The sequence below is a fragment of the Lycorma delicatula genome, chromosome 7, assembly GCF_047948215.1.
Source record: "Lycorma delicatula isolate Av1 chromosome 7, ASM4794821v1, whole genome shotgun sequence".
NCBI classification, from domain to species: Eukaryota; Metazoa; Arthropoda; class Insecta; order Hemiptera; family Fulgoridae; genus Lycorma; species Lycorma delicatula.
The window spans coordinates 18,263,247-18,407,425 of record NC_134461.1 but is presented as its reverse complement, the minus strand read 5'-3'; the positions used below and the strand labels follow the sequence as shown (position 1 = coordinate 18,407,425).

Sequence of the window (144,179 nt, the reverse complement as noted above, 5' to 3'; positions counted from 1 at the left end):
ACCCCCTCGCTCGTCGGGAAGAGTGTGTGGCTGAGCCCTTACCTGCTAAATATTTTCTGATCGCGACAGAAAACAAAAATAAGCATATAGCGCGGGCGAAGCCGCGGCGCGTCTGCTAGTATAAAATAAAAATCATTAAAATAAATTTGATTATTTTTACAAATGTATTTAGGAAAATCCTCAGTGTTTCACTTATCATTAATTCTCCACTTTTCAAAATAGCTAGAAAAAATAAATTTAGCATATTTACTCTTTAAGAAGCTTCAGTAAAAATTAAAAAAAATATTTTGATTAATAACCGCTAAGGAAGGAATGCTCAGACCGGAACAGCTGGAAACTTTAAATTCTGCAGGGAATTCTCCTTCAGTAGTTTTTTTTTTAATTTTTTACATCTAATAAAGAAAAAGGGCGTCCAGAAGACGTCGCCAGGACGCCATCATGATGCTATAGATAGAATCAGGGCGACTAACCTAACTTGCGTGCCATTTGCCTAAAGAAAAATGTGGAAAGGGAAGAAAAGCGAAGGGGGCAATTAACAACAGCGACTGCCTCTAAAAGGGGTTAATCGGTAAACTTACCTTTACCCTTTCCCCTTCTCAAAAAAATACTGACTAATAAAATTTATTTATTAAGAAATTTTCCTTAAAATTGCTAAAAAGATGTTAAATCGGAATTTACATGTATTAGGATATACTTCGTTTATTCTTTGTACCCGTTTTCAAAGAATCATAAAATTTAACACCGTATATATTTATTAAAACCCAAGGATGTTTTAAAGTTGTATATTTTTTCATTCTAGCTGTGATTTAAGAATTTTTTCGGCTATGAAAGTTAATTCAACCATAATTGAAAACTATCCGTTTTAGTCATTAATAAAGTGGTGAATAATTACCGTTTATTATTAATTCTCCAAAAATATTTCTAACGCGTTAATTCGAAATTAAACATTTTGATAAAATGTTACACAAAAAATTTATTTCAGAATTTCCCTTAAAATCACAAGACGGATAATACCGAATAAAAACGTTATTTCCAATGAATGTTACGAAAATTTTAAGAAATAAAAATATTTTCTTGAGATAAAAAGAGTAGTCATACATAATAGATTCCTTAAAAACCAGTAATAGTCTTTGCAAAGAAACCTTGGCTTTTAAGAAATTAAAATCTATACTATTGTTCGGGATAAACAAAAAACTACTAGATCAATCGCAACCAAATTTCTATTCAGGTTTCTTGTCATAACTTAGAAGGTTTTTATATATATTTAATCTAAAATAAAAAAAGAAATGTATATATATATATATATATATATATATATATTTATTTATTTTTATACATTTATTTATATATATCTTTATATATTATTTATATAAGCTGCAGGGCGTGCCTACGTGCCTAAGACACGCCTTCGTAGCTAGGCCCTCCAGGCGGGTTGCCCTGGCGTGCGGCGTCTCGGAAAGGTATTATTAGGTGTCCAAAAATGATTACCTCTTGTGTAAAAATGTTTTTTTTTGTATGATCAAAATTGATCAACGGAAAGCGAAAAAGGGTTCGTCATCGTTAGTTAGGCACCCAAGTTTTAGGGTGGGTTACCATCATCGCGCTTTCTTAAACCAAAATAACTTTGAAACAAAATACGTGCTTGCACTTTTAAACTCTTAAATATAAAAAAAATCACTGTTCCACTTATCAATCTAGATCATCCAAAATTTCTCAAAAAACAACACTTTTCACTCGTTTATCTCTATGCTCTGGAGACAATTTTACTTTCATTCCACTCCATGCTTTTACTCTCGATAACGCAACATACAACTATCCGTGCCCATAAACTTCTCTTCTCAAATCAATACCAACCGATTCAAAAGTTTTCCCTTGAGACTTATTAATCAATAGAAAAAGCTAATCGCACAGGAAACTGAAGTCTCTTCTATGAAAACCCTCGTGTAATATCATCAATCAAAGTTATTCTTTGAATACAAACTGTTTCTCCTTGCTTATCTTCAGTCAAAATTTTGTACTTTAAAAGTCTCGTTCCATTGCATATACCATCTTTTACGTTCAAATATCTTAAATATATGACAATCGAATTGTTCTTTAACTTCAAAACAGAGGAGGGAAACCAGCTGGATTATACTTATTTAAAAATTCTACATTCAGATTTTCTTTCTCCCCACCACATTGTATACTCAAATAAGTTTTTCTTCTTCATCCATCATTGTCAAAACTTTCTCATTATGCTCATTTACTTACAGGTTATAAGTTGACAAAATTGCTCTATCTCCCATCTCTTTATATTCTTTATTTCTCATTACTTCTCCAAATATTTCTTCATACAAACTTCCTTCAATAATGCACTCATTTCTTAAAATAAAACGATCAAGTTCATCATTAATTGTTGCGTTTCCAAATTCCAACAAATTGATGCATCTTCAAATCGCTAAGCGAATTATCTTCAGTCATCTGGGAAGAAATCACAAGCACGTTTTTTTCCACTTAATGCGCTCGCAAAACTTAGAAAACTGTAAAGCAACATGTCATTCATATATCCACTGAAACTTATTAACTGATTGATAATCTTTCATTTGCAAAAGATTCCCTTCCAGCAGATCTCTAACAAACTTGAAGCTTACATATAAATTAAATTAATTTGCTATTTATGTATTATATTCAGTTTACGAAAAAACATTATTTAATACGACTAACCTTCCGATTAGATATCAACGGACTCTGATGACCAAAAATGCTGAATAATATTCTGCCTTAGTTCAATACCTCGATTAGGATTAATTATTCTAAACATGTTATTATTCGGTGGCTCATTAAAATAAATAAAATTCATTATTTCTTTTATAATATAAACTATTTTTATTATAATCTTTGAACTTGTAATTCATATTATGTCTTCAGTCATTTGATTGGTTTGATGTAGCTCTCCAAGATTCCCTATCCAGTGCTAGTCATTTCATTTCAGTATACCCCTCTACATCCTACATACCTAACAATTTGTTTTACATATTCCAAACGTGACCTGCCTACACAATTTTTTCCTTCTACCTGTCCCTCCAATATTAAAGCGACTATTCCAGGATGCCTTAATATGTGGCCTATAAGTCTGTCTCTTCTTTTAGCTTTTTTTCCAAATGATTCTTTCCTCATCTATTTGCCGTAACACCTCTTCATTTGCCACTTTATCCACCCATTTGATTTTTAACATTCTCCTATAACACCATATTTCAAAAGCTTCTAATCTTTTCTTCTCAGATACTCCGATCGTCCAAGTTTCACTTCCATATAAAGCTACGCTCCAAACATATACTTTCAAAAATCTTTTCCTGACATTTAATATAATGTTTGATGTAAACAAATTATATTTCTGACTGAAGGCTCGTGCTATAGCTTGTGCTATTCGGCATTTTATATCGCTCCTGCTTCGTCCATCTTTAGTAATTATAACATTATGTATTAATTAATTAATTACACATTAATAATAAACTCATGGTGAGTCTTTGAAGGATGAAACATGACTGACTAACAATACAGCATTACCCAAATTCATTTAATAAGTAACAAAAAAATTGGGATTTTATAAAGAGTAAAAGAAAGAGTGAAAATTTATAGAGTAAGAAAAATAGTGAAAAATTTTTATTTTTACAGATAAAAAAGAGGAAATGTAACTCGATTCGTAACATAAATAATCGATTTTATGAAGAAAAACAATCACATAAATAAAAAAAATATATAATATTAATATATATTTCGCATATATATGCGATATATCTGTATATAATAATATAACAAGTACCACTACAACCTGACCACTACGAGACATATACAAACGATTCGGGATTTTCCGCTACTGAACGGTACATTCCGACGCTAAGCCCCTGAGGGGGGGACGCACACCAGACAGGCAAACATACATCCTTTAATAGGATAGGATATTTCTTTTTATATATATTTTGCCGGTTGAAGCACAAAAATTAATGGACTGGATTAATAAACTGTCTACTGTGAGTCTCGGTCACTGTCCGAGCTAATCACTGTATGAGCTGGGTTCGAACTGAATGATTGGAATCAATCAAATGTATATTACAAAAATAATAGATTTAAAATTATATTAAATAAATTTAAAAGATTTCTGTTTACAATAATCTCTGCAGTCGTTCGATTTTCAAAATTCAACGTATGTACTTTATTACCATAGTTACAATTTTTTTGTAATTCAGTTTCTTTTTCAGGTTTCTGTCAACCCTGAATACTTTGTTATTTAACAGTATTATTCTCACAACGATGACCATAACGTAAAGTACGGGAGTCCAGATAGTCAAGCCCTCTGGGTAGATGGGCGACCGAAGCAAGCTTGTTCCCAGGGCGCCAGTCCCCCTAGCAAATTGAGAATGGCGAACGAAGCGAGCTCTCCGGCCATGAGGTAGGCGCCTTCGTCCTGAAAGGCCCCTAAGAGCCTCTGAATTGGCTCCGCCGATCTGAGCCCCGAGATTCTAGGTTGTGGCTAGACGGGCCAGCTAGGAAAATTATTATATCGATTCGTGGGATTATCCAGAAGTGGTTTACAAGTGGAAAAAATCATGATCTTGATACTTCGTACAGTTTCAGATATTAGGTAGATTTCATAAGAAAGCTACCTATTGTAATGGGTACCATGATTCGACTTCTGCAAAATTTCGACATATCTTCGCGCTTCACATTTCCCAGACGTCGCGCTTCATATTCCCCAGACCCCAAAACCACCGTCAGTTCAAAAGTTTATATATATGTATATTTCACTTTCTTGTGGACACGACAACTGCTGTAATTCTGCGTCAGTCAAAAATATTGCTACAACTTTCTTATTAAGTAAAATATCGAATCCGTTTAAAATTTCTACTATTCTTCTTAAAGTTAAGAAAAACTTCAAATTTACTCAATACGACAATGGTTGCTTGGGAAAAACGTTTCACATGTTTAGCATACGACAAGCCCAACTTCCTACAATTCCAGCAATATTTTGGTCATCCCTTGCCTTAAGGGTTGGTCATACCAAAAATTGTTTCAGAAAACGTTTTAGATAATGTTTAGAGAACAAACGACCACTTTAAACCGATTCGATACTGTGAATATTGCTGGAATTGTATGAAGTTGGGCTTGTCGTATGCTAAACCTGTGAAACGTTTTAAAGGAGGTAGATGTTTTTCTGTTTGAAACCCATTTTTTCCAGCCCCTGGGCGAACGGTTGGTGATATCAAAAAACTTTACTTAGATAAGTTTTTGGTCCTTATCCAAAGAATAGCATGATCTTTAAACGAATTTAAATATTTTACTTAATAAGAAAGTTATGCGATATTCTGTTTTTTTTTTCGAAAAGGCCCCCAGTTCCATTCCCATGATCCGATATTGCACATTAACGAACTTGACGAGATTTTGGGTCATTATATTTTATGTATCAATTTGAAAGTGACTGGCGTAAAATAACGGCAGTTATCGTGTCCACAGGAAAGTGAAATATAAATATATATAAACTTTTAACTGGTGTCTGGGAGATGTAAACGCGAAGATAAGTCGAAATTTTCCGCAAGTCGAATCATGGTATCCATCACAATAAGTAGCTTTCCTATCAAATCTACCTAAAAAAAGTTACACAACTTTTTGGGGTACTTTAAAATTACTAATTACAATATACGACGCCACGATCATATTGTTGAATATCTGAAATTAGGTGAGAAAAAGATTAAATCTCTTTCAAAACGATAATACTTAAAGACAACAATTGATAAAAAGCTTAAATTCAGAGTCTACAATAATTATACTTCCAAAAAAAAATTACATTATATAATAAGGCCGATCTCCATGGCGGATTGAAACCGTTTCATCTGGCAGTTCTCGGTTCGAGTTATAATCAAGTATGGTATTTTTTCACTGACTACCAAAAAAACGTAAATCATTATCAAACATTGGGAGTCATTAAACAGTGCTAGTTAGAATAAACCGGAATATATAGGAAGTGAGCTTTCTCTCCTTCAAATTAATATAGAAATTCAAAATTTCCGAGAATACAGATTGGTAAATATTTAATTGTCAAATTATATATATATAAAAGAAGAGAATTTAATGATCACATAATGATCACATGTTTCCACGTGTCAGAAGAATATTAATAAATAAATGTTTTAGTTTTGCTTTATTTTTCATATTATAGCAACATTTATACAGATGTAATAACAATGATTTACACACATTACAAACTTTATAAAATAGGGGTATACATTTTTATTTTGAAATCTAATATTAAAACAGACAGGTAATAATTTTATATTACAAAAATGAAAATATTAAAGATTATATTACTTTACAAGAAATATTTTATTTACAAACACGGTTGTAACACGGATTGTTTCCATCATATCTTACATGAAAAATTATTATAGAGCTAAATGAACATAACCACAAAATAAGAAACAAGGAAAACATTTTTACATCAAATAAATTAACAAGAAAACAACTCAAATTTATTTTATAATGGTACAATGTAATTCGATAAACTACCTGTGGGAATAAACAACTCGTGTAAAGCTCTAGCAAAACTAAAAACAAATTATTAAAACATATGATGGAAAGTCATTATTATTAGTTACAGACGGATTAATGTTGAAAATGAATCTCCTTAATTGAAATTTTTATTTGAACAAAGACTAGAAATTAAATTTGTATTATAAAACAATAATATTTCGGTTATTAAAAGTGTAAATTTATTGTAAGATATGAAATAAATAAATAAAAAAAAGAAAGGTTTCCAAACATATTTTTTATTCCAGTATATAATTTGTACGTTCTTATTATAGTACAGAAAGAGAAGAAATACAACAGATTGAAAATTAAATTTTTTTTTGAAAAATAAAACTTAATGGAAAATTCTGTATCTTCATTTTTAAGAAATTAGAGGTAATGAAATATTATTTTTGTTAATCATAAGGTTGATGAATAAATACACAATTAGTAATGTTATATGTTAATCCGATACTGAATATACTTGACAACGTTACTTTGATATGGAAAATTAACAGAAAGTAATAAATTTGAAAAACGTTTTCTTAATATCATTAAGTAATAAACTGAAAAATCGGAGACTACCAGGGAGGATTTAGAAAAGATCCCAACGACCGAGAACAAACCTTAGTCCAAAATTAATCCTCAAAAATTACGCGTCAAGAAGCAAGTCAACTGTATTACCTTTATAGATTTCCAAAAATCCTAAGGATTCGATGATAGAGAAAAATTATTTAAGATAATGAGAAAATACATACAGAGTTGACCAGAAAACACAGAAATTTAATTAAGTTAACGCTAATTGACACAATTTTAAAGATAAAATTCTGGGTAGGAATCAGGAAACCGTGTGAAAATACCATCCCGATAAGCATGGCATTTTTACATGCTACAAAACATTCATCTCATCCTCTGAAGCAATACCTAACGGTAGTCTCAAGGAGGTTAAAAAAAAGTCTAGTAAGATCAGGTGGTTGGGTTTCAAGTAACTGAACATCTCAGGAACGGTCAACCTGATACTGTACAAGAGTACATGTCATTTACATTCACATACATATCATCCTCATTCATCTTCTGAAGTAATATCTTATGGTGATTCCGGAAGCTAGACAGAAAAAGAAAATCTAGTAATTCTCTTAAAACCACAAGAAAAAAAAAAGTCTAGTAAGATCAGGTGGTTGGGTTTCAAGTAACTGAACATCTCAGGAACGGTCAACCTGATACTGTACAAGAGTACATGTCATTTACATTCACATACATATCATCCTCATTCATCCTCTGAAGTAATATCTTATGGCGATTCCGGAAGCTAGACAGAAAAAGAAAATCTAGTAATTCTCTTAAAACCACAAGAAAAAAAAAGTCTAGTAAGATCAGGTGGTTGGGTTTCAAGTAACTGAACATCTCAGGAACGGTCAACCTGAGGCTGTACAAGACTACATGTCATTTACATTCATATACATATCATCCTCATTCATCCTCTGAAGTAATATCTTATGGTGGTTCCGGAAGCTAAACAGAAAAAGAAAATCTAGTAATTTTCTTAAAATCAGAAGAAGAAGCAGTTTCCCAAATTAATAACCTAAAAGAAACACAGAAAATAAGCAGGCTTTTAATATCCTTCTAAATAACAGAAGTAATAATAAAAAATCAGACAAACAGATTTAGAAATTCGGAAATCCAAATTAGAAAAAATATTTCTACAATTAATTAAGCATTAATATACTGTTCAGACCAGCGATCTTATATGAAATTTAATAACGAATCTGATGGCATAGAAAGTGTTGGCATAGAATCGAAAATCACAAGGAGAATCTGCAGTTCCAGATAAACAGAAGGCTATAGACAAAAATCAAATATGAACATTTTTAAAACCTAACAATATTTGGAAATCAGAATTAGAAAAAAAAAATTAAAATTCCTGGAATATATGATCGGAATGAATCCAAAAAATCTGACAATAAAATTGTTATACTTTCTTGGCATTGGTTATTTATTCTTATGTAATGGAAAAATAATATTTCGGTTATAATAATATTATAAATTATTTGATGTATAATATTTAAAATTTGATGTGGACACCACATGAATTACTTGTACCCCTACAAGTAATTACCATATACACATTTATTTTTTTAAATAATTTTTTTTTAAATGGATACGTAAAAAATCCATATTTTTTTCTGTGACCACATCGTCGAAATCACCTCCCAAGAAAAGCTAAAGGTTACTCTATTAAACGAAAGAAACTCCTACGGAAAAATTTACCTAAATTTCTTTTTTTTGGGGGGTGGGTTAATTATTACGAAGTTTTATTGTAATATTAGGAATTTAAATAACAAAAAAAATCTGATCTGGATACCACATGTCTTCCTTGTACGCCTATAAAATTACACATACACATTTTTTTTTTTTTTTTACAATAAGACGTTAATAATTACTAATAAATCAATATATTTAAAATTAAAAAAAAAGGAAATGTAGTTGGATTACAACCGATGTGCCTTCCCCTTGTACTATCCAAATATTCCGTTAATTATAATTTTACTTGACTTTAACTCTGGAACCAGTGAAAATAAGTACCACTTACGATATATCGTTGAAAAGCTTACAATGAAGACTTATTTTACTGGAGTTAAGAAAAAGTTCAAAATCCAAATTTTACGATTTTGGGCTTTTTTGGATACTTTTGGTTTAGTCGATTGCAATTAACGGAGGACGAACACAACTAGATGCTACAACAGTCCTAAATTCAAAACTTCAACATTCTACGGCTAATCGTTTTTGAATTTAGGACTGTTGTAGCATCTAGTTGTGTTCGTCCTCCGTTAATTGCAATCGACTAAACCAAAAGTATCCAAAAAAGCCCAAAATCGTAACATTTGGATTTTGAACTTTTTCTTAACTCCAGTAATAAGTCTTCATTGCAAGCTTTTCAACGATATATTGTAAGTAACAGTCCTAAATTCAAAATTTCAACATTCTACGGCTAATCGTTTTTGAGTTATGGTACATACGTACAGACCTCACGCCGAAACTAGTCAATATGGATTCAGGGATAGAGAAAATTGATATTTCCATTGAAATCTGCAAGCCGAAATTTTTCTCGATCACATACTTCCTTTACTTCGTACAAGAAAGTAAAAAGTTTTAAAATTTTCAAAACAATCAAAATGTTAAAACTTTATTCTGCTCCCCTATCCGCAATACTGCCCACAAATTGTTTTCTTTGGGTGTTTGCACTATTACTACGTCTAAGAGAACATAAAAAAAACTTGGTTAAAAAATTGTAATGAATAACAAAATTTGATGTGGACACCACATGAATTACTTGTACGCCTACAAGTAATAACATATACACATTTTTTAAAATGAAAAGTACGTAAAAGTTTGTTCCATTAATAACTTTTGATATTTTTCTTTCTTTTTTTATTGTTATTATTAAATTATTATTTATCGTAATTTCTTTAAAAATTGACGAGGTTAATTACAATTATAGGTTATAAATGAGGTTACATATATATATATATATATATATATATATATATTCTCTATACAAAATTTCATCAATACCGGTTTATGCAGTAAAAATTTATTAAGCTTTATACACGCCAACAGACGTACGTACGTAAGAAACTTAACTTTCCTTTTTTTGTTTTTTTTGGGGTCACTGGTCATTAAACGCTGAAAGGTAAAAAAAAACCATACCCCATTGTTTGGATACTTACCATACTTTTCTTCCCGCAGCATAATTCTAGAGCTATAATTCCAGGAAAGTAAAATTTAAATCTAAAGATAAAAGAAGAGGGCTGGTATAGAACGAAGTTTAGAAAAATAATTTGTTATACAAAGTTTCTTGTGGATAAAGGGAAGAAAGAACACCAGAAGAAAATTTACAGACAAAAATAAATGGGTTCACTCGGAGAAAATTAAGGAAATACGGAAAATAAGAAAAAAATGATATTGGCGTGGTTTCTAATAAGCCGCTTCAAAATAAAAGAATTAAAAAAACAATGAATGCACAATTTACGAAATGACCACAAAATTATATGAGATATTTTTATCTTAAATCGAAAACTGCAATATTTATACATTACATTTTAGAATAGTCTATGATAAAATTTTATTCATACTTTAATATAGTATTAGATTATGCAATCCATCCAATTATTTGCTATGACCAAAGAGAGAAGGATATCAGAAACTTTAAATTTCCCAAAGTAATTTTTATTCTGTTATAAAACTTGCATTCTAATATAATTTTCATTATATTGGTACAAAAAGTGATAGAATGCGATAAATTAGAAAACTTTTCTCAATTTTGTTTTCAGTAATTTAAATGAAAATTGAAAAGATAAAAAATGCAAGAATAAGAAGTTTCAACCGCCCGTCTTTTTGTTGCCTGTAATTGAGTAAAGAACAGACAGAACGTAAAAAAAAAGTATAAAAATGAAAAACTCTTGGCATTTGAAATTACAGTTCATTTTTCGTTTTAATTTTATTATTTCTTTTATCTTTCTTTCATTTTAATATATAAAATAGATTGAAGAAATTAATATTACAATGAAGGGAAGCCACACTTTTACGAAAACATAAAAGCTCAAGATAATGTTATCAACAAAAATCGATCAGGCAATCAGACAGTATCAGAAGATTAAAAAGTAAAATTTCCATAATTCTAAAAGTAAATTATGTGACAGAAAATCTGCAACTACAATCAAATTCGTGAATCAATGTTTCCGCTAAACCTTTTTGATTGGTCAAGGAAGCTACACAAAGTCGGACCGTAAATTGTTAAAGTTAAGTGAGAATATCTCAGCTAATCTTACCGAAAAAATGAAGGAAACAACTTTAGCAGATATTGCAATCCACCTGTGTAAACGTAACGCTTTTTCTGAAATTAAAAGATTAGTATAGACTATAATGAAGTACAACTGACCAACTCTCAAAACTTTGATTGAAGAAATTATCAGCGATAATGTAAAGTGAGTGAGAAATCGGCCTTTGAAGTTTAGATTACGGGTGGATGTTCAACATGCATTTATCGTCTTTGTATATTCCAATACATAAAGTGTACATAAAAAGGATATATTTTTTTTTAAGGAAATTAATCACGTTTTTATAATTTTTACTTTACTGTATGGGTTTATCTCGAATTTTTGTTTTCTATAATTTTCCATGACCCAGGGACCCCCAAAAAACAAAAAAGACCCCCAAAAAATTTTTTGGACACAGTAACAGGGAATTTTTGTATGTAAGTGCATTGGGAGTGTTTGAAACTTAATAACTTTTGATCGGATAAACAGATCTTCATGAAATTTGTCACAGAAACTCAGGTATATAGAGCAATCTGTTGGTAAAAGTTTCAATAAAGGGTCATATCTCCAGGAGTGATGTGGTTAGTTTCTTTAGGGTCAATTTCTTAAAATTATGTAAACATAACCCTTCACTTTGTAATAAACTCAATACATGCGTACATGCTTATCTTAGCATTTCAAGAAAATCTGCCTCCCAAAATTCCTCCCTCCTTCCCACAAAAACCAAAAAAAAAATATTTTTTTATTTGTTAACGTATTTAACCAAATTTTGTTTTGTCTTCCTAAACATCAGTTGAGCAACTGGCCCAAAAAGAAAAATACTTTGGAGGCGCGGAGGCCAATCGAAATTTAAAAATACAGATTTTTGAATTATTTAAACTTTTTTCATGTCTCATTACTTTTCCACTATAAAAAAATAAGTAACCAATCTCAGAAAAGTATATCACCTTTTTTGTGAGCTTTTTTTTATTATTATTTAAATGAAATTCAAAATATTCGGTTCATGAATACGGTACTGAAATTAACTCTTAGGGAAGAAAACGTATTTTATTTAAAGAATATCTCGAAAATGATAGGCTATAAAAAAATTAACAAATCATTAAGTTTTTACATTAAAATTTTGATTATTTTTATATGATATAAAACTGAACCAAACATAATGAAGCAACTTCAAATAAAGATTAATTGAATAATATACTTGGTTATTCCAGGATTGGTTCCGGACAAAAACAGCTTTTTATGCTTTCATAAAAATATAGAGATTACCAAGACCGATTCAAAGTTTTTACTATTTGAGTATTCTTTTAATTCGAAATACAATATTATTGTTTAATTAATTATAATAATTAATAGCTATTTTAAAATTCATGAGGTAAGTTTTTCAGAAGCGTAAGAATTATGTCACTGCAATGGGAAGACGAAAATAATATTATATCCATAGCTGTATAAACTCGTAAAAGCGGGAAGCCATATATATATACCGCGAATTCTACCAATTGTTTATTAATAGCTAGCTATTGCTTTTGAGGATTCTATTTGTGTTTTCTAAAGTTTTAAATAAGAATTCTTAATTACTTCATAATTATCTTTTTCGTGGTTCTAATGATAATTCTATTAATAACTTTTTAAAGAATTATACGATTATGGTATAGCCTGCTTAATAATATGTTATCCTGAATATTATTAAGATTATGATTAGCAGTACTTCTAAGTTAGAAAAAAAGTCATTTAGCGCGCGCGCGCACACACAAATAAAACACTTAATTAAAAATATTTATTATTTTGTTGAAATATATCTTTTCGCTTATTTAATTCAATGATTTTAACTAAAGCGCTCTTGTATACCGTATTTAATTCGCGCGGTTGTGGCGGTATTAGCGGCAACGGTCGGCACTTACTAATGTAATTTCACAACTTACATAAAACAAATTTCGCTTGTATGGTCGGCAGACTGGTGTAACCGCGAGGCTTAACGCACCAAGTATCAAATCACCCGGCGATCGAGTTCGTGACCCAGCAAGACCGAGCTACTTTTTTACACTTTAAATATTATTCATTTATTTAATTATACCGCTCACCTGTGACGTCACAACACAGCAGGCGACTAGAACAGCTATAAGTCAGTGCTACTAAAGTTTAAAATATTAACCAAATAAAATAAATATAATTTGATTGGCAATCCTGTGGAACTTAAAACCAAGATGGTGGACTGTATCACTCGCGCCTCTTGTGGTGACAGGATGTATATTTTGCAAATATTGTTATTTTTAAATTGTTGTTTTTATTGTTAATAAATGTACCAAAGAAAAATATGGCCTTAATTTGGCGAAATTTTGAGATACTGAGGGTGACATTGCTGTATAGGCTCACTCCCTTGACCTTTAAGTTGAAAATTTAATGGCATCAATGCCCCTTATACTTGTCTGGTAATTCTGGAGATATAAGATGATTTAGAGGCCAACACTGAACACAAACACACGTACATACGAGCTTTAACATCCTGAAAATTTCCGTCCAATTTTTTGGGCTCCTTAGACATCAAAACGTTAAGATCCGATAAAAAACCGCATATTTTAAAATTGGAAATATTAAAATATTTTCCCTTCTGGAACTATAGCTCTGCACAGCGCTATCTAGTCGGGAAAGTAAAGCTTGCTTAATTTATATTAAATATCATGTATTGTATTTTCTTCCCAGTAATAATTTGGTCAGTCCACGTCTCGAAACTTTGAATATCTATTATGCGGGTTTCAGAATAGTCGGCCCCTTCGTAACTGAAGCCAGTCGATTCGCACAAACAGTAACAGTTGCTGTGTTGGTTGGCCGCCGTCGCACTGTACACCATCGAACCTTTAAAGCTAATTTTATCGAAAAAGAAAAAAAATACATTTTTGTAAAAAAAAATTATTCCAAATAGAGCAAGTGATATCCGAATTCGATTTGATCAACAGTTTGGCTATAGTAAACTTTAATATCGGCAAGGGACAGCTCCCGACTTGAGCAGCTCTCAGAGGGGCTCTTGGATATGTCCGCAAACTGGCATAATTTTGCATTGCAAGAGCAGTCCTCAGAATAAAAGAAGATGATGCAAGACGACTGTGATACTGAGGGTTTTAGTTTATAGTAGAGCTGGGCGGACAGCCCCGTTCCTAAGGGCTCACATGCCCTGGTGTGTGGATTCCCGTGATGGAGCGGGGACTCCTGGAGTCCGTTAGGTGTGAATGAATGAAAAGACAGAGACCCGGCCGGCGGTGTGGGTTCCCGGATACGCTTTGGCGGCTTCGGCTCCTGCGCCGTCGGTTTGAGGCTGACAAAAGGAAAGACCGAGACCCGGTCTCCGGCGGGAGGGCTGGGAACGGCATAGCCGGGACTCGTTTCTTCCTTTGGAGATAAGAGGCAGGCAATTAAAGATCCAGAAAGGACACTTCCCCGAGCCGAGTATACTTAATTGGATGTCTGGCTCGAAGATGTAAGGAAAAAAAAGGAACATAACCCGGTCGTTACAACAAGATGGCCACAATCTTTAAACGACGAAACGTTTCGTAACGGGAATTCTCACGTAAAAAATTATGTTTTTATACACACACACACGCGCGCACTCACACACACACACACACACACAGGTTGAAGATATGAGTAACAGTCTTGTCTTACTCACCGCTTTTGTTCGAACCATTCAATTTGGAGCATCCTTTACTTTAATAGCACTTTTCTAATTAAGGTATAATTCTTTAATTAATCTTATATCTCCAAACTACTGATAAGTTTTTAATGTTTTCAACAGTTTATTCCATTTGAGAAAGTCGAATATTTTTTCCATATCACTAAAACAGCCACTTTCTTATTTCTAATACTACAGGGTTTAATATTTAGAATATTATGTTTATCTAAAACTTATTTTTAGCTATTTATTCAAATAATTCTTGATTTGTTTATTTATTTGAACAAAGAAAATAAATTAATCCATTGGAAATAAAAAATTTATTACAATAAAAAATAAAATAAAATTATTATATATATATATATATATATATATATATTTAATTGTAATAAAATTGTTGATAGAAATCTAAATATTTGAATTAAGTCTCTCAGGAGCGAAGAAAAATTTATTTGCCAAGTAATTTCCATACAAGAATAAATCTTAATCATTTCCTGAGAAGAAAAACCTTGCGATTGATAATGAAATGTTAGCTTATTTAACTAACACTCATTACGCAACAAGGAATGAAAAGGAACTGAAAACTTCTTTTCTTTTTTAGAAAAAACGTGCTGAAGAATGGAGAAGTGAAGTATACATGGTTATTCAGCGAAAATAAGACTTCTCATTTTTTTGCTTTTTTACAATAAAATCATTTTTAAACTCAAAGAAATTTTATTACCCGATATATGTTATATATATCCAGGAAAATGTTAATGACATTTATATAAATAAAGCAAAATAAAATAATTATCTTGAAAATTCAATAAAAGATTTTTACTGGTTTCTAGTTGGCTGGATCATTTTATCATTAGATTATTTGCGTCAAAATACGATATTTTCAATTTAGTTAGTACTTCAAAGTAAACTCCAAATAACATAAGAGCATTCCTATTTATTTTGTTACTGTGAAGAATAGCAGTAGCAGAAGGCATCTATTTCAATGTTTCCACAATAATAATAATAAAAGCGGGCAATGAATTGAATAACTTAACCGATAGCTGGTCAAGTTATGCAATTCAACTTCGAAAGTTATTTCAATTCAGTAATTTTACGCTCTGTTTGTATCTTTATGATAAAATCTCTATTGAAAAAAATATTCTTTTTTTACATTTTGATCTAAAAAAAAAAATCAGCTGTGGACACCACATGACTTCCTTGTACGCCTGTTAAAAATCATATACACGTTTTTCTTCTTTTTTTTTTATGAAAAGTCCATGAAATTTTATTTTATTATAACTTCTCATATTTTTTCTTTTTTTTTTTTTAATTGTTATTGAATTATTATTTATTGTAAAATTAGTAATATTTTAATAAATGAATATATTTAAATTAAACAAAAAAAAGGAGATGAAGTCTGATTCGAACCGATGTGCCTTTCCCTTCTCCAAAAATTTCATTAATTAAACTTTCATTTGGCTATAACTCTAGAACTAATGAAAGTAAGTACCACTTATGATATATTGTTGAAAAGCTGCCAATTAGAACTTACTGCAGTTAAGAAAAAAGTCTAAAATCTAATTTTTTGGAGGTTATGGAATTCTTTGCACATTTTGGTTCAGTCGATTGTAATCAAAAAAGGGAGGTGCACAACTAGATTAAAAAAATTAAAAAAATATTTTTTGTTACCAAAGACCATTTGAGGGGATAAGCAAAAAAATTATATAGTTTAAAGACCAACTGATGTAGAAAATATACTGCAAAAAAATTCCCATTGACTCTTTTTCTGAAACAATGTACGGTACTTATGTATTAACGCCACCGCAGCTACAACTGCTGTTTAGGTTATGTTGACTTCGTGTACTGACAAATCGTACGTATATCAAAATAACCTAACTAAATATAACCTACGCTCGCTTCGCTCGCTAACCTCTTTTAATTAACATTAAATATTTTTTTTGTCTTCAGTCATTTGACTGGTTTGATGCAGTTCTCCAAGATTCCCTATCTAGTGCTAGTCGTTTCATTTCAGTATACCCTCTACATCCTACATCCCTAACAATTTGTTTTACATATTCCAAACGTGGCCTGCCTACACAATATTTTCCTTCTACCTGTCCTTCCAATATTAAAGCGACTATTCTAGGATGCCTTAGTATGTGGCCTATAAGTCTGTCTCTTCTTTTAACTATAGTTTTTCAAATGCTTGAAATGCTTGATCTGATTTTTAACATTCTCCTATAGCACCAAGTATGTTGGTTTGTTTTTCTTTAATCTTCCTTCTACTATTAATCTGAGGCCTAAAATTGCTTCCTTTGTCCCTATACTTTTCCTAAAACCAAATTGGTCTTCTCCTAACACTTCTTCCACTCTTTTCTCAATTCTTCTGTATAGAATTCTAGTTAAGATTTTTGATGCATGACTAGTTAAACTAATTGTTCTGTATTCTTCACATTTATCTGCCCCTGCTTTCTTTGGTATCATGACTATAACACGTTTTTTGAAGTCTGATGGAAATTCCCCTTTTTCATAAATGTTACACACCAGCCTGTACTGCGCAGTAATTCTACAGGTATTCCGTCTATCATTATTAAGTTGCATAATATATAATATCACATTAAATATGCATAATATAAACAACTTATTAATAATATAACCTTAATGTTATAGCACCGAAATCCAATTAATGTTAATCCACCGAAATCCGATTGACTGCTTTGTATTTAAAGCCGCGGTGGCGTTAGTACGTAAGAGGTTAGCGAGCGTAGGTTATATTTAGTTAGGTTATTTTGATATACGTACGATTTGTCAGTACACGAAGTCAACATAACCTAAACAGCAGCTGTAGCTGCGGTGCGTTAATACATAAGTACCCAATGTACAAGTAAAAAAAAAATGTATATATATAAATATATATTAATAAATTTAAATAAATTAATGTATATTAATAGTGAATATACGTATTAATCTTTCTATATATATTTTTGGGGGAGGATAAAAATATTAAATAAACTTTTTGGTAATTTGTAATCTCGATAAAAAAGACTTCAATTTTTGTAAGAAAAATTCTAAATTTTATTTCGGCCAAAACATCCTCCTTTTTTCAATTTTTTCAAATATTTAAAACATTCTTAACCCTCTGAAGGTAACTTGTTTACTTCAGAGGATGATCATTTATATTCATACATATCATATAAATGATATGTATTTACAGTCTCAATTCGTTCATTCCTGATATTTGTGGTTAATTGAAATCCAACCACCAAAGAACACCGGTTCTTTGGATAGTATACAAATCCCTATAAAAGTAACTGCCTTTACTAGGATTTGAACCTTAGAACTCTCCACTTTGAAATCAGCTGATTTGCGATGACGAGTTCACCACTAGACCAACCCGGTAGGAATATATTTGCTTACATCCCCACAAACGTCCGTCTGAGAAATGTAGATTTTTTGTACTTAGGACCGTTGGAATAAAAAAAAAATTTCGTAGATTATTTACAATTTATTTAAATCTATTTCTTTTTATTAAAACCTTTTTTAAAAATATTCTCAAGGCACAAAAATAAAAAAGACCAGTTATTTTAGATTTCTTTTTTTACCGATCTCTATATTTTCCGGTTTTAACTATAGCTGTAACAGCAGGGCCGGGAAATAAAATTAATAATTTAAATAGTTAAAGACAAACAACAATTTTCTCCATAAGTAGTTAATTTTTAACAAACGTTAGTTTTTAACGGTCTTTGAAATTGTGTAAATAAATTTAACAATTTACTTAATTTAAATCTGATATCTCGCCGATCTCCGTGGCGCAAGTGGTAGCGTCCCGGCCTTTCATCCGGAGGTCCCGGGTTCGAATCCTGGTCAAGCATGGCATCCTGGTAGTTAATTAATTTTTCACACGCTACTTGTCATTCATCTCAATCTCTGATGCAATATCTAGCGGTGGTCCCGGAAGTTAAAAGAAAAACAAAAAAAAATTTGACATCCTATTTTTTTTTTTTCAAATAACATATGTTGTAAACAACCTCCAGTCATTAGTTGTGATTAAATTAATCCGTTATTTGTAGTGTGAGGCTCAATAATCTACATTTAAATCAATAAACAGTTATATAATCATGTATTTTAAATTATGTTACTATGTTTTAGCTACATAATAAAAATTAACTGTTTAATACAAGGTAAACACGTTTTTAAGTACACAGGTCAACGAAAAATATAATTAATTTTATCATATTCCAAAAATTCTTAACTAACCTTACTTCCGTAAATATTCAGTAGTTCAACAATACAGACAAAGTTACCTTTTGCATCTATTTCAAAAGTGGAGCTATGTTAAAAGGTAATTAATAGGTATTAAATTAGAGAGCATAGATATTGCAGTAAATGCAAATGAATTAACATTTGCATCCAATTAACATTTACATCCAAAATAACTCAATTTAAATACTTAAAACTTTAAAAAACATACCAATATTCTTGAACAATTTCGGTTTTCGTTTCGAAGGTTACACGTATTGTAAATGTTGGTTTAATAAATTTAAAATGATAAAGTACATTACATATAATAATCTGACAATAGATAAATTATTATATTCTTATAGATTTATTTTAATTAGAAACTATTTCAAAGCGGGGCAAATATAATGAGTATTTTCGTTTAAGTCAAATTAACAGGGTAAGTAATTACCTACTCTTATTTACTTTTATGTATTATACATATAATACGTATTATTAATCGGTATGAAATTAATCTTATTTCTCATTTTAAAGATTGGAAAGATAGCATAAACCATTTTTTCTCTATCTTAAATATGTACCTGAGTTATTAGCAAGCCCTCATCAGTTTCCACTCCGGTAACACTCCAATTATCATTCAATGTAAAAGTCTTGGCTGTTTTTACTTTGTAGACTTACATTACGTGATTATAAATCTATAACGTAAAACTAAACCGAAGTTAAACCAATTTATACTTCCACTTCGAGTTACATCGTTCGTGTGAAACTGCGCTCGATATTCGTCAACCGAAAAGTGTTAATAAACGAAAACTTTTTCTATAAGAAATTCGTGACGATAATAAATTGCAAACAAGAAAAATTTCTAAACATTGTAATTTCAAAAGTTCACAATTTAAAAGAAATACTTGGTTCGAATACCAAATTTACCAAGAGAACTTTATTTCGGTTTATAGGTCTTAGATCCAGATGCAAACACCTTTATAGGATTTTCTGTATAACTATCGAAGAAGATGTATACAGACTGGATTTTTTCCAACACGAACTTTACATCCAATATCATAAAAATAATGGAAGATTGAGCAATCCAAGTGAGGTAATTTAGCTCTATGAGGAACAAGAAATTTTTTTATGCTGGTATCCAAAAATTACTTATCAAAAAACATATACATAAATTAGTGGCTGTTGACGTGAGTTCTAACATGACACATCTCTAACCCCAATGTTTTCCTTTTGTAACCCCAAAACACAAATATAATTTTAGATAAATCGTTCCTACGATTTCGAAGTCTAGATTTCTAAGGTTCAAATCCTAATAAAGGCAGTTACTTTTGTAAGAATTTGAATATAATTTGAATATAGATCGTGGATACCGGTGCTCTTCGGTGGTTGGGTTTTAAATTAACCACACACATCTCAGGAACGGTTGACCTGAGACTGTACAAAACTACACTTTATTTACATTTATATACATATCATCGACATTCATCCTCTGAAGTAGTACCTTACAGTGGTTCCGAAGGCTAAACGGGAAAAGAAAAAAAGAAAAATCTTTCGTATAAAAAAATATAAAACGTTTAAAAGATTGAATCGTTTAAGAAGTATAATCGTTCGACCGATGGATACGTTCGTGCGCTGCGCGCAGCTGCCTGGCGCACAACGTGGAGGTCCGCTATTCACCAATAGCAGCTAAAATAAAAATGTGAGCACATACATCAAACAAACAAACCCATGCACCAACCTTTTTTACGGGAAAAAATAACTTTGGACCCGTGCTTATACGCAAACCATTGAGAGGTTATAGCATGAAGTCTAGTTCAAGTGCCTGAACTCGATAAATTTATTCAAAATTAAATATACAGACCACGATGTTCGTATACATAAGATTTTTACTGCAATTTCTCAACAGTTTTGAGACCGCTGCACATCAAGTGACAGAGATTTATCGCATGACATTGACGTCTTATCAGACAGACTAACAGCAAGTAACATTTTATTGTTAGAATAAAATTTAACCGTTTAGAAACTGAAGAATTTTAGTACATGTTCTACATGGGAATATGAAGAAAAAACTTCATATAAACATGGAGCGTAGATGCTTCACTTTCGAGTTATAGCTTGAGAAAAAATCTAACTCTAATTTCCGCTTTAAGGGTAAAATGAAGTCATAGTGAAGTTCTGAGAACTTAAATAAAAAGGATCCCGGGTTCGAATCCCGGTCAGGGATGGTATTTTTACACACGCTACAAATTATTCATCTTATCCTCTGAAGCAATTCTGAAGCGTTCGAAAAGTTACTGTGCATTGGAATTATGGAAATGTAATGACGAAACTTTCTTAATTATTACTTTGTATTTTTATTTTATTATTCTGTAGAAACAGATATTAAAAAACTGTAACAATTTATAAAAGGTGTTGAAAATGACCTCCTCCAACATCAATACAATAATGCACACGTTTCAATTTTGTTTTTTAACACTTTAACCAGCTGATGTACTGGAATGTCTCGTACGTATTTGCTGTTTTTATTTCGTCAATCTCGCCATTATTGCGGTTTTTAGTTCGTCAATCTTCCGTGGTCTGTTGCGATACACTGCTTGTTTTGCTGTATCCAAGTAGTCTGGGTCAGTCAGATCGGGTGATTGTGCAGGCCACAAACACTTAGAAATAATTTATTCGCCGAAGACATTTTGTAAAAAAATCAATGATTTGATAGCTGTGTGCGCTATGGCCCGATCTTGTAGGAACCAACCGTAATTGATTTCCACTTCCGTTAACTGACTAACGAAGTTTGTTAAAAAAAACAACAATCACTATTAACTGTTTTTTTTTTTAAAGATTGGACCCACAATACGCGTTCCATTCACTTTTAGCTTTTGTAAAGATTGTTCGTGTAATTCATGAGGGTAGTTGTCGACGACAATGGTGTATTTTTTAAATTAAAATACCCTCTCAAATAAAATCACCCTTCATCTGTAAAAATGTAATATCGAGAATGCCTACAGAATTTTTGTCAAAACGTTTAAACCATTAACAATATTTCAGTGTTTTGTCATGATCTCTGGCTTTCAGTTCTTGAATACACATTACCTTGTAGGGGAAAAGCTTCCGTTCAATTTTTACAATTTTATGTGCGGTAGCTAGTCCGATATCTCGCACTTATAACGATCCACCAACCTAACGCCGAAAGACAGAATGCACCACATAATTCTAAAGCATACTGCACAGCGACTTTCCCAACGTACTGTATATAATGTAAAAAATAAATTTTTGTAATGTTATAATATTAATGATGTAAGCCCTTTATTTCATTAAGGTTGTAAACACCTTCTTTTAAAATCCTTTTCACTTGCATCACACCGGTTTTAACTACAATATTATTATTTAATACATATATCTCTATATTAAATTTCTAGATCGGTTAATTAACTAAAAGTTTAATCGAAATTATACATGGACTAACAAAAACTACACGAAATTTTCCATAAAGTTTTCCATTAAATTCTAAAACGAATGTTTGGCTTTAACTGGCAAGGAGCGCTAGTGCAGCACTGACGTTCAGTAGCAGCTACTGTAGTCGCCTATGTTACGACGTCACAAGAGAGCGATAGAATTAAATGATTAATATTTGAAGGGTAAAGAAGTATTTAATGTGGCCGCTAATACCACCAAACCCGCAATATTACATTTAAATAAAATTATTAATATTTTAAATTAAGTTGTGTCTGTAAGCCGTGCATCAGAAAAAAAGCAGCGTGACGGGAAAGTCCTACAACTGAGTTGTCAGATTTTTTTAATTATTCTTTAAATTTGTTTTGAATTCGGGACCAAATTACGGGTTAGTTGTAAATCACTTAAGGGTTGTTGTCTTTAACTGGTGAACTCTTGAAGAAGACTTGGAAAATTATTTGTTACTTTTACTTTTTAGTGATAGTTGGTATAAAGTGAAATTTATTAATACTTTTTTAAAAGGTATTTTATTTAGAGTTATTAACCAGAAAATCCAACATTATTAACCAGATTTAACAACTGTTTATTTACTATTTTTACAAATAATCTATTCAGATTTATGTATTTCATGTTATGAAAAATCTTAATTAAAAAAAAAAAAAGAACGTAAATGTGACAAAAAATTTTAAAATAATACAAAGCAAGCCAAATAATATTCGTAAAAATATAAAAAAATCACTATGAAGTTGTTTATTTTAAAATAAAGTAGAAGCTTAATGTAATAAATAAATATTATAGTCTGCACCTTGATATAAATTACTTTTCACAGTTTTATCAAGGGAAATATCCGTTACTTGTATAAATTTTAAAACGAATATAACATTAAAGAACACTTCTTTACTTAGAATCTTGAACGAAAGCAATTTATTTTCAACTCATACTTGTACTGCATAACTGCATAGTGAATATTGCTTAAACTCTTTTGGTTATTGCATATTAAATACAACATACTACACGTATACAACACAATCTAAATTCCGACCAGCAGTTATAAAACTCACAATACATATCCCATTATAAATGTATATTCTTTAAATTAAGTGTTTTTAATAATGTAATATTTATTACATACCATACACGAGTAATGAAAAAAAAATAAATACTGTGAAAATTTGTAATTTTTAAATCATCGAAGATAATGGGTTTTTATTTTTAACTGTACATTACGTAAAATTATTTAAATATTTTTATTTTACTATCATAACTTAATTAAAATAAAATACACTTTTAAAAAGTCCGCAATTTTGATAGAAAATTGTTTTATTATATTTTTAAAATCGTCATGTAAACCTACTAATCTTTATAAAATAATTAACTTTAAAAGTAAAGTATTTTTACATCTTTTTCTTTAACTCACTCTCGAACCACAGTTAACGTTTTTGTTCCACGGTGTAGTACACTTGGGTAGGTATTTTTATACACCCACCGGGTAGGTTCTAGTGGTGAACGCGTCTTCCCAAATCAGCTGATTTGGTAGTAGACAGTTCCAGCGTTCAAGTCCTAGTAAAGTCAGTTATTTTTACACGGATTTAAATACTAGATCGCGGATATCGGTGTTCTTTGGCGGTTGGGTTTCAATTAACCACACATCTCAGGAATGGTCAACCTGAGAGTGTACAAGACTAAACTTCATTTACGTTCACATATATTATCCTCATTCCTCCTCTCAAGAAATATTTTACAGTGGTTCCGGAGGCTAAACGAAAAAGTGTGATTTAGATTACATACCAAAAAAACGACTTCAAATTTCAGGGTTCCTATCAAATAAAAAAAATAATAAATAGAGAACCTAAATATATCTACTTACCTACATTACAAAATATACGGGTTTAAGAAAAGTAGCTATAAAATTTTTTCTCATATACAAGTATTTAGAACTGCTTAAAAATATAGGCCCCAGATGCTCATTTTTATTTTTTTTTCTTAGGAAGACCCACTCATCTTATTTTATGCCCCATTGAAGACCATCCATAAAAGTTAAGAGTAACATGAGTTTTCCGCTACATTTATAAGAAAATGAATATATACCGTATCCTGCAGACTTTCCTATTGCGAGTCTGTGCGCGCGCGTGTGTGTGTGAGCGAGAGAGAGAGAAAGAGAGTTAGAAAGTGAGAGGGGAGAGAGAATGTGGTGCCGGATTTTTACAAGGAGTATTCATGCATACTTGCATGTCCATTGGGAATAAATTTTCACTAGATATGCCGTCAGAAAAACTTATAAAAAAGTGATAATCTTACAGAGAATATAAATAATAATATGAAAAAAATCAATTTCTCTGTAGGCTGAATAACACATAAACAGAAAATTTATTAGTCAATCATTTTTATCGGCAGAAATATATAATACATCAACCGTATAAAAAAGAAAGAAAAGTTGGAAAAGGGAAAACACACACACAACACGGACAGATTAAATGATAACAAAGAAAAATAATTTCAGGATATAATTTAATTTTATTATTTAAAAAAACGTATTTTTAAACATGGATTTAGAAATGCTTATTTTCGAGAACGACTTGAAAATGAATTTCTTCCAATTTACCCTTCAACAGCAAGATATATAGAGTGATTCCCGGAAAAGGGAAATAATCTGGCAACTAATTTTATAGTTTGAAATAAAGAAAAAATGTTCATACAAACGTATCCAAAAACGCTTTGTTATTGAGTTACGACTAGCGAAAAGTTTCACCCGCAGTTAAATAAGGTTATACTGAAATTTTTATGGTGTTATATATAAGGGATATATTTAATAATAGTATTTCAATGTTTGATCTGAAAAATCTAATAAAACAGGTACCATAACTAAATTTCCCGTAGTTTTCATAACATCCAACGTAAAAGAGAAAAATTCACTGACAAAAAACACTTTATTTAGGTGCACAAAAACTTGTTTAAATTACTAATAAATGCCTAAATTTTATTATCAAAACTTGTAGAGACTTTAATTCTGAGAAAATTGACATAAAAAACGACACAGAAAATCTTATGAATTTAAAAAAATAAAAACAGCTGAATTTAATACAAAAAATTTTAATCTTTGAAAAATTAAAGGACTCTTATGAACTTAAAAAATAGTACTGTGGTTTATGCTGCATTAATTTATAATAAATGTTCGAAAATCCTACCGCTGACATCGATATACTTTTCAATTCTTTTCCTTATATTTTTCTGTCGCCAACCAAAATATATTTTTGCGTTCCTTGATGAGAATAGCAGCATTGAGAATCCGAACGATCAGTTCATCACGTGAGTCTTTCTTTTCTTTTCTGTTTAGCCTCCGGAACCACTGTAAGGTATTACTTAAGAGGATGAACGAGGATGATATGTAGGAATGTAAATAAAGTGTAGACTTGTACAATCAGGTCCACCGTTCCTGAGATGTGTAGTTAATTAAAACCCAACCACCAAAGAACACCAGTATCCACGAGCTAAATCCGTATAGAAGTAAATGCCTTTACTAGGATTTTAACCTTAGAACTCTCGACTTCAAAATCAGCTGATTTACGATGACGAGTTCACCACTAGACCAACCCGGTGGATTCATCAGGTGAGTCTATGTTTTACTTGTATACCTCGCATTTCATTTATCTCCATAAATAGTTAACTAAGGAAGTAATCCAGGTGGCCAATTTACCGGTCCTGTACGCCCAATCCAATTACCAGTAAATTATTCATCCAATTGTCTTACTTCATTTCTTGGAATGTGCTGATGCTCTATCAAGTTAACGGTACATTTCAGTTCGTTCAACAATGAGAAATTTTTAAGTACTGTAAGAAATTCATTGTTTAAAAATTCTATATAATTTTTAAACAACCTTCGAGAGTGAAACAACCTATTAATTACAGCTACTTTTAATTTTTACAATTTCATAACATTCTTCTGTTACGTTTTATCAGTGTTATTTTTAATAATAAAAGTTTACTATTTTTTTTTTTCGTAGATTTTATTACATATTTATTTTCAGAATTAAATTCTCTACTAGCTGTGATAATAAAAAATACACATTTATTTGTCATTTAACAAAATTATTGTACTTAAAACTAAAAATCGTGTTTTTCGTCAACGAATTTTTCTGTTCTGGAACCTGTTCTATTATTTTTACTTCCTTGTACGAAATATTGTGATCGCGAAAAATTTCTGTTTTCAGATTTCAACGGAAATATCCATTTTTATCATTCCTGAATCCATTTTGACTAGTTTTGGCGTAATATCTGTACGTATGTATGTATCTCACATAACTCAAAAACGATTACCATAGGATGTTAAAATTTTGGATTTAGGACTGTTGTAATATCTAGTTGTTCACCTCTCCTTATGATTGCAATCGACTGAACCAAAAGTGCCCAAAAAAGCACAAAATCCAAAAAAAGTTGATTTTGGACTTTTTCTTAACTGCAGTAATAAGCCCTCATTGAGTGCTTTTCAACGATATTAAGTGGTATTTACGTTCATCAGTTCTAGAGTTATAGCCAAATAAAATTTTAATTAATGAAATATTTGGGTCTTACAAGAAGAAGGCACATTCGTTCGAATCCGACTTCATCTCCTTTATTTTTAATTTAAATATATTCATTTATTAATAATTATTAACCTCTGATTGTAAAAAAAAAAAACATAAGTAATAATTGAATAATAACGATAAAAAACACATATGAAAAAATATCAGAAGTTATTAATAAAATAAAATTTTATGTACTTTTGATTTAAAAAAAATGTATAAGTAATTTTAATACGTGTGCAAGGAAGTCATATGGTGCCCACATAAATTTTTTTTCAGGTCAAAAAACATTCGAAACTATCAAGTTTATACTTTTTACAACTCATTAAAAAATTCATTATGAATTTATTTCACCAGGGAAACTGAAATCTGGGCGAAATTTTTCGCTAGCCGTAACTCGATAACAAAGGTATTTCGAACATGTATTTATATGAGTTTTTTCCTTATTTCAATCACTAGAACCAGTTCACAAATTATTTTCCTTTTCTCATGAAAGACTCTATTTATTTATCTATATTAAAATTCTTGGGGCACAAATTACGACACGAAATTAGTGATTTTTATGAGGTTTGACTAAGAATAGGACAAAGAAAGAAAAGATTCTCTAGCTTAAAAAAATTTTTGATTCAAAGTAATTTTACTTTAATTGGTAAAATTGGCAACTAAAATAAAAATTTGAATAGAAATTTAATCCTAATAAAATTATTATAAGTAAAATTAACTGAACTCAAAACTTTAAACTAATTATGGAAAAAAATGAATGAGAGAAAATGTTATAACTTTAAATCAGATCTTTTGATAAGTATTTCAGAAAGAGATATCTGTCAACCTTCCAGTCATTTTGTAAAATTGTTTGCCTGTTTCTATTACTGAAACTGTTAAGGAGATAAGAATTACTATTTCTGGTGGTTTATTAAGTAGTTAATTAAACTGGTAGCAATCTTGTAATTAATCTAGTGATAGCAATCTTTCCTTTTCATCCGGAGGCTCCGGGTTCGATTCCCGGTCAGACATATTAAACCGTTAAAGACTGTAGAGTTAGTGTTTCAGCAGTCTGAGTAAGATCATCGAGTTAATAGATAAAACTGCACTATTTTTCCTTGTATGAAAGTTAGAATACCATTAAAATTTGGTAAGATCTACACATTTCTAAAAGACTGGAGAGAGGATTTCCCTAAAGAACACTTGCCTTTAATTTTTTAAGATCAGACAGTCTTGATATTGATGTATTTTAAAGTAGTGTTCTTTAGAAAGGAACATAGAATTAAGTAATAGGAATCTGAGAGCATTTCTTTTAATCTTGACCGTAGTCCTTGTGGAATAGGAAGTTTACATCGAGGAAAGCATCTTTTACATATTTTAACGATCTAATATGATTCTATCTATTATGATTAATCCAGACTAATGATTCTGAATAGATCCTGTTTCTTTAAGAAATTTACTCATTTGAGGTAATATAAAAGGTTCAGATAGTTTTCATACAATTGGAAAGAGTTCATATAATTGAACGGCAGGAAGTAGTAGGTTGATGGACTGGTTTTCTTGTTTTGAAAAAAGAATGGTGATAGTTAAACTGAATTAAACAGTAGCAATAACAATCACCAGCCTTTGGAAACAAGTTATTTCAGAATTTCTATTCATAATTGACTATGGAATAAATATTGAGAGAATATTACATGAGGTTTATAACAATAATTAGTAACATAATGAACTTGTACTTGCGACGTAACATATAAATTTGTTGGTGTACTCAATTTATAGATATATTTTGAATCGAATATGATTATAATGAATTTTAAAAATAGTATTTAAAAGACTCTATATTACGTCGTAAACTATAGAAAATTTAAATGTATAATATAAATAATAAAATAATAATAATGAAATAAAAGAAAAAGGATATTCGAGAATAGTTTTTTTTTTCAGTATAATAAAACCACCAAGATAGATAACAACGAAACAAGCTAGTACAGTCCATAATGTAAGATAAAGTATATACATCTTCTTTTATTTTTTGAAGAGGATTTAGGGGCACTTGGTAAAGGATAAGTATATACTGAAGAGTAATATTTTGTTTACTGGAAATTCTTTTAAAAAACACACATATAAACGCGCACGCGCGCGTTTGTGTAGTAAAACATCTTTAGTTATAACATTAGTCACGAAAAATCTATTTTATAGAATATTGACTAAGATACTCTTCGTAATAGGTCGTGGATATAACGTTTTGTTTCTTTTTATTTATTTATTTTTTAAGCAAGGGGAAAATATTAATTTTATAATAATACAAAAAATGATTAGAAAAGAAATTTTATAATGTAAAGTATTTGCCAAAATTATTGAGTAGCCTAAACAAATTCATTTTTTTCTCAGTTTTTTAAAGAAATATATACAATTAAAATAAATATATAAATTTGTATAATATAAATTCATACGTTTGTAAGGCAAATGAAAAATCTCTGATGTGGACACCACATGTCTTCCTTTATTAAATTAGATATACACAATTTTTTTAAAATGAAAAGTTTATAAAATTTTAATTCATTGAAAGTTCTGATATTTTCATATTTCTTTTATTGATCTTATTGATTTATCGTGATTTTTTTTACAATCGGAGGTTAATAATTATTAATAAATCAATATATTTAAATTAAAAAAAAGGAGATGAAGTCTGATTCAAACCGATGTGCCTTCCCCTTGTAAGAATCAAATATTTCATTAATTGAAATTTCATTTGGCTATAACTCCGGAACCAATGAAAATAAATACCACTTGTGATACATCGTTGAAAATCTCTCAATGAGGGCTTATTACTGTAGTTAAGAAAATCTCTAAATTATTTGAGATATTACGTAAATAAGTACGTAAAATTACAAAAAAAAATTGTACGTACAGACCTTATGTGCCGAAACTAGTCAATCTGGATTCAGGGATGGTCAAAATTGATATCTCCGTTGAAATCTGAAAACGTAATTTTTTTTGCGATCCCAATACTTCCTTTATTTCGTACAAGAAAGTAAAAAAGCAAAATAAATACAAAAAAAAATGTGGAAAATACCCTTTTAAGTTCTGAAAATAATAATCCATTTTAAAGTCACTTAGCATGGTCTGTACAAGTGAATATAAGTAAATTATGAAACAGGGCACAATCTATGTTCAAACCATTGTATTCAGGAATAATCTAAAGAAAATTAACTTTTATACGAAAATATTTTCAGTAGTTATTCAAATATTAATGAAAATATCAAAAGAAGAAGAATTTCAAACAATTCAAAGAATTTCATCAGTTATACTTTATCCTACTACATTATTTCACGGCAGTCAAGGATACATAATTTTATCACAATTTAATGCAAAAAACAACATTTAGAAGGAATAAAGCATTGTTAGCCTTGTAAAGACAATTAGTTACTTTTATACAAATTTGAATACTAGATTGTGAATACCGGTGTTCAAATTGGTTGGTTGGGTTTCAATTAACAACACATCTCAGAAATGGTCGACCTGAGACTTTAAAAGACTACACTTCATGTACATTCATTCATACATATGATCTTCATTCATTCTCTGAAGTAATACCTTACAGTGGTTCTGGAGGCTACACAGAAAAAAGGGAGAAGGCCACAAATAGAATTAAAGAATAATTTTAGATTAGTGAACTATGTAGGAGATCCATTAAGAAAGAAGGAAAAGAAATAACTTGAAAGTTTTGAAATGTGGTTACGACGAAATGGAGTAATAGAGAAGAAATGAAGAGGCACTAAGGAGAATGAAGGAAGAAAAATATTTAAAAAAAGGAAAGATCATAGATTGGGCGTATTTTGAGAACAGGATTTTTTCAGAGCAGAATCATACTAGGTAAAAGAAAAAATAACTATATTTTGACAGATTTGATGAGAGAAAGGAGTTATATTCAGATAAAGAAGGTTGCTCAACGTAGATAGAAATACAGAGAGATCCAAAAGTCGGGCACATCAAAATTGAAGTGTCTGTGAATAGTAGTATAGTTGAAAACATCCTGTCGGCTATCACAGGACAGCACCATGGGTATTAGTAACGATAAATCTAGACGCCATTTTGATGTGTATTGTTCAAACGACGTTTGCAGTAGTGCTTCGTTTATTGCTTGGTAAACATTCGCTTTCCTAAGAGCAACGAGTTTTTATTGTTTCCTATTGTTCTTGTGCAAGTGTTGTAGAGGAATTTTGTGAGAAATACCCGAACAATTCGACCAAAACGAGATTAATCGCCCGTTTTAGATAATGCGGATCAGTTACAGACAAGAAAAGAACCGGGAAACCGGCCATACTGTCTGATGCTAAACTGGCTGAGATGTGATGCAGCGTTAGCCTTCAAAAAGCTTGAGTAGACTATCAACCCACTCTCAGATTTCATATGAAAATGCTTAGAGAACGAAAAAGCGGTTATTTTTTCGTGCATATGATGTTCGCTGTGTTCAGGAATCGAAGGAACCGGATAAATAAAAGCGCGTAGTGTACTGTACATGGTTTCGGTCATTTGTTGACAACCATGGAATTACAGAGCTTAATCGTGTTTCCTTCACTCAGTTATTTCGACTTACCAGAATTCGATAAACTGAAAATCCACTTGTGTTACATGAAAACTTCTTACACTCTTAGAAAATGGGAGTGTGCCGTATTATGTCGTCGAATAGTGGATCTAATTTTCTGCATTGAACAGTGTTGTGTACCAAGAAATCATAAATTTTATTGCGCTTCTTGAAAATGACGAACGTAATTGTTGGTTCCAGCAACACAGTACCACAACATGTCACACATATAATGAAACCATCATTTCTTGCGGGAGTTTTTCAGCAAGCGTATTTTATTTCTAAGGTCGCATACGTTATGCGACCTTGCGTCGTAAATTTAAATTGCCCAGGAGTTTTCGTCACATCCTGAACAATAAAAAAAAACGTTTTGGATCGGGTATTTTTATTTTTCCAATGTATTAAAGTTTTACATACTTTGGAATAATGCTCATGACATTTTCTTGTATGAACGGTAGTTGTATATTTTTGTATTTCAGTTTATAGTTAAGTTTTTTATTTTGTCTTTGTTTTAGTATTTTAGTTTCAGTTTTAACTGTGTTTTTAAATTTCAAATTTACGTTTTAATTTTTTCCTGTTGTGTTATTATATTTTATATTTCATATTTTTGTTTTCCGATCGATGATAACAAAAATGTTTTTCGCCCACAAAAAAAAAAATATTTTCTTAATTATATAATTTAAATGGTCCCCTTGTTCACCCGATTTGGCGTTCCCAGATTTCATCCTCAGGGATTATCTTAAAGGAAAGATCTATAAAAATAGGTCACACACATTGGAGGAACTAAAGATGAAAATAACAGTGGATATTAACATCAACATACACGTGCTCCACAAATTGGCCTGAAACATGATAAAATGAGTTCGTACATGCATTACTGAACAGGGCAGCTATTTTGAGCATATGTTGTTAAAATCAATAAATCTTGAAATATTATTACTCAATGTCTTTTTTTTATTACTCCGATTTGCGCGACATCTGGATCTCTCTGTATATGGAGAGATACCTACATAAGAACAACAGTTTCATTAAAGAAGAAGGGGTATACTAATTTCTTGTTTTATGCTATTTATCCTAGTTTTTCTTATAACTATTTCTAAAAAAATGTATAATCGGTGTTTCTGTCTTTAAAATTAATTATGTTAATACACAGCTGAATAGAGTGAAGAAATCACTTGTAGGATGGAATATACCAATTGCATTTTAGTGAGCTTGGCAAGATGATATTAAATATTTAAGGGAAGGCAACGAGAAACTACTTCTCACCTCACTTTCCTTAGTAGTTCGAAGTCTGACTCAAGGTTTTGTTATGATACGTACTGTGAAAGAAGCATGAGAATAGCTTCAACCTCAGCTAACTGAGCTGATTTTTGAGGTAATATAACTATTTGCAGGCTGAGAGCTGCAATGTATAAAATTAAAAAAAAACATAATACTTATGCCTTTCAACACGATTGTCACTCAATCCAATATTGTTTTTATTAATTTATGGTTTTGCAATCACATTGTTTTATAAATAATACAATCAATTAAAAAAAAAAACACAAAAAAATACTTACGCCTTTCAACATGATTGTCACATTGTTTTATAAATACAATCAAACATATTTAATATAATAAATGACATTTTCTGAAAACAACTGCAATCTAATTTCTGATAGTAGCTCATGTATTACTATTTTATTATAGTATCATTAATTATTCTGTACTATTACACATGATATCAGTGAAGGTTGGTAAACTTAGCGGACATGTTAGCAGTCAAAAGTTCAGAATATGGTCTTCAAAGAACCCACATGTGTTCCATGAACAGCCGTTACATTCGCAAAAAATTGGGGTGTGATGAATCTCGTCGGAGAATTTTCGGGGCTATCTTTTTTCGGAGACCATTACAGCTGAACGGTATCAAGAAATAAACATGCAGTTTGTAGCTTTTCTACATGCTGATGAACGCGATTACTGGATACAAGCTGGAGTAACTGCATACACGGCGAACCGTAGTACTCAATTTCTTCGATGACCGGATGATTTCTCGTGGTCTATGGCCTGCCCGTTCGTCGGTTCTAAGTCCGGTAAACGTTGAGGAATTTTATTCGTGGGGCTTTTTGAAAGACAATGTGTACGCATACAATGTAAGAAAACACGTTGATGCATCAAATCATGGTGGACATTTCCAGCACTTATTATAAACTTATAAGCAATACTCTTGTAAATGTTAATATTATTTTGTAAATTAATAAAAACGCTTTCTAATAAACATTTGGGTTGCGCGACTTTACGATTACTCTCAAGGTAATTTTTTTAAAAATTTAATAATAAAATTCTATTTCGTGTTTACAAATTTAACATTAAAGATTTCGATGGTAATCAAAGTCATTTAAATTTTAAAAATAATACGTCAGGAAAATTATATTTTACAACAAAATTTATTAAATTATACGTAATTTATGTGTAAACAGCGATTATGTCGGAGTTTGGATAGACAAGAATTATGGTTAGTTCATCGTTTCAATTAAAATTTAATCAATTAATTATTACACGAAAATACATAAGCAGGACACATAAAGTAATGCGATGTTAATTGTCACCAACTGATCCCTACGGAAATAAGTGTAGGCCAAAACTAAGGGTTATTTTCATTTCTTTTGGATAATAGACATTATGTATTTAAAATAAATAGTGAATTAATAATTTTATTACACATGGCCCGTCGATATGACTACATAATTAATAATTAAAATACCCTCTTACCAACAATTCTTTTATATACTCGTATGTGTTCAAGCGCTTTCAGAATAAAATTCCATCATCAGGAACTGAAAATTGTTTTTATGTTATAATCTTATTAAAACTAAAACTCCTTTGTTATGTAAATCTGTTTATATAATGTAATATAATATATACAGTGGTCGTCATAATTTAAAATTATGTCGACTTAACGTGCTGTCATTATGAGTGTCTCCACCGTTACAGTACATAAACAAATTTACATGACAAAGAACTTTTAGTTTTAATAATATTATAACATAATAAAAAAAAAATAAAAAAATTTGTTCCTGATATGGAATTTTATTCTGAAAGCGCTTGAACGCATATTTAAAAGAATTGTTAAGTGGATTTTTTAAATTATTAATTAAATAGTGAATTATATTAACGGTTGCTGAAATAATACTTTGAAAATAAATAAAGGTAAAACAGAATTAATGAAATGTGGAGAAAGAAAAAAAAATGTTGTAAAGAACAAAAACGTTTCGAAAAATAAGTATTTCGAAACAAGTAAGTACAAAAAGAATTGATGAAATGCTATAGAGATTAAAAGCAGCTTAACACTAACAAAGCAAACTGTCATATAAAAAATTGATCAAAATGTTCCAGAAAATAGATGAGAATTTTAGACAACTTTTAAAAAAATAATTTTTTGAGATAAAAAGATTTACGACAATTTATTACTGTGTCTGACTTAACAGAGTGGGTTATCATATCAACCTCTATTATACATTTTGTCACAATCTTTGGGGGCGCGCGCGCGCGCACACACACACAGAAAAAAACAGTGCAAATGAGTGTGCACCAGCTGTCTGAAATAGTTTCTATATTACCTAAGTGTCAAAGATTTATTTTATTTACTATATTTATGAATTTTCATTTGTTTTCAGATTCATATTTTGGAGGAAATACATCACTCTATTGTAATATTCATTACCATAATCAGGTAAGATTAAATTAAAAAGAAAAAAAATTATAATTTTGATCCAAAACATAAGAATTTGTAGATAGTGCAAGTTCTCGTTGCATATTCAATGCTAATTACCGTTCACTCATCCGTTTAGTTTCTTTACTTTCCATTGGCCCGTTTTAATCAAATGGAAGGAAAGATTTAGGTATGAATTCATTCCCGATTACATTCAAAATTATTTAAAGATGTTTGGGTTATCGGAATTTTATGTCTGCAAGGGATAATCCAATCTAATCTGAAAGAACATTGACCTGAGATCGGTAGTAGAAGGGTTCCTGATGCTACCTAATATGAAACGGATTAAGATTTTTGTTATGAGACCTGCAGTCTCCTAACAAAAATCTTAATCCAGAACTGTAAAATCTCTACTGCAAATGTAAAAAATGAAATTATTTAGTTACCAATAATATGAAAAGTGGTTTTAATTAAAGCAATACGAAATGATACTTTTAATGTGTTTGAAAAAGTAAGCTGCACAACATTTTTTAATAAGATTGTACAATTTAAGAGAAATTGAATTTACGTTAAATTTTATCAGTCTCAATATAAAATCTGCATTACGAAACGTAATAATTTTTGTGAACAACGGTACGAGATTTCGTTTGTGAGGAAAGAAGAATTTCCATTAAAAAGGGAATCTCACATGTCTGTTAGAAGAAAAGTACAGTCACTTCAAAATGATACACAGCTAACGACTGTAATATATATTTAGAGATACTTATAACATAAGTATGAGATTTGTACTTTATTGTTAGTTGAAGTGAAACGACTACACTTTGTATTAACAGTCGTTAAAAATTAATTTTAATTTTAATGAAAATTATTCATTATTTCACGATCCCTTCTTTCCATATGTTGTAAACTTAAGAAAAAGCTGACAACAAAGTGGTAGTACACACTTGACATTGGTAACTTACTCTCATCCAGTGGAAAAATAATTATTTATGAAAAAGTTTACCTAGGATTTCTTTTTTGGGATGGGGTTAATTTATGATGAAGTAAATTACAAAATTATTATTATATGTTAAAATAAACTAAAGAAACTTAAAAATGAAAAAAAACAGTATTTTTTATTTGATTTGTCCCCACACCTCCAAAATCATCTTCCAAGAAAAATATATTTGATTTTTCTACGTTAACTATGTTAAATGAAAAAAATAAAAAAAAACCTCTCCTAAAAAATGTACAACCAATAAATAGATACCTAAGATTTCTTTTTTAGAAGTAGGAGTGAATTACGATGAAATTTTTTAGTAATATTATTACTATCAGTTTATTAAAACAACCGAAAAAAGTTTTGAAAAATTGAAAAAATCGATTGTTTTAAAATTTTGATCGGCTCCCCCACTCAAAAAATATTGCCCACAAAGTATTTATATATATATATATATATATATACACTAGTTTCTGTACAAAATTTCATCAAAATCAGTTTATCCAGTCAAAAGTTATTAAGGTTCAAATACCACCAACAGACGCACATACGTTCGTGCGAACATTAACCACCCATTTTTGTTTTTTTTTTGTCGGGAAGGGGGGTCACGCAACGTCAAGAATGCAAAAAAATTTCATACTCAATTTTTTGACTGATACCATACTTTCCTTATAGCATAGCTCGAGAGCTATGCTGCAAGGAAAATATAATTATAGGCCACATATTAAGGCATCCTGGAATAGTCGCTTTAATATTGCAGCGACATATAGTAGGAAAAAATTGTGCAGGCAGGCAACGTTTGGAATATGTCAAACAAATTGTTAGGGATATACTGAAATGAAACGACTGGCATTAGATAGGGAATCTTGGACAACTGCATCAAACGAGTCAAAAAAAAATACAAAAAAAAAAATTTTATATAATTTTCAAAATTATTCTAGCAAAAAAAGAAATTAAAAAAGGGGAACATTTAAAATGTATTTCTTATTGCAATTATTTTTTAAAAATTGTTCTTAAAATAAAATAAAAGCAAAAAATCTGATGTAAACACCACATGACTTCCTTTTTTATTATTGAATTATTACTACTGTAAATTTTTTTTTTCAATCACAGGTTAATAATTAATTATTAATAAATCACTGTTTAAATTTAGAAAAATAAAAATAAAAAAAAAAGACATGAAGTCGGATTCGAACCGATGTGCCCTACCCTTGTAAAATCCAAGTATTTCATTAATTAGAATTTTATTTGGCTATAACTCTGGAACCCATGAAAATAAGTACAACTTATGATATATCGTTGAAAAGCTCTCAATCAGGGCTTATTACTGCAGCTATGTAAAAATCCAAAATTCGATTTTTTTGGATTTTGGGCTTTTTTGGACACTTATGGTTCAGTCGATTGCAATTAAAAGGTGCACAACTAGATATTACAACAGTCTAATTGACAACAGTCAATTTCAACATTCTATGGCTAATCGTTTTTGAGTTAGATACATACGTACGTACAGACGTCACCCCCGAAACTAGTCAAAACGGATTCAGGGATGATGAAAATGCATATTTCCGTTGAATTCTGAAAAACAAAATTTTTCGCGAACAGAATACTTCTTTTGCTTCGTAGAAGGAAGTAAAAATGAAAATTTGCTAATTATATGAAACTCAGTTTTTCCGTGTTGTTTGAAAGATGTCTTCAAAAAACTGTTTTTTCATTTGTTAAACCAACTTATAGTTTATGTGGACGGCTTATCAATTTACAACACAGATATAAAAATATAAAATTGGATAAAAATTTGTGGGTATAACCGAAATTTTATTTATGAAGAAAATTTATAATTTTTACTCAGATTTCAAAATAATATTGTAAGTTATTAATCAAACTACTATAAGAAAAGAAAGTAGAGTAAATTATCTAGTAATTTATAATAAAAGTGTTAAAGTCAAAGAAATGGACATAAGTAAGTCTTAGAGAAATATGAAGGGCAACAGGTTGATGACAACCATCAAAAAATAACAACCGAAGGATAAAAGAAGACCACAACAAAGATGGAAGGATATTTCACAGAGCAGTGAAATATTGTGTGGTGCTAAGTAGCGGATGAGATTTGTTGTCAGTAACGGCTGTAAAATTAATGGTAAAGTTTTTCTTCTTTTGAAAGGATTTACTTTGAGGGCGTCCGTATCTATACACGTGCACACACAGATATATTCTTATAAAATAAGCTTTATATATATATATATATATATATATATATATATATATATATATATATATATATATATATATATACTTACACGTAGACTTAAAATACGTTTTAATAACTGATTGTTAAAATCTTTAAACTGTAACAAATATAATAAATAAGTATTTCTGTATTATACGCCTTAGAAATGCAATTTAAATATTACATATTATAAATTTAATATGCGCGCGCGCACAAACATTCACATAACGAGGTACCTTCACTAAGTTCCCGGAATCTTTTTTATTTTACGGAGACAGGGTTCAAAAAGATATTTCCAAAACTTTTTTCAAACTAATAAAGCTATTATTACTATAACTTTTATTATTATTACTATTATTACCTAACAATCAAAAACAATTTTCAGTTTTCATATTTGAAATATTAATAAAAGCCACAGTTAAGACTTATTTCAACTGTTTCATCGGTTCATCCATGACTTTATCATCGATGTTCTAGTATTAATTTCCTTTCAGAATTGATTTAAAGAGAGTAAAAATCAATTGATTCCAAGATGGCAGATTTTAATAGATACTTTAGAGACGTTACGTTGTTCTACGCATCGTTCTCTCTTGACCAACGTTGTTCGATAAGCTGGTATAAATATAAGGCTGAGTTAAAACATGATCCCATCACTCGGTCGGTTAATAATAATATAAAAATTGGAAAACATATTTCTTATAAGTCGGAAAGTAGGTAACAATGTTGCTAGTTCCTTATCGATTGTATAGAGCATTCAAATTTAACCTCACAAATAATATAATAAAAATCAATTTAAAAGTCAACTGCGCCCTAGAATATGTAATGACAGAATGGTACAAAAAAGACCCGCCACACGTAACAATTGAAGCAAGAAAAACATCTAAACCATATCATAGTAAACTGTCTAGGACTTGCAGATGACCTAGCATTTCTAGACAATATCATCGCAGAAGCTAGAATCCAAGTAACTTCAATGGAAAAGCTAGCAGGAAAAATAGGCATAAGAATATCTTATGATAATACTAGAATTATGGCCATAAATCCCTTGGTATTGAACCACGTAATAATAAACGGACACTGAGTCGAGCTAGTTGAACGGTTTTAATATTTAAGAGAAAATATCACACATGACTTCAAAGAAAAGATAAACTGGAAAGAAAGAACACAAAAGCTCAATTATGTGCAAAATACCACCAAAACAATATATAATAAAAGATGCATCACAATAAATACCAAACTCAAATATTATAAAACTGTAATCAGACCTGTAATATCATATGGAAGCGAAAACACTCTTCAAACTAAGATCCAACATTTCCTAACTCAGCAGAGATGCAAAGAATAGAAATAAGTATTCTAAGAACATGCATAAATAAAAGACGACTTACTGATGGGAGAGAATGGAGACTCATACCAAATCAAGAGGTATATAAAGACGTAGAACCAGCCTAGACTACTTTAGAAAGAAAAGAATCTCCTTTGGACACATAACAGCACCGAACAGGCTCGTCGAGAAATACTAGAAAATGTCCAAAAATGTTTTAGTTTTAGATGTTATTTTAACATCTCAAATCACAATAGTTTCCCATTTTTACTTCCTTTTACAAAGAAAAGAAAGTATTGTGATCGCGAAAAATTTCGGGTTTCAAATTTCAACAGAATATTCATTTTGACTATCCCTGAATCCATTTTGACCAGTTTCGACGTGACGTTTATACATACGTAATATCTCGAACTCAATAACGATTAGTCGTGAAATATTAAAATTTTGGATTTAGGACTGTTGTAACATATAGTTGTGCACCTCTCCTTTTTATTGCAAAAGTGTACAAAAAAGCCCAAAATCCAAAAAAGATACAATTTTGGACTTTTTCTTGATTGTAATAATAAGCCCTCATTGAGAGCTTTTCAGCGATATATCGTAAGTACTACTTATTTTCATTGGTTACAGAGTTATAGCCAAATGAAATATTTGCATCTTATAAGAAGAAGGCACATTGGCTCGAATCAGAATTCATCTCACTTTTTTTAACTTTCTTTTAAATTCAAATATATTGATTTATTACAATTATATATATTAAAAGTTATTATTGAAATAAAATTTGATGTACTTTTCATTTTAAAAAAAGTGTATAAATTAATATGCGTACAAGGAAGTCATGTGTTGTCCACATCAATATTATACGTTAAAATAAATACATATATTTAAAAATTTTCCCTGTGATAAAGTTGTAATCTATTGACACCCTAATAAACTCTTTTTTTTATTAAAAATAAAGTACAGTTGGGGGGGGTCCTTTAGATTGAAACAAGAAAATATCTTTAAAAATTATGAAATTTTAAAATTGGGAGTTTATATATTTTTTAAAAGTATTTGTTCCAATGTTATTGTGTTTTACAAGTTTAAAAAACAAAAAATGAGTAACCTTTTTTTGTTAAAACAAATCCCTTTAAAAATATATCATTAAATATATAAATACTGTAGGCCTACATAGATTACCTACCGCTCACCAATTTTTACGAAAAATTTAATTATTCAATCCTTATAATACAAATCGGAAAGGGTAGTCACGTTTTATCTCTTGTTGCATGCCGTAACAGCCGAAATTTAATTAATACTCGATGTTAAGCATGCCTGTATAAACTAATATACATCAATTTAACAATAATTCGGTTAGTTCAATCTACAATCCATTCCACTTACGTTTGAAACTGATGAAAACAAATAGTTCCAGTTTAAGTTTGGGAAAATTAAAGCATTCGCTGACAGTCTTACTTATGACACAACAATAAGAAAATTGGATTATAAATAAAAAATTTAATTTTATGTTAGTAATTTATGTATAATTTAATAATATCGAGATGTTAATCATTATAACTGTAGCTCAAGGAAACAAACGAATAATAATATCGTAAACAATTTGCATCATTCCAAACTAAATTGGAATAGGCTTTAAAATATTAACTATATGAAATTTAAGAAAATATTGTAACTCTGTTGGACGAAATTGAGAATATTAGATGTGCAAAAAGGCGACATGTGTTGGACCTGAGTTATGCCACATAACGATGGATTTTACCTGGCTCATTGTTATTATAATAAATTTACATTCTTATATCTTTATATCGCTTTTATGTATTTATTACGAGTGAGTATTGATTGGAATTATTCGACCGTTATTGGTATACTAAGGATTAATTATTAATTATAGTGGTGTGATCATTTGTACTCTTGTCAGAAATTATTAAATTATAAATCGTTACACTGTTTATACCTCACTTGTTTGCTGAAACTTAAATTTGTTTCCTGTTGTAATTTGTTATTTTTGTTATTTGCAATTTTTCAAAAACGTTTTTACAAATATTGTTATTTTTTAATCGTTAACAAATGTGCCTAAGAAAAATATAACCTTAATTAGGCGAATTCTTGAGATACTGAGGATGAACTTTCTCTACAACCTCACTCCCTTGAACTTTTACGTTGAAACATTAATAGCATCAATGCCCCGTATATAAACGTAATCTGATCAAGTTTGGTCAAAATCGGTCCAGTAGTTCTGGAGATATTAGTTACTTTAGAGACCAATACCGAACACGCGCGCGCGCGTACCTATGAACATTAACATCCGTAAAATTTCCATTCAGTTTTTTAGGTTTCTTAGGTGTCAAAATGTAAGATCGGGTAAAAACCGCTTATGCCTAAATTGGACCGATTACACGTTCCCTTCTAGAGATATAGCTCTGCTGTTTCCCTACGGGATAGTAAAAAAAAATTAATACATTTTGCAACTTCACTTGTAAATCAATGGGAAGGTTTTATCATCCGAGAGTACAAATAATTAATAACATAAGATCTATATTTGGTGCGCCATACCCATAATTTTTATCTCAACTTTTACTCCCGTATGAAATTTGTAAAAAAAATTCTAAAAAGATAGAATAGTGTACTAATATTTTATAATTTTCTTCATACAGTTTGTATTATTTTAAATCAAAGGTAATCCAATGTCATTTTTTATAAGTAGAAGCTTTATCACTCTGAAAAGTCAATATTAAAAAAATTTGGTTTCTTTTTGATAAGCTGAATAAAAAGCTGGCGGAGGGAGATTGTTTTTGCAATTAGATCATTAAGGGTCTGACTTATATTTAAAGAAAAAATCTGATGTCAATACCACATGACTTCCTTGTACGCCTATTAAATTATATATATTTTTTATACATTTACTTTTTTATTATATACTTTTTTCATATTTTTTTTATTATTGAATTATTATTTTATGTAAAACTTGTTTTATAATCAGAAGTCAATAATTATTAACAAATCAATATATCTTAATTGTAAAAAAAAAATTAAAAAAAAGGTAAAAATGAAGTCAGATTCGAACCGATGGGTCTTCCCCTAACAAGATCCAAATATTTCATTAATTAAAATTTTTTTGGGCTATAACTCTGGATCCTTAATGTCCTAAATCCAAAATGTCAGCATTCTACGGCTAATCGTTTTTTAATTATGGGAGATACATACGTACGCACACACGCACATACTATTGCGTGTGTGCGTACGAGTTTCTGCGAAACTAGTGAAAATGGATATTTGCGTTGAAATTTGAAAACCGAAACTTTTCGCGATTACAATACTAAGCACAAGTAAGTAAAAAATTAATTTAAAAGAGAACGGTTTAAAAATATTTATTTTTAAACGTATAAATTTTATTATACTAATGAAAAGAATAGCTTCTTACTCTGGGAGCGAAATATATTATATTATTAATTGTAATAACCCTTTAAAGTGATGAAGATAAATACAAAGAAACAAATTTAGTAATAAAAAATAAAAGAGTAGAAGTCAATGAACAGACAGAATATGAATTTTTAAATCTAACAATGCCCTAAATAAAGACTAAAATAAGAACAAGCAAATTTTCAAAAAACTTTCTATAATTTAAAAAAAAATTGTACACATTACTTGATAGCTTTATATATGAAGCATAAATTTTGAAAAAAAAAAATCCTTGCAAAATATTCAAAGTGAAAGGAGATATGAGAAGTTGACTTTTTCTCTAACTTTATGGATTATTTATATATAATTGTTTTTTACACGATATCTCCTCCCCCCTTAAAAAATAATATAAAGATTGCCTCATATATAAAAATGTTTGAGCTAAATTTGAAGAGATTCGGTTTGGTCAATCCTGAGATGCAAGGCCAAAAGCAATGCGACATAAATACATACATACTCTTATGTTTAGTTCGACCATGTAAAGATTTGCAAAAAATATATATACCCACTCATTTGAAATTACTATCAAACATTCCCCTTTAATATAGCTATTCTAGTTATATCGGCCGGGTAATTAAAAGTTATTAACAGGATGGTTTCAAGTGATATTAAAAAAAAAACATGGTTTTAAAATAAATGCTACACCACTTCTAAACATGACCTTTGCTATTGTGAATTATTGTTCATTATTTAATAATATTTCACCAGTTAATCATTTTATTGAGAATTACTGTACATGTTCGTTTGAAGATAAATCATATAAATGTATTTTGGAAATACTTTCTGGAGAGAAATAAATTAATTTTTATTTATAAATATCTGATTTCATACAGATTCTAATATTGGTTATTTAAAATAATCTTGCACATCTAATCGAAATGAATATTTCAGTTTCTTTTTGAATTTTTCAAAATAATTATTTAGCCCAAATTGGATATAGACAATGATTTTTATGAAAATTTTTTTTACACGTAAGCTACAGATGAATTAGTTTAAAAGGTAACCCACCGGGTTGGCTTCCCAAATCAGCTGATTTGGAAGTCGAGAGTTCCAGCGTTCAAGTCCTAGTAAAGCTAGCTATTTTTACACGGACTTGAATACTAGATCGTGGATACCGGTGTTCTTTGGTGGTTGGGTTTCAATTAACCACACATCTCAGGAACGGTCGAACTGAGAATGTACAAGACTACACTTCATTCACACTCATACATATCATCCTCATTCATCCTCTGACGTATTATCTAAACGGTAGTTACCGGAGCCTAAACAGGAAAAAGAAAGAAAGTTTAAAAGGTAAAAAAAAATCCCTTCGTCACGCCGGAAGGTACATTTCACCGGTGCTAAGTAGGCGTTAAAAAAGATTTCCAAAAAGTTAAGAAAAATTTTAATTTACTCAATACAATAGTTGCATGTGAAAAAAAATTTCACATGTTTAGCGTATGACAAGCCCCCATCTTCTTACAATTCCAGCAACATTTTGGTTATCCCTTGTCGTAAGGGCTGGTTTGTTACAGACAAAGGTTTTAAGTAATGTTTAGAGGATTAACACTTTAAACCGATTCGATACTGTGCCTATTAAGTTTGATTTTTTTTGTTGTCTTCGAAACCCAATTTTTCCACCCCCTGGGTCAACGGTTGGTGATATCAAAAACCTTTTCTTAGATAAGTTTTAGGCCTTTATAAAAAAATATTAGGAACTTTAAACGAATTCGATATTTTACTTAATAAGAAAGTTATAGCGATATTTTGTGTTTTTCGAAAAAGCCCCCCCATGATCTGATTTTGCCCATTAATTAACTAGACCGAGATTTTGGGTCGTTATATTTTACGTATCAATTTGAAAGTGATTGGCGCAAAATTACGGCAGTTATCGTGTCCACAAAAAAGTGAAATATATATGCAGATATATATATATACTTTTGAACTGACAGTGGTTTTGGGGTCTGGGGGTTTATGAAACGCGATATGTCGAAATTTCTCCTAATCGAATCATGTACCCATTACAATAGGTAGCTTTCATTTTTATGAAACTACCTAAAAACGGATATAGTCTTGTTTATTTTTTTTCAATATTAATTTCAGTAATGCTTAACCTAACTTAATTTAGTCTTAAATGAATCTAATGTCATTCTTAACAATTTTACTAAAATCAATTATTAATCAGAAAATAAACAATGTACATTACATTTTTGCAGTGCTGAATGACCTAAAAACGGATATGGGTTTGTTTAGTTTTTTCAATATTAATTTCACTATTGCTTAACCTAACTTAGTTTAGTCTTAGATGAATCTAATCTCATTCTTAACTTAATTTCACTAAAATTAAATTATTAATCAGAAAATAAACGTACATTAAATTTGTTACACTGCTGAATTACTCAATTTTTGGTTGAATGTGCCATGTAACTTGGGTGAAAGGATATTCCGACGAATAATGTCAATTGTAACTTATTACTTAGATCCTAAATAAGATTTAAAATTTGATCAAACCTGAGACGAGTCATAATTGTATATAATTGCTATATATTATTAACGTAATTACGAAACGAGTTTTTGCATAAAAATAATTACAAACTTATAAGCTATATAATAATTCTAAAGAAACTACGTTTTAGACTTCTGAACTTCTAAAGAAATCAATTTAATAAATAAACGATAAACTTACAAAATCATATAGAACGAAATAAAACTGCTACGGCTGTTTTTTCTTTTGTGAAATATTGCTGGTAAAGTTAAAATCATTTAAATATTGTACAAAATTTAAATATTGTACAACATATTAAAGTAGCTGGTGTAGATAGCCCAACAGATTAAGACGACAGACATATTAAAAATACACATCAAATTTGAGTAAAACACGTTTTATACATTACTAAAAATAAATTAACACAAACTAATTTATGAGTAATAAATTCACATAGATACAAGTACTGTTAACGAGCTACAACTAGAAAGAACATGATCGAACAGGTTGAGGTTAAAGCGAACAAATACCGCACAGCAACTGATGACTATATTATTAGTTAACTCGACCGTAACGTCTGGCCATCTACACATGTAGTAGACAAATCCCCTCCCTCCATCAATGTTTGTGTAGTATGACTCATCTTCTCGATGTTCAATTTTTATACATTGACAACTACGTCTTTCTGTTACTAAATATATATATATATATATATATATATATATACTATATACTATATATACTATATATACTATATATACTATATACTATATACCATATACTATATATATATATATACCATATACTATATATACTATATACTATATACCATATACTATATATATATATATATATATATATATAGAGAGAGAGAGAGAGACAACAGCTGGAGTAATAACTAAATATACGAAAAAAATTAACAGTAAGCCCTAACTGAATTGTTTAAATATTCTGGAATAAACTATTGCGCACTTTACGAGAGATTATCTCATGTTTTTTATTTGCGTTTTTAATATATTACTAAGCCATCTTGGTAAAGGTTCTTACAATTTTAAATTAATTGTGATACTTTCTGATTAAACGGAGACCACCTGTTTTCAGAAGGAAGAATGTTGTTTTTAAAAAACTCAAACAATTCGTTAGATTATATTTATACTTATATAAAAAAATTCAAACGTACATACAGTATAGACCTTTTTTTTTATCCATTTATATCCTACTTTTTTTTTTTGTTGTTTGACCTGTGGGACCACCGTTAGGTATTGCTTCAGAGGATAAATATGAGATAAATGACTTATAACATGTGTGAAAATGCCATGCCTGACCGGGATTCGAACTCGAAACCTCCGGTTGAAAGGCCGAGACGCTACCATCGCGCCACGGAGACCGGCTTTATCCTAACCTAACAGTCACAGCGCGCTGTGTTAGAATGGCCTCTATTTAATCAGAAAGTACCTTATTAAAATAATTATAATAATAATAATAATAAATAAAATTATTTAACCGATTAAATTTTATTGTATATTTTATGTCTTCTTCATTAAGCCATTACAGTTCCAACTTTTTGTACTGATTTATTTATGATTCTTAGAAAATTAATTTTCTGTCACGTTTTTCTAAATATGTAAACTTGGACGCATAGAATTGACTGTGTTCTAGATAATGGTGACATGATGGAAACAAAAAAAATCTGTTAAATTAAAAAAATCTGTTTAATTAAAAATTAAAAATTATGTTAAATTTTTAACAAATTTCTTTTAATTTAACAGATTTTGTTAAAAAATTATGTTACATTTTTAACAAATTTCTTTTAAAAAATTAAATTTTTAAGGCGAGAAATAGGTAAAAATTTTTTTTATCAAAAATATTGTTGACAAAAGTATTGCTTATGATTATAAATGTAAATTACAAAACTTAACCTACGCTCGCTTCGCTCGCTAACCTCAACTAATTAGCAATTATTTAAGTAATAAATAATTGAAACAATTACTGAATTTATTATTTAAAAAATCAAAACATTACTGTTAATTATTCGAGGTTAGCGAGCGAAACGAGCGTAGGTTAAGATTTGTTAATTTTTATCTATAGCCGGCCTCTGTGGCGCGAGTGTTAACGTCTAGATCTTTCACCCGGAGGTCCCGGGTTCGAATCCTGGTCATCCATGACATTTTCATACGCTAAAAAAATTGTCATTCAGACATAAATTAACAAAAGTTAACCTACGCTCGCTAACCTCGACAAATTAACAGTAATAATAAATAATTACTGAATTTATTATTTAAATACTCAAAACAATGCTGTGTTAATTAGTCAAGGTTAGCGAGCGAAGTTAGCGTAGGTTAAGTTTGGTTAAATTATATTTATAAAATAAATAAATGTAAATAGTTGTATTGAATGAGTTACTAACATGTTCACAACTGGATTTGGCGAGAAAAAATTAATTTTCAGTTTAAAAAAAAAAATTTAACTTTTTTCTCGCCTAAAAAATTTTTTTTCAACATAATTATTTTTGAGTGATTCGAGTTGGTTTGGGCAAGGCTTTTTGGGGTGGCATAAAACGAAAAAGTACCGTTATTTTAGTATCTTACCGCTACTCCGATCTCTCATTCGAAATGGTAGCGTCTCAACCTTTCATCCCGTGGTCCGGGGTTCGAATCCCGGTCAGATTTTTTTATACATAACAAATTTTAATTCTTATAGGTCAAAATTACCAAAGAAGCAGTCGATGTCATCATCCAATTTGCTTATTATATTTCACCAGTTATAGATTATTTTCTTTTGTAGATATGTCATATAAGCTTGACACACATCACCTTCCCTAGTATGTAGAGAAGATTGGATGGAGATTTTTCTTATCATATGAAAATACCTAACTTGAACATGAACCCAGTCTCAATTAAAGATTAAATACCCTTAAAAACCCACTGATATCGTTAAATATTTTCGTTTCGCTTTTTTTACCGGCACGATATATGTTGCTACAGCGATAACGGAAAAGTATGTAGGTCGATTAAAAAAAATTCTAAAAGCATTTATCTTTTTGAATATTTTGTACCTTTAACTAAAAAAACACATGGATTTAAATTGTAAATCCGCGAAAAATATTTTTTAATGCTCCTAAGTCTAAAAAAATTATTTTTGCCAGACGGATGTTTGTGTGTAAGTACAAGGCCTGAATTTGGTCTTAAAACTATGAACCCCGATTCCGACATTCTTCTAACTTGGTTGACAGTAAGAAAGTCTTGGTCTTCAGAAAGAAAATGCTGTTTTGAAATTTGAAGAAAGAAATGGGGTGTTTTGGCAAACAGAATTGCAAATCTACCTAAAGTTGAAGTGTTTTTTTTTTTTATCAAGAAAACAAATTTACCAAATTTTTTTGATATTTACCCCTACCCCGAAAAATTACTATATAAAAGTAAAGACCGTTTCATGTAAAAAAATTTATTCTGAAAATTTTTTAAATATTTTTTATTTCTCTTAAACTACATACCTTATACTACTTCCTTATACCTTATACTATAATTGCCATATGAATTAAGAATTTTTACGTAGCGATACACCAGTTTCAACATTTCCTTGTCGTATTCTTCTGCCGCCAGTCCATTTAGCCACCGATTAACTGCATTTTTAAGTTCGTCATCCGTGAAGAAGGAGCTAAGTCCGGACTCTATGTGGGTGATCGCAAAATTCCCATTCAAACGTCTCAGTAAAATCAAACTCGCAACATGTGGACGTGCATTATCGTGCAGCAGAACGATGCCGCCAGTCAGCCGCCCACGTCACCGATTTTAAATGGCACGCCGTAACTTACGTAGAGTTTCGCAGTAAGCTTCTGCATTTATAGTCGTTCCACGTGGCGTGAATTCAATCAGTACTATGCCAAATCGATCTTAAAAGACTGTGGCCATCAGTTTGCGTCCAAATGGCAGTGGCTTGATCTTTGTCGGTCTGGTTGGCGATTGAGAATGACGCCATTCACTTGACTGCCGTCTCTCTGGCGTGTAATACGAAATTCACGTTTCATCGCCAGTAGCAATGAAATTAAGAAACTCATCTCCTTTTTCTGAATAGCGCATCGAAAATTCCAAATCAAATCCCACTCAGATTTTTTTGTGACGTTCCCTAAGACGTGCAGCACCCGACGTGCACAAACTTTTCTGTAACCTAAATGTTCATGAAAAATACGATCTGTAACAGCTCTTGAAACATCATAAAAAAAGGCCAGGTCGGAAATCGTGAGCAACGATATTTTCTGATTTCATCATCGACGCGTTTCAACAAGTCCTCGGTGATTATCTAGGCCTCCCATTTTCCTATTCATTTTCTAACGTAATAACACACGTAACCAAAGATAGTATAAAGTGACAATTATATCAACAGACAACAATGCAGTGTGTACATTACTAGCGTAACCATGAATGACAAAGGTTTGTCAACCTTAAGGAGAAAAATTTCCTTTTCTTTTTAATTTTTAAAAATATTATTTTAAATTTAAATCCATCTCACAAATTATCCATTGCATATTTAATATGTAAAATCTTAATTTTACATTTAAAATTACTCTTAAGTATTTAAAAAAAAAAGATTTATTAGCCAGATTTTCACCCTCTTTCTAAAAATTACAACTTTATTTAGAATTACGGCTGTGTCTATTGTTACATAGTTATAAAAAGTATTTTTTTTTTTTATTTATTATCACCACTTAGGAATTCATTTCTTAAAATTTAATTTTACCCGAATCCTTCTCCTTGAATATGGAAGCTCCCATATTATAAAACAAGAACGACACTAAAATAACTTAATAACCCTCCATTAATGGTACAGCACCCAAATCTATTAAAAAGTATTATTTAAAATCAATTTTTAGTAAATTTTTTTTTGTAATTAAAAACTCACCCTGATAAATGAGTTCAAAAAAATATGAATTGCCGGCTTTTAATTTGGTATAATTCCTTACTGGACAAATTATGTTATTCTAAAATATTCCGCAACATAGGATTCTTATTTTAGTCAATTTATGATGGTTTCTCCGCTTACTAGATTTTCGGGCGATAATAAAAAGTTTTCCCGATTTTTCACTATTTAGAAACCCACCCCAAAAAAAAAATTTCTCAACCCTTTTATCGTGTAGAAAGCTCCGGTACTGTTCCTTTTATTAACCATGGAGCATCATATAGGTAGGTATGATGCTCCACGGTTAATATCATGATATGATCTATATAAAAAAACAACGTTAAATATTTTTATTTTTAATGTTTAAAATTATTAAAGCATATTAAGATAAATGAACTATTTATCTGAAAAAAATATTTAGCTTGTTTGGTATTTAATTAAATATTAAATTTGAAATAAAAAAAAAAAAAACTGATGTGGACACTAAATTACATATACACATTTTTTAAAGTACACAAAATTTTATTTCAGTAATAACTTCTGATATTTTTCCATTTTTATTATTATTGAATTTTTTAAAAGTGTATACTTTTTTTTTTTAAAAGTGTATAGTAGGTATATATTAAATAAATCAATATATTTAAATTAAAAAAAAGTTACAAAAAAGAGGAAGGTGAAGTCGGATGTGTCTTCTCCTTGTAAGATCCAAATATTTCATTAATTAAAATTTTATTTGGCTGTAACTTTGGAACCAATGAAAATAAGTACTACTTATGACATATAGTTGGAAAAGCTGTCAATGAGGGCTTATTACTGGAGTTAAGAAAAAGCCCAAATTCCAATTTGTTTAGATTTTGGGCTTTTTTGTACACTTTTGGTCGATTGCAATCAAAAGGGGAGGTGCACAACTAGATGTTACAACAGTACTAAATCCAAAATTTCAACATTCTACGGCTAATCGTTTTTTATTTATGCCATACTTCCTTTACTTCGTATAAAAAATAATTGTTTTCTTACTTACTTTTATAAATTAATTATGTGTTCTTTATTTTGACCTTCATAATATCCATTCATTATGACCTTTGAACTTTCAAAGTATTTTCATTATTAGCACGTTATTGCGTGTGAAAACTAAAGTAAATACGCTAAGTTTACTCTTCTTTGATTTTAAACATGCAAACTGTTATTAGGATACTACTTTTAGTAAAATACTTCTGCAAACATCGTGATAAATTACGATCAGTTGTTTGTAGAATAAATTAGTATTTTTTTTTCTCATTTAATGAACTGTAGATGGGATTTCTTTCGAAGCAAAGAAGGAGATTTATATCTAAAATTACGTTTCTTTGCATGCAATAAAGTAGTAGTTTAACATGCAAACATCAAATGATCGTAATTTGGAAATAATTTATTTAATTTGTTTATTCATCTGTAATGGAAATTATTATAAAAACTACTCACCTTCAGTGTATTAAATAAATTACAGCTATAAAAAAAATTATTATATTTTTACTTCCTGGGAGGAAGTAAACGAATTATTATGGTCGCGAAAAATTTCGGTTTTCATATTTCAACGGAAATATCCATTTTGACTGTTTTCAGCGTGACGTCTGTACGTACGTGTGTATGTATGTATCTCGCATAACTCAAAAACGATTAGCCGTAGGATGTTGAAATTTTGGATTCAGGACTGCTGTAACATATAGTTGTGCACCTCCCCTTTTGATTCCAATCGACTGGACCAAAAGTATCCAAAAAATCCAGTATTTTGGGGATTTTGGACTTTTTCTTAACTGCAGTAATAACCCCTCATTGGAGCTTTTCAACGATGTATCATTAAGTGTTACATATTTTCATTGGTTCCAGAGTTGTAGCCAAATAATATTTTAATTAATGAAATAATGGATCTTATAATAATGGAAGCCACATCGGTTCAAATCACTTCTCTCCTTTTTTCTTTTTTTTAAGCTTTTTAATTTAAATATATCGATATTAATAATTATTAACCATTGATTGTAAAAATAATTCAATAATAACAGTAAAAAAAAGAAAGTATAATAATGGGATAAAATTTTATGTACTTTTCATTAAAAAAAAAAAACAAATGTGTTTATGTAATTTAATAGGAGTACAAGGAAGTCATGTGGTGTCCACATCAGATTATTTTTAATATTATTATTATTATTATTGAATTATTATTTGTTGTAAATTTTTTTTTACTATCAGAGATTAATAATTACTAATAAATAAATATATTTAAATTAAAAAAATGTGATGACAGATTTAAACCGTTATGCCTTCTCCTTGTAAGTTCCAAATATTTCATTAATTAAAATTTTATTTGGCTATAACTCTGGAATCAGTGAAAATAAGTACCACTTATGAAACATCGTTGAAAATAAGGACTTTTTACTCCGATTAAGAAGCTCGAAATCCAAATTTTTTTTGGATTTTGGGATTTTTTTATTTTTTTGATTTTGGAAATCCAAATTTTTTGGATAATGTTCGTTCAAGGAAGTAAAAACAATGAAAAAGTTGTAAAAGTAAAAAGTAAAAAGTTGTAAAAAGTAAAAACAAAGTAAAAATACTGAAAAAGTTGTATTTAATTATTCTTTAAATGCCAGAAAATATATTACCGAAATGAATAAAAAGTTATCGTCAAATGTGTACATATTTTAGCTCCCAATTCCATTAACCTAAAACTCAACAAAAAGTGATTTTTATTGACTTTTCTGAGAGTTAAAAAGAGACTTCCTGATAAATTATGAAATTTAAATTTGTGCAATTGATTCCTATTGACATAAATACGTGCGTGAATAAAATAAAAACCAAACCAAATTATTTTATAATGGAAGAAAATTTCTAAAAATTAAATAATTATTTTGTTATAAACTGATTAGATTTTGGTTACGTATTTTTTACTTTCCCGGAGAATATAGCTAGAATAAGGGGAAAATAAGGTGATATATGGTTTTTTTTTACAAGTCTCAGGAATGGTCGATCTGAGTCTGTACAAGATTACACCTCATTTACATGATGTCATACATATCATCATCTCATCGTGAATTAGGAGGTTGCTTATTGTTCACCAGTTAAACAGATTGCAGCGGATACATTAAAAAAATAATTTGGTCTAATGTTTTTATATGAGACAAAAATCATATTAGTTTTTTCAAAATTCGTTAACGATATATCGCAAAAACACCAATTTCTATTTTCTTCCGAGAGAAGGGTTCTTTAGAGAAGGGTTTAGAAAAAGCTTGTTAGCTACAATAAATACATAAATAACACAAAAAAGTATTTTTCAGAAAATCAACTCCCGTCACTTAAAATTAAAATATATGTTTTTTGTTCTTTTGTTTTACCTAACTTCGGTTTAAATATTTTTCAAACGTTTTTTTAAAGTTTTAAATATTTTTCAAAAGTTTTTTTAAAGTTTATATGTATATAGAGCTAGCAAGAAATGTCTAAAATTTTTTAAAATTATACACCCCGAATCTAAAAACAAAAGTTTTTCTGAATATTTTCTTTTTTTATTTAAGTCTTTTTTGACGGGTTGGTCGATTTAGAGAAAACTTTTGCAATTTTCATCGGCGAGCATCGTAGAAAAAAAAAGTAAAACTTAAAATATATATTTTCAAAACGGTAATGGAAAACATCCGTTTAAGAGGAAATAACTAGCAGCACACCATTTCCTATTTCAACTTTTCAATTTTTTTTTTAATTTTAACTTTTTTAATATAAAAATTTTAGATTTATTGTAATGTTAACGGTTGTGGTTTTTATGAATTATCCCACATACATAGATATGTAACAGTATTTACCGTTTTATAAATTTCAATGAATAAATCCATCATTGTGATACATTACACGTAGCTATTGGTGTTTTTTTTTTAAAAACAAATTTTTTTTATTCAGTGTTGAGAAATTTTATTTATCATTTTTATAACAATGTTTCGAATAATAAATTTATTAATGAATTTACGTTTATACTCTCACTAATTTTTTTTTTTTAAATACTTTGTTCGCGTTTGGGGCAAATTGATTTGTATTTAAGTAGTAAATAACATGTTATTGGTTTCAGAAATATTTTTTTGATATTTTGAACTTTTCCTTTACATAGGATTGGATAATGTAAATTTATCTAATCTCTATTATACATTTATCTAATGCGTATAAAAACAGAGGTAGCACAACCCTTCGACTATCATAGAAATATTTTGTATTGTAATATTTTGTAACTGCTTATTATTTTTTTACGGTAACTTTTATTATAAAGTTAGAATCGTGAAGGATAATTAGATATCCAAAAAAATTACAGTGAAATTGTAAACCGTACGGTAAGAGTACGTAGATATCATTTTTTTTTATTTTAACACGGATTTGAATACTAGATCATGGATACCGGTGTTCTTTAGTGGCTGGGTTTCAATTCAACCACATAGCTCAGAAATAGTCGAACTGAGACTGTACAAGACTACACTTCATTTACACTCATACGTATCATCCTCTGAAGTATTATCTGAAAGGTAATTACCGGAGGCTAAACAGGAAAAAGAGAGAATCATTTTTTAACCCACCGGATTGGTCTAATGGTGAACGCTTCTTCCCAAATCAGCTGATTTGGAAGTCAAGAGTTCTAGCGTTCAAATCCTAGTAAAGACAGTTATTTTTATATGGATTTGAATACTAGATCGTGGATACCGGTGTTCTACGGTGGTTGGGTTTCAATTTAATACACATCTCAAGAGTGATCAAACTGAGACTGTACAAGACTACATTTCATATAAAATCTTACATATCATCCTCTGAAGTAATACCTGGACGGTAATTCCCGGAGACCAAACAGGAAAAGAAAGCTATAATTTTTTAATACTATAGTTCGTGGATATCGGTGTTCTTTGGTGGTTGGGTTTCAATTAACCACACAACTCAGAAATGGTCGATCTGAGACTGTACAAGACTACACTTCATTTACATATATATATATCATCCTCATTTATCCTCTAAAGTAATCCTGACGGTGGAGCCGGAGGCTAAATAGAAAAATAAAAAAAGATATCATTTCTTTTGCTCAAATATTTAACAAAATGATATTGATATCAAAAAAAGGTTAGGAAACTAAATTTGTAATATCAAAATTTACACATACAAAATTATACATGTTAAATATATGTAATAGACAATAGGTATACACTAATCGGTAATAAATAATGTTTAAGCGTTCCATAAAATTAGCAAAAAGTAGAAAAATTTGTTACAGGTCCGATTTCACTTATTAAACAACGAGTAAACGCTAATAGATGATAAATCTGTGACAGCAGATTTATAATTGTCAAATTTAACCAAAATTGTGGTAATGAGTTTAATGACTTTTTGACCCCTGCCAATTATATGAGTTTTTTTAATAAATGAAATCGGGCCGGTAAGAGTTTTGTAATAAATATTTCTATTTTTTGCTTATTATATGGAACGCTTAAACATTTTATCTATTATTGTATATCTATTGTCTATTACATATATTTAACAAAATTCTAAATTAATAACAAATTTTGATAATAGTAATTTAATATTTACCTTTTTTAATATCAGTATCGTTTTGTTAAAAACAGTTTTATTTATATTACAGAAATTTTTGTTTTTTGAACGGAAGAAATGATATCTGCGAGACTCCTACCGTACGGTTTACAATTTCATTGTAATTTTTTTTTTTATATTACTGCGTTTTGTTTGATTATTCTATTTTTTTAATAAATTACTGATTGTTATCTTATGGATTTATTATTAAAATTTATTGCCGTTCTAGAACAAACAAATATACATTTTTTGAATTTCACAGCCAATTCTTTTGTTGTTAGTCATATTATTCACTTCATACCATATTTTTATTTTTTTTAAAATAAAATTGGTGATGTAATATTGCACTTACTACTTTGTAAGAGTAACCCTCGATCTTTATCGTATCTGTGGACACACTTTTTATATTATTATTAAATGAACTTTATTTTAATCTCCATCAATTAATTCAACTAGTTCTAATTGTAGAATAAAAATTTTACTAATAGAATTTATTTCTGTTGTATCCTTTTTTTAATAAAACTATAACCTGTTGTAAACTAATACTTGGAAATAAAAAAATTGTTTCTTCATCAGTTTATTTCATTTAGATAAGATCATTTACTATTAAAACGAGATGTAGTATATTTTCTTTTAAATTTTATTATTTCAAGTACATTATCAAGCTTTTGTACGCTATCTAGTACTATCAAGTACTGCTACCTAGCGGCGTGATTTGTAAACCCACCTTCTTAAGAAAAAAGTGATATATTCGAACCCCTCGATTCATCAAATAGTTATCTAATAAAATTGGAGGTATTTAACTGAAATATAATGTTTTCATGCTTATTTTCCCATTTTCATTTCATGTTTAGATTAGGTCATGTTTAGGATGGGAAAAATAGTTCGTTGACTTCGCCGTGCCGTCCAGTTTTCTGCGAATTCTTACCGGCAGTCTTCAAATGAACTTCTTGATTAATCTCGTTACCAATTCTCTATTTACTGATAATGATAGCTAACGATCGAAATGCGCATCTAGATTTAGATGATCATTTTTGTTACGGTTTTACAATTAAATTTATCCTGCTCATTAAAAGTACTTATTTTATTAGCTGTAACTTCTTCCGTTATGAAGTTTGCTCAAATGAAGTTTAGAACAAAAAGTCTAATCTTTGAACATAAACAAAAGAAATTGAAAAAAGTTTTTTTTAATTATATACACTCGCCTACTTATAAGAATATGTTTATTAATATGTAATAATTATTAATACTCCAAAGAGAATAAAAGTAAAGTAAGACAAAGAAGACTAATATTGTTCGAAATTAACGGAACAATTTGTTTAAAATTATCAGAATTAGACCTAAATTCCTGAAAAAGGAACAAGTAATAGTACTATTAATTAAGACGGTGCAATGCATACTGTTTCTTTAGCAATTTATTGTATAAAGAACAAAGTGACGTAATTAATTTTAGGAATATTAGCATATTACAAAGCTTCTCTTGCATTTTACAACGTTGTAGAAACGTTCCTTTTTCAAAAGAATTATATCTACTAGGGATAGAAGCATACAAGTGTTTGCGGTAAGTTTTCATACTCGCCTAAGTATATATTTAAGCTTACATTTTAATCAAACATGTTTCACTAAAAACTTTGTTTAAATTCGGTTTTTATATTCTTTACTGCAGGAAATTAAATTCTACACTTGCTAAAAATGTAAGCCTAAGGATCTGAAAGCGGTTTCTTTTTATGTTTTTTCATTTATATGAACGAGAGACTTTTTTTTCATCAAAGAAGAAAAATAGAAAGGAAAATGTTCGCTTTATAATGTTCGCTCATGTATTTTATTAAATCTTAAAACAGTTAATGATTATGTATAGTTTTTTTTAAAAAAAATATATATATTTTTTTTTTCGGCAAATATGATTTTAATAATTACGTATTTAATGAAAGAAAAGTTGGAAATTAAAAATAATTCCTCCCTACCTGTACCAAAAAGTACTCTGCCCGCTTTAGTATTTTGATTATTTCTTTCTTTCCAGGACTGATTGGTGAAAGGTAAGGTAAAACCAAAAACTACAAAAATTGAGTTTTGTAGCACGTTTTATACTGTCATGTGTAAACAATAATGTTTCAGATGACCGGTTTTAAATTACTTTATCCTGTATTGACATATTATTCTTTGCCTTACTAATTTGCATTTCCTAAATTTGTCTAAAAAAATGTTGCTTGTGTTATTTTTTAATAAATTTTAATAAATAAATAAGATATTCATTACTCCTTTTATTTTTGTTCAGTTCAGGTTAAAAAGTAGTTTTTTCATTCGTTTAATATTACATCAATATTCATTGATGTAATGACGTACTAAATCATCTTTAATGACGCACACTTTAGTGCGTAAGCACTAAAGTGAATTAAAGAAAAGTGAATTAAAGTAAAGCGAATCGGATTGGATCTTTCCAATCCGATTCGATTGAACGGTTCCGTCCACCAATTGGCTACCACGAAAAAGAATTGTTAACGTCATAACGAGCCATTCATTCCCCCTCTTTCTATTACTTGCAATCATAATTCTGCTACTGTAGCAAGCGTTTGGTGTGCTTGTAACTGCCAGCAGTTGATGAATTGAGAATCACCCAAATCAGCTGATTTGGAAGTCGAGAGTTCCATCGTTCAAGTCCTAGTAAAGCCAGTTATTTTTACACGGATTTGAATACTAGATCGTGGATACCGGTGTTCTTTGGTGGTTGGGTTTTTCAATTAACCACCCATCTCAGGAATGGTCGAACTGAGAATGTACAAGACTACATTTCATTTACATATTATATATTTCATACATATTATATAACTGAAGTTAATCATTCATTTTATGCAAAATAAAATTACTAATCCTGTAAGATAATTGCTTATTCTATTATCAAAATCGTATGTTTAGAAGATGAATTACTCTTTCCAAAAACTGGTTTTCACTTTGAATATCTTTATTTTGCTATCAATTTAATTTTAAAAATTTAGCAAAATTATTATTTCTTTCTGTCAGCCCTATTATTCTTGCATAAATCCAATAATTCTAGTATTGTAAAACTTTTATCATAGTTTTTAATGATTATTCTTATAATTTTTTTTTGATATCACCACATAAGCTTGAAGCTTGTGATTGGGGTATGGAAATGAAATTTATTTAATCTATTCACATTTAAGAAAAAATTAATTATCATTAAATGTATATAAATAACTAAAAAAAAAAAAAAAAAAAATTAAAGGGAATTAAGAAGTTGTATTAAACATTTCAATGCGCTTTTAATAATATAATTTCTTTTGTACTATTTTTCGAATAAAAATATGAGTACATTCCTTCTGTAACCACAGAAAATAGTTTTTTTAAATTTAAGAACGTATTTGATAGTTTAAATTACAAAAAAAATATTTTTCCAAAAGTTGTGATTTATGGTTTTATTTATCTTTTTCGTTACACAACAGGAGATGAAAACATAACGGAAATATGGATGTTAGAAAACTTCCGTTACCTTTTACACTGTATAATTTTATATTATAATAAAATTTCAATAAATATATTTTGAATTTTTTGGAAGAAATAATAAAATAAAAAGAGTTTTAATTTTACCTAGAACAAGACTTATATAAATATATTATCTTATGAGAGTTTAAAGAAAGAAGGCAGTTAATCATTTTGAAAACATTTACGCCAACCGAACATGGTTCAACCTTGTTGATTCGCGATTAATCTAAAACAATTAAAAATGTCAAAGGTTTTAAATATTACTAATCCCGTTTGAAAGTGACTAATCCACTCTAAAAATAAATTTTAAATTTTAAATTTAAATGACGGTACGATTTGTACACACTCAAACAATCCTTTTCATAATCTTTATTCTAGAATTAGTGTATTATATTATAAATTTAAAAAAAAATTCGTGTAAAATCCGAGAGTAGCATGATCCTTGCAGATCCTTGCGAGATCCGAAAATACGGCAATAGTCCTACAAAGTTCCACTGAGCCATTACTGTCCGTTTAGCCCCGGATTAGATCGGATAAATCACCTGTCTACCACTGAATGATCACCGCTATTCCTGACGTCAAACTTGAATTTGTCAAATAAAGCGTCAGCTGTCAACTTTATTTGTATGTTGTTTCTCACACAGACTGTGAGGTTTAAAAATCTCATCTGACCAAGAATGTTGTTTACCCACCGGCATTCCTAACTTTCAGTGAAAGTACATTATGGGCGTGAAAAATATGCTTGATAGATGCTTTAAATCAACCCTTTGCATCCCATTGGAGTTCCGCTTAGAGTAACAAATGTTCCGTAACAAAGTAAGGTTAATCGGTTCTAATTTGGTGTAATCAGCCGGCTCCATTTGACCCTTCTTGGATGACAAAACGGTTGCTTACTAACCAACCGCAGGATCTCATCCTGTGTGGAAGTCCAGATCTGGTCTTGGCAAAATAGTGAATGGTTTGAAACCTTAATCGGTCGATTTACTGAACGTTTTGATCCTACCCTTATATTATTTGATATTAGTAGGGAGAGTCGCGTGTTCCCAAACTTAGTCTCTTTCGTACGTTACTGTGTTCCGTGTAGGTTCGATTTAATTGAAACATAATCTGGTCATAATTTCAGAATACTAAAACTAATTTTATTTATTTATTAATTTATTTATTACTTTTCTTCATTAAACAAATATTAAACACAATATTTAGAATTAGGCATTCTTCAGAGGATGAGATGAATGATTTGTAGCGCGTGTAAAAATGCCAAACCAGATATCCAAAGATTTGTGAAGGTATCGGGAGCTGATATTATATTAAAAATATTAAAATTTCACTTTTAAAAAAGAAAAAAAATCAAGAAGTTCGTTAGAACTTCGCCGGTAAGAGTCAGCAGAACTGGACGGCACGACGAATTTCAACCTCTGAAGCAATACCTAAGGGTGGTTCTAAAGGTTAAACAAAAAATGAAAAAAAGAAGTAATTACTACCCAACCAATTTTTAAACGATATTAATAAACTAAATTTTTGTTAACAATAAATCAAAACGAAATATTGGCTAGTGTTTAAAATTTTTGTAACTGTAAATTACAGAAAAATCCATTTAGAACACCTTATAAATATATTGTTATGTGGTTAAGTTAAAGGTTAAAAGAAATCAATAAAAAAAAAACTGACTCCGAAAAATTTTAAATTATTAACGAAGCAAATAACCTACCTAAAAGAACAAGCAGAAGAGACGGGACTGCAGATTTTCGAGAAAACAGAATTCATGAAAAATACCAAAATCAGCTCCCAAAATACTAATAATGCCAAGGAAAAATTAAAATACCGAAGGGAGGTAATTGAAATCAACATTTCTGGAAAGGAAGCTGTAAAGTTAAAAACAAGGCAATCTTCGTGGTGTAGTTGTAGACACTCGGGTTCGAATCTCGGTCAGGAATGACGTTTTTCATGTTCAAAGCTTATTTCGTAAATTAATTTATCAAACAAAAAGAAAAAAACCAGTCGATTAATTGAGAAACCAACAGTAAAACATCAATATAAAACCGTTAAACTCAATATGAAACACTAGTCTAACAGACTACCCACCGGGTTAGACTAGCAGAGAACTCATCATCGCAAATCAGATGATTTCGTAGTGAAGAGTTCTAAGGTTAGTAAAGTTACTTTTATACGGATTTTGAATACTAGACGTGGATAACGGTGTTATTTGGTGGTTGGGTTTCAATTAACCACACATTTTAGGAACGGATGACCTGAAACTGTACAAGGCTACACTACATTTACATTCACATGTTCCGTAGGATAAACAGTAAAAAGAGAAAAAAGGAATAGATAAAATCACTACGTTATAGTCCTTCGTTTGGAACCTCTTTTGTAGCTCAATGTCTGACTGTTTGACATTTAACAAGAAAATTTAAATAGTAAAAAAAAACCAACGAATAACAACTCAAAAAGATCTTATGGCTCAATAAAGAAGAAGAAAAATGAAGAAGACGAAATATGAACATAAAGAAAATATCGGAAGTAATCAGAGAAATAAGAATCGCTTTCTATTGTCACCTACAAAGAATGAATCGAACAGGATATAACAGGATATAAAAATGTTAAAAACCAATATCAACCGGATCAGAGAAACTGAAAGATGAAAGGAACATAAAAGAAATATCAAAGAACGCTAACCATTAAAAAAAAAAATTGTAAAACATCACAGGTTTCCAGGACAGAAAAGTGTGATAGCTGAATAGTAGAAAGAAAAGAAATACGCCAGAAAATGATAAAAATGTTGAAGAAAAAGAGAATGGAAAAGTAAATTATTTGAAATAACATAGTACATAGTGGCAAAAAATCGATGAATAGTAAATTATCTTCTTGTTAGAAGTCAAACAGCTAGATAAATTACAAATAGCTACTTAAATTTATCCTTAAAACATTTTCTCTCAAGAAGGTTTTTATGTATAAATATGCTAGTAAAGAAAGATTTCAGGTCGAACGAACGATTCTTAAAATAAACGGAAATAATATATAGATAGGCACAAATTAACATTCCGTTCTTGCAGTATACGTGCGCGTGTCATGGATTACTATATTTAAAAGTATTACGAAAGGTTCCATCATTTGAAAGTGAAAATATGGAAAAATATACGAGTATTTCGATAAAAGAATCACATTTTAAAAATTTATGACTGGTATTACATTTGAATCACAAAAACGAAGGGAAAAAACTGGTATAATGATTACACCTGAGTGAGAGGGGGAAAACGTGTTGGGGGAATACAGTTCCTTGTTAAATAATAATTCCCATTATACAGTAGGTGAAATATATGTACTATTCACGCTTATCACTTCACCCTCACCCTTTCTTTGCTATACGCCCTAAATCAGAACGATTTTTTAAATGAAAGATTTTACTTTAGTAGTGTATCTATATATATATATATATATATATAGTTGAAAAATATAAAGACAATTATATTTATGTTTAATATGTATATTATTTAAACGAAATTTTAATATACACCTCATTAATTAATTAATTATTTTATTAATTTAGAAACTGTGTACCTGGTTGCCACAAACAATAAATATCTATCATTTGGGAGATCGACTGATCAAAGTTTTGACGGAATAGTTATTCTTTCCATCGTTCCATTCTCTTAGCCACCATTAATAATTAGATTATAATAAAAAATTTACATCCTGACACACTAACTGAAATATTTAAGTGAATATCCTACCCTGCTAAAGGATATTTGTATGTGTGGGTCCTTCCCCTTTAGCTTAGCACCGGAATGTGTCGATCACTAGCGGACAAACGGAAAATCCCGATTTGTTAGTACATGTATCGTGGTGGTCAGGTGTATCCTTGTTATATTATACCAGGGTTATTTTTTTCAAGGTCCGATCGGTCACAAAATTAAAACCACAGTGAAAATAAAATTTTTTATTTGTAACAAGTACTTACATAGTTACGCTATTTCTCTACGTAGTCGCCCCTCCGATTTAGACATTTGTCGTAGCGTGGTACCAAATTTCCAATACCCTCGTCATAGAACGGAGCCGCCTGTATTTCCAGGCATCTTTCTACGCTGGTCTGCAACTCGATGTCTGTGCCAAAATGTTGTCCTTGTAGCCAGCGTTTCATGAGATTAAAGGGGTGAAAATCGGATGGAGCCAATTCCGTGCTGTGTGGTGGGCGAATAAGAATAAGCGGAGAGGAATGTTGTCATCAGGAATTGTCTCTCTCCATGACATTCCTCGGCCGCACACTGCAACTGTAACAAAGAAGCTCCTGCAGCGTTTTCGTTGGGAAGTGTTTGATCACCCCCCATACAGCCCGGACTTGGCTCCATCCGATTTTCACCTCTTTGATCTCATGAAACGCTGGCTAGGAGGAAAACATTTTGGCACAGACATCGAGTTGCAGACCAGCGTAGAATGATGGCTGAAAACACAGGCGGCTCCGTTCTATGACGAGGGTATTGGAAAGTTGGTACCACGCTACGACAAATGTCTAAATCGGAGTGGCGACTATGTAGAGAAATAGCGTAACTATGTAAGTACTTGTTACAAATAAAAATATTTTATTTTCTCTGTGGTTATAATTTCGTGAACGATCGGACCTTGAAAACAATATAACTCTCGTATAATACAATACGATGTACAATATATTGCACATATATCGAAATATAAATATAAATATATTTATATATATATATAAATAAAATATTTCTACTTCCTTGTACGAAGTAATGGAAGTGTTGTGATCGTGAAAAATTTCGGTTTTCTGATTTCAACGGAAATATCCATTTTGACCATCTCCGGTTTCGGCGTGACGTCTGTACCCACGTAGGTATATGCATATGTATTTTGCATAACTCAAAAACGATTAGCTGTAGAATGTTGAAATTTTGCATTTAGAACTGTTGCAATATCTATCTGTGCACGTGCACCTCCCTTTTTAATTGCATTCTACTGAACCAAAAGTGCCCAAAAAAGCCCAAAATCCAAAAAAGCATTGGATTATTGTAATATACCCTCATTGAGAGCTTTTTAACGATATATCATAAGTGATACTTATGTGTATGTGTGTTTGGTGCCTATTAACTATTATGTTTTGTGTATTAACTTACACTCGTATGTGGATGGGAAAAATGAACAGCTAGAAAAAAGCCTTTCTTTTTCCTGTTTAGCCTGGGTAACTACCGTTTAGATAATTCTTCAGAGGATGAATGAGGATGATATGTATGAGTGTAAATGAAGTGTTTATTCTCAGTTCGACCATTCCTGAGATGTGTGGTTAATTGAAACCCAACCACCAAAGAACACCGGTATCCACGATCTTATATTCAAATCCGTGTAAAAATAACTGGCTTTACTAGGGCTTGAACGCTGTAACTCTCGACTTCCAAATCAACTGATTTGGGAAGACGCGTTAACCACTAGACCAACCCGGTGGGTTAGAAAAAAGCCTTAGGATAACAAATAGTAACGGCCAAGCTCTTGTTAAAATGTAATTGTTATTGCTAGGCCTCACAGTTATAAACCGACAAGGATTGCTGTTGGTAGGAAATGGAAACAATAATTTGGAAAAAATAGAGCAACATAATATTTAAAATATTTTTTATAGTTTCAGGTAACCGTACGGTTTAATTGTTCTTTAATGTAATCTTGTATATTATAAGAATGTATATTATCTTTATAATATTACGTTTTTTTTTTGATAAAATAAAAATTACACGTTTTGTTGAATGCTCAGTAATAAGTTATTGTTCAATGATTATTGTTTATGAATTTGTAATTTCTGGATTGAACAATTCGTAAAAAAAATGTGTAACGTAATATAATTTTGAGGTTCAAATCAAAAAAAATGTTTCAATGAAACCCTAAATAACAAGTGTTGTTTAAAAACAACACTTCAAATATATTAATTTAATTACACATTTTTATTTATTTGTGAGGGTGTATATCTATTAAATAAGAGCTATCCAAAAAATGTAATTACACAGTACCATAATAAACTGTTATCCAGTATTTAAAAATAAATATAAATTCAAAAACAAAGAAAAAACTTCAAAAGATAGATGACAAAAAAAATTTTTTCTTCTTTCTTCATTTCGCCACGAGTTATAATTAGGAAAAGTCGGCAAGTCATCAAAGCCTTTATCAAAATAAAAAGAAAAACAAAGGCGTTAAATCGCCTAAAGGTATATTTTTAATATGTATCTTAAAGAAGCAATCTCTGAGTTACTTTTGCTTTCTTTTATTATGGATTTTTTCATAAATATAGAAAATGATAGCTTTTTCTCGACGTTGAATTTTTAAAATTAAATTTTTATAAAGCGTGTATTCTTTATTTAAACACAATAATTTCTGGTGACATTTTTTTAATTGAATTTATTTATTTTTAATTTGGAAAATGACAGTGTTGTGTTATGAAAAATCATAAAAATAAAATCGACCCTATTTTCTTAACAAATCAAACATTTTTAATACTATAAGATATATAAAGAATTTCCCACTAAGAAATGCACAAACTTTCAGGACATATTCTACTGGTGAAAATAATGAAAACATTCATATAAACATAGGCCCGGAAACGTTTTGTTTTCGAGTTACGGCTAGTAAAAGATTTCTCCCGGATTTCTCCCGGATTTCAACTCTAATAAAATGAAGTTCTACTGTAATTTTTGGAACTCAAATTAAGGAGTAAAGTTGGTAGTTTCTTAAGTAATATGAGCTGGGAAATAGGATAAAACCGGTCCAAGAACTGTAACTTAATAGTTTTTAAGATATCCAACGTGCCGGCCTCGGTGGCGCGAGTGGTAGCGTCTCGGCCTTTCATCTGGAGGTCCCGGGTTCGAATCCCGGTCAGGCAAGATATCCAATGTAAAAGAAAATATTCGGTGTCAAAAAACAAGTTATTTTTTAAGTTTGTAGTACAACAGCTTTGTTAAATGACTGATAAATGTGGAAGGTTTAGTAAAAAAAAACTTGTAGTTAATTTAATTATGAGAAAATTGATGTAGATATAGCCAATAAAATGTAAATAAAAACTTTTAAAAATCAGTTTTATTGTTTTAAAAAGAATATTTATTAAGTACAGAAAGAATAATTAGATTCTTTGTCTATTTTAGTCTGATTTTCTTCAATAAAAAAAACTGATTTTTAAAAGTTTTTATTTACATTTTATTGGCTATATCTATATCAATTTTCTCATAATTAAATTAACTACAAGTTTTTTTTTTTACTAAATCTTCCACATTTATCAGTCATTTAACAAAACGCTAATTACTGGTAACAATTTTAAAGGAAATACAAAATTTATAATTTAACTTCTCTGATAAGAGAGACTAACTCAGTAAGCCCCAATTTAGAGTAATCAGCCTTCAGGGGATCGGGGGGGGGGGGGGGGTTCAAGGACGGCTCAAAAATATTAAATGGGACATACGGTAATATGACAGCTTGTTTTAAAGGTCTTTACGAGACAACCAGAACGGTATCGAAAAAATAACTACGTAAACCAAAATGGTAACCAAAAATGTCATTACGTTACTTGCAAATTTAAAAAAAAATTAATTATTAAAATTTTTTAAATACTGTTCGTTAGCTAATTCTTCATTGTCCCCACGACAGCATTCATTTTTACAATTTTTATTAAAATGTAAATTTCTCATTTTTTCTCATTTTAATTCTAAAATAAATTTAAAGAAATCATACAAAAAATAAAAATTATATATTTTTGTTAAAAGTAATGCTAAGTAATGGATTAGTATGTTGCTTTTATTTAACACATCTCTGAAGTCAATTTTTTTTTAATTGTATTATAAAATAAATTTAAAGAAATCAAATAAAAAATAATTATATATATTTTTGTTTAATTATTTAATTTTAAAATTTTGAAGTCAGTGCTAAATAATGGGTTAGTAAGTTGTTTTTATTTAACACATTTTTGTCAATTTATTAATTGTAAAATTTTTAATTATTCATAATAAAACGGGAGAGTTTTTTCATAAAGTAATTTATGGAAAACAAAAATTATTAAAAATTTTTACTTACATTAGTTTTATCCTCACAAAATTCATCCAGTTTAATCGATACTAAAACAATTATACTTGGCTTATATTCTTAAACATAATTAATGATGAATTTTTTAATTAAATTATATAATTATTTTTATGAAAATTACAACCTTTAATTTTTTATCAAAAGGTCAAGAATCTGATTATTTAACTGAATTTGTTACATTTCTATTGTGTTACGCAGGCAATTTGTTGTGGAGCTGATAATGTTTGGGAGGCCAAACCCTCTAGGTATTAGATAAATTAATGACTGCGTACATAAAAAAAAAAATGATTATAAAAAAAAAAAGACTAATGAGATTCGACAATTTATAATGTTGAAAAAGGGAATCTGGCATTAAAACCTGGCACTGATGGAAGGTAGACCTATTACATTTTGTAATGAAGTATGTATCCGAAGGAGATACTTAAAATTAGTATCGATTTTCCTCCTCCCTAAATGATATAAAACACTTTTATAGATATGACACTGATAAAAATGTTCATTATAATAAAGAATTAAGTTACAGCAATTCAGCATTTTCTTCATTGTACTAAAGAAGGCTTACGAAATAGATAATAGATTATTAAAAAATAAAGAGAGAATATAATGGAAATAATGTATTAAAATATAAACCCTCAATTAGCTTCTTGTTAAGAAATCCCTTTAAATTATTAACTAAGTGTGTTATTTTTATAACAGTTTCATACTTGTATGAAACTGAAAATCAATCATTTTCAGGAATTTTTAACTTAATACATATTAACAAAAGGAATTATCAAGTCTGAATAATTGCTTATTCCTGAAAATAAGATACCTAAATTGTCAGCGTTTAAAAAATGCCTGATGGGATTCGAAATCAGAACTTTCCTGAGGAAAAGTAGAAAAAAACAATTATCTATAATTAAAATAACTTTAATTTACAAAAAAACAAATTTTACCACTTTTTTTGCTTTATGATACTGTCACATAAGCTTCAATCTTGTCCGTGGGATATGAGAAAGGAATTTTGTAGTGTATGAAAAGTAGCATGCTTGATCAGGATTTGAACCTGGGACCTCCAGATGAAGGGCCGAGACGCTACCACTCCGTCACGGAGATGGGCATGGTTTTTATTCGATGGAGAAAACAAAATATTCAATTTTCAATTAAATGGATATTTTAAAAAGTTTTTTTAAAAATAAATTCGTTTTTTATACAATAAAAACTAATTACTTATATTTTAAATTGCTTACTAAAATTACATACTAAATTGCTTTTCATTTTAAAGCATTTAAATTACGTATTATGTTGTTTTTTTAATAATTGAACTAATGGAAAAAAGAAAAAAAAAGGTATTTTGTAGTGTATGAAATGTGCCATGCTTGATCAGGATTTGAACCTGGGACCTCCAGATGAAGGGCCGAGACGCTACCACTCCGTCACGGAGATGGGCATGGTTTTCATTCGATGGAGAAAAGAAAATATTCAATTTTCAATTAAATGGATATTTTAAAAAGTTTTTTTAAAAAATAAATTCGTTTTTTATACAATAAAAACTAATTACTTATATTTTAAATTGCTTACTAAAATTACATACTAAATTGCTTTTCATTTTAAAGCATTTAAATTACGTATTATGTTGTTTTTTTAATAATTAAACTAATGGAAAAAAGAAAAAAAATTCGTAGAAGTTAAAATATTATTTATGTTATTTTAATTTAAAAAATCATACATTAATTTATTGTTTTGGTTCAATACAAGCAGCCTTAAGTTTTCAAATAAAAGACGGAATGGAATGGAATGCAAAGTTGGCGGGAGTTTATAGATTCTCCCTACGGATCGCAGAACCTGGACAGTGTCCCTTGCTGCTGGATGATTCTATCGGGCGTGTTTTTAAAGGTTTATTTTAGGTGACGGGTCTAATTTTTAAATTTTTGTCTTATTTAATATTTTGTATTCTAAGGACGCATTTATTTGCATTCCAATCCGTTGTTAGACCAGCGTTTTCATAAGCCTAGCCTTCCGCAGTCGGCCCATAAAATGGGTTTGATAACGCTGGTCTAACAACGGATTGGAATGCAAATAAATGCGTCCTTAAAACACAAAATATTAAATAAGACAAAAATTGAAAAATTAGACCCGTCACCTAAAAAACCCATCTTATGGACCGACCGCGGAAGGCTAGGCTTTTGAAACCTGTCCTCCCGACGTAATTCCCCTTCAGACCGTCCACTGAAGTCCTTTCGATGCTAGCGCTTCATAGGCTAGCAGGAATACGCCACAACGGGGCACTAACTATATGGAGGGAGCAATGCGCCCCCTTCTCCGGAGGGGTCGCAGTTGCTGATTTTATTGCTGCTGGAATAGCATAGCTATAAAGGGAAAGTATTGCGATCGACTAAAATTTTATCGTGGTATTTGCAAACGTTGATATTTCAAGACCTCCACAGTTCAAAAAAAAAAAAATGTTATAGAAATTTTTCGTCATCCCCCTTGAATGGCCAGCAAGGAGTCGAATGAATTTGCAAGTTCTTGGAAACGTACCGCTGGATTATCTGCAGAAGTCTGTCGCGAACATCCCCAACCGTTTACGGAAACTGATGGATAATGACGGTGCTTATTTAAAATTTTAGCAACGCATAACAATTCTACCATTGTAGGGAACAAAATGTTTTTTGTTTCATGAAGATTAGTTAAGTATTAAAAAAGTTATAAAGAATTTTCAATAGGTAGTTAATTCCCGCTCACTCTATATAAACATTGCAGAATCGTGTTCAGGAGACTCCAGAACGTAAAGAAAAATTGATCCCCTCCCCTGATAACCCCTTAGAAAATTTTTACTGGGCGTAGTAGCGATTTTTACAAATTCTTTGGAAATCCGCTAAAAGTACTCTACAGAAGGGTTTATAAAACATTTTTTTTGCCTCCAAGACCACCGCGATACGTATTGATTGAAAGGATGAGATGAGATGACACTGGATGCGGTTTTCCGTTATTAAACAGTTATCAACGGAAAAGAAAAATTAATAAAAATAAATATAAAAACGGTTCCATATCAGTGCATAAATGGAACCGAGAAAATTATTTAAATTGTAATTTTAAAAAAATCCCACAATACTTTTATATGCACAAATTAATATATGCACTTATCAAACGTAACAATATATGCACGGATACGTATAACTCCACAATGAGTTTCTAGACGAAGAAGAATTTTCTATAAAAATGCGGCAGTATGATTTTTCAATGTAAACTAATTTTATTTTAAATTTTTTTAATCAATAAAATAGATTAACAATTTTTGCAACCATTAGTCGCTTCTGTGTCTCCTTCAAAGCAAAGTTTTTTATCTGTTCTCTCTCTCTCTCTCTCTCTCTCTCTCTCTCTCTCTCTCTCTCTCTCTCTGTGTGTGTGTGTGTGTGTGTGTGTGTGTGTGTGTGCTTGCTCGTACGCGCGAGGGATTAAAACAAAAAAGAAAGGCAGCTGCAGTATAGTTCAAAATTTTATTTTTATAACTATAGAAAAAATCATCTCCTGTGATACTGCCTAGAGTAACTCTGTTTTGTAGTGATGAAAACACTTTAAAACAAAAAATGACTTTTAGTTAATGTTCAAGGTTATAAATGAGTACGTGCCCTAAGAAATGATATACACACACACACAAACAGCTTGCAATAAACAACATAATGAAAGTGAAGAGGGGTGAGTAGGGGTAGAAAGACGAGACTAAATAGACTACTAGTTTAATATTTTTAACTGTTTTACAGTAGCAATTGTTCAACGGTGCGATGAAGAAAGAGTCAACCCTTGACTCTTTCAAATTTTTAAAAGTTACCTTACACACACATGCGGGAGCACACGTATACATTTAATTATTTTTTAGGTCAGAGATAATTAATGCCTATATTAAATACAAATATATTGTATTTACAATTTGTACTGTACAATATTGTGGTTTTATTAAATGTAAAAAGTGTTTTTTACTGAATAATTGTATTTAAAAATAATATAAAATTAAATATATAAAAATATTTTATGAATGATGGATTACAATTTTCAACTTATAAAATTGTTTACAGTAATTATCAGCTTTTGCTAAATTATTATTAAATATTCAAAATGATTACTAAAATGCAATATCTTATCTACAGTATGGTAAGTGTTTAATTAAATTGTTTTTTTTTTTGGTATACTTAACTGAAAATTATTTTAAATATAGATAATCTACATTTAATTTTTTTTTAAAGTTGTGATATCATTATTACAACTTTAAAAAAAAATTAAATGTAGATTATCTATATTTAAAATAATTTTGATTTAATTAATAAAAGACGTCTATTGCATTATGAATCAAGTTTTCATTGCTTAGGTTTCTCAGTACGTAATTAACTGAGAGGAAACTATTTACGACTGCTTGTTATCAGGTATGAGTGAAACTAAAGAAAATGCATTAAACCGAACGATTTTAAACCGCTTGAAATCCTTTTTTACTTCCTTGTACGAAGTAAAGAAAGTATTGTGATCGCGAAAAATTTCGGTTTTCAGATTTCAACGGAAATATCCATCTTGATCATCCCTGAATTCTTATACTAGTTTTATTAAAGTGATATGACCATCAGCAAAAACAATTGGCCGTGAAATTAAAAAAATGTACGTACTTGTGTGTTCTAGAAAGGCGATATATTTTAATAATAAATCAATAAGAAAACAAATCTGTATTCATAAAAAAAAAAAAAAAATAATCTAACAAACGCAGTGATATCCAAAAAAATTACAATGAAACTGTAAACCGTACGGTAAAAGTCTCGCAGATATCATTTCTACCGTTCAAAAAACAAAAATTTCTGTAATATAAATAAAATTGTTTATAACAAAATAGAATTTATTTAAAAAAATTCTAAATTAATAACAGATCTTGATAATAGAAATGTAGTGTCTTAGCTTTTTTTGATATTAGTATCATTTTGTTAAAAACAGTTAAATAAAACTGTTTTTATATTACAAAAAGAAATGATATCTTCGAGATTCTTACCGTACGTTTACAATTTCATTGTAATTTTTTTTGCATTAATTAATTTATTTATCTAATAAAAAGTTAGTAAGAAAATTCGAATGCGCTATACTAAAATGAAATAAGTCGTAATAAAACGATGAAGAGTTGCATAACTGTCTCTGGATATTAGGGGACCCAAAACGATCATATTTCCATCCTCTTAACCAATTTTAACAATAATTTAAATTGCATCATCAGTGATTCACAATCGAAAGTCATCTTATAAATATCCGTTAACAGAGTCTGAAGATATTAAGCAAAACCATAACTGATGAAAAACTTCCAAAAATTAAATTTATTATTCACATTCCTGAATGAAATTTCCCAAATACATAATACATAAAAATGTAATTATGAAATTATGTAATTATGAAAAAATAAAAGGGTTTATTGCATAATCCTTGATGGTATTTTGTCTTGATTAAGACCTCCCACGAATCAAAGTATCTTATACGTACCAAAGAGCATTAAATTATGTGAAAAATTTACATATCTTTTTAATAAAATTTTGAGATTCGCGATCCATGAGATCTGACCACACTTGACCGATTATGAAAAAATTAAATGGGATCAGTGGTCCACGAACAAGAATTATCGGGTCGAATTTCATTCAAATCAGTCTATCCATTTTGTAGATATTAAGTAAAAAAACTAGGCCGACATACATACATACAACCTTCTCGAGTTTGTTTTTAATAATTTTTTTTTTTTTATTTATATTGGTTTATGAAACGTAAAAATTTACGAAAAACCCAGACCTGTAAAGTTTTACTAGATTAACAAACTTTCTCTTATATAATACTGTATTGATATAAATTATAACGGTTCAGTTGGGAAAGTATATATATAAATAAAACTTGTTTAATCTATATATTGAGAGATATGATATCACTATCATTAAAGAAAAGAACTGTAATAGATGGAAGTTACTAGATTGATACATATATTTTTCAATATTTATATATCAGTATTTCATAAAGAAAAAAAAAATATGAAGAAAAAATATATGGAAACTCAATATTTATGACATTAAGATAAGAAGACAGTTATGAAAGAAAAGGGATGCTAGAAGTAGTTTGATCATGAAAAAGCATGAAGAGAAAAACTCGTTTAGCAAAAGTTACCATCGTAAAAGATAAAGTTAACGAATGAGACAAGAAGTGGAACAGATGGGTAGGCCGTAGCTCAGGTGGTAGATTAAATTAAACGAGAGATATCTGAGATAGGGATGAAATTTTATGATAGTTTTTCTTTTTTAGGGCGGGGGTAGAATTTGTTTGATGAAACGAGAAACGGAGAGTTTTTATAAAGGATGGATGATATGAAAAAAAAGTTGGAACGTTTGATGATAGAGTAGGAAGAAAATTTGGTTTGCGTTATATATATATACATGCACAAATGTACTATATAATCATTAGCTTACATTACTCACACGCGCCTTCACGTTTAAAAAAACATTTATTTATTCTAATTTATGTAAAATTTATCTTTTTCATTAGTATATTCATCGTACTTAATGAACAACTTTGAAAAAAAGATTATAAAATCATCAAACGTATAAAAATGAAAGTACGCCGTCTGCGGAACATTTTTTAACGAAAAAACGCACTTTCTTTTACGATTATAAAAATAAACGAAAAATGAATTATTAAAAGAAACCATTCGTAGATAATTTGTTTTCCTCCTAACGTAAATAGAAAAGTTTATTAAATAACACGTCAATCGTTTTGAATGACTAGGTCACTTACTACCACCATAATAATAAACATAAATCACGCTTTTCTCTCAAAGAAAGACAATTCAATCTACTGCTCTAATAAATATATGTCAATTGTTATCGGATGTATAAAAACGCTTTTAAATTATTTTAGAGATTGAAGAACAATTGCTAACATGTACAGGAATCAATAGCAACAGTAATAATTGAAGAACATAAGAAAGAAGCCCTAATAAGAAAGGGAGTCCGACAAGGATGTTCCCTCTCCCCGTTACTTTTTAATCTTTACATGGAACTAGCAGTTAATGATGTTAAAGAACAATTTAGATTCGGAGTAACAGTACAAGGTGAAAAGATAAAGATGCTACGATTTGCTCATGATATAGTAATTCCAGCCGGGAGTAAAAAGGATTTAGAAGAAACAATGAACGGCATAGATGAAGTCCTACGCAAGAACTATCGCGTGAAAATAAACAAGAACAAAACAAAAGTAATTAAATGTAGTAGAAATAACAAAGATGGACCACTGAATGTGAAAATAGGAGGAGAAAAGATTATGGAGGTAGAAGAATTTTGTTATTTGGGAAGTAGTTATTTAGAATTACTAAAGATGGACGAAGCAGGAGCGATATAAAATGCCGAATAGCACAAGCGAAACGAGCCTTCAGTAAGAAATATAATTTGTTTACATCAAAGATTAATTTAAATGTCAGGAAAAGATTTTTGAAAGTTTATGTTTGGAGTGTCGCTTTATATGGAAGTGAAACTTGGACGATCGGATTATCTGAGAAGAAAAGATTAGAAGGTTTTGAAATGCGGTGCTATAGGAGAATGTTAAAAATCAGACGGGTGGATAAAGTGACAAATGAAGAGGTCAATACCTCTTCATCTATTTGCCGATTGCGGCAAATAGAGGACAGTGGAAGAAGTGTTAGGAGAAGACCAATTTGGTTTCAGGATAAGTATAGGGACAAGGGAAGCAATTTTAGGCCTCAGATTAATAGTAGAGGGAAGATTAAAAAAAAACAAACCAACATACTTGGTGCTATAGGAGAATGTTAAAAATCAGATGGGTGGATAAAGTGACAAATGAAGAGGTATTGCGGCAAATAGATGAAGAAAGAAGCATTTGGAAAAATATAGTTAAAAGAGAGACAGACTTATAGGCCACATACTAAGGCATCCTGGAATAGTCGCTTTAATATTTGAAGGACGGGTAGAAGGAAAAAATTGTGTAGGCAGACCACGTTTGGAATATGTAAAACAAATTGTTAGGGATGTAGGATCTAGAGGGTATGCTGAAATGAAACGACTAGCACTAGATAGGGAATCTTGGAGAGCTGCATCAAACCAGTCAAATGACTGAAGACAAAAAAAAAGAATTTATTTCAATTTTTAATTTAATGTTATTTTAAAAAAGCCTTTTAAACAGGAAAAAGCTATTTTAAAAAAATGAATAAATTATTATGGTTTTAGTTTTTATAAGTTGAATAAGTGAATGTGTAGAATTTTTAAATTATATTAATACCACAGGAACGAAATGATAGTAAAAAGGAATTTTTTAAATATTTACTGCTACAATAATTGCTGCCCGTTACTAATACATTATTAGATTGGTAATGATGACGTTCAATGATATAGTAGGCCAAACATAGTTCTTTATCGATATGATCTTAACGTATAAACAACAATGATAACTACTGCTTGATGTACCAGATCTTAACGAGTGGCGGCTGGCGAAACATTTCGTCCTGATTTTTACACCTTCGGTAAAATTAAGCTAGACTCAAATAACGCCTCAAATCAGGGGTTCCCCAAGGAGGTCCCCTAATCGGGTCTCGGTCTTTATTTGCCTGCCTCAAATCAGAGTTACCCCGGGACTCGGTCTTTACACTTCCCCCCTTCCTACTCACCCCAGAAATCCCCGCTCACTTATCGGAAGTGTGACGCCTCAGCATCGCATTCCTCATGAACGGGGCTATCCAGCCACACCCTACACTACCCCACTAGGTACCATCCTCTTCCTCTTTAACTTCTTCCATCGCCTTCCTTTTCAAAATGAATTAGGTTCCAGTTTTAGCCTTCTCCCATCTAAAACAGTTAAACACCGCATGTTCAACCGTATCGCATTGCCCAAAATACCTACACTCTGTCGACCTCCTCCTCTTCCTATCATAGAGGAACTTAATATTCGAATCCGGAACCTCCGGATGAAAGGCCGAGACGCTACCACTCGCGCCACGGAGGCCGGATGTTTTTTGGTGGTTGGGTTTCAATTAACTACACATCTCAGGAACGGTCGATCTGAGACTGTACATTTCATTTACATTCACACATATCATCTTCTGAAGGGATACCATACGGTGGTTCCGGATGTTAAACAGAAAAAAAGAAAAAAGAAAAAGAAAGACCGTTTAAATTAAAAACAGTTATCTTTTTTAAAAATGTTTCCAGGTATTTGTAATGAGTAAAGGGTAAAGGTATTAAATAAAGGTATTTATAATGTATCACTGTGAATAGTCTAACGTCGGAGGCCAGTGGTGTTTATCAAAATTTATGTTTTTATTTAAAATGCCGCCATTTTGTTTCTATAAATCCTAGCAGTTTGAAATTTTCACATAAAATCTTTAGAACCTTCGTTAAAAGGAGTGTAAATTTTTAGTAGAATCGGTGGGAGAATGGGCGAGTGATACTAAATCAAAAGTATGTACCTCTTCGTGGGACATGTTGTATATACGAGTGTATTAACAGATCCCTATAAAAACGGTATCATCTTTTATTTCAACACGAATTAAAGTCATGAATAGAGTAAATAAAAAGAAAATATCATTAGGAAATTTCAGATTAAATAGAAATTAAATTAAAATGGGTTACCCGTATCGTTGAATAAAATAAAAATGTAAGCGACTGCTGTAAAATTTTTTTATTTATATAATTTAGGGAGTAGTTAATCATATTAATTTAAAAATCAAATTAAATTTTTTTTACTTAAAATAAATTTAATTATACTTTATTTGAAATGCTTAAGGATCTCCAATGAAGAGCACAGTAATATGTAACCGCGGAAATTACGCGCGAAATTTAATTAAAATTGTTGTAAAAAGATTTAACCACTTTAATCACTAAACTGAGAAAGTATTACTACTTCGTTGAACAACTCAAAAAGTTTCAAATTAAATTAAACTCTTTTTAACATAAAATTGTTTTGCATATTTAAAACAAAGAATTAAACATATTATTAATGGACATTATTATTGAAATTTGTATATAAAAAAATAAAATTACTTACTAAAATAAAAAAAAAAGTTATGTATTGATGAAATTTAAAACAGATATATATATATATTTTAATCAATTTGTTCATGCAGTTTAACTATTCGAAAATAATCTTTTCTTTCGCAACGCATATACATAATAAGCCTATTCCAAGATTCTACATGAATTATCTCAATCAAAACATCCACCCACCCATGTAAAACACACACACAAATATATATACTTTATATACCGGGTGATCATTTGAAAAGTTACCACACAAAGTTGCAGGTTTGAAAACCATTCTCGAGGGCGAACTTTTTAAAATTTTTCTTAAAGGGGTGTAACCTACCTTCTCCGTTATACTTACCCCAACTCAAAAATCTTAAATGGCAATGGTTACATTTAATTACATTAACTGACAACCCGAAAAAAAATTGGTAAAAATATAATTAAAATCCGCCCACTCCTTCTCACGGTAGGTGCGGAAAACCATTTGGGGTTGTACTTTTTTAAATTTCAGTCCAACAAAAATAACTAAGATTCTGTGATATTACTTCTTAAACCATATGAAATAATCATAATCTGTGGATTAAGAAATTACCAACACCAAATTTCACCCATAAATATTTTCTAAATTTTCAAGGGTTTAGAACTTTTTTTTTTTAAATGAGGCGTTGTAACTTGTGACACATAATTGAAAGGCCCTATGAATGACAAGTAATTTGGTACACATAAAATAAAAATCGGTTCACCGGTAATAAAGTTATGATTACAAATGTGGTTTTTTTAGGTGATGTTGGGATACAGTATTACCTCAAAGCGGTGTTTCAGACCAAACACAATAACACAAACCAAATGCCAATTTTAACTAAAGAACACAACAATTGAATAAAACATGTTGATGAAATAAATACAATAATTACCTTTTGCCACTAATTACATACAATATGAAAAAAAAAAAAATTTGCAAAAACTTCATAGAAATTACCATCGAATTGTAATCTGTTGTAACACGGTAATAAATGTTTAAAATGTTTCTAGCAAAGACGTAGGTACGTTATTATTGCTTTTTCGTATATTTAACTGTTGTTTCTGTGTTTCTCGTACGTTTTTTCAATGGTGGAGAAACCTAAAACTCATATTTTTAACAAAAATGGACGTTTTCAGACCTAATAGTTTGGTCTAAACACCGCTTTGGCGGTGATGAACTTCTCTTTGAATAGAGCAGTTAATCTAATCTATTTAGCGAGTCAATACTTTGGGATTAAGATATCTCAGAAATCCCAAAACATGGCGTTTAAATGTAAATGATTACTAAATTGTGTTTTATACGATAGAATACTGGAGCAGATGAATCGACTTAAATATTCGAGTTATAATCTATCATTTGATCCAGAGCAAGTTGTACAAAATAAATAATTTTATTACATTCTGAAGGACTTCCATTGAAATTTAAAATCTAGAATAAAAAAAAGAAACGAGATTAAAAAGTGATAGCCTCTTTTATAATGTGTATACCAAATATAGGTAAGCAAATAGAAAGGAAAAGCCTCAAAACCAAGTAGCTGATATTTTAAAAAATTATGAAGGAATGTTTTAGGAAAAATATCTAAAAAATATCCGGGAGAAATTAAGCATCTGTCTTATCGGTGACATCATTAAATGATTTAAAGAACAATAGAATGAATATTTTTTTTTGTCTTCAGTCATTTGACTGGTTTGATGCAGCTCTCCAAGATTCCCTATCTAGTGCCAGTCGTTCCACCTCAGCATACCCTCTACATCCCACATCCCTAACAATTTGTTTTACATATTCCAAACTTGGCCTGCCTACACAATTTTTTCCTTCTACCTGTCCTTCCAATATTAAAGCGACTATTCCAGGATGCCTTAGAATGTAGCCTATAAGTCTGTCTCTTCTTTTAACTATATTTTTCCAAATGCTTCTTTCTTCATCTATTTGCCGCAATACCTCTTCATTTTACACTATAGCACCGCATTTCAAAAGCTTCTAATCTTTTCTTCTCAGATACTCCGATCGTCCAAGTTTCACTTCCATATAAAGCGACACTACATAAACTTTCAAAAATCTTTTCCTGACATTTAAATTAATCTTTGATGTAAACAAATTATATTTCTTACTGAAGGCTCGTTTCGCTTGTGCTATTCGGCATTTTATATCGCTCCTGCTTCGTCCATCTTTAGTAATTCTACTTCCCAAATAACAAAATTCTTCTACCTCCGTAATCTTTTCTTCTCCTATTTTCACATTCAGTGGTCCATCTTTGTTATTTCTACTACATTTCATTACTTTTGTTTTGTTCTTGTTTATTTTCATGCGATAGTTCTTGCGTAGGACTTCATCTATGGCGTTCATTGTTTCTTCTAAATCCTTTTTACTCTCGGCTAGAATTACTATATAATCAGCAAATCGTAGCATCTTTATCTTTTCACCTTGTACTGTTACTCCGAATCTAAATTGTTCTTTAACATCATTAACTGCTAGTTCCTTGTGTATAATCTACATGTATTTAAAAATCAATTTCTTGATTTTTTGAAATTCTAAGTTTAATGTGTTAATTGAATTTTTTTGAAACCTGAGCATTTTTCTAATTTCTTGGTAAACAAATTAAGATATAAACTTTCTTTTTGGTGTGTGTTCGCGTGCGCATGTGTGGTATGTGTGTAAATCTTCATGTAAATATCTACAATTTAATGCCGAGATTTTTCGAATTCAATCGTGAAAGGAGTGAAGACAGGTAAAAGAATGTTGAAAAATGATTGCAAATTTTCCCCATTTCTGACTATACTAAACGAGATAATCATTCGATTTGAGGTTGCATATACTCTTCAGATAATTTTCTAAATATCATTTTGTGTTTTTATTTAATTTCGATTTTATAAAGACTGTTCCAGTGTACGACACGGCGGCTCAACCAACACAGGCACTGCTACTTTTACTGTGTGTGCGATGCGACTGGCTAACCTGCCACTGGATTATTGACTAAAAAAATTAAGATAAAATTAAATAAAAAATTAATTAAAATAAAATTTAACGTATGGGGGGAAGCCGCGTGTAATATCAACACGTGTAATATCTACAACAGGCATAGAAGAATTCAGTGTGTATATTATGATCATGAGATGACCATAGACTGAATTCTGTCGTTTAATTGTTGAACCATCAGTTCTACTAATTTCTTGTGTTTGAGGTGACGGATAAATAATTTTGTCGAAGACCTAAATTTGATTGATTTTAATCGTATAACTAACTAACTATACGATTATAGTTCTAACTTTACGCAATTCCCAGAATAAACGAAATCTACATATTGTTACGGAAGAACTATGTTGAAAGTAAGCAACTAACATTTATGACTGACTATAACACGTGCAAATGTTGGTTTTATAAATCTATACGTATATAATTTTATTTCACTGACAAGTGTGTCAAAACATTATAGAAGCCAATAAACCAAATCATTAATCAATTATATATTATTCGTTGTGTTAAAAAAATAATTGACTACTATTTCAACTGTATCTTCGGAAACATTTTGTAGGTCACAAATGAGGTGATTTCGAAGTCAAGAGTTTTAAGGTTCAAATCCTAGTAAAGACTTTACTAGGTTTTAGTAAAGACATTTATGCGGATTTGGGTACTAGAGCATGGATACCGGTGTTCTTTGATGGTCGGGTTTGCATTAATCACACATCTCACGGTGAATCTGAAACTATACAAGATTACACTTCATTTGCATTCATACATATTATCCTCATTCATCCTCTGAAGAAATACCTTACGGTGGTTTCGGAGGCTAAACAGAAAAAGAGAGAGATATTAACATAATAAACATAATTAACATTATTAACATTAATTAACATAATTCTAATTGAAAGATTTTTTCCTTTTGCGCGAAGTTTTCATGTAATTTTTTACGATGACATTATTTTCTACATTCAACAATTTTGCGTGAAATTGAAAGTCCCTTTATTACTCTTTAAATAAATGTTGGTCTTATATTAATCTAATACTATATTTTTTAAGTTATTATGATGTAACCATCAAGAAAATCAAAACAAATAAAATGTTTTACACCAAATCTGATGTGGATACCACATGACTTACTTACTTGTACGTTTATTAAATTACACATACAATTTTTTTAAAATTATATATGTGATCAGTATCATTTAAAATTTTAACGTACATAAAATTTTATTTCATTAATAATTTCTGATATTTTTCATTTTTTTTGTTATTCATTGTAAATCTTTTTTTTTTTTTACAATCAGAGGTTAATAATTATTAATAAATCAATATATTTAAATTAAAAAAAGGGAGATGAATTCTGATTCGAACCAATGTGTCTTCTCCTTATAAGATCCAATTATTTCATTAAAACTTTTATTTGGCTATAACTCTGAAACCAATGAAAATACGTACCACATCTGAAAAGCTCTCAATCAGGGCTTATTACCGCAGTTAAGAAAAAGTTAAAAATCCAATTTTTTGGGGATTTTGGGCTTTTTTAGACACTTTTGGTTCAATCCATTGCAATCAAAAGAGGGGGTGCACAACTAAATGTTACAACAGTCCTAAATTCAAAATTTCAACATCCTACGGCTAATCGTTTTTCAATTATGCGAGATACATAGGTACGTAAAGACATCATACTGAAACTAGTCAAAATGTATTCAGGGTTAGTCAAAATGGATATTTCTATTGAAATCTGAAAACCGAAATTTTTTGCGATCTCTAACTTCGTATAAGTAAAAAAAAAAATTTTAAAGTAAATATCATTACTCGCAGAGAAATTAATTCTGTCAGATTTTTCTTGTACCGTACATGTCATAGCAACAACAGTTTGGAACAACTTGAATACTAGATCGTGGATACCGGTGTTCTTTGGTGGTTGGGTTTCAATTAACCACACATCTCAGAAATGGTCGAACTGAGAATGTACAAGACTACACTTCATTTACACTCATACATATCATCCTCATTCATCCTCTGAAGTATTATCTGAACGGTAGTTACCGGAGGCTAAACAAGTAAAAGAGAGAGAGAGAGAGAGAGTGAGAGAGAGTAAATCCTACATTGTTTTAAGGTAACACACTCTACTTAGTAAGAAAAACACTATACGAAAATTATTAAAAACTTATAAAATTTACGTTACTATGGTAACGTAAAATCAACTACTATATTTTGAACGTAAAATACCATAATTCTAAATTCACTATTCATCAGTATTGAATTATTTCACTGTAAATGAAGGTGATTATTATTTTTTTAAATAAGAATTATTGAAGTAAACAAATCTAAGTAAGCTCGTAAAAGTTTATATATATATATATAAAAAAATATATTTTTTAATTAAAAATAAAACCTTTAACGATTACGGTAACTCGTTCACGCAAGTGAGAGAGTATCGGATAGCTTACATGAATACACATTGTGTACTTCATATTCGTACAAACACAAACACACACATAAATTCTACGCATGTAATCTGTTACTAGAGTTGGGAGAAATGGTAGAAGAAAAGGGCGAGGAACAAAGCCTGATTTCTCTTATACAGCAAAATGGAAAATCCTCACTCCAGAATAACAACTCCGATGATGAAGTTTTTTGCACAGTTTCCTTTTCTGATGAGGAAACAAAAAAAAAGAAGAGGAATGTACTTTCCTTTTTTTTATCCTTCTTTACTTTCGTATGGAAAAAACTCGTCAAAGATTTAAGAGTTGTAGAAAACTTGTAAACATAAATACTATGGATATATCTGTTGTTAATGCATTATGCATTCTTTTTGTTCACTTATTTTTACTTTACCTAAGGAAATTATTAAAAAATAAAATCTAAATAAGTGTTAAGATTAAATCGAAACTTTGTTAAAACTTGTTAAGAAAGTTAAAACGGATTTAATATTGATAAAAATTATTAACGTTTTACCTATCAGAATTTTTGAAAAAAAAAATTCTTTTAACAACAAAAATGTACGAATAAATTATTAAGTTACTTATAACAATATAATATAAAAGCCAGTAATGAATTTCATTTTTTTTTTAATTCTCATCTTTTTAATGGTTTTGAGTTCCCCAAAAGCTAAGGGAATATTAAGTAACTTTATGAAATTTTTTATTTATCCAAATACGTTTTGAGTACTATATATTTTATATACTCAAGGGAAAGCATTCGGGTAAAATTAATCTTAATATAAATTTAAAAAAAGAACTTTTTAAAATTGTTTAAAAATACAAATTACAGCCGTGATTCTAAATAAAAAAATTGTAATTTTCAATGAAGGGGTGAAAATTTTTGGCTAATTTTGTTTTCAAGAAATACTAAAGTGTAAGAGATATAAAAAAATTAAGATTTTTACATTTTAAATGCAATGGGTAACTTGATAGTTGGATTTAAGTTTAAAATAATAAGTATTTTTTTTTTTAATTTGATATGGTCTTTCTTCTTTCTCTTTCCTGTTTAGCCTCCGGTAATTACCTTTCAGATAATACTTCAGAGGACGAATGAGGATGATATGTATGAGTGTAAATGATCTCTGTAGTCTTGTACAGTTTCAGTTCGACTATTCCTGAGATATGTGGTTAAGTGAAACCTAACCGCCAAAGAACACCGGTATTCACGATCTAGTATTAAAATCCGTGTAAAAATAATTGACGTTTATTAGAACTTGAACGCTGGAACTCTCGCCTTCCAAATCAGCTGATTTGGGAAGAGGCGTTCATCACTAGATGTAAGAAGCCCGTAAATCACTCTTTTTCTGAAGTTAAAAAATGAAAACTATATAAAACCATTTTTTGGCGAGGGAGAAAAATTAAATAAACATTTTTCGTAATTTATGATTTTGATAAAAAGAATTTAAACTTTTGTAGGTAATATTTTTTAGTAAAGTATCCCAGTAAAGATTTAAAATATTATTTCGACCAAAACTCTCACTCTTCCAATTTTTGCAAATACTTTTGACCAAATATTGTCCAAAATACATATGTGGCTAAATACATACATACCTACACACAAAATCGTTAGTCTGGAAAAAATAGATTTCTTGGATTTGGAGGATTGGAATAAAAAAATTAATTTTTGATTATTTTTTTGTTAAATTTTTTTTATGTCAACATAAGGCACAAAACTTATAAAAAAGATCAATTTTTTTTTGCAGAAAGGTAAATTAATTTATTACTATCATGGCCGAAAGAATCTACGTGCAGTCTTTCCTGTTACAACTAGGCGTCAATATCTACAAAAATAAATTAAAATTTAGTTTTAAATCAGGTGAGAGTAACATTTACGCAACCCTGAATTCATTAATCCACTGAAGGAAGAAATTTACTTTTGGGTTAACATTAATGGATAGGCTGGTTATGGTTGCCCTATAGCAATAAGGTGCTGTGTATATATAAAACAATCAAGTAATCACTACGTATATTTTATATTAGTAACAGGTGTTCTTTAAAAAACTGCAGTGAGTCTTACACATTCTCAACTTATTTATTCTTAACGGTTATTACAAATCGCAGTCATTTTATTAAATTGCCAGGAAAACTTTTTCCTCTTCCATCGTATCCGATAAGTCAATTCACGCACATTCGGTCGTTTTATAAAAACTGGTAGTGTAGATGAATGAAAAATTCCGGCCGGTCGACGGATGTAAGTGTATGCCGATCCTAGCCCCCCCGCCGGAGACCGGGTCTCGGTATTTCGTTTTGCCAGCCTCAAACCGATGGCGCAGGAGCCGAAGCCGCCGAAAGGTATCCGGGAACCCACACCACCGGCCGGTGTCATTAATTCACACCTAACGGACTCCAGGAGTTCCCGCTCCATCACAGGAACCCACACACCAGGGCATGTGAGCCCTCAGGAACGGGGCTGTCTGCCCAGCGCTGCTATAAACTAAAACCCTCAGTATCACAGTCGTCTTGCATCATCATCTTTTATTCTGAGGACTGCTCTTGCAAATATTGCAAAATTATGCCAGTTTCCGGACATAGCTAAGAGCCACTCCGAGAGCTGCTCCGGTCGGGTATGCATCAGTCCTGCATCTATACGATGCTCCTCCCATCGTCTGCACACGACAATAGTGTGTTCTGTATCGTAAACCGCATCGCAATAACAGCAGATGGGTGACTCTCTCCTGCCAAACCTATGCAGGTGTTATTCAAACGCACCATGTCCCGACATGAGTTGCGTTGCGTGGTAATCTAATTCGCCATAAGAGCGATCTAGCCAAGCATCCAAGTCCGGGATAATTCTTCTGGTCCATGCGGCCACTGCTGAACCTGTTCATGCCACCTTCCGTAGTTCCCGTATTATAGAATTGGCCTCATCTTTGGCTACACCGAACGCCCCTAGTTTTCGTACTTTAATCTGCAATTCTGCAATTCTTAATCGAATCGATTCTTTAATCTGCAATTCTACCGAAGAAAGCACGCACAGTGCATCATACGATAAAGTTCGGTATCACGAAACTACGCCCAGTAGCGACTTCCTATGAGTGCTGGTTAATTTACTTCTGTTGCGTTTGACATTAACCGCATCGGCCGATACCGGGACGGCATACAACCGAGACGACGTTATCACCGAGGTGATAAGTAGCCTCTTCGACGCACGTGGAATTCCTTGTCCCACAAAGAGACCTCGCAAGACACGGATTGTTGTTTTCACTCTGTCGCAGATCATGGCCACATGACTGGAGTATTTGAGGTGTTTATCCAGTAACAACCCTAGATATTTAACACTTTCTACCTCGACAATTGCCTCTCCTCTCAGGCGCAGATTTAATCTTCCGAGTATCCTCCTACCAGTAAAGAGGATACTCTTGCATTTGGAAGGAGAGACTTCCAAACTGTTGTTGACGAGCAATTCATTCACTAATTCTAAAGTATCATTCCCCTTGATCGCCACTTCATCTAAGGTACTGGCCTCCACTAGCAGTGAGATGTCGTCCGCGTATCCTACGACATTCACCCCCGGCGGGAATAGAAGTCGGAAAATTTCATCATAGAAAATGTTCCAAAGTAGGGGTCCGAGTACAGATCCCTGCGGGACTTCACCGAAGATCTTATGACTTACCACACCATCGCTCTTCAGTCCGTCGCTCGGTTAGATAGCTGGCTACTTGCGTCACTATGTACTCGCTTATATTCATTCTTTGAAGTGCCCTCAATACAGCTGGCCAAGATATCGAACCGAAAGCGTTCCTTACATCCAGGAGTATCATTAGTGGGATACGCCTGGTTCTCCAAGTCCCAGCTCTCACCGCAGCTGCCCATGAAACGACTTTGTTGATAGCGTTAATAGCTGACCGCCCCCGCCTGTAGCCAAACTGATTCTCATGGAGGAGGCTGTTGTTTTCAGCTCCTCAATTGGTTTATTAGCGATGAGCCTCTACGACTTTTCCCATATTATTAATGAGACTTAAGAGGGCGATATTCGAGACCCCCTGCAACTGACTGTTGTTTGGGCAAGAAAACAATTCTTGACGCTTTCCAGCAAGTAGGAAAAAGGCAATGCTGGACCCCATGACCCCATAACTTGCAATATCTGTCATCTCCCACGGGATGACAGTCATCAGACCCTTTATGACTGTAGCTTCACTACTTTGTTTCACTACCTCTACTCAACTGCACATCATGACACAATGTGCGAACGACTCCTAAGATACATCGAAAACTTATTTTTTAACGTAATTCGTTTTATTAACACAGACAGTTGAGATATATAATTTTCATTTAAAATTATGGAATGGAATGAATATTAAAACAAAATTTTGATACTAATTAAATTTAAGTCGGTATTTATATCAGTATTTACTCGGTAATCTTTGTATTTGAAACTGAACAGTCTATACATTTTGATAATACTTTATTCACAATCTCTGTAATTTAGAAATTTAGTTTTATTAAAATACAACTGAGGAATTACTAAACACAAAATGATAGTGACGTTTTATTCTACTTTTATTATGAAACTATTTTGTTGTTTATCCATAAATCAATACTTGCTAATATTACTGAAACTAATTATAAATACTTCAGTGATTGTGAATGGAAAATGTAACATTGTAACAATAATAATAATTTATATGACGACTTTTTGAAATGGAATGGTTGATGTTTGTTACTAGCAATAAAATTAGATTAAATGTGGCATTCTAAATGAATAGCGACAACTATACATTTTAAATAAAAATGTTACTTGTTTAAATGAAGCACTTTAAACTTTAAATACCAGGAAGTTAATAAATAAAACAACTACCATTCGAAATTGGTAATTGATTATTTATTCTGTTTGCAAAATTATCGAATTTTTTTTTCAGAATTACCATTAAACTGAAAAGTCTACTCATTTGATGTATAGGTTGAACCTTTTTTGAAATTTATATTTATGAATGAATTCACTATATAACATATGTAAAGTTAGAAATTAATAAAGGTAATATTTATAAACAAAATATGACTATTATATTTAATTCTACCCAATCAAGAGAAAAATAAATTATATTTAAGTAATATTCATATATATAATAAGACCAGTATAACGAACCAGGGTAACGGATTTCTTCTAATTAAGAAGAAAGAAAAAATAAATGATAATGAAAAGAAGAAACTATGAACTGAAGGGATCCTTTTTTCAGACTAACAGGTCCGTTTAGCAATCTGTTCTATGTAATACAGACAATAGTACATCCAAAATCTGTTGTTCGGCCAGAAGGATTACCGGACCGAAATAAGAATTTATAGAAAAACATAAGGGCACGGACGATGAAAATTATTATACTTCAACAATTAAAGGGATGAGGCGGGCACGTGCTCGAGACTGCCAGAGACCAGCGAACAGAGTCAGTAGTTCTATGAGGCCGTTTTCGGCGTAGTCGTGATAACAAGCGATAACAGAGTAGTTTCACAAGCCCGAGTTTGACACGGTTGCGTGGCGGCGATATCAGTAAGCGCGCGGTACTATCGAGTGAGGACTACGTCACGAGCATTCCAGCGTGGAAAGTGGGTGAATACAGGAAGTTGTTCGGTGTGATATATTCATTCATAAAATGTAGGGTAGTTCTATTGAAAACAGTACAAGTAATACTTTTTATGAACTTATTGTTATCTTGTGGTTAATGTAAAATTAGTGTCTCCAATCATTTTTACATATTAGTAAACTGGACTGCATTCTTATTTTTATAATTTAAATGTCAATAAACAAATTTTGTTCTTTTCATGTGAATTACATTTTATATGTTATATATACGTATTTTCATTATTATTATTTTTAATATTTATTTTGTATAAATTGTTTCTAGAGTAATAAATTGTATTTTTAAGAAATATTTAGTCTGTTAGTCTCTCAATATCCTGGTCGAACCGCGAACATGCGACAATATGTATAACTTTCCTTTTTATGAAATAGAACAGTCAACTAAAATAACATCGAAATTTATAATGGGAGGTAAAAGACGTTATAAACGCTTTTCAAGTAAATTTAAATCTTTTTTTATTATTACTATTTCTGATATTTAATTCAACTGATTTCCTCCCAGTCAAATTTATAAAAAAAGTGAAATAATATTTTTCCATATTATTTATTTTACATTAAACTTAAAAAAAGATATTAAACGATTGTATAACCTTCCTGGTTTTGCCCTGGACAAATATTTATTTTAAATACTCCAAAGAGTTTTTAAATATTAATTTAAAACTTTTTTGGAAAAAAGTTATAACTCCGTTTTGAAAAAAAATAACAAAAAATCTTATAATATTAAGCTAATTATAACCCCACCCTAAATCCGATCAACTTAAAATTTTAATACTCTTAACAAGTTATACACTATTACCACCGTGTCGAATTTTTCATAAAAAGTTCAAACTTTCATAAAAAGTTGAATTTCTAAACGGCAATAAAACACCAGTCTTCTTGTTTGATTACATTAAAAATTTAATGCCATCAATATATAGAAATATTTGAACCAAATTTCAAGTTTTAAGTCCGCAGAAATTTACCAAAATACAAGTCTATTTACATATTTATGGGTACACATAGCTTACGTCATTCCAGAATTTTCGATAAGTTTTTGTTGTTCATTTTTTTTCGGTTACAGAGTATCGTAAAACGTTGAGGTTTGTAAAAACCGTTATAAACCAAATATATTTATCGATCACCTTACTTTCCCTTATACATATAGGTACTACTGCTGCTACATATAAATATTGCCGGTAAAATAAAAGATAAACTTTTTTTATCAGATTAATACAACTAGAGTACAAAAAAATTTCCCTTGTGGATTTTTATTTATTCTGTATATTATTTTCATTACCGATAAAAATCTTGAATTTAAATGAGAAACCAGAAAAAAATTCGTAAAATCCAAATTCTCATTTTAAAATTTTACTATCACATTACAGGCCATGATTACAATTATTTTAATTAAAAAATTGTTAATTCCTGTCACAAATTGACAATTTTTGAAAATTATTTTAATTTACCTATCGTTAATAATCAAAATAATTCGTTAACACAGCCATTCAAATTCAAAAATTTGAACTGTAATTGCATAAAATCATCAATAACAGTCGCTGATATTTATTTTTAAACAATAAAAAAATTTGTTTATTCGTAGAGTCAAAATCACTCTTAAAATGATGGAATTAAGAAATATGAAAAATCAGTAAAATAGGATATGAATTATTTTATAACTTCACATCATTAAAAAATTGGTTACATTAAATTAACTAGTATAATTTGTAGTTAACAATAAATTCTATAACAATTTCAAAGTAATATGATAATTTCTTGTCTTTGGTGATTGATACACAGAAAAATATCTTTCGATTGGGCTGCCAATTAACTAGAGTTGCCAGTAATTCCTCCATGTACCATTAGAAATGATGGACTAATTTTATTTGGATTTTAACTAATTTCGAACTATATATTCCTAAAGTAAACAGAGGAAATTAGTTTTACTAGATTTCATATTATTCCTATTGTGTTCGTTGCAATCTGATCAACTTCTGAACATCCTAACTCCCGTAGGGGAAGATACCCACTTTGTGTCAATTCCGGTCGTTACACCACCTCCTCCGTTCCAAGTTCTGATGGGCTTTAACGGAGATCGTCTTTTGACCGTCAAACTGATTACATATCATAGTCATCAGCCAGGCTTCAGTTGAGATGTCACCGATGTAAATGTCTCGGTAGACATATCAGTGAGTTTTGACTCGGCCTTCGCCTTCGCCGTAGGCTTCTTTCTGACATCTCTGTCCTACATCGTTACCCTTTGAACTAGCTAACCGTCTCGCGGAAGCACGAACCCCACGCCTAGTTCAATACTTTAAACAATGTTTTTCGCAAAACGAGATTTAGACCTAGTCCCCTTAGCGATCTCATGATCAATTTTAAGCCTTAAATTGCAGCTATGGACTCCGATCTAGTCTACCAGGGAGAAGAGGACAGACCTCTTACTCTCACTCAGCTTCATCGCGGAGTCCCGCGTGGCATTTACATAAACCGCCCTCGTCTGCACGGACAATTAACGCACGTCTGCACGGACATAAACCTCTCGGCTGCACGGACAACTTGTGAACAATAAGCAACTTCTCCTACATGGCCTAATGAGATGAGGATGATATGTACAACATGTAAATGAAGTGTAGTCTTGCAAAGACTCAGACCGACTATTCCTAAAATGTATGGTTAATTGAACCCTATCCACTAATATTCACTGATATCCATTTTCTATTAATCAAATCCGTATAAAAGTAAGTAATTTTTACAGGATTTGATCCTCAGAACCTTTGACTTCGAAAATCACCTGTTGACCAAGTGATTTACAACGAGTTTACGTCTATACCAGTCCAGCGGGCTACTTGATTTATGTAGAAAAAAAATTTGAACTTTCAGACATTATATTTAATATTATTATTATTTCAACAAATCATTTACGTTATATTGCAAATTTTTAAATAGTAAGGTAAAAGAAAATTTCAAGGTAATATTGTACTGTATTATTACTAAAACCACTTTTATTTTGTTTTACCTGTTATTATGGTTTTTAATGAAAATTCAATCGTAGAACCGAAGCAGGTGGCCGTATATTAAATTGAATTTATACAGTAGAATGATAAGAAGTGCTATTACTCTATTATTTTAGTATACATTTGATATAAATAAATATGTAGTACAGTACAGAAAATATTCTACATTTTATTTTATGATTTCATTTTCCAAGGGAATATACACAATTAAAATTAATATTTTCCCTATGTATTTATTTTTAAAAAAAATAAAGTCATTAGCGACTCATCTGAGTGATTGTACCGGTAAACGTTTAGTCTCAACAGATTCAGGTCGTCCATTCCTGAGACGTATGGTTAATTGAGACCCAAACACACAAACACAAAAGAACGTCGGCCTCCGTGGGGCGAGTGGTAGCATCTCGGCTTTTCATCCGGAGGCTCCGGGTTCGAATCCCGGTCACGCATGGCATTTTCACACACGCTACAAATCATTCATCTCATCCCTGAAGCATGCCTAACGGTAGACCCGGAGGTTAAACAAAAAAAAAACATCAAAGAACACCAAAATTCATGATCTAATAATCAAACACGAATAAAAGCGACTATCTTTATTAAGCTTTTAACCTTAGAACTGTACATTTCGAAATCACCTGATTTGCAAATGAGGAGTTTAGCAGGTGGAAAATATGAGCAAACCAGTCATCAGTCACCAGCTTAATTTGGTACTTTGCATAAGTCCAAATAAGTTGTATATGCGTAGCATACAACATTAATCACAAATTTCAAAAATAAACGTATCTCAGTTACACCAGATCCTAAATATTTTATATACATCAGTGGTTCCCAAACTTTTTCGAGTCGCGACGCACTTTTTTAATTCAAATTTTTCCATGGCGCCCTACCCTAAGTAAAAGTATGACTACTCGTAAGTAAAAGATAAAGATAAATAAAACTCGTGTATCTTCATTATTTTTTTATTTTATTAACATAAATTAAAAATTATAAATGTCTTGGTTTAATTAATTATAAAGCTTTTACAATATTTCGCTGCGCTCCTGTGAAGAGTCCGCGGCTCCCCCTGGGGCGCCGCCGGACACAGTTTGGAAATCACTGGTATACATCATTAAAACATTGAAATAAAAAAAATTCTTTTTGGCACGCCGGAAGGCGGAGTTAGATTTCACCGGGGCAAAATAGGGGTAGGCGAACTCGGATTGTACGAGCTCGTATCAAACATTACTTTCCGTGTTTTACGGACACTACGTTTTCTCATTAGATTACAAGCTATTGCTAGATTTATCAAGAGTTATGATTTTTCCTGAAATGCTTGACTACACACCTATTTGAGGATTAGTGGGAGATTCTAGGTTTGTCTCTTTGTATTGATAAAAAAGACAATTTTTTCAGGTTTTGTTTAAAAACATGTATAAATATAATAACAGTGATGTTGAGAAGATGATTTGAAAGTACAAAAGGGAACTATGATTTTTTTTTCCTTGAGCCCATTTTTTCTACTCTTTGGTCTTTATCCAAAGAATAGTAGAATCCTTAAATAAATTCGATATTTTACTTAAGAAAGTTATAGTGATATTTTCTTTTTACTGTTTTTTTTTTTTTTTTGTTTTGGTCATCCTTTACCGTAAGACTTGGTCATACCGAAAGTTTTTTAGGTACTTCTTACAGGACTAACGACCACTTTAAACCAATTTGATACTGTGCCTGAAGGAAGTATTTTTTTGTCTTCGAAACCCACTTTTTCCACCCCCTGGGCCAATGGTTGGTGAAATCAAAAAACCTTACTGAGATAAGTTTTAGGCCCTTATTCAAAGAATAGTAAACGAATTCGATATACAGTGATATTTTATTTTTTTTGAAAAAGCCCCCCCACCCATTTCCACCTCCATGGTCTGATTTTACCTATTAACGAACTGGACCGAGATTTTGGATCCTTATATTTTATGTTTCAATTTGAAAGTGATTGGCGCAAAATTGGGGCAGTTATCGTGTCTATAAGAAAGTGAAATATATATATAAACTTTCGAACTGACCGTGGTTTGGCGGTCAGGGGTATTTGAAATGTGAAGTTATGTCGAAATTTTCTGGAAGTGGAATCATGGTACCTATTACAATAGGTAGCTTTTTAATGAAATCTACTTAAAAAGAAGTAGGGTAGAGAACGTGTAAGAATATTTAATCTCACGGGTCAAAAGTATTCAATTAAATAATTTTCCAGTGAATAGAAGGTGCGTAGATTAAATTAAATTTGTTTTTAAAATAATAAGGGCAAAATTATGGACCTGAAATCAAATTTATAAGGCAGGGCAATCAAAAAAAAAAAAAAACAAAAAAAATCAGAATAGTAATTAAAATAAAAGGAAATCATCCAACCATGTTAGGGAGTTTCAAATAGACCATATGTATAACTAGAGAATAATAATAATAATGCATAGTAATGATAAAAGAGATTTCATGATTAGGTTGTAATTCAGATTAGTAGCACTATTGGAATAATAATTGCAACTTCAAATTGTAATAGTAGGATCAATATAATGTACCATACGGCACATCAAATGACATTAAAATCTCATTATTTATAAACAATGTATCGTTTAGCCTACTGTAGCGCGGCTACACTAAATCTACCAAAATATCAATAAAATTCAATTAAAATCATAATTTTTATGCAAAATAAGAGTAATGTAAAGAAATAAAAAATATAAAATAACCCGCATTCGTGCATTTTTTTATTGATGTATTTATTAAGAAAAAAAGTTTTTGCGTACAGTATGAAATGAATGTATTGTAGTGTGTGGAGAAAAATTTCACATCAGACCAGGATTCTACATTCGGATGAAACGCCGAGACGCTATCACTCACGCGAACAGCTTCAATCTGATAATAAAGTCAATCATCCAAAAGGTATTTAATTTTTAAATCCTCCTATAAGTACGATCGTTTTGGCTACAACGAAATTTTGTTATTTGGGAAGTAGAATTACTAAAGATGGAGCGATATAAAATGCCGAATAGCACAAGCTAAACGAGCTATCAGTAACAAATATAATTTGTATACATCAAAAATTAATTTAAATGTCAGGAAAAGATTTTTGAAAGTGTATGTTTGGAGTGTCGCTTTATATGGAAGTGAAACTTGGACGATCGGAGTATCTGAGAAGAAAAGATTAGAAGCTTTTGAAATGCGGTGCTATAGGAGAATGTTAAAAATCAGACGGGTTGATAAAGTGACAAATGAAGAGGTATTGCGGCAAATAGATGAAGAAAGAAGCGTTTGGAAAAATATAGTTAAAAGAAGAGACAGACTTATAGGCCACATACTAAGGCATCCTGGAATAGTCGCTTTAATATTGGAAGGACAGGTAGAAGGGAAAAATTGTGTAGGCAGACCACGTTTGGAATATGTAAAACAAATTGTTAAGGATGTAGGATGTAGAGAGTATACTGAAATGAAACGACTAACACTAGATAGGGAAGCTTGGAGAGCTGCATCAAACCAGTCAAATGACTGAAGACAAAAAAAAATTATTGTATGGAAGACATTTAAACCAAAAAGGATGTAGGCAAGTGATAATATGAGACATAGTTCCTTTTTTCAAAATTAGCAAGACTTAGCTAGAAATCGAATCTGAAAATCATTCAGTCATTTTTAGTATTCCGCCATTAGGGCGGGTCCTATCACGGCTGCCGCTCTCCACCTAGTGCTAGCCAGTCCTGCCACAATGTCCTAGCCAGTTCCTTTTCCTATATTCAATCACATTTAGCGTTTTCCTGTTATCTCCGATTCTCCGAAAAATTGTGTAGGCAGGCCACGTTTGCAATATGTAAAACAAATTGTTAGGGTTTTAGGATGTAGAGGGTATACTAAAATGAAACGACTAGCACTAGATAGGGAATCCAGTGTTCCTCGCTCATCGAATTCATTTTATCTTCACATTGTTTCTACACTTCTGACATCTTAGACGTTGTGTTGTGCCTCACAACACGTCGTTTTATCTTTGACCATACCATCTGGACTGGATTTAAATCAAGATCATCAGATGGAAGCCACAGAACTTGATGCCTACTTCTTTCCGACAATTCGTCAAATTGGTATTGCTTCCTGTTTACTTTTGTTCTGCCAATTAGTTCATACAACTGAAAGGAAAATGGAATATGATGTTTCTGTAGCCAAACAGTCATGTCTTGTTTCTTGCTTGATGACAATCGAAATTTCGGAGAGAGTATTATGCTACGGAGCATTATAACTACTGTAGACTCAGGAAGAAGGTTAGGAACTAGTTTCTACATTACTGCTATTATGGTAATCGCTACTTTTTAATTTGGCTGTCCATGTTAACACTGCGTTTGGGATAAGGCCCATTTCACCTCCGGCTGAATTATAAAGCCTTCAGCTTTATGTACTGGTAAATGAAGCCTTTTCTAAATCAACGTTTCTTTTAAAATATTTCTAAAAGAAACGTTTTGGTAAATGAATGTTTCTTTTTCTTTTTCGGGGTGATGAACGAACATTCTGGTCTCTCGGATCGAAGAAGTTCTATTTTTTCTTTACTTAGGCTCTGAACCTGAGTCCTGGAAATTCCACAGGCGGCTGCAGTTCTCTCTTCAAACTCTTGTGTAGCAATTAAATGTTTGTCAAAATTTTCCTATTGCAAAAGATGCTTTCTTCATGAAATCATACACGTTGTTTACAATTTCGGCGTCTGTATTCAAAGTTTTTTACCTTTTACAACAGACTTAAATTCAGCAATAACTATTCGCACGTGAACGAACTATTTAAAAAAGTTTGAACCGTAAACCACGATAGAAACGTTTTACAACACACGAAACACGCCAAAAAATTCGTACCGAGGCGAACCACCGAACTGAATTTTATATACATGGAAAAGCAAAATAGAACCAAAAATAAAGTAAAATAAAAATAGTTGTTTTGTATTTGAAGCATGATGTCACTTTCTTAATACTGTACATTTTTATGCTACTAAGAAACGACTATCATGATGTGCTATTGTTTCAGAGTATAGCAGTATACGCGCGGGCTGATCATCCAAGCTCGCCGTTACGTGGCGGCTACTGGTTATGTTTTAAAATGGTCAACAATCGAAATACTTGGAAGGACCTCACGTAAATCTGAATTAACTCATAAAAGATGATATAAATATCTAAAAAAATATGGCACAGGCAAGAATCCACACGAAAAGCTAAGAATGAAGAGAAGTAAATTAGTTTCCCATCGCGTTTTTTACTTAGTTAAATGCATGATTCCATATAAGAAAGCTAAGCTCATCGAAATGCTGGTGATATTCAGTCTTATAAGTGACACCTACGTTTCGTTTATCATAGTGACTGGCTTTATTGTGAACATCATTACTTTCAAAAAAGGCAATCTTAAATTGGTGTCTTTTGCAATTCTGGTCCTTTACATATGTCGCATCTGTAAGAAATTTCCGGGCCTGATAGCGTAAATGAACCTCTTCTGCAGTGAAAAATTGCATTATATTTAAGATCACGGGTAATCGATTTGATTGAAACTGGCAGCTGCTTCTCTGGTAAAGGAGGTACCAGAACCATTGAGACGGCTAAAAGAGAGTTTAAAAGAGAGGGTGTACACTGGTTTAACAAATTTACCTAATAATATTATATAGTAAAAGTAAAATAACTTTTAAAAAATTTAATTGAGAAATGGATACAGTTATATATAAATCGTCAATAAACTTTTTTACCGGTATTAATATTAAAAGTGGTTTATCATGTGAAACTTCATAAAAAAAATTCTGTAAATAATCATTATTATTGTAAAATTTAACTAAAAAGCTCTTTGCTGAAAATGTAGTAGAACGATAATAGCAATACTAAACACAATAAATATTAATTAAAATGAATATAAAATTTCATTCCCTTAAAAAACGTTAAAAAAAAATTAATAAAAACAATTCACTTATATTTTCGTTATTATTCCCATTTGTCTAATGATAATAAAACTGTTTCGTTTGACTTTCATTTTGAATTCAACTAATACATATAAAAAAGTACTTAAAATATTTTGTTTAATTAAAATTTTATATTGAAGATATAATAAGGATAATTGTTAATAAAATTTAAATATTTCTTTATTACATAAAATTAATTTTCTGAAAAATAAGATAAAAAGGCCAAAAAAAAGGTGATATAAAATAAATTAAAAAACCAGTAACATGTCGAGGCTTTACCCTCGACATGGTGCTACTTTGGAAAGAAATTAAACATAAAAATATTGTAACGAGTAGAGAAGCTTCCAGAAAGAGAGAGAAAAAATTAAGAAGAGATCTATAATATAGAGATCTATATAGAAGAAAAGATCTAGAAAAGAAAAGAGAGTTCTAAAAAAGAACTTATAGAAAAGCTTATTATTAATTCAATATTAATTTCCATTAGTTACAGTAAAGTTTTTAAAATTTAATCTCTATTAAATTAATTTTTGTATTTGATTTTATTTTCTATTTTGTACCTTATAAATTATTTAAGAGTAATAAATTGTATTTATAAGAAATTTTTAATGTGTATTCTCTCACTATCCTTGTCGAACCGCGGGCACGCGACCTGGTGTCAGAAAAGAGATACTGAGAATGCTAGGGTTAGTCAACGGTAGTTTAAGGTTTATATATGTGAATACTAGATCGTGGATACCGGTGTTCTTTGGTGGTTGGGTTTCAATTAATCACACATCTCAGGAATGGTCGAACTGAGAATGTACAAGACTACACTTCATTTACACTCATACATATCATCCTCTGAAGAATTATCTAAACGGTAGTTGCCGGAGGCTAAACAGGAAAAAGAAAGAAAGAAAAGGTTTATATATATATTTTTAATTATTAATAATAATAATAGTAGTAGTAGCTAATTAGCTACTGGTAATTTTATCTGCTTGCTTACAGATTGATTTACTTTTTATGTTATTCATTTTGCAAATATGGTTTATTGTTAAATTTTTAATAACAGAAATTGGTTATAAGGTTTTTTCTATTTCTTTTTTTTGTATTTATAAGTGTAATTTATTACAAAAAATACATTACTGCGTTATTAACCCAAATGAATGTAACTATAAAAAAATGTGAATAAACTAATAGAGAATATGAATGAAAATATGAATAAAATCAATAAAAATACATTACTGCGTTATTAACCCAAATGAATGTAAGTATAAAAAAATGTGAATAAACTAATAGAGAATATGAATGAAAATATGAATAAAATCAATAAAAAAAAAAAAAATTAATCATATCTCATATCGAGAATAAATTAGGTATTAGGTATTAGGAGAGTAAATTATACAGAAAAAATGGATAATCATATATCTCATATCGAGAATAAATTAGGTATTAGGTGATAGGTATTAGGTATTAGGTATTAGGAGAGTAAATTATACAGAACTTATAGGTGAAGTAGAAAGTGTTATATCTGATTTAAACGACTTTAAACAATTTTAATAAGCTAGGGATCGGTTAGCTCAGGTCGAACAATTAGTTAATAGTAACCTACGAACTAAGGTAAATAAAGTAATGAAAGTTAGCCATAAGGACATTGTAGGGCAACGGAAATAGCCCATAGCTACTTCCGAATTGTGAATTGTGTGTCAACAGTTACAGGACCAAGAATTATGCGTACACATGGGACGTGCTACAGAGGTGAAGCCACCCAAGTTTGACCGAAGTACGTCGTGGGTTGTGGTCAAGCGCCAGAGGCGATATCCAGTCGTAACGGTTGGATAGCACCGGAGAAGGCTACTTTTCTGTACACCGTTCTTTAGGGCCAAGCAACACAAGTTCTTCAGGAAGAACAGCTATTACGTCGTCATCGAAGGACAAGAAGATCGCTACGGACAGCACAATCTGGCAGCTATCTACAGATGTGAGCTATGACGACGAATCCAGAGAAGACCAACGGGATGCTGCAGGACCGTTATCGACCACCATTATGGAGCAGCTAGCACAACAGGCTTTAGTTGGGCTGCCACTGGCGTACATCCAGGAGGCAGCACATTCGTTCATCGACGGGCTACGGGTCGCCGAAATCAAGAGGGACCTTCTTCTCTGGTCAGCTAAGTCGGTTAACGATGCCCTTATTCAGGCCCTACTGCGAAAACAATTGCAACGGGAGAATGAAAAATGCCTGCTACAAAACCAAACAACAAGGGTCGACTAGTCTGTTAAAACTGTGGCAAAACGGGTCATTTAAAAATTGACCGCAAGAGGAAATCTGCAAGGAAATAAAGAAACGCTGATCAATGGATAAATGCTTATGGATAAAAGCTTAGCAATGGAGGAGCTTACCAGTACAATCATCAGTCTTACCTTACCAAGTCTTGTTAACGTCTCATCGATAAGAAGAGTATCCGAAAACTTGATCGTAGAGGTTGTAGTAAATGATCGTGTTTACCAGATAACCGTAGACACGGGAGCATCAATTCCGTCGCTAGACCAGACTTCAATTATAAATAAAATAATTTAAATGTTAGCAAGTAAATTCTAAATAATTCTTAGAAATAATTAATAAAAATTTCAGAATTATATAGAAGGATTTTATTAATGGTTGATAATTAATATACGCGTGTGATATTAAAAAAAGTTGTTCTGTTGTACTGAACATTTTACCGTACAAACATATACACAGTTAATGATCTGGTTTTTATCGGTAAGTAAATTGAGAGAGGTTAAAAGCTGTTATGTACAGTAACTCCCAAACATTTATTAGAAGAAACAACCATCATAGCGTAATGCAAAAAATTACCACTATGGACTTTATTACACCGGGAGTAACTTGGTCCCTTCACTCGTTAGCCATTTGTATATAGTACCAGTAATTAATATGTACGAGGAATATCTCTAAAGTAAAGACCGCTGGGAAATTTCTCTCCTTAAGGTTGGCGAACCTGTGTCGTTCATAGTCACGCTAGTAATGTTACACACTGCATAGTTGTCAGTAAGTTGTCGCGATGTAATATCTTTGATTACGTGTGAGTGGAGTCATAAATTTTTTAAATCATCAAAACGTTAAGCCGGCTGAAATCCATAGGCAGTTGGTTGCTGTGTACGGCGATAAAGTAATAAATGAAATCCGTCCGAAAACGTGTCATCCTCAATCACCATCTAGACCAGAAAAGGCCAAACCACAGGCATTTGCAAGCAAACTGATGGCCACAGTCTTTTGGGATCGATTTGGCATACTGCTGATCGATTTCAAGCTACGTGGAACGACTATAAATGCAGAAGCCTACCGCGAAACTCTTTCGGGCACGCGCCATTCTAAATCGGTGACGTAAGCGGCTGACCGACGGCGTCGTCCTTTCTTTCTTTCTTTTTCCTGTTTTAGCCTCCGGTAACTACTATTTAGATCATACTTCAGAGGATGATTGAGGATGATATGTATGAGTGTGAATGAAGTGTAGTCTTGTACATTCTCAGTTCGACCATTCCTGAGATGTGTGGTTAATTGAAACCCAACCACCAAAGAACACCGGTATCCACGATCTAGTATTCAAGTCCGTGTAAAAATAGCTGGCTTTACTAGGACTTGAACGCTGGAACTATCGACTTCCAAATCGGCTGATTTGGGAAGACGCGTTCACCACTAGACCAACCCAGCGGGTCGACGGCGTCATCCTGCTGCACGATAATGCACGTCCACATGTTGCGGGCCAACACGTGATTTACTGACATTTGGATGGGAAATTTACGATCACCTGCCAAATAGTCCGGACCTAGCTCCTTCTGATTACCATTTTTTTGAGAATTTTTGAGCAGTAAGCAATTCGCGGGTGATAATGAACTTAAAATGCTGTTAATCAGTGGCTGATTGGAGAGGCGGCAGAAGAATACGATGAGTGTATATTGAAGCTGATGTATCGCTACGATAAATGTCTTAGTTCATGTGGCGATTATATAGAGAAGTAGTGTAAGATATATAGTTTGAGAAACAAAAAACATTTATACATTTTTCCAGAATAATTTTTTTACATTGAAAGAGTCTTTACTTTTGAGAACCTCTCGTACATACAATATCGCCTCTATACCATGGGGAGGAGATTAATATCAAAATTATCTCTTCATCGAATCTTGGACTTTAAAAGAACTTTCTAGATTTTTTACTATTTTTAGAAAAAGCAAGCCAATAATCATTATTTAGTAAATATTTCCATAGCAACGCGATTTACAATCCGACTTGTACCCGCTTTCATAGCTCTATTATCAGACGTAAATTAATAACGTAATATTGTTAGTGATTAATTAAAATGATTAATTATATTAAAATTACTTAGTGAATATTTATAACCACTCAATGCTACTATTAGACTATATTATTTAAATTTGCAATAAATAAGAACGTATATTGTACGATTAAATAGTCTGTGACGATAATAAAGTTTGCATGACTCAAATTTTATCACCCAAAACAAAGATAACGTTATTTGTTTCGTCAGCTACACGTTATCGTCTGCTGTCTATTCCGAGGTATGTAACTGGCAACTATTCTTCGAGAGCATAGCCGTTTTATAATACTTTCAGCTATACTTGGTTTTAATTAACGAAAGCAGTTTGCTATTTTCATTATAGTCAAGAATTTCATTACGAAAGTAATGTTGCCTTATTATTTTAAAGTAAATATTAAAATATAACGATCAGATAAATTTATAAATTAGATCAGACAACTTATTAAAAGTTTAAAATTACGTTATTTAACAATGATTTAAAGTATTAGAAGGCATCAAAAATATATAAATAAAATCTTAAAAATTAAATTCCTTTTCAGAATCAAATACCTTACTTTTATGGGATTTAAATACTTTTCTTTCTTTTTCCTGTTTAGCTTCCGGTAACTAACGTTCTTGTTTGTTCAAGACTACACTTATTTCTCGAACTTTCATTCTCGAACTGAGAATGTTCTCAGTTCGACCATTCCTGAGGTGTGTGGTTAATTGAAACCCAATCACCAAAGAACACCGGTATCCACGATCTAGTATTCAAATCCGTGTAAAAATAATTTGCTTTACTAGGACTTGAACGCTGGAACTCTCGCCTTCCAAAACAGCTGATTTGGGAAGACGCGTTCATCACTAGACCAACCCGATGGGTTCGGATTTGAATACTAGATCATGGATACCGGTATTCTTTTGGTGGTTGGGTTTTAATTAACCAAAAATTTTAGGAATGGTTGGCCTGAGATTGTACAAGACGACACTTTTTACTTTCATACAAATCATCCTCTGAAGTAATACCTTAGGATGTTTCTGGAGGCTAAACACTAAAAGAAAAGAATTAAATACCGGCTTCTATTGCTAGTAGTAACAGTATTAATAAAATTTACTTCAATAAAATAGCCATTATTAATTAAATTTTTCCTACTAAAGAGAAATGAAAATATAAATAATCTAAAATAAGCCGGCCAATGCTTGAACAACATTCTCGGCTTCACTCTTGTCAGATTTTTATTTCAAATAAGCTCATTTGCTCTTTAAATATTAATAACGTTATTATTTTTACTTAAAATCGATAAAATCAATTATGAAATTTAAATTAAAACGATTTTGGTATAGTATGAATTTAGTAAACGATTTTAGAAACCGATTTCTACAGTGATCCTAGAGGATATGACAATATTTCATTGGGTGGCAGAGAGCGCCGAATGTAATAATGTTTACCTCATGTAAAAATTAATAACCTGTTTTTTGGTTTTATTAGAAAATATAAAAAAAAAAAATAATTTCTAAACCTTTCACACCCCCCATTTTCGGACATTTCTTTATTCATTACATCACTATACACAGCTGCCAACTCTTTATGAATTCAGCCAGTTTAACGTTTTGATGGTTTAAAACAAGTATTTCACTGTCGGCGGCAACATCCTGTTTTCCTATTCATTTTATAACATAATAACTCACACGTAATCAAAGATACAACAACGCGACAACTTATAGACTGCAGTGCAGTGTGTACATTACTAGCGTGGCCATGAATGACAGGTTCGCCAACCTTAAGGAGAGAAATTTCCCAGCAGTCTTTACTTATGAATAGAAATTTACTGAACCAATTTCAAAGAATTTATGTTGAGCCATTCCGCAGGTATTATTAATCAGAATACAGCTCAACACAAATACTTACGTAAACATTCATCTTCCGGAAATTTCTATCGTATTATTTTTCGCATTTTGGAACAAGGAGTCGTGAAATTTTGATACTCGCAAGTAGATCCGACATCTAAATTTTGGACTGATCTGTATATTTTTCCTTCATTGGTGTAGTAAACCTCCTTCCTTCATAAGTATAGTAAAAATTTTTATTTCTTATCAATAATCACACATAAAAGACACTCAAAATGATTCAAGAGTATCGTATTGAAACTACATAAAAGTTTTTCCAACTAATTAGGGGAACAGTAATTTCCTGTATTGAACGGAGGGAAGATGTCATTTATCTATAAGAATATCTTCTAAATTGGCATATTGATATGCAATAATATAGAGTACTGAGAAACCGTTTCACTCTTGTAAGCCTGGCATAGGATGTTTGTTATTCTTGAGGATGTACTGATTTTAGGAGTTAATTTTTGCTGTAAGGTGGTCTACAATAGTTACAATTGGGAAGAGTGAGAAATTTAAGGCAAATATTTTTAAATTACCATCTAGTTATATAGTTACTACTCAAGCTATATTAATCTGAATATAGGAAACAATAAAAAAAAGTATCGGCAAGAAAAAACATAATATTTAAAGCAGATAACTAAAGATACTTAGATTATCAATAAAAAAAAAAATCCTTGAAGTATACTATAGAAAATTTCTAATACTGATCGTCTCATGAAAAGTCTTATGTGGACACCACATGAATTACTGGTAAGCCTATTAAATAAATTACATATTCACATTTTTTTAAAATAAGAAGTACATAATATTTTTTTTCATAATCAACTTCTGATATATTTTTTTTATTGTTATTATTGAATTATTATTTATCGTAATTTTTTTTATTAATAAATCAATATATTTAAATTAAAAAAAAAAGTTAAAATAAAAAAGGAGATGAATTATGATTCGAACCGGTACCTTCCCCTTGTAAGATCCAAATATTTAATTAATTAAAATTTAATTAAAATTTACTTCAGTGTGTTTTGAATCTTTTTTATTCTGGCAAACCATAATTCCGGTATTCTATGTTCTACCGTTTTCTTCTGGGTAGTATAATTCACCCGATTTTTATCTTCCGTTACAATATTGTAGAGGAAGTCATCTCCCTAGTCACAATAACATTTTAGAAGCTGCACACATTCCTTTCGTTGTGGTTTTTCTGTGAGTTTGCGTGAAATCCAACGCGAACAGATTTTACGGTAGCACAGTCGTGATATGTGTCCTAATAGTTTTTTCGGTATACCTGTCTGGGTAATGGTGTGGTGTGTGGTGTGTGATACGATTGTGTTTGGTAATTGATTCATCCACCTGTTTTTCGTACTTCTCATCAGTTATAGAAACTGGTTAACCTCTTCACTATTAACTGCTTTTAAACTGCGTTGAATTAAATATGAGATTGTAGCATCAGTCGTTCTGTCTGACGTTTTGTTCTACCGTTTCATTTCAGTGTGCAATAAATTTCTGCCACCCTTCTTAATATGGCCAGTTCCTTTTCATTTCAAAAGAAAACAATTATAAATAATTTATTCGTTAATTAATCTGTTTATAGATATATACATTCAAAATTAATATAATATAATGTACTTCTACCATATTTTGGTAGATAAAGAGGATTAATTATTAAAAGAAAAACCTGAGGTAACTTATTTATACAAACAGATAATCTGAAATTACATTCATTGTGAAGTTCTATTTCTTCAGTAATTTATTTCAATTTAAAATAATACAATTTTATAAATGAATACTAGCTATGAAAATACATTTCGAGATTTATAATTAGGTAATGTATTAAAAAATAAATCTTTCGTAATTGTAAAATGAAACGTAAAATAAATGTTAAAAATAAAAAAAAGAAGAAGGAAGAAATTACAAATGTTGGAAGTGATTAAGCAGCAACTCATGATTTAAATTGTCTGTTATGTTACTGGTGTTGTTAACAGGTTGTAGCCTAACAAAAACAGGTATTTTCTGAGTAATTAGGAGTCAAAATAACTGGTGATTTATTATACACCGTCTAGCTTACTGAAAATTTAGAAAGAAATTAAATTACTAAACGCACGCGTAACCTAGCATTATCTGTGAGGATTTGTTAGCTTACTTTATTAAATTATATAAACTACGGTGAAATGAAGTGTTAAAAAATAATTTCTCATGTGAATTTTATTAAAAATTCCTGTTAATCACATTAATTTTAAGCGGTTAAAATTAATGTGATTAACAGGAATTTTTAATAAACTTTGTTTAAGAGAAAAGAAAATTACGCTTTTATGTTCAAAGTGTCAAAGTAGCTACCGTAGACCTAATTTAGGTAATGCGATAAACATAAATGAAATAAATATTTGCATCCCTAATTACAGATAGAATTTAAAAAAAATTTTCAGTTACATGACATTCATTATTTTCGCTTTAAATTTCACCACAGTAAGTATTTTTTAGTTTCATGTAGATTATTTATAAAAGGATCTATATCCTTTAGATCGTTTTTTAATCACAAAAACTGTTACTAACGCCGCTCTGTCTCCGTGCAAAGTAAAAACATTTCTGACAATCACATTAAAGTTGTTTTAAAATCAGTCTTTGTTCAAGATATTTTTCAAAAGCTAAAAATACGCATACCATACTTCCACGTAGAATCCTTCAAGTTAACGTGGTATTTTAAAGAAAAATTCTGATATGGGCACTACATGATTTTCTTGTACGCTTAAAAAAAAATACATGTACACATTTTTAAAATGACGTAAAATTTTATTACACCAATAATTCTGATTTTTTTCATTCCCTTATAAAGAAAGGATCACGAAAAATGTCGGTTTTCTGATTTCAGAAATATTAATTTTGACCATCCCTGAATCCTTTTTGACTAGTTTTGGTTTGACGTCTGTATCCCGCATAACCTGAGAAGAGCACAATGGAAGCTATTTTGAGGGCTTTAAGGAAGATTATTCCTCAGGCTGGTAATTTAGTTTTTGTCGTCCCCAATAATAATATTGGAAACTATATGAAGAAATTAATATCTTATTTGCGGAGAGACGAGGAAGTAGCGGTTAAAGTGCTTACGATCCCAGTTGAACGTAAAGCTATACAAGGCAAGTCTGGACAAGCCCATATTAAAAAGTCGACACCACCGGCAGTTGACAGTCGTACTGTGGTTATCAAAGCAGCTGGAAAATCCTATTCTGATTTACTTAAAACGATGAAGTCTGCAGTAAGTAGTGAAGATGCAAAAGAGGTCATCTCCTTACGTAAGGGCAGGAATGAAGAACTCCACGTGAGAATTCAGGGAGCGCAGAAAGCTGCTGAGTTTACAAGTAACCTACGAGATAAGGCGGCAGATTTGCATGTTGACCTGCGTACAAGAGCGTGAAGGCGCACAATAGTTCACATCAGAGATGTAGAATATGACACCACTGAGACAGAAATTTTTGCTGCAATTACTGCAAGAGTAGGTACTGATGAGGACATCAAGATATCGTCAATTAAAAAAGGGTACGCCGAGACCCAAAATGTTACAGTTATCACCTTCTATAGGGCTGCCTGTAAGCTGGTGGAACAAAGGTTGAGGATTGGCTGGGTAAATTGTCGGGCATATATTAGGGAATCAGAGGAAAAGTGCTTTAGGTGCTGGAATACTGGACATCGTAAATATGAGTGCAAGGGCCCTGACAGAATGGATCTCTGCTTCAATTGTGGAGGCAGAGACCACAAGATTGCTGAATGCCGGGAGCATAGTAGCTGCCTGGACTGTAGGAGCCAAGAACACCGCACCGGAGGCTGGGGGTGCTCAAAACATTTAAATGCTTAGGGTGATAATGGTTAACGCAAACAGAAGCACCATGTCTCATGATTTGGTTAGTGAATTGGTCATAGAGCAGAGGGCTGATTTACTGATAATCACGGAGCCGAACAAGTACCTTGTTGCTAGATCAGGCTGGATGGTGGATACAAATGGTGACGTGGCAATTATGGATGTAAGTGGCAGGATAGCATGGAGATTGAGGTCCAGATCTGGAGACATGTTGGCGGTGGAGTCGGATTCAACACTAGCGATTGGTGCCTATGTGTCTCCAAACTGTGACATACATGAATTTACTAGAAGACTAGACATAACACAAGGAGTAGTAAATAACGCTAGGAAGAAAGTCATTATTCTAGGTGATTTCAATAGTAAAGCGATTGCAGCAGGGAGCGCATACACCAATCGCAGAGGTGAGATCCTTACGGATATGACGGGGGCAATTAGCTGTCATTGATGGCATTAGCTGTAAATGATGGCACCCCTACATATGAGGCGAGAGGACACTCGTCAGTCTTGGACTTAACAATCATAGACGATAGATGGAGTAGGGAACACTGGGACTGGCGAGTGTTACCACATGATGTGGCGAGTGACCATCATGCCACTATGATTACCATAAAAGGCTCAGACTATGTGACTAGAGAGAAAATGCCCTATAGTAGTAAATGCCCTACAGATCGAGATCATTTATCAACATAGAGAATCTGACACCAGTTGCCCTGACTAACGTTATAAGACAAGAAATGGGCAGACTAGCTCACAGAAGAGCCAATAGACACTCAGTGTATTGGTGGAATATGGAGATTGAAACACTGAGAGGGCTCCTACAATCGCGCAGAAGAAGGAAGCAGAGACTCAGAATGCGAGGCGAATGGAGGCATCTCTGGCTTATAAAGAGACCAGACGGGCCTTAAACAAAGCTATTCGTACGTCTAAGAAAAAACAATGGCACAGACTCTGCGAGGAGTTAGACGGAGACCCCTGGGGACAGGCATACAAAATAATCACTAAGCGATTTGGAAGGCGTCTGCCCGTATTAAATAATGAGCAGGTAGAACAACAATTTAATGAGCTATTCCCCGGTAGAGTAGAAACTGCAGAAAATGTTATAGATTGCGAACCCAGACGCTTCACGTTCTCTGAACTGCACTTGGCTGTAGCACAACTGGGTAATACGGAATTCCAGCGGCACTCCTTAAAGGGCTGATAAAGAGAATTCCTTATGAAATGCTTGATGTTGCCAGCCATGGATTAGAAAACAAGACATTTCCAGGAATCTGGAAGGAATCTAGGGTGGTGTTTATCCCAAAAGGCACAAATGAGAATGGAGAACCTTTATACAGACCATTGAGTCTTTTAAATACCATGGCGAATGTAGTGGAGAAGATGCTCGCTGGCCGAATCTTTAAGGAACTTGAGGAAGGAATAGGCATTAGTGGAAACCAGTTTGGATTCATGAATCACTCTCTTGTACATCGACAGTTGTTTTACCCTTGATGAGTATCGCCAGGTCATCAGCATAGACAATTACTTGTACCCCATCCTGATAGTCTAGTCTTAATATCCCATCGAAGGCCAGTATCCAGAGTAAGGGTCCCAGTACAGACCCCTGTGGCACACCGCCATAAATACTGAAACGTAGGCACTCACTCTGCGTCTCCACCAAGCATTCTCTATTTGAGAGGTATTCCCCTATCTGCCTTCTTAAATAAAGACTGATACCTTTCTCCACTAATGCCCTGTTTATTGATTCCGACTTAATAGAACCGAATGCATTTTTTACATCTAAAGCTATGAATAGGGGAATAATTCCTCGTTCTCCATGTGCCGCTCCTAGTATCCTTAGCCCAGTCGATCACCTTTGTCGCCGCCTGTATCGTCGAACGACCCTTCATGAATCCAAACTGGTTTCCACTAATGCCTATTCCTTCCTCAAGTTCCTTAAAGATTCGGCCAGCGAGCATCTTCTCCACTACCTTCGCCATGGTATTTAAAAGACTCAATGGAGAGTGCTAACAACACGTTACGGACGATAGATAATTGGTTGAAAGAGAGGGGACTCCAGCTGGCAATAGAAAAATGTAAATATATTATGTTCACCGTCCGGCCATCCAAATTGGAAACCAACAAATAACAGAGGTCGAAAAGATTAAATACCTGGATGATACTTAGATAGGTTCCGATGAAGAAGAAGAGTAAGAAAAGACCCGGTGCCACGTTACGGCTATTTGCGGTATGTCGTGGTTTCCAAATGGGCAAACAGAAAATCACTCAAAAGAGCTGACACCGGCGAGCCGACCCCTGCCATGCCGGACGTTCAGCCGGTAGGCGGAGAGGCTCGTTAGAGTTTACCAGACACTCCCCTGGGTGGCGCAATACCAACCAGTCGGACCGGCCCAGGGGAAAAAAAAAAAAAAAAAAAAAAAAAAAGGCTGAGCGGTCTAAGACACGACGCGGGTATTCATGGAAAAACGCCGAAGGAAACCATGGATTTCATGCTCAGCAGTAAGGAGAACTGCAGGAATGTCGCTGATTATATAAAGACAGTACTAAAACAGAAGAATGAAGATGAAAGAAGTATGAGTTTCTAGTATGTTAGGTTGGGTGGACAGCCTCAGCGGTGAGAGCCAGCTTGCTTAGGTGTGCTGGTTTCAATGATCCGCTGAGGACTCCTTGGGGTGTGCTGCAGGGACAAGAGAGTATTATGAAGGATCCGGGGGTCACATCACGACTTGTAGGTATGATGTGGTTCCATAGAGGGCATAACAGAGAATAAAAAATCTCAAAAGAGCCATCGGTAGGCCTGACCTGCCATGCCGGATAGCCGGTAGGCGGGGAGGGCCTATTAGAGTAACGTACACTCCCCTGGGTGGCGTAATACCATCAAGTCGGTCCGGCCCAGTGGAGTAGAGAAAAAAAAGGCTGAGTGGTCCGGTAATCGCCAAGCAAGCTAGGCGGTAATCAACCACACGGATACCAGAACATCACGTGTTCTGGAATATCCGGGTCACCGCAGTAAGGGCAATAGGAATCATCCGCCCTTCTCCTACCACACAGGTAGGCGCGGAAGACCCCTTGGCCGATGAATAGTATTTGAAAGTGAATAGTATTTGAAAGTGAATAGTATTGATATAAATGGTGCGTTAAGCCTAGCGGCTACACCAGTCTGCCAACGTACAAGCGAAATGAGTTTGAGTTGAGTCTAGTCTAAGTCTAAGTTGAGTTTGAGTCACGTCTAAGTTTGAGTTTGGGTTAAAATAAAAGACCAAGTCCCGGTCGGCGGGGTCGTCCCTGCGGGAGCCTAGGCACTTTGTGGGGTCGGCGCTGTCGATTAGAGGCCAAAGGCGTAAAGACCGAGTCCCGGTTTCCTGCTGAGGCGCTGGGGGACGGCATAGCCGGACCATGGCTCTAAAGCGGGGGATTAGAGGCAGGCAATGTAAAACAAAAGATCCGAGACCGGGGAGGCCAACCTACCGTGCCGGCGGGTGGGGGACGCCTCCTTTGAGAGTAAAAGGACATCTCCCCGACTGAGTATACTTAATTGGATATCCGGTCGGGGAGAGTAGGGAGGAAAAAAAAAAGTTGTCACATCTAAAGTCGCGTTCCAGGAAAGTCCTACAATTGTATTGTCAGCTTTTTTTCATTACTTTCTAAAAGTTATACTCTAGTTATTGCTGGGAATACATTTTTCCTAAATTTTCCCCACAGAGTAAGGAAGCCCCTAAAATCAAAAGCTACGGAATGTAATCACGTCACTTTCTGTTCTGGGCAAAGCATGTATTCTCAATATAATTACTTTCATTCTATGCCTCCTGTTTCTATTATCCTGTTTTTTTTTTTTTTTTAATTTTAATGTACGTTTTTACCCTCTACTCATTTACTAAACTTCCGGAACATGGATATCGTATTATGTAAACCACCAAGTGTCAAAAAAAGTTTACCGTAAATTTCCTCTAATAATCATGTCAAGATGTTAATTTCATATCCTACCAACCATATAATTTTCATAATCCTCCAGTAAAACTAGTTTTCAAAAGAATCTACCCGCTTTTTCTGTACCAATGTTTTGCTCACGTAAGTATCATGTTAATTCTTAGATCTATTTGATAGCAGACAGTTTTGCTTATTTATCTCTCACTTTATGAAAACAAATTAATAGGAAAAATTATAAAACGTAATGAAATCATGTATCATTTTTAAGTATGTTTAACAGGGATCCCCCGTTTTCAATAATTTTTTTAATAATTACAGGATAAAGATGTATTTTATTAGAAAACGTGATCAGAAATAATTTTAATTAGTAATAGTATCCTATATTACTTTAAAATAAATTTACTAGAAAAATACAAATTTGAAAAAAAAACTTTACACAAAAAAAACTTTACACAACTTCAGGGACTCCATTATTTAGAATAATAATTTTTTTGTTCTTTTTTTTTGTTTGTGATTTAGTCAGAGATGAATTTTTGCAAAATATTTCTAAGTATATTAATCATATAATTTTTAACAAATTTCATCTAAAAATAATTATGAAATATTATTAGTCAGTCCTCCTCCGGTTGGAAACTTATTTATTCTTTAATGGTTAAGAGTGAATCTTAGCAGATGTTTATAAATTTTTTTTTGAAGACAAAATTTTTAAAAAGCAAACACTGAAAATATTTTTTTGTAAAACCAATTTATCAACTGAGAGGATTTTCTTTTGGGTAATAGATATTCTTACTTAAAATAAAATAATATACAAGTGATAAAATTAAAAGTTTAAAAACCACGATATATTTTGAAGAAATATATCTACTACAGCGTCCCCTGGTGGCTTATAACCGTAAAACTAATCTATTAACCTGCTCTGAGGTGATACCTAATGCAAAAAACCGTATCAAAATCGCCCAACCGTTTTAGAGAAACACATTTACTGCCTGATTAGCCTATAATCTTAAAACATGTCTAAGAACCTGCTCTGAAGTGATACCTATGTAATACAAAAAAACGCATTGAAATCGGTCCAGTAGTTTTTAACACACATACACACACACAAAACCTCTTACCCCAAACGCATATACCGTCCGTTCCGTCGTGGGTAAAAAATCAAAACAGATGTTCTTTTTAAACGCGTATTCAAAATAGCAATAAATATCTTATATTTTTATTGTAATTTTGTACGGTACATACGTTACCCAAAATAATAATCATGAATAATGTATTAAACTAAAGTGATTGTTAAAATAGCACCGTCTCAGACAGTAATATATAAATTATTAAAAAAAACCTGAGCTTCATCTCCAGATGGGTCCTTATTCTAATAATAATAGTAAAAGTATAAATCGATCGTGGAATTACACCCTAGGGATCACCCAAAAGATTATATTACCTTTTCAGTTGGCTACCTAAGATAGCAGCTCCTTGTAAAGTAAATTAGAAATTATATTCGTATTTAAATTAAACAATTTTGAGATCAAATAATAACAAAATTAGTAATATACTGTTACAGATGATTATCCGATAATATTATCAATATGAATATATTATGATAATATTATAATAATATTAATGTACAAATTAATTAACATTATTAATTATATATGTTAATAATTTAATATTAATAATGTATATGATAATAGAGCCCTGAGGTAGATAATCCCCACGTCCGGAACACAACATCTATGTTCCACGTCCAGGGTGGCAACAGCTGTACTTACGTACATTACATATAGCTGGCTAACGGGGTTCCGAGTATTGTTCTCAATAATCTTTCATTTTCGGCCGAATTACATCTACAGGCCGAGTTTAAGGTTTTACGGCCACCTGCAGGTACGACACTTTCTAACGATTAAGGACATGGATTGATACCACCATTAGAGCTGGCGATGTGGCGGTCACGGTCGAAGTTATTTGCAGGTTCAACGGAGGCCTTTCGCTGTCCACATGCCCCCCGCGATGGCAAGCATGTAGTTAAGGTGCCCATGTTGTTCGGGGCATGGGAGCCCTGAAAACCTCGGTGTGTAGGGGCCTGGAGTCAGTGTAGAGACTGCGCATCCGCTCTTGCCGCCGGTTCCACCAGAGTAACGGAACGGATCTCCAGGGTTGGTAGCCCTGGAGTGGGAGTAGAGGTGTACCCCGGCGGCTAGCCTTACTACAGAAGGGATCAAATGTCTATGCAAGCTGAACAGCCAAACGTGGCAGAGGGTTCACGTAAACAACCTCGTCTAGAACCGGCCGTTTCGCCTGAGGCAAAACGAAGAAAGAGTGTAAAGTTTAAAAAAAATTGAAGTTGTGGCTAGGAAAACCTTACAAAAAGCTTTTTTCAAGAATATTAATGTCCCAAAACCTAAGTATCTAGTCATTACAAAGGAGGATGGTAACTTCTCGAGAGTGAGTCTTTTTCTCATTGCTCGGGAAATAACTAAATGCGCTGGAGGCCCTGTGAAAGAAGAAAAACCTTTACTGGACTTCATGTAGAGACTGTGAATGATGCACAGTCTCAGAAGATCCTAGGGCTCCAAAAGATAGGAGATTTTGCTTTACGCGTCGATCCCCACGGCACGCTCAACACTTCAAGGGGTGTTGTGGTCTGTCGGGATCTTCTTAACTGCACGGGGCAGGAAATTGTAGAAGAATTAACACCGCAAGGAGTACTAGAGTGTCGGAGTTTAAACATGACCTCCTTGGCCTCCTTCATGAGGCGAAGTCCTACCTTCGGCCTCTCATGTACTTACTTTTAACCGGCCAACTTTGCCGGAGAAGATAAGAGCGGGCATACATCGATTAGATGTGTGAGCATTTGTCCCGCAACCAATGCTATGCTTTAAGTGTCAACGCTTTGGCCACACCGCTGTTAGGTGTGAGAGACCACAGATATGCGTCTGCGGTGATGAAATACATGAAGGAGAGCCATGTAAGGAGCCTCCTACTTGTATTAACTGCAAAGGACAGCATTCTTGTAGATCCGGGAACTGTCCTGTATATAAAGACGAAGTGGCTGTGCAGGAAGTAAAAACCCTGCAAAAAGTCAGCTACTTCGAAGCAAAAAAAATTGTAAATGCCCGCAGACCTAGAGCAACAACTTATGCTCAGGCTGCGGCTGCAGTTCCTGCTCCTGCTCCGGTTGCTCTTAATGAAAGCCAGCTCATCAGCAAATTTGCTCCTACTTTGGCTAACATGATTGAAAGAATAAGGAGGCTTATTTTCAGGAGGCTTTGTAAAGCCTCCTGAAAATAAAACTCCGAAAGTTGCTCTTGGTCAGAAGAAAACGGACGATAAAGCAGAATGCCAAGTCCGTCTTAGTGAAATACTTATTGATAAGCAGAAAGTAGCAGTTACAGAGACTGTTATGGAGGCTCCCAAGCCTCTAAACCCTCTAAACCCCAGAGGCCACAAAACATCACACACGGGGGCGAGTGTCCCCCCTTCCACAGGCGGTAACCAGTGCTGCTCCCGTGTCGGGGTCGGCCAGGTCGCCTCTCAATCGGCGCCTGAAACCGGCGCCGATCAACGCCCGTCGTCCTCGGCTGATCATTTTAAGTTAAATCGAACTGTAAATAAATTTTTCTTATATATCTCGATCCCGGTTTCATCTAGCGAGTTAACATTTTGCGGTTTTTCTTCGTTTTATGTAGAAGAAAACACCTTTCAGCCGAAATGAAAATTTCAAATTAAAAGGATATGATATATTTCGGCGAGATCAACCGCCAAATGTAAGAGTTAGAGGTGGAGTAGCCATATTAACATCGACCAGAGCTACCGCCGAAGCTGTTGATCTAAATACAAACCTACAAGCGACAAGCGGTTTGCCGTTAGAATGAAGCGTCCGCTAAAGGTCACTGTTTGCAGCATATACCTGCCGTACTTTGATTGGAAGGAGGATGACACAGCACGATTAATTTCTGAGCTTCCTCCACCTGTTTTACTGGTGGGTGATTTTAATGCTCATAATTCTCTTTGGGGATCGGATCGAGTAGATCCCCGTGGAAGAGAATTGTTCCTGATGAATTCTGAACTTATGCTTTTAAACGATGGGTCAGGAACCTTTTTCAATGCCAGAGATGAATCGACGTCCTGTATAGATCTTGCACTCATAAGCGGATCGATAGCACCGAGGTACAGCTTCCATGTTTTAGATGATTTGCATGGAAGTGATCATTTTCCGGTGCAAATTGTAACCATCTCTAAAAGATGGTTTGTTTGAAAAGGCAGATTGAACGAGCTTCACAGCTAGAACGATATTCTCTGAAACAACTGGAGTTATCGGGGACGATGTCGACGCCATAACAAATGCGATACTTGAGTCAGCATCGAGATTTATTCCCAAAACATCTGGGAAACTTACAAAGAAACCCGTTCCATGGTGGAACGATGAAATAAGTGAAGCTATAAAAAGAAAGAAACGGGCGTATAACGCTTTAAGAAACGTCCTACCTCAGAAAATCTTATTGCCTTTAAGAAATACAGGGCGTATGCAAAACGTCTCATGACAGACTCGATGAAACGATCCTGGCAGCAATACGTGTCATCTATCGACAGAACCACTACTGCATCAGATGTTTGGAGGAAAGTGAAGGCGATTTGTGGGCGCAAATATTTTGCGCTCATAACTAGCCTTCAAGATGAAGATGAAATTAAGGACACTCCAAACAAAATCGCAGAGCTATTGTCCAATCACTTCGAGAAGGCCAGCAAAACGGCCAACTACGAGGAAGGTTTTCGGACCAAAAAAGAAGAACTTGAAGGTGTACTACATTTTAGAACTGAGTATATAATTACTCATATAATGTACCATTTAAAATGGAAGAATTTGTGAAAGCGTTGGAAAAAGCAGGCAACACAGCTGCTGGTCCGGATGAAATCCATTATAATATGATCAGGCAGCTGAATACCACTGCAAAACGCAGATTATTAGAATTGTATAATCAAATATGGCAGGATGGAATGTACCCGCAGCAGTGGAAAAAAGCTCATGTTCTTCATGTACCAAAGAAAAATAAAAATTTAACAGATCCCAATAGCTATCGTCCTATCACCTTGACGTGCGCTATGGAAAAAATATTCGAAAAAATTATCAATAATCGACTCGTTTGGGTTTTCGAAAAAGAAAACCTGATATCACCATATCAAGCAGGTTTTCATCAATACCATTCTACCACTGATCAAATGATTAACTTAGAGAACGTCTGTCTGAGTGTTCTTTGATCTTCAGAAGGTTTTCGATATGACCTGGCGTCATGGTATAATGCTCCAGATACATGAATGGGGCATTCGTGGCAAACTGCCAATCTTATTGAGCAACTATATGAATGACTGTACTTTCCAAGTACGTGTCAACAACGAATATTCATCTATAAAAATCTTGGAAAATGGCATACCACAAGGTTCGCCGTTGAGCGGTAACTTGTTTATGATCGCCATTAATAAATTGATATTAGCCATTCCAGTAGAAATCAGCAAAAGCGTCTATGTTGATGATTTGGCAATTGTGTATGCCAGCAACAAGACTGCTATGGTTGCAAATTGCAACGAGCGATCAACGCTCTAAATGAAGTTTCGAGGAATAATGGATTCCAATTTTCACCAGAAAAACGTGCTCTGTACACTTCTGTAGGAAAAGAATTCCTCATCAAAGTCCTATGCCGAGACGGGGAGGCCCGTTATAGTATAGGACACTCCCCTGGGCTGTGTTATACTTAACTGCAGGATCCGACCTAAAGGAGAAGGTGAAAAACAAAATAGAAATGAATACCGGGAAAATTATCCAAATGGAAGAGTACCGGATAGTAAAATATTTGGGACTCTTTGGAAATGCGAGTTCGAGAAACAGATAAATCATTTCATTAGTAAGCAATGGATTGGTCGACGGGTCAGTAAAATGTGTCTCGATTTCCCGATGTCACGGCTGCGGACGTTTTCCTTTAGAGTTGAAAGAAATCGTTGTTCTATTACGCACAGAGAAATAGTTGAGACATCGTATAATAGAACCTGGAGCTTCTATTAGGAATAATAATGATGCTATTAGATGTGGTCGGCTAGCATGGATTTGCCGAGGTGAACTATGCATTGAACAGAATGGCGGTTACATTGAGCAACTGCTTGTATGAAATATTTAATATTTTTAGTAGTATGTGATTTTTGTTTCTTTAAATCTATTTATTATTCCTTTTTTTTCTATTACTGATAAGTTTTCTATTCGTTTTCATTTGGATTATGTTATTGAAATATTGATGAAAATTGTTCTGTTGAAAATCTTATTACTTTTCCGATCTAGTTTGTATGTTTTGTTCCTAATTAAAGTTGAAGTATTCAAAATTTTGTTTAATTTTAATAAACGTTATTTACATCAGTTTTCTCGGAATTAAATTCTCTACAAAGTTAACTAGACATTTTTATTTAATGTCAGATTAACAAATTTATTTTATTCCAAACCTAAAAAAGTGCATTTTCGTGTTTTCCCCCATTTTTCTTAAAACCTAGCAGAATAGAGGTCAGACCGATTTTATTTAATGTATTAGTTTAACAATCATAAGGCAACACCAAATTTACTCTCCTCCCACGATTTCTACCCGAAGAATTTTATTCAGTTTAATTTCACAGAGGGACCAATAACGAATCGTTTTCTGGCTTTTATTTGTATATGAACGTTTCTTGTTATTTTTGGCTATAAAATCATCTCCCGAAAGACTGGTGTGCAATTTGGAAACATTTTGTAAATGATGCAATACTGAAAAACAACTACTTTCAGGTATTCTTAAGGTAAACTATCACCCAACTTCCGAACAAAATGTGGCGATTGGGATTAACAAACTGAGATATTACTTGTCTTCATTTTATATTAAAAACAAAATATAGTTAAATCCTCTAAAACTTATAACTAAAGTTTCGATGTATTCATGATAATTTTGATAATATTAATAAAAAAAATATATTTTTTTAACATATATATATTAACTTTACGTGTTTCATTAAATAAAGTAATAATTAAAAAAAAAAACTAATTTTATAAAAACGTTATGTTTAGTTTATATTAAACTAAAACAACTGCAGAATAGTAAAACAGCGTTTTCTGCACGGTCTTTATATTATACTGACAGGATGGAGATTTTAGTTGTCTTTTGTACGGAGGTGTAAGCTGTTACTAAAAAGAAAGAACACTAAAAATATTGCTTGCATTTCCACAAAATATACATCACAGTATCCGTAAGTGTGCGCATCTAAACTTTAACTTCTTTAAACTTCTTGTAATTTGAACCGTATAGTTCTTCAAATTATAGTCTATAAAACTAAACTTTGTGGCATTGTGTTTAAAGTTTTTGAGTTTACGTCGGTTAGCGTTTAAAGGTTAAATATACCGTAATGATGTAAGTTTCTATGCAGGATTTTACGGTAGAGTTAGGGCAAGTTAGGTAATTCTCTATATTTTTTCTGAAATGTATGTTTCCCGAATATGAATTCAGGGTATGTATTTATCCGATAATACAATAAATATGTATTTTTTTTCACCTTCAATTTTCTACCTAATTTTCAGTATATTTTTGATTAAGGTTTTAAAGATCAGATATTATAAATGTATACCTATTACAAATATGTCGGATTTTTTAGTTACATTTTTAAAGCTGTTTATGTATTTTCATTTTGTATTTCATGTTTTTTTTTTGCTTTTTTTTAATATTACCAGTATTATGAGATAAGTCATGAAATTGAAAAGTAACTAAAGGATAATCTACATAATACTATATTTTCGACAAGCATTAATCCTAAAACTATAAAAAATTTAATAGAATAATATATACGATTATTTTTTTGTTGCCGATGAACGTGTCAGATGGTAGCGTCTCTCCCTCTTATTCGAAACTCTCTTCTGATTTAAATCCTAGTCAGGCTTATATTAATCCCTGACGGGCTAACATGTTTTAATAAAAAAACAAATAATGTTTTAATTAAGAATCTTTTGGTAATTTATCGAAAATAACATTACCATGCATTTATTATTCTTATAGTATAGTATATTATAGTGTAAACCTAATTCAATTCCTAAAATTTATATTAAAATTCAAATTTTAACTGATTTTTCTCTCAATTTAACAATATTGATAAATGTAACTGAGAGCTATTTACTTGGCTGTGGTTTTTAAACCAATAGAATACAATGTATTTTGAATGGATGTATACGGGTAAAAGCACTACACAGTTTTGGGTGGAACATTCCGGCTTAACTTCCTCATCCTAATAATAATATCAATGTGGGCAGCTAATTACGTAAAATTATAGAAAAATCATGTGGGCTTAATTCAGGATATGTGTTTTGTAAATTAATATAAAGGAAAAGGTTTGGAAAGTATTGCATGGCTACACCAGTCAAGCATGATTATCATAATAAAATTTAAACATAAATATCCAAATCTCGAATAAGTTTTTTTTTTTTTTAATCTCTAGGGGACTTCCTTACTCTATGGAGAAAATTTAGGAAAGATTTATTTATTAAGAAGCGATCCCTAATAAAAAAAATAATTGTTTAAAAATACTGAAAAAATATGTAACTTTTATTAAAATAATGAAAAAAAAAGTTTTTCATTTTAGGTCCAGAATGTTTTATATAGATGCCAAATCTACTTTAATTTTTATCACTGAAAATCCAAAATTAATCATAGGGAACTTTTTTTAAGAGATCCCATGAAACCCGAGTTAAATTTTTTTATAATTTCTGTTGCTTTATTTGTTTTTCCAGTGGCGTCTTTTATTAAATATCGAGGTTTTCGATTTGTGTTTTATTAAATATATGAGATGGCCATCGAAGGTATTAGTTTTTTTACTAAAATTTGGATTTTTTTTCGGCAAGATCACGCTAAATACGATGATAAAAATTTCATAATATGATGAATCTTTTATCATAACCTTGATAATAAAAATGTATTTTAGTCAGAGAAGGAGTCAAATTGGACCTATACTTGTTTACTGAACAATTCGATCTATTTTGCAATTGTACTTTGAATTAAATTATTAATGCTTGAAAACAATATCCCGTATTAAAAAAAAAAACTTGTTTTTTTTAGCATTGCATACGATTTTCAATGACCATCAAAGACTAGATTATGTTAATTTTTCTATTTTGCAAAATTTATAGGAAAGAATCTAATACTGTTAATCAAGTGTTTTATAATTCAAATCAATTAAAAAATGAAAAAAAAAAATGGTTAAAATACTTACAACGTGTTGGAAGAAATATAAAAAGTTTTGATGACTGGTTGTAATCGTAAAAGTTAAAAAGGTAATAATAAAATTTCTTAAATTGGAGTCAACGGTTTATTACCGTGTATGGATTGAAAACTTCTATTACTTTTAGAACTTCTCAATTGGAGTCCAAGTTTTATTTTTTTAAATCAAAATTCCTATTACTTCTTTCTGCAAACTTGAAAAATAAGTGCGAATAAAATATTCGCACTTATATTAATTTCCATTAATATTTCCCTTTACTACCTTATTTCCCCTTATCTAATTAAAAAAAAAACTTCAACTCTCGTAATAGATGAGCTAGTTGACTAAATTTCCTGATTTTAGGTTAAATTGTTACTAAAATATAAAATCTCAAAGGTTGAGAAACACATAAACAGTGCACAGACACAGCGAATTATTTAACCAACATTTTAATACAGAATGATTTAATGGAACTCAAAACGTCGCAAAGTACAAAAAAAAAACATGGTGAGGTCATAGTTTGAACGACAGCAACTCTGTAAATCAATATATTTTAATAGCCAGTAAAATAAAACGGTTGATATTTTACAGTTAATATTTAAATAAAGGATATGGTAGATATTTTAGTAATTGAGCCGAATCTGAAATTGATTTTTAGCAAGTAGAGGTGTATGAATATGAAAATATGTGCTAAATGTTTGCTCATGTGTTTATAAAAGAAATATGTATAAATAAATATATTTTAGTATAAGCAGTTATAATTTATGTAAAATATGTAGAGTAAAGAGTAAATAGAAAATTGAAGATTTAAAAAACTCCTGTTCTGATATTGATACACAGTATGAGTACCGTAATAAAATAGAAATAAGTTCTATATTAATTTCCAAAATAAAAATAATCAAGATCCCAGTTAATTCTGGAGAGAGTAAAAAGCTTGGAACATATATTTTATGAAAGAAAAAAAAATGAAATTGAATTTTGTGGAGTCGAATATAACAGAAGGGATAGCGAAATAGGGGAAAGTCAGACGCAGCGTTACGAGTATGTGCATTCGATTCGTTACAGTTGAATGAAAAGTTTGCCTATCGATCCGATGAATGTAGGATGGAGTTCTCATTCTCTTTAACCCCCTATTCTTGTCATTTCATATCCTCCTTTCCCGTTTCTCTGTTCACTCATCCCCTTACACAGATTCAATTATTCCTGAGTTAGTCCTGTTACCCAAGTATTGTGTTTGAAGATGTAACATGTGACATATAACCTTTACTGATACTGATGAACGGTATTTCTTAATATTAAGTGAAATGTTATATATTATTAAGATGATATATCTTAGTTTAAAGTTTTATCTGTAAGACTAAAACATAAAAATATTCTTTTTAGATTTCTTAAATACTTGTCTTATCTAAATCTTTGGATTTCAAACAAAACGGATTAAATTAACGCATTATCGCGGTTCATATCTGTTCAATGTTCTGTCTAGGAAACATCGAAGAAAAATTGAATAGATTGTAATATAACTCAGTATCACCTGTTTGCGATTCGACAAGGATATTAAGGATGTTGAAAGATTAACAAACGTAAATATTTCTTGGAAATACAATTATTACTCTGAATACATAGATAATAAAATAATAATAGTGACAATATATATATATAACATACGAAATAGTAATACAAATAAAAAGGACAAGATCTGTTTAATGACGGTAAAATTATAAAAACCAGAATAAAGTCCAATTTACTAAAAATGTTATAATGATTGATAGAAACTAATGCTGCATTTACAAGATAACAATCAAACAGCCTGAAGTTCATGCAATTCGCTTAATGCAAATATTATTACTTTTACTGCTTATAATAGAACTACTCTACACCTGGACTATTGTCACTTTCATTACAGTTTACCAATAACTCATCAAAAAACTTCCTGAATCACCCACTGACTACACTGGAATGCTCGTAACATATAGTTCACTCGGTCATTACTACACGGTTACTGATATCGCCATCACCGCAATCGAATCGAACTCGGGCTTACGAAACTACTCTCTCGACGATTGTTATCACTGCTGACTCTCTCCGCTGTTCCTGCCAGAGTTTTTATCCCCTGGCCTGCAGTACCTGTACCCGACCGTCATTTTTATTGTTCAAGAATAATAATTTTTGACTCTCTCTGTCCCTTTAATTGTTGAAGTATAATAATCTTTGACTCTCTCTGCTGTTCCTTTTTTATCCCCTGGCCTGTAGTACCAGTACTGGCCTCATCCCTAATTGTTGAAGTATAATAATTTTCATCGTCCTAACCGTTACGTTTTCCCATAAATTCTTATTCCGGTCGGTAACCCTTCTGATCGAACAACAGCTTTTAAAACTGCCATTGTCTGTATTACAAAGTACAGTTTTTTAAAGGGGGATGTTACTCTGAGAAAAGAATCCCTTTTATTTCCTTCTGGATTCTTCTTTTTAAGTTTCTTTTTCAAAATTCGTTTATGGGGTGGAGATATCGCGAAAAAAACCATTTGGATTTTCTTAGAAACAGTTTAGAAAAACATTTACTGCAAAAAATTTATTTCCAATATTGCATACCAATATTAATAATCCAATTTTTTTTTTAAATCAACCTCCACCTCTTAAATTTCATTTTTGTTCTTTTACTCTATTCCCTACGGTTTTCCATTAATATGTTTACTCACCGCTTTTTATTAAAACAAATTTATCTACAGTGTAGCTGTAATCCAACAAAAGGGTTTTCAAACAATTACCCCTGACCTCTAAAAATTGAAATACGCATATATGTTTTTTTGTTCTTTTGGGACATTTCCCTTCGAATACGTTATATGATTTTTTGTTCTATTTCATTCGGTTTAAATATTTCATGAAGCTCTCAAGAAATGTATACAATTTTTTTTAAAATTATAGTCCTCGGACTTAAAATGTAAAAAGGACTTTTTTTAAAATTATTGTGAATTATTCATCAAAGAAAAAAAAATTAAATAATACAAACTTGAAAGAATGTTACTTACTTATCGATTATTAATTTGATATAAAAAATGTTTCCAAAGATAATTATAAAAATTAATAATTTGTAAGAATTAATTAAAAAATGATTAATTTAAAATAAAATAACATTTGTAATTTCTCAAATCAATATTTTAGTATTAGTAAGCTTACCTTGAATTTTGAACGCCAAAGGTTTGATTACTGATGTAAATACAGCATCCGTTTTGAGTTTACAAAACTAAATATTTGATCAATTGTATACAAGTACGCCCAAGATGCTGTTGAAAGCAAATAAAACAAACGTTTTAAACATTTCGAAAATTTTTAAAAATTTAAATCTTTAACTATTCTATTAATATTTAAGTTTAATTGTGTATTTTACCAGATTACACTTGTGTGAACTGTGTTTTATTGATAGTTGCCTGAAAGAATGATTAATTTATATACGTTTACTACTTTTGTTTCAATTTATTTAAATACTGAATTTAACTTCAACAAGTACTTTTATGGCCTACTGGATTTTAACATATGTTATTTAATAAATAAACAGCAGTCTAATATATTTTAATGAGAAAAAGAATAAATTATTCTTATAACAATTTAAATATTCGTTGTTACTACGCAACGTAATAAATTTAAATAAACATAAACTCTTCATTTTATTTCTAAATAGCAATTTGTAAATAGCGGATGCTTTACCATTAATGGTAAACTAAAAAAAACTATCACGTAGATAATTTATTGTAACAGAAAGCAGACGATTACTTCCTGTTACTATAAATTATCTTTCTTAATTTACAAAAAAGAATATTTGGAGAAATGCGAATATTTCGATTTATCATTATTTCAGCAATTAACTTCTTTCGATTTGATTCTCAGTAAAAGTTTTTTTACGGAGAATGTAAATTCTCAGTAAAAGAACTGTCTGTAAGTCATTATTTCTATTAGAAATATTTTTACAGACTAATCTATACTCGTATATAATACTAAAAAAAATATTAATCAATCAATTTTAGAAAGAAGAAAAATATTATGGTATTGCGGTTAAACCAGGAAAAGTCAATAAATTTACAACGGGCAACATATTTGTTCTAAAAAAATATTTTACCAGAAAAACTGTTTTAAATAGATTTATTCTTGAACACAAGACAAAAAGATATTAAAGCGGCAACCAAGCCGATTTAGTATTTCTAGTCTAGAAATAAAGTAGCCTATACGACAAATGCTCAAGCATGTGGTATTTCTTTCCATACAAGTAATAATAAACCTCCTACTGGAGCGGTACGTCTTGAAAAACTCTTTTCCACATCACTACTTACTTCAAAAACGGATATTTATGTGAATAATCTTTAGTAAGTAGGTTGCGAAATTACACAGAGTAGTGAAACGATTCGTAAAATAGAGTTTTATATAAAAAAATCTTTGTAATAAATTAAAGGTTTGTAGGATAGATTTTCGTTAAGTATACTTTTAAAACTTATTTTAAAATAACCTGCAATAAAATTTAAAAAATAAAAGCTGACATTGATGTTGCTCTACGTACTCCTACATGGGTAGAATTTAAAATTTTCAATGTTGCTAGTCGAAAATTACTATTAGTGTGACCTGACACATTAATTATATATAATTTATTTGGGATTACACACATTACTTATCATTTTTATTACACACATCACATTATTTTATTTATTATTAGGGATGTATTACTCCATAAAAAAATCTATAAGTAAGAAAAACTGTTCCCGTTCAGATGATTGAATTTTATTCAGTAAATTTTAAATAAAAAAAAAGCATATCGGTTGAGTCAAAGATTTCGGTGGTTAACCACTCATAAAAATTTAGTTTTTATGGCCTTAAAAAATTATTTTGTAAGAATATCCATTACACGATATACCACACTAAATTAAAAATTTACATTTTAAATGGTTTGTGAGATTTTATATGCAGAGTGATTCACAAAAATACAACAGATTTGCAGAAAATACTCTGCTGGTGAAAATAAAGAAAAGAATAAAGTCAGTAGGTTCAGAAACGCATCGTTAGCGAATATTGGCTGGCGAAAGATTTCGCAATATTTCTTTGCCTTCAGTAAAATTAAGTCAAACGTAATTTTCAGGACCTGGTTTTTTATTGAAGCAAAACAGACGAAAAATAGACAGAATATCATATTACTGTATCAGTAATTTTAACATTCTTTTTAAAAATAAAATGGCTAATTACGGGAAATAATTTTAAAAGAAATACGAAATTTATAAAACAATATTATAGCTGTGTATATTCAATAATTTACACGGGTAAATCGAAATAATTAAAGAAACTAAATTGAAATATATGCTACTTTAGAAATTCTGTATTTAAAAAAGGTTTTTATAGGTTGGCAATACTAACAGCTGGTCAGAATTGAAAACTGTGTACTTCGTTTGAATCTGTTGTCATAAATTATCATACAAATAAAGGAAGTGCAGTATTATCATATCTTAGTGTAAAAATTATTTTCAATTTTCTAACGAAGAATATTCAAACATATTTTTTTTTTTTACTGGATTTTGTAACGGAATTTCTGAAGCTGCTGGGCGTGAATATCAGAAGATATTTCCTGGAAAGCGGTTTCCAAATACAAAGACGTTTTTTTCAGTGTATCAGCATTTACCAAAGAAAGGCTGATTTCCAACGTGTTTGTTTTCTGTTAAACGCTAAGTAAATCGTCGTTCGATTCAGAATTTAATTATAACCTAGGCACTAGTTCAGAGCGAATTTCATGTCCCACTGGTTTACCAAAAAACAAAGTGTGGGGTTTCCTACGGAAAGTTTATTAAAAAACAAAATGTAGCAGATTTTAACTAGGTAAAAAAAATTTAGTATTACAAAATAAAAGAATTAAATATTCTAGAAAAACAATACAAATTTTAACAAAAAGAAAAATTGAATAAAACGGCAACAGTCATTATTAAAGTTAGTTAAACATTAATTTTATCTAAATTTATTTAATAAGCTGGCAATACTAACACAGCTGATTGTGAAAGAAACAGTGCGTTTATATCATTATTTAACAATGCCATATAAATTTTACAATGAAGAATACGCAGACATCTAATTTCTTATTCTGCAAAACGTTTAAGTAAGAAGCACGCGAAACATTCTCGTTGAAAATAAATGTTCCCAATTATTTGTTGCCTTTAGCCAAACCTTTACGCGGACTTTTTAATCAATATTTTTTGTAATTTTTAGAGGTATCCCTCCTAAAGCTACGATGGGTAACTCAGTTCGTAAATTATAATAAAAACATGATAAATGAAATTGTATCTCGGTAATATAATGATCTTTCACTTAGATAAAATTAGGCTTCTTAACTATATCAAATGATTTACGTATACACTTTATATTGTAGGCTAGTATAAATAAGTAGAATAAACATTTTCTTTTCGAAGTATTTAATTTTTTTTCAATTTGTAGAAGTAATAACTTAATCGATTGTTATTGAAACTTTATTGCATTGTATGGTATAAGGAAAGTACGTGAAGTAATTGAATTGCAATAATACACTATTGAAAAAAAAAAAAATTATTGACAGAAAATATAATACCCTACCAATGTGCTATTACTCTATCCTAATAATATACTAGATATCTGTAACAAAATTTCAATGCAGTTTCTAAAAAGAACCCAGTACCATATAAATTGTCTTGTGATATTTTTATGTTTTGTAAAAAAAATTATTAATTGTATAATTTAATAGGCGTACAAGGAAGTCATGTGGTGCCCACATAAGATTTTTTTAAATTAATATAATATTCTGGAACAAATAAAGTAACAATGAGGAATCATTTATTTTTTAAATTTAATTATTAATTTTTAATAAAAAATAATAATTATTTGTAGTACTTATAGCAAGAGAAAAAAGATAAGTAAAACTGAGAATAAATTATTCTAATAGACAGATTAATAAAGGATAAGTTGGTTGAAGGAAGAATAAAAGGAAACGAGTTGCGTATCAGGAGTGGAATTTAAATTGAATGGAAATGAGTAGTTAAGAACTGCCAGATTTGTTAGCTTATGATAATCGTTTAATTCTCAAATTTAATTAGGTTATAAAAACATAATTTTCCTTAGGTGTTATGTTTAATTTAACATAATTATAATTTATATCAATATTATAACAAAAAATCAAATATATTTAAAAAAGATACAACTGACATAAAAAAACCAAAAGTAAAATTTTTACTATTAAAATATTTTTCTATTTAAAATCCAATGACAAACTAAAAAAACTATTTTTTTTTTAAAACTAATTTTATCTAAATTACAAAGAGAATTTAAACAACTTGCCAACCTCCATGGCTGATTAGGTAGCATCTGGGCATTTCGTGCGGAAGTCCCAGGTTCTATTCCTCGTCAGGCATGGCATCTTTTCAAACGCTACCAATTTCCACTGGGGTTAATGACCATAGCTGTTGATTTTTGCTCTTTCATGACAAAAAATTAAGAATAAAAAATGAATAATTAATTTTTTTTATATCCACCAGTTATCAAAGCGTGTTTTTTTTTCGCCAGTAAAAAAGGTTCATTAGAAACGAAGCGTAAATATTATTTGTTATAAAACAATATACTGTTTTTTTTTACTTCCTTGTTTGACGTAAAAATCTCGATTTTCAGATTTCAACGGAAATATCCGTTATGACTATCCATTTCGACGTGACGGCTGTACGTACGTTTGTATCTCGCGTAACTGAAAAACAATTAGCCGTAGGAGTAATGCACTTATTCTTAATAAAATTCGAATTTTTATAACTCTCCTCTGTTTTATTCAATTTATCTTAAACTATTTTGTTTAGAATTAATTTGTTTAAAAGTTTTACGTGTTTATTACCCACTTAACAAAGGTATTGTACGTCAAACTTAGAAAACAGGCTTTTTTTACTCCATTTTATTGGTTTTCACCCAAAATTTCTCAAAACCTTCTCCAGATACGTTTCTTGGATCTTTTTCTTTTTCCTGTTTAGCCTCGGGTAATTACCGTTCAAATAATACTTCAAAGGATGATATGCATAAGTGTAAATGAAGTGTAATCTTGTACATTCTCAGTTCGACCATTCCTGAGATGTGTGGTTAATTGAAACCTAACCACCAAAGAACACCGGTATCCTCGAACTAGTATTCAAATCCATGAAAAATAACTGACTTTAGTAGGACTTGAACGCTGGAACTCTGGACTTCCAAATCCAAATGGATTTGGGAAGGAAGACACGTTCACCATTAGACCAACCCGGTGGCTCACGGTTCTTGGATCTACTTTATTCGATCTTTACGTCAAAACCACAAGAATCACTAATTCTGGCCTTTAATTTACGTCCTAAAAATTTCAGTATGACCTCATTTCACCGGGGTATCTGAAATTCGATCGAAATCTTTCACTAGCCGTAACTCCCAAACGAAGCATTTTAGGATATACGTTTATTTGAACTTTTTCAATTTTCACGAGTAAAATAGGTTATAAAAGTCCCGAGAGATCTTCATGATACACTCATATATATATATATATATATATATATGTATATTTATTTCGTAATCAGTGAAGATTACCCATGTGTAATATTACAGTGAAAATTGTGACATTTTAACAATTATTGTAGTAGTAAACTTTTTGTTTTTACTAACTTCTTTTTAAATAACTGATTCTGTTTTTAGATGTTTACCAATATTGAAAGATTCTTATTTTGATTTTAAAAATTTAAATATAATATAAGTAAAATAAGCACGTTTCACTATGTGTTTTTTCTTAAAAGTCAAATTTGTCAAAACTCTTTTTCATGTTAGAAGATATTACTCCAATAGCTATTCTCAGAATTAAATTCTCTACAAATTTTATTAAAAAAATTTAATTATTTGCTAGTGCTAATTTAACTACGTTATTGTCTATTAAATCTAAGAAAATTTTCAACTCATTTTTTACAATAATTTTCACAAGAATCACCAGAAACAATTTTTGTAATGTGCGTTTTTCGAGAGCAAAAATACAACGTAAAGTTTTGCGTGAAACTGCGGAAAACTTTCACAGAAATTTTTCAAGTTTTGAAACAAGCTTACAGAGATGATGCTCTGGGTCGTACGCAATGCTGCTAATGGTTTTCACGATTTAAAAGTAGTCGTCAGTCAATTGAATATGTCCCTCGACCAAGAAGGCCTTCGACAACTGATCACAAAGGTTCAGAAAATCAACGATCTGGTCCGTGCAAATCGCCGATTGACTGTCAGAGAACTTTCAGAAAGGATTAGCATCTCCATTTGGATCATGCTATGACATTTTGACTGAAAAATTGAACATGCATCCAGTTGGAGCAAAGTATTTTTGTCGTCTGATGACCGAACAGCAGAAAAAACTTGTTTAAGAAAATGCTGGCTGAACGCCAGCAACTTCTTAAACAAGTCGATGACGATGAAACATTCATGCAAAGGATCGTAACGGAAGACGAAAGCTGAGCTTACGGATACTACATTGAGAGAAAAGTTCAATCATAAAAAAAATGCACCTTACAAAAATCGCTACTAACTCTTAAATATGATGTACTCAAAAACAACAACATAAAAACTAATCGAGTTATCAACAATCCAAGAACATGCGATTACAAAGAGGTTACACGGAACACAATACTGCCAACCGCACGTCACTAAATATCTCCATTGGCGCGTAATTAAAAAGTTCGTTTATTTTTTAAACAGACCACTCACTATAGTTCAAAGTATTTTAGTGTGAATTTATTTTATCCTTGGAGCAGAAATCTGGGTGCAATTTTTACCAAACTATAGCTTAAAAAAAAGCGTTTCAGAATCCAAGAATATATCTTTAACCTTTTCTTCGTAAGACACTCAATAGAACTACTATTATATATTATTTTATTTAATCAAAAATCTACTTTAATAACAGTTGGTTTAACAAGCTATATTGGTAACAAATAATTGCCAATGTTAGAATTGATGATTTCTTCGTAAATAATTAAAAAAAATTATTTTCTCGATATATTCAAATGGCTATTGTCATACTGTTGAAAACTTTATATACACAATGAAATTAATTTTCTCGCTTTCTCTCTTTATATATATATATATGTGTGACATAGGTTCGTGCGCTCCATTGTATTATATTTTCTCTTTTATATGTATTGTTTTTAGAATTGAATGATGAAGTTGTTTGATAAAAAGTGTTTCTGTATAGAAGATTGTACACGGATATCATTCACAAGTACCATTTACTTATATATTGTAATGAAATCAGGAATAAATTGTTTAATCAGTTACGGCTGTTAATTTTCAAGAGATATTATAAATATTACTTTTAATTTTTTTTGTGATTATTCATATTCGTAATATAGAATTTATTAAAAAAAATAAAGCCCCTCTTCCTAAGTTAACTTTCATAAATCACACTTTATAAGCAAAGAACGTCAATTATTTAAGGAATTAACTGTATGAAAATCAACTAAGAAAAGGGAAGAATCAGTATGTTTATGGGTACATAACATTTTCCATATGAAAACTGGGATAGTATGCTTAAAATTATTTCACAAAAAAGTTTAGATAAGCCAACTAAACAAATTTAATAAGATAACTTTTTAATGAATTTCGATGTATATATTAGTAAAAATATTAGTATGTCTAAGGAATTCCATAACTTGAACAACCTTTGAGGTATGGGGTCAACAATGGAGGTGCGGATGGAGACAAGATACGTAAGGTGCTGTGATAATACTATAAGATGACTCCGGCATCCGATGTTGTAGTGGTGAAGGGTTTTAGTGCGTAGGACCTAAAAGGAGAGTCCCACACTATTATGGGGTACGAGACCATATGGTGCCTATAAAAGGTTTCTGCTCCTGCAGCAAAAAAAAAAAAAAAAATCCTTTAAAAGTTAATGTTTGTAATTAATAAAAAAGGTTTAGATGCCATTTTTCTAATGGTTAATTTCAATATCAAAACCATTTTAAAAAAATTTCGTTCACAGTAAAAAATAGAAAATTTAAAAATTTAATCTTTTTAAATATTGTATATTCTTTAAAATATTTTCAAATGCAGTTAATTCCAACTATTTTCAAACGATTTTGTTTCTCTCTTTGGGCTATATAGTTGAATATGTTATGTTATCTCGCAACAAGGAATATGGATTGACAATCAACGTTTCCTGTATAAATTACCGAGCATATAATATTACACTGTTGGCTGCAACAGCACAATTACTGTCTCGGATAATATTTGTTGGTAAACTTCAAACTATATCAACAGAAAATTGAAATTTACATTACTAGCATCAAGCTTCTGCTATTTGGAAAGCATACGATTGCATCGATCAAATATCTCGAATGAATTATCTGTAGCACATCACAAATCATAACCAGAACTTCGTAGTCGCAGAGATTGGAATGTATGTCGTTACTGATGGTAATAACTAAATATTGTTGTACGAGTACCTGTGGAGATATAGACATATCGATGTTGGTTTTATCTGACCAAATGTAGTGCTCGGTCTGACCAAACAATAACAGAATAACAGCTATTTTTGTTACGTTTTTATTAAAGTAGGTTAATAGTTATTTTATACTGAACGGCTTACACAACTCTTTACTTATGTGATTAGCATAAATGGTTCGTTAAAATTGTAATGTAATGTAGTCTAAGAGTATGGTCGTACTAAACTAAAAACGTGTCTTAACAGTATTACTATGTCGCGTACGTAATTCCAAAATTTCAATTGACAAAGATGGAGAAAGGTGTATGAAAACAGGATATATTTTGTCTACCATCAGGAAAAAAATCCTCTCTACATGTAACTGCCCGACTATCTGATTTAAAAAAAAAAACAAATTAATAAAGAATAATATCACATTCGGTGGGTCCTGGGTTCAAAACCTAGTCAGGTTTGGTATTTTTCATCTTAATGATAGTATTTCTGTTGCCAATGAGACGAAATTTATGAATGTTTTGTTAGATGACAAGTTCTCTTGGAATGATCAAAGTGATGATTTCTTTGCAACGAAATCAAATTGATTTGCTTGGCATTTCTCCCACCACCACCCCATTCAGTTGCCCTAAAGCGTAAAACCGAATGTCTGTGCCACAAACGGCTACTGAGCCACAAAACAGTTTAGCGATCAGTATCCTAACTAGCTCCTAGAGCTATCCTGAAAGCGTGAGCTGAATAAGCGCGGTACCATACACCACTCACTTGCGTGTCCCACCACCCACTTGTCATATATCACAAAAATGGGTAGGCGCACCCCGTCAACTACTAAAACATATATGATTATCAATAATTAATTTATCTTGTCAAAGACAGCAATTTGCTGCCACGCCTAGGCCGCTGAATGCCAGGAAGTATCTTTCTACCATTAAAGCGCTTGGAGCCTTAATGTAGCTGGTAGCCAGCCATATCTCTCGGCTAGCTTCATACAGCAGCGCGGTAGGAGTTTTTTCCCCTTAGTTAAACTACTGATGTCGGTTGAACAAAGCAACTGCATCAAGGAACTCCCACACGATCCGGCAATGCGGCTCTCGCCACATTGACTCGCCGCTTATGAGTGACCAATTTTCCTCTTGACCTCTAAGCTCCAGGGTGGCCTGAGTTCTGGTTCCCCCAAGAGCTGGGCAATCGAACATCATGTGTTCGTTCGACTGGACCTCCCCGCAGACGCACAGCTCATCAGCTGCCAGGTGGAACCGAAAAAAAATATTGGTTTAAATTTACATGGTTGTAGAGCACTCGGGCTCCCGTTGCCCTTAAAAACGAAGGAGAGGCGTACTATCCCCCCAGATCCTGTATAAATCTATACAAGGACCTTCCCTTAGTCGTGGCGTGCCATACTTGCTGCCATGCTTTCATCGCGAGGCTGTAAAGCCACCTCCGCAGGGGGGAGATGGGCAATTTTTCGAAAATTAGAACCGGTGCATTGAGATCACCGTTCCGCTCCGGTACAGGCCCGGCTTGAAACCGCATACCAAATACCTCGGCCTCTTCGCAATTTCCACATGGCCGCCCGAACGTTCACCCCTAAATCGATTGGGAGAGCTTTTCCCAATACAGTAGTCGCCTCATAGGAGGTTGTTTTAAAAACAGCAGTGCATACAATTAAGGCTCTGCGCTGGGCACTCCTTAAATTTTGAAAAAATGCTCGATTTCTTTCCAACCTATGCGGCCAAATGGACGCCGCGTAAGAGGTCATACTTTCGAAGGACCTCGGTATACCATGTAAAAATGACGGCCCGATAGTCCGCAATCCTCCTATGCTTGTGCATCACAGAGACGGCGTCCACCGCTACTTGCCTAATACAGCAACTTCTCATCAAACAAAACACCTAGGTACTTATGAACTCGAACGATTACACAGCCTTTATACTTAATACGGGGGTAACGATTGTATGATAATTTGTCTGCACCCTTGAGAAGCATAAACTGCATCTTGGGCACAGAAATCCTTATTTTGAATGTCCATGTAAATCACCACGAAATAACAGGGGACAGTCATCGGCGAAAGCCTGGGCCGTGACTCCATCCGGGAATGTCAGTCCCAAAAATCCGACGAATACCAGATTCCACAGCAAGGGACCGAGAACGGAGCCCTGCAGGCTTTCCCTAGTGACGGACGTTTCTACAACTAGGTGTGCATCCTTAAACGGAGCCGTGCGATCCGACAAGTAGTCACGTACTACGGCCTGCAGGGCTACGGGAACATTGCGGCGTTCCAACTCATAGAAGACAAAGCTCCAACATAAGGAAGGAAATGATGCCTGTATGTCAATAAAAATTGCCAAAACGTATTTACAGTCGGTGCTTTCCACCTCGGCAAGAGCATTTAAGATGCTATCCTCGGTGCCAACCCCTTTCATGAAGCCATATTGGCCTCGAATTAGAAATGAGTTCATATCGATGCTTTCCCAGAACAACAAAATCAAATAATGTATTTTTGTTTTGAAGTACACAATAAAACATAGCTTGTTCGTTATCAGTGGCGACTCGCGTGTAGGCACTGTGGAACTGTAGCACTCCCTATTTCCATTTAATATTTTCGAACACATTTAATATAATGAGTCCTTTTTTTTTTAATTCTTTCTTTACTTGTACAATATATAATCCTTAAGCTTAATGTCAGTAACCATCCCCCAGTTTATGAAATTGATACACAAATCTTTGTAGGGTACGCTTCACAGTTCCAGTGTCGTGGTGTTTGGCTCTTATGCGCATGCGCACATAAGCAGGGAGATAGAGCACTGTCGCTTCCGCAGGGCCGACCCTGGCGTACTGGTGGAAGGTATTTTTTTTTTTTTACTCCGCGTGTGTACGGGACGTTCCTTGTTCGTTTCCTTTTTTAGTTTAGCCGGTGGAAAGAATATGAAATTGGTTTAGTTGTTTTTTCAGTAGTGATCTAAAGATGGTGGAAAGCAAGCGCTCTTTGATTGCTAAAGATGTCCAAAAACGTGCTGGAAGGGTAAAAGAGCCGGTAATTAGTAAAAATTCAAATATATTATTTCTGTGTGCATAGAAATTTAAATTAAGCACCGTTAGACTACAGTATTTTTAAGAGGACATTTTATTAAGTTATTATCTAATAATACTAAAAAATATTATCTGTATTGACATTTTATTATTTATTCGGTTAAATCGAATACGGTTTTTAAGCATAGTGCTTAAAATATACCATATTCTTGAACGTGATAAAGTGCTGAATAAGCTTATTATCCTGCTTCCAGCTATTCTATTTGATTAATTTTTTCGGTTGTTTTATTTTACAGAAAACTTTAGCCATAACCTTGAAAAGGCCCAGGTAAAAATTTTCTGAAGCAGCATTCACAGTAATGTTAGCTACGAGTCGCCACTCTTCATCATTATTTAATGTTTAAGTGTAAAAGTATAACATTATTTCTTGAGGCTCCGTAAAAAAAAAAACAGAATTAATTTTCAAGATAAAAAAATGGACTTTCAAATCTTTGATGCACATAAATTTAAATAAATAAATCGATATTTAGAAAAAAAAAGCTAAATTATCCTTCTTTTTATACTTATGAATGCGCATGTAAAATATTTGATACAACGTATAGTCAATTATTCTTAAAATAAAAATATCCTTTTCTAACAAACCACACAACAGAACTGTTTTAGTGTAAACTCAATACAATACTTTCGCTTATGATGAGAAAGGGCCTTCCTATGCATCCGTTACCATTTTTTATTGAATCATTTAAGAACCTTTCCACAAATCTATTCAAAATACCATTAAAATATTTTCTTTTAGAAAAGTACTCTATCCATGAATTTTTAAATAATACCAATCAATTTTTTTTTTAGTCTTAAATATTCTGTTTCCCGTTCAACATGTACATAAATAGTTGCTTCAATAATATTCATTAACGCCTTCTTAATTGCGATTTATTTACTGTAACCAGTCTATTTAATTTATAGTATAAATAATAACTTTTTTGTTCTTTCACCGATAAAAAAAAATGGCATAAAGTATTTTTATACAAACACCACGTTAGTGGGTCATATCATAAAATATATTGGGTTACAATATACATTGTAATATACAACACAATATATATTGCGTTTGTTAAGTTATTCGGTACCGAAAATGTATGTACTCAGTAAAAACTTAAAGGTAAAAAACATGAAGCATATACTTCAGAATCCCTACCCTATAATAAATACATTTGTACTAAAAAAATTTAGTTGAGAACACAGAAGGATGAAAAAATTCAACAAACTAATCGAATCACCGATGTAAAAAATAAGTTCTACTTAAAGAAGTCTACAAAAGAAATAATGACTTTATTATTATTATTATTATTATTATTATTATTACCAAACAATAAGCTTCATTTTATATTAAAATTGATAAAAAAAGAGTAATATATTATATATTAAATTTATTAATACAGTATAATAAAAAAGTTTCCTATTTATCTTCTTGTATATGAGGTGAGTTGGGTCGTACAAAAGAATAAATACAAAAAAAACTAGAGTTATGTATAAACTTAGCACGTATAAAATTTAAATTACTGTTATAAAAGTACTATTATTAAAAAATTCATTTTAATTTTCTGAACAAAATGAAATAATCATTTTGTTTTTTGTTATTTGCTTTTAATATTCTACTCATAAAAATCTAGTTCTATTAATTGAAATAATCGTATTAAAAATTACATACAGATTTTAACTCTTTCCCTTCTCTATAACTGCTGACTGAAAGGATCCGTTAACACTTCAATGATTCGTAATATTATAAAACTGACTGGCAGCAAATTTTCAATCTATTTGCATGGGTAATTAAACTGTCGAGTTCATTTTAAACATTCATTTAATGTAGGTTGAAGAATTTTTGTTATTTGATTAGTATGAATTAAATAATTAAAATATTTGTTATAATTTAATTCAAATTAAATGACAATTTTGAACAAATTGATAATAAATTAACTCATTTCTATTTAAATTATTTCGTTATTTATTTAATAGAATACATTGATGTATTTTTTATAACTTCATCAATAACTATCTTATAACATCAATAAAAAAAAAAATATTCTGAATTAAGTGTAATTTATTGTACTTTGAACCGATTTAAAATGTACAGGTTACAAATTCCATATAATTTTTGAATATGTCCAACATTTATTCATCACTATGTAAACCGATCTCGATGAGATTCTTTTTTAATTAGTAGATTGGAAAGATTTCTCTCATCTATTCGTTTGTTCTTTAAACTTAACAGAAATAATTCAACGGGGGTCTACGTTGGCGTGACAATAAAATGGGGGTTCACAATTCGTAAGCGGGGGTCAACGAAAATTCATCTGGTTTCGATAGTGAAGAACTAAAATGTTTGCTTGACTTTGCGTATCAATCTAGGCAGAGAAGCTCAGCGACTATTACTTGTAAAACTTGCATATTCCATATTTATTTTTTTTTCGGAAGCTGTTAGTTCGTGGAACTCAGCCGTAACGCAAATTTTCATAGTTAGATCTAATCTTCACATTTTCCGTCGACTGGAAATATGGTAGAAATGTAGCTGCAGGGGGTCCACCGGAACCAGCAAAATTTTGAAAGTGGGCTATGAGAAAAATAAGTTTGGGAATCTCTGATCTAGACCAAGAAAACATTTATGTATGTATGTGCGTACGTACGTTGTACTGCTTTTGGCTTTATATCTCAGGATTGACCAAATATATATATATATATATATAGAACACTGATATTAATTTTTTTCAAAATTCGTTAAGAGGATGGGTATATCTTGAAAAACAAAGGCATTTTAGAGAAAATAAATTTGTTTACCTACACATACATATAAATAAAATCCACAGAAACATATTTTTAATAAAATCAACACCCACATCTTAAAACTGAAATAAATGTTTTTGTTCTTTTGCTCTAACTCCGTTCGGTTTAAACATTTTTGATAAATTTTTTGGAAGTTTGTAATTATATAACGTAGAGCTACAAAGAAATAACTGCAATTTTTATAGACCCAGGAACTAAAATATAGAAAAGTTTTTTTGAAAAGCTTATTTTTCTTATTTTAACCTTTATTAAAGGAGATTATAGATTTAGAACAAAACTTTTTCTCAGATTAACCTATGTATTATAATCTATTCTCCAATTATAAAAATATATGTTTTTTTTTTGGCTTTTGCCTCTAACTTTTTATTACTAATATCCGGGAAAATCATACAATACTTTGCTAGATTATTTTTGAAAACATAACTAGAAAATGTTTTTACGAAAGCATTTTACATTCTTACCTTAGTATTTGTTATAGTCATTGATTAAAATCATTAATATAGAATATTATATTTATTTAGCCTGACCTTATTCTCATTTTTTCGGGTTAAAAGATTAGAAATTTGTTGCAAAAATTATAATAAATGTAAAAAAAAACCGAATCAAATGTTATCGCGTTTCGGAAGCACTCCATTTCCTGTTTTCAATATGCAAAGGAGATCCGCTTGGTTGTTGATCTGTTCATTTTGAAATATACAGAAAAGAAACTTATACAGATAACATCGTAGATTACGATTCAAATCACTCGGTGGAGAATTGATTAGCGGCTTTTCGATATATAATAGATAGTCTGCAAAAATTACCATTAAAAAAACCAGCATGTAAAAGAGAGTTAAACACTATTCTTCAAATAGCAGAAAATAACGGGTATAAAAAAGAAATGATCAGAAAAAAATAGTAAAGATAGAAATAAATTAAATGCAATTAAAACAACAATCTATAAAGAAATCTTTAAATGGAGTAAATTAACATTTACTGGGAAAGAATTTACCCAATTTAACAATTCTTTAATAAATATAATATAAAAATGGCTATAAATGCAAATAATACACTAAAAAAGACTTTTAATTGTAATATATAAGCAAAAGATATTTATAACAAATATGGTACATAAAAAATAGAATGTGAATGCAATGTAAAATACATTGGACAAACGGGAAGAAAATTAAATTTAAGATAGAACAGATAGATCTTTTAAAAATCAAAAACAAAATTCTAATTATACAACGCATTTAATAAAAGGAAGAATATACCCCAATGAAAATGGAAAAGAATCAATTAAATTAATTTAAAAAAAGTGTTAAAATAAGAAGAATGAACATTTTAGAAAATGTATAAATCTTTACATTAAAAATTAACAATAAAACGATCAATAAAACTGAAGTAGAGGTATCGGAGAAGGCAAACGTAGCGATACGAATGGCAGAAGTCTGGATGTCCACTAAAGGCTTAAAACTTTCGCATGGTAAAACAAAATACGTAGTCATGACAGGTCGTAGGAGAATATCTGACATCCTAATCCGAGTAGGGGGTAATCTTGTCCAGCAACAGACTTCAGCCAAATATTTAGGGATCTGGCTTGACAAGAGGAGGAGTTTTACGGCACACGTGAATGAAATACGTAAACGAGCTCAATGCACGGTCAAAAATCTTAGCAGATTACTCGGTAATATGACAGGATCCAGAATTGCGAAGCGTAAGATTTACGCTCACGTAGTTAATTCCATCTTACTTTACGGTATACAAGTCTGGGAAAGAGCTCTGTGTGCCGACAAGAACAGAAGAGCCCTTGAAGGAATTCAACAGCGCATGGGCTTAAGAGTGATATGCGCATATTCTTCAGTCTCCACCGAGGCAGTACTCGTAATTGCAGGAGTTCCTCCGCTTAAACAACTGGCGGAGATGCGAGTGAATAAAGCACGTGGACAATCTTCTAAAGAAGCATATGAAGAGATGCTGCGTAATTGGCAACATCGTTGGGATGTAGCCGACACGGGACGATGGACACATCGTTTGATACCTTTGATCCGACCATGGATAGAAAGGAAGTTCGGGGACATAAATTACTGGATAACGCAATTTTTTACAGGGCATGGGTCGTTCAGGTCCTATTTGTGTGCAAGACTAAGGGTAGATAACAACAACTGTCCTTACTGTGGGGCATATGATTCCCCTGAACATGTAGTATTTGAATGTAACCGTTGGACTGAAAGCAGGCAATCCTGTGTAAGACGTATAGGGCCATTATCTACGGAGAATGTGGTGGATAAAATGCTACTTAACGAGGATAACTTTAATGTGATCTCGTCGTTTATAACCGCAGTTATAAAGAAGAAAGATGAGGAAGCTCGTCAAAAAGAAACCGCTCGCTGATGACGGCTTGTCGTAGGTGGAATTTCCGTTTGTGAATATTTGAGAGAATGGGCTATTTTAGCTATATTGAGATATAGCTAAAAAAAAATTATAAAATATGTATAAAAATGTATTCTCCGTAGATATTAATATACTGAAAATTTACAAGAGGTAATTGTTTGTTGTTGAGGGGAAGCTGATGATGGAGCTCTGGTTTGTAGGTTTTATCGGATAAGTGGTGAAGGAACTTATAGATTCTTAAACTTTGTGTTTCTTATATTATAAGTTTATAAAAATTTGTTAAAAGATACTGAAAACTGTCATAAGGTAAATTTTACGGTGGTGCTCTTGCTCGATTGTGATGACGGACAGCCGAAGGTGGAGCTCATACTCGTTCGTGCTTGCGTGGATGGGCAGAGAGGTGAAGAAACCTGAGGACTCCGTGGCTTAAGTTTTAAACTAATTGGTTGGGCTGGTATATCATATAAAAAAAAAAGAGAGAGATTAATGAATAGGGGTGACTGTTGCTGAGAGAACAAGGGTGGTGGACTCTCAGTAATCAGTGTATGATGAATATCTATAAAAGAAATAAAAGAGCTAACCGGTGAACTGACCTGCCGTGCCGGACATACAGCCGGCGGGCGGGGAAGTGAGCTAGAGTAAAGGACACTCCTCTGGCGCGATCATAACTGTTATCAGGTTTATTACTGCATTTCGATATAATCTAATTTTCATTAAACTGAAGTATATTTATAATTTGATATTAATTTTTTTTCATTTTAAAACTGCGAGAAAATCTCTTTCATTAAATTAAAAATGTTAATAAGCAATAAAAATAATAATATAATAAAATAAATTAATTTAACCCACTGGGTTGGTGGAGTGTAAACTAGTCGTCGTAAATCAGTTGATTTGGAAATCGAGAAATCTCAGGTTCAAATCTTAATAAAGGTAGTTTACTTTTATTCGGATTTGAATGCTAGACTGTGGATAACGATGTTCTTTGGTGGTTGGGTTTTAAATTAACTATACATCTTAGTAATGAACGGCCAGAATTTGTTCAAGACTGCACATTCACCGGTACAATACACTGATAACTAATTAACATTAACTTCATTAATCGCTAATAACTTTAATTGTTAATGTCTATAAATAAAAATAAAAAATTAAGAAATACAGAAAGAAAAAACTAACATAATTTTGTACTCTTATAATAGCCAATACTTCCGGTCAATTTATTACATATTCCAACTTTATTTTTTTAACATTATTGAAATGAAATGAAAAAAAAAAATAGTACTTTCTAGTTGAGTTTTTACATATTTAAAGTAAATATTTTGTTGAATACATTATGCAGTAGAACTTATTAAAAGCTTATCTTAATTTTTATTTTGCACTTATCATTTTTCTCATTAACCTGAAAGAATCTGACCAATCGCCATGGACTAAATTTCAACTAATCACAGTTCCAAACACAGGTTGTTAAGAAATTGGCCATTCGGAGTGCACTATTTCTTTCTTTTGATGTTCATCCTTATTTCTTTTGAGTTTTTCTGTGGCTTGGCAAAAAAATCATTAAAAAATTACTTATTTATTATTAAATTTTAAATAAAATTAAATTCAACAATTTTTTTTTACAATTATTTTTTTAACGTTTTACAACGAAGACGTTGTAACGTTTTGAACGAAGTATAATTTAGTAATTGCCAACACCCAATTTAAAAATCATAATAGAAGAATATACACTTGGAAAAAGCCAGGCGATACTGCAAAGTATCAGATAGATTATATCATGGTTAAGAAAAGATTTAGAAATCAACTTGTTGACTGCAAAACTTACCCTGGAGCAGACATTGATAGCGAACATAATTTGGTGATAATGAAATGTAGATTGGGGTTTAAAAACCTGAAGAAAAGGTGTCAGATGAATCGGTGGAATTTAGAGAAGCTTGAGGAAGAGGAGGTAAAGAAGATTTTTGAGGAGGACATCGCAAGAGGTCTGAGTAAAAAAAGATAAGGTAGTAAATGTAGAAAAAGAATGGGAGAATGTTAAAAAGGAAATTCTTAAATCAGCAGAAGCAAACTTAGGCGGAATAAAGAGAACTGGTAGAAAACCTTGGGTTTCAGACGATATGTTGCAGGTGATGGATGAACGTAGAAAATATAAGAATGCTAGTGATGAAGAAAATAAAAGGAACTATCGGCAATTAAGAAATGCTATAAACAGGAAGTGCAAACTGGCGAAAGAAGAGTGGATTAAAGAAAAGTGTTCAGAAGTGGAAAGAGAAATGAACATTGGTAAAATAGACGGAGCATACAGGAAAGTAAAGGAAAATTTTGGGGTACATAAATTAAAATCTAATAATGTGTTAAGCAAAGATGGTACACCAATATATAATACGAAAGGTAAAGTCGATAGATGGGTGGAATATATTGAAGAGTTATACGGAGGAAATGAATTAGAAAATGGTGTTATATAAGAAGAAGAGGAAATTGAGGAGGATGAAATGGGAGAAACAATACTGAGATGTGAGTTTAAGAGAGCATTAAAAGATTTAAATGGCAGAAAGGCTCCTGGAATAGACGGAATACCTGTAGAATTACTGCGCAGTGCAGGTGAGGAAGCGATTGATAGATTATACAAACTGGTGTGTAATATTTATGAAAAAGGGGAATTTCCGTCAGACTTCAAAAAAAGTGTTATAGTAATGATACCAAAGAAAGCAGGGGCAGATAAATGTGAAGAATACAGAACAATTAGTTTAACTAGTCATGCATCAAAATTCTTAACTAGAATTCTATACAGAAGAATTGAGAGGAGAGTGGAGGAAGTGTTAGGAGAAGACCAATTTGGTTTCAGGAAAAGTATAGGGACAAGGGAAGCAATTTTAGGCCTCAGATTAATAGTAGAAGGAAGATTAAAAAAAAACAAACCGACATACTTGGCGTTTACAGACCTAGAAAAGGCATTCGATAACGTAGACTGGAATAAAATGTTCAGCATTTAAAAAAAATTAGGGTTCAAATACAGAGATAGAAGAACTATTGCTAACATGTACAGGAACCAAACAGCAACAGTAACAATTGAAGAACATAAGAAAGAAGCCGTAATAAGAAAGGGAGTCCGACAAGGATGTTCCCTATCTCCGTTACTTTTTAATATTTACATGGAACTAGCAGTTAATGATGTTAATGAACAATTTAGATACGGAGTAACAGTACAAGGTGAAAAGACAAAGATGCTACGATTTGCTGATATAGTAATTCTAGCCGAGAGTAAAAAGGATTTAGAAGAAACAATGAACGGCATAGATGAAGTCCTACGCAAGAACTGTCGCATGAAAATA

At 31.4% G+C, this 144,179-nt stretch overlaps 1 protein-coding gene across 1 annotated transcript; it reads left to right on the top strand.

The window, feature by feature from the left end:
• The first annotated feature begins 108,018 nt into the window (after window positions 1-108,018).
• Window positions 108,019-108,435, top strand: LOC142327923 (uncharacterized). Its single transcript, XM_075371297.1, has one exon. The coding sequence runs from the start codon at window positions 108,019-108,021 to the stop codon at window positions 108,433-108,435; it is 417 nt and encodes a 138-aa protein (XP_075227412.1).
• The last annotated feature ends 35,744 nt before the right edge of the window (window positions 108,436-144,179 follow it).

Excerpts from the sequence above, each read along its gene's own strand:
- LOC142327923 (XM_075371297.1), top strand. The coding sequence starts at position 108,019 with ATGTCTCATGATTTGGTTAGTGAATTGGTCATAGAGCAGAGGGCTGAT.